The sequence below is a fragment of the Urtica dioica genome, chromosome 11 (assembly GCF_054948205.1).
Source record: "Urtica dioica subsp. dioica isolate 48M chromosome 11, U.dioica_male_clone48M_v1_H2, whole genome shotgun sequence".
NCBI classification, from domain to species: Eukaryota; Viridiplantae; Streptophyta; class Magnoliopsida; order Rosales; family Urticaceae; genus Urtica; species Urtica dioica.
This window is the reverse complement of record NC_142766.1, coordinates 22,773,144-22,890,494: the sequence shown is the minus strand read 5'-3', so window position 1 is coordinate 22,890,494 and position 117,351 is coordinate 22,773,144. Positions and strand designations below refer to the sequence as shown.

Sequence of the window (117,351 nt, the reverse complement as noted above, 5' to 3'; positions counted from 1 at the left end):
TAGGGCCAAATCCAGGACCAAAAAAAATGTAAGAGTGAAACACAGGAACAAATGTAGTAAAAATGAAAGATAAAAAATCAAAATAATAATGAACAAGAAAACAAAATTTTAAATCTCAAACTTATTCTAGGAAAACAAATGTGAACAATATAAAGTGCACTTTATTTAAGTCAAAATACGCTATCGAGCAGATAATACATAGAAATAAATATAAACATTAATCATAAATTAATAATCGAATTATTATACACGAAATGTAAAAAATACACGAGATAAAGAGAGACAGAGAACACTCTTGCAATCTCTGAGAAAATTCAAGGGTAAGTAAATAATTAGCCCTTCTCTTTGCTTCTTCTTCTTCTTCTTCTTCTTCTTCCATCTTTGAATTCCTTCGATACAAAGCAACAAACCCAACTCGACCTCACGTCTAATTATTACATATTGTTTATTATTAAGAAAATACTTGCTATTCATTCATTTTATTTTTATGTCTGAATCATATCTTTTCTAACTAAGCTGTCTTTTCATTTGCCCTATCATATTCGTATCATCAGAGTTTCTCTGATTACCTGATTTTCATGTCTCCGAGTCTGATATGTCGTCGGCGCTGAAACTCCAAGATCGTCTTCAATCCCTTGGTTTCAACGGTCAGATTTCTGGTCCCTCGTTCGCAGATTTTCGTTTTGATTTTTCGCAATCTAAGCATTGTCGAACGACCGCCATGTACCCATCGAATGCCACCGGAGATTGGACTTCCGGTAACAAATCCGGGCCTGACTTCCGGTCCGAAGCTCCGCGATCTGGCTCTGGTCCGTCGAGGCCGAGGCTCGTCAAGATTCGGAGAGGTCCGAGCTCGCAGAGCTCGAGGTCGTCGGAGATTTCCAGGTCCGGGAAAGTCGGTCCAGTGTTCAATCCATTTCGGCCTGACTCCGAGAATTCGAGTCTCGGATCGTCTGGGTCGTTGGAGCCGTTTGTGTTCGGAGCCGGTAGGAGCGAGTATTCGAGGCCGGGTTTCGACAAGAATGTTTTGTTGGAGGAAATGGAGGGTTTGAGAATCAGTGGCGTGACTCAGAAAGCCGAAAGCTTTTCCGTTTCATCATCGAAGCTCCCGGAGGAGGAGATGAAGAAGTTGAACATTGGTGTGGTTGGGACGGAGAAGCTTCACGAAGATTTGAGGAAGATGAACATCGGTGAAGATCAAAAGAACGAGAAGGGCAAGAGTGGGAATGTGAGTAGAGACAATGTGGGTGGTTCTTCTCCGGTGGCGAAAAAGGAGGAGATTGATTCGGGGCTGTTGAGTGAGCTGACCAGAAAATTAAGTATGAAGTCCGGCGAGGACTCTTCGGTTGCTGGAGAGTTTGGAGGTACAATTCGCGATCGGATTGGGAATCTGAACATCGAGGATCCTTCGAACACCGCCGATGACAAAGCGAATCTTAAGAGTTTCGCTAAGGACTCGTCGACGAGAGGTTTCGGTAGTAATTTGTCTCACAATCTCGATGATGCCAAAATCAGTGGCGGAGTGGGCGAGAGCAATTTCAAAGTTCCTAAATTGGATAAAGATGAGACCAAACCGGACTACGAGAGAACGCCGTCTTTCGAGTTCAAGACAGCAGCGGCGAAACCGGCGAATCTTTTCTCGGGTGTGAAGGAGAAAGTGGAGTTTAGTGCGACGAGGGACTCGATCAGAGACCCGGGAACGAGGAAAAAGGGCGGGAAGTTGCGAGGTCCGACGAAAGTCCAGCTTTGGCTCAAACAGGATTTTGTGGCCAGAGAGAGTAGTAGCTCCTCGCACGAGATCCCCGAAGCTTCCGGTTCCTATTCACCGATGGAAGTTTCTCCGTATCGGGAGACATTGGCCGAGACTCGAGAGAACTCTGTGAATTCCGATGACTCGTTCAGCCTCGACAACGATTCGGTGCCGCCAAAAGCTTCGAGCGTCGCGGTCGATGAGGATTTGGCTATGGCCACGGAGCGAATGGACATCAATTTCGACGAAGGCAACGAAACACCGCGCGGAGAAACGAAAGAGGAACATTTGGACAATGACAACACCAGCGCCGAGGGAACTGAGAGCTTCAAGTCTGCGAACGAGGAAGTGGACTTCATCGAAACGGAGGTCTCTTCGAGCTCGTCGAACGTCGAGACACACGACGCTGCCGCTGAGACCGGTGCTAACTTTTGTTTCTCCACAAGCTCGTCTGAAGATAGAGGCGCGTCGAACTTCACTTTCTCGGCCTCCACCGCGGCTCAAAATCAAAGCCTTAACCTGAAACGTCTTCAGAAAAAGAAGAACGTGATCAAATTCGGTCACGAGAGCAACGTTTCAAGTCCGACTGCTAAGGTTTCTTATGTGTCACCGTTGTTGTCTGGAACTTCGTTGCTATCTTCACCGGGGAGAGGACAGAAAGGAGACCCGCCAAGCCTTCCGCGCAAAACTACAGATATTTACGAAGCGCCCAAGGCTCAAGCCACCAATTTTGGGTCGGGTCCCACTTCTACTGCTTCAAGTATCGCAGCTCAGGAAGCTTGTGAGAAGTGGAGGTTAAGGTTAGATTCAATACCCATGTCTTCTTTTTATGGAAGCTCAGAAAATTTATAATCTATGGAATCCCTTTTGTTTATTCTCTAAAAAGTTGCAAAAATATACATAGCTTTAGGTATGGTTTATATGCGATCTCTGAGGTTAAGGTTAGATTCAATATTAAAAAAAAAAATTAATATTTGAAATCCCTTTTGTATATTCTCTAGACAGTTGCAATAATGTAGCCTTGGGTATGGTTTATATGCGATATCTAGGTTAAAGATAAGATCTTTTTTGTAATATATCAGAGGAAACCAGGCATATACAAGTGGTGATCTGTCAAAAGCCGAGGACTGTTACACACGAGGGATTAGTTGTATATCTAAAGGCGAGACATCTAGGAGCTGTCTGAGGGCATTGATGCTTTGCTATAGCAATCGTGCAGCGACGCGAATATCTCTCGGGAGAATGAGAGACGCCCTTGAAGATTGTAAAATGGGAGCTGAAATAGACCCAAACTTCCTCAGGGTTCAAGTCAGAGCCGCCAAGTATGTATTAAAGATACTTCTCACTATCAAAGTTGCATTCTTTGTTGTATAAGTTGATTGTGCGTTTTCTAATTAGGGTTTTTTTTTTTGTTTCTGTTTTTGAAGCTGCTATCTCTCTCTCGGGGAAGTTGAAGATGCGGCGCTGCATTTCAGAAGGTGTCTGCAGGCAGGAAGTGATATTTGTGTAGACCGAAAAATCGCGGTCGAAGCTTCCGATGGCTTACAAAAAGTGCAGGTACAGTTCTGATTTGTTTATTCTTGTTTGTAATTTCTCATGTAGTTTATATAAGATCGGTCCTTGACTGTTACTGAGCCTTTGTCCATTCTAAAATTTGATATTTCGCCAAACCTTGAGGTTGGGATTGCATAGTTACTGGACCGTCATATACTATATATATTCTCGAGTATTTTAAACTGATTAATACCCTTTGGCTGACAGAAATTATCTGAGTGCATGAAATGTTCTTCTGAACTTTTGCTAAAGAAAACATCCAATGACATGGAGAGTACTTTGGGCGTGATTGCAGAGGCTCTGAAAATAAGTCCATACTCAGAAAAACTACTAGAGATGAAAGCTGAGGCTCTTTTCTTGGTTTGTGGTTTTTTTTTTCTTCCCTTGTTCTTTTAACGCCAATTGTTGATTCACAAGTTTGTGTGATTTTTTTCCACCCCTGTGGGCGAACTTATGACTTTTTTTTTTTTTTTAATAGATGCGGAGGTACGATGATGCGATTGAGCTATGCGAACAGACCCTCAGTTCATCCGAGAAAAATTCTGCTCTATCCGCCAACACGGACGTCTCTAAATTCCCCGAACACATCTATTTCCGGGTCTGGCGTAGCCGTATTTCACTGAAATCGCATTTTCAACTGGGAAGACTCGAGGAAGGTCTCGCCTCATTAGAGAAGCAAGAGGAAAAGCTCTCAGCCACGCATAGGTAACACTACAATTCTTTCTTCCATGAACCCTCGGCTATTTTTACTCACGTTGCTTGAAGCTCCTAATTTAACGATATTTTTTTTTTTGTTGTAAAAATCAGGAACGAGAGCAAAGTCATAGAATCGTCGCTACCATTAACTGTCACGATACGTGAGCTCTTGCGCCACAAGGTATCCCATCTAAAGGTTCATTCGTGCTTGTCATTAATCGGTCAACTATATATTAACCTTTGACTGGTTTCAGGCTGCAGGGAATGAGGCATTTCAAGCCGGAAAGCACGCTGAAGCGGTCGAGCGTTACACGACATCTCTGTCATGCAATGTTGAGTCTCGTCCTTTTGCAGCTGTTTGCTTCTGCAACCGCGCCGCTGCGTTCAAAGCCCTCGGCCAGATCACCGATGCTATTGCAGATTGTAGCTTAGCCATGGCTCTTGACGGAAATTACTTGAAGGTATTTTTTTTCTTCTCTATACTCGTTATTCTTATGCCCTGTCTGCCAATAGGACATTCTCGATAAGCGCACGGTCCCACGTCCGATTTCCCATTATTCGTATGCCACTGGGAGAGTCTCTTGATGGAAATGCCCGGAACTCATGTTCCTTTCTAGAAAAATCATTGATTAAGTTCACCAGAAACTAAATTCTTTTTCTAATGATTTTTTTTATTTATTTATAAATTCTCTCTCACATTTTTATTATTATTCCTGTTGAAATTTTAAATAAGTTATAATAAAGAAGACTGGAAAGCTTATTTCTCCGTTTCCCGAGTATGCAAATGTAGTTCCAAACCTACCTCTTCAAGTATTAAAGACTCTGAAAGGCATTCCGAGCACTTAGAATGTGACTTAGGCCAGCAAAGCATGGACACCCACGATATTTTCAAATAAATCTTGAAGAGATTATTTCGTGACGAAATTTCAAATGAGGCCCTTGGTTAAAAATGTTAAGTTGTGGCGCCTAATTCATCGCCGCTATGTATAATCTAGGTCGCCGATTCTCTTTGTAAAGCAAAAGCGAGAATTGTACACAAACTCCCGATTTGTTTTTATTTATTAATTATTATTATAGTTAAATCCAGCGGACTCTCGTTGAGAGTAAAACACTATAAATCCGTGTGTTATTTTTTCGTTTTTATTTGATTGTTTTCTTGTTAGGTCGGATTTGGGGCTCAAATCCTAACATAAAATTGTTGACTTCTTGTTATAACTATGCAGGCCATATCTAGACGAGCCACTTTATATGAGATGATAAGAGATTATGGGCAAGCAGCTCGTGATCTCGAGAGACTCACGGACCGTATCGCAAAACAATTAGAAGAGAAAGCCAATCAAGCTGATAGATCCCATAACAGCACCACAAATGATTTACGACAAGCTCGGTTGCGACTTTCTGAAATAGAAGAAGAGTCAAGAAAAGACATTCCCTTGGATATGTATCTCATCTTGTAAGTTCCTGAAAACCTAATTCAATTATTCGTGCATAAAAACCGTTTACTTCTGAATTGATAGTTAAAAAATTAGATATTACAGCTACGATATTTCAACGATTTACTGGTTCTTAGATTTTTTTTTTAATCCACTGCAGGGGAATTGAGCCGTCAGTTTCGACGTCAGAAATCAAGAAGGCATATCGTAAAGCTGCTCTTAGGCATCATCCGGATAAGGTTGGAACCCGTTTATTGTTCTGTTGGCTTTTCCTTTTGGCCTTTGATTTGACCATTGACAACAAGACTTGTTTGCTTGTCTCTCTTTAGGCCGGTCAATTCTTGGCAAGAAGCGACAATGGCGATGATGGGCTTTGGAGGGAAATCGCAGAAGAAGTTCACAAGGACGCCGACAGGCTCTTTAAGATGATTGGCGAGGCTTATGCCGTTCTTTCCGACCCCAACAAGGTTCGCTCTGTTTCATTAATCTGTAAAGTATTACTAACTTTAAGGTTCATGTTGAAACCTGGAAATTTTGGGAAAAAAATTAGTGGTCTTCTCCTATGTTTGGTTTTTAAAAAATGTGTGGAAAAGGAAAATCCAAGCAAATTCAAGCATTTTCCGTGGGGGATTACCTTGGGATTTCATCCCCTTTATATCAAAATTTCCTTAAACTTCCAAACATAATGCAAAATTTTGATTTCCCACCGTATTTTCCTTCGAATTTTCATTTCCCATAGTCAAGTCAGGGTTCCAATCATTGCCTAAATGCATCTTTAAATTTTCATTTATGAATCCTTAAATCTTTTGCAGCGTGCACGGTACGACGCGGAAGAGGAGATGAGAAGCGCTCTGAAGAAACGAAACGGAAACAGCTCGTCGAGACCACAGACGGAATTCCAGAACTACCCTTTTGAAAGAAGTGGTCGGCGACAATGGCAAGATGTTTGGAGATCGTACGGTGGTCACTCGACCACAACATGGTCAGAAGCGTCTCGGTCAAATAGGTATACATGACAGAGACAGACTTTTGATTGGACTTTTGCGGCTTTGGTCTCTCAAAAAGCTTTTGGAGGACATAGCTGCGGCTTGAAGAGCTCAAACAGGTCAGAAGGAACAAGTTTGGATTTTTGAGTGAGTGAGTGAATGAGCTTCGTGGCTCGACGTGTACAGATTGAAACACGAAAACATACGACACACAAGATTATGAAGAGCAGAGACGAGTGAGAGTATAATTGGACGGACTCGGTGGAATGGAAGACTGAGCAGAAACGAGAAATTCGTCAAGTGATTTTGCGTCTTTTTTATTTATTTATTTTTATTTTGCTAGAAATGAGTGTGAATTACACTGATTATACACGAGGTGAGAGTTTTTCATTGTATAGAATACTGTTGTGTGTTTTTTTCCATTTAAAACAGAAAAAAAAATGAGAGTTTTTTTATATCATGCTATGAGGATCATTCTTTGGTAAATGAGAAGTAAAATTTCGTATGGTTTTGTTTTACAGTCTCCCAAATTAATGACTAAGCTTGGCAAAATCTCTCAGCTGGTTGTCTGAGCTTCATCACAGCCTGTAAAACAGAATAAAAAAAACAAATCAAATTTAGCGAATGATCACACAAGCACTGACGCGAATACATTTACCGGTTCCAAGCCAACTATGGTGGAGAGAATATGAATCTCGTACAAACTATGCTTCGTTTTGTTTGCGGAGGAATCTCAGACGTATATTCCTAGCCCAAGCTCCTTTGGATTCGTCTCAATCGTCCACGCCGGTCTGCATTTGAATCATTACTCGCCAACTTCATAAAATAAAATAAAAAACTAATAATACGAAATGAAAAAACACTACCATACTTGTTCATAACAAAATTAAAGGTTCCTTGTGCGGCACGTTTCAGGAGGGCCTCTCTTGCCTCTACAGCGATTCCTTCAGGCTGTGGAAATTCAGTGTTTGAAAACTCAAGCTTATTTTTTTTGTTTTTTTATTTATTTATTTTTCATCGATTTATTCAGTGAAACATTCGAACCTCTTCAGGGAACCAGACACCGGGCTGAGTGGCTCCCTCGAGCAGCGCAAGCACAAACGCAGCCGTGGAAATTCCGACGGATCTGTTTCGATTCACACACACATCACATCACATTCAGACAATGCAAAAGGGAAAATGACAATTGAGAAGAAGTGCTTTACTCGGAGAGTCTCTTGTGACTGAACAACCCGACCGCGTTTCGCCCGTTTGAACATTCCAAATCAACCTGTCAACAACAATTAAAACAAGATTACCAAAAAAGAAAAAAAAAAAATTATCCAGAGAAACAATGTCTAGGAGGTTCGGTTGAGATCTCTGACCCTCATCGACACACGCTCGCCAGCGAATTGATCCAGCGCTCGGACCACCGGATCGAACAGTTCGACCAACTCTCGCACTTTACTCTTGTCTCTCAGTGTCTCCTGCAAAGTAAAAAATAAATACATAAATATATATATACACACACACACACACACACCAAAGTCTAGTCTAGTCTAGTAAATGTATACCAAAGGAAGAACCGCGGTCATGATTTCCATTCCCCAATTCCAGAAGAACGGCGAGGTCCCAAATCGAGCACTCACAGATGGTACTCCAAGTATCTCATGACCACTTTTAACCTCTGGCAAATTCCTTCCCAAACAAACAAAAAAAAACTTTCAGATATTATCTTTTTTATTTTTTTTGTTCTTCTTCAGAGTTTTATGATGATAGCTTACAGAAGATAAACGTCTCTCTTTCCTATGCCTTTTCCGAAATCGATGTTGAGCATTCCAGTGTACGGTTTCAGTTTGACCTTTTCACCTGATCCAAAGACCTATTTAAATAAACACGAGACCATAATTTTTTTTTTTTTAAATGCTTTTTAGATTCCCGACCTTTATTATAGGCAACAACTTCCTCTCCGAGCAGCAAAAAGCTGGTGGCTAGTATTGTCGGGCCAGCCCCGCCTGTACCGGCCGTGTAGTAGTAGAATCTGAATTAACACAACATTTTTTTTTTCTTCGAATCAATGGCATTAATCCTTATCGTTTATTATTATTACTATTATTCTTACTATAACTACCTTAGCCTTTCTGGTTCTCCTTTGTCTTCACTTCTAGCCAAACGTACCAGCTCCGCCGCCATAACTGCACTCATTCACTAACGTTGCGTTACACGATGTTCCCGAAAAAAAAAAAATTATAAAAAAAAATTGAAATATTACCATTGCTGACTCCGGGGTAAATTCCGGCGGTGGTGATGGCTGGGACGTTTGCAGCGATGGCCTCGTCGCAGAAAGCTTTCGCTCGACCCGCGTAGTTCGTGTCATCACAAACATCCATATAGGCTGTCTGATTTTTTTTTTTTCATAATATCATTTAATGTGACTAATTATAAACTTGAGATAAGAAATTGGGGGTTTTTTTTTTTTTTTTCTCTTCCTTTTTGGGGTCAGAGTCAGACCTTGGTTTTTAAGGCAGCTTCTAAGACAGTGCATTTGTTCGTCTGCTGAAACGGCCCGGCGGTGTGTACCACTACATCCACATCTTCACCCACACAAAATAAAAACCCTCTCAATTCAATTCATTTCAATTAACAAAAATAATCGGATGAAGTGAAGCAAAGGAAATTACCAGTGAGAGCGGACAGTAAGGAATTGGGGTCATCAATGTCGATCTCACGAAACTCCGATTTCGATCCGAGAGTGGCGACCATCGAAGCTCCTTTTTCCCTGTTTCGACCGCCGACGACGACGCTGAGGTCAGGGCAGAGCTTGGTGAGAGCGACGGCGGTGGAGCCTCCGACCCGACCGGTGCCGCCCAGAACCAGCACCCGAGACTGCCGGAGATCCACCGCCGGCCGGAGAGCCTCGCCGCTGTCTCCGGCGCAGGCCGCCGGAGCCAAGCTCTTCAACCGCAGCGCCATTATCATCTGCTGAGACAAAAAAAAAAAAAAAACCATTATCGTCTTACAGCCCATCAGTTTTTATCGTTATTTCAGTGACGTCACGCGCCACATTCTTTGATGACGTGGCCTGTTTTGTACCGTCCGTTCGGAAAAAAAAACATCAGTTAAATATAGAACTCATTTCCAAGTGATTTATTGAAGTTTTTTTTTTATTTTTTTTAACCCATAATCTTCATCCATAGCTTTGGCAAAATAAATTACAAGCCGAACCAAATTACAGATTAACCAAAGAGTGTGGCAAAAAAAAAAAAAATCAAAGAGTGTTACATTTTTCATACATATACATATATTTTTCTCCATCTACATTAGAAATACATATATTCAGTTTTTGAAATCGGATTCGATCTTGTTGATGTTTTCGCCGACGGACTGGACGGTCTTTGACACGTCCTCGGTGTGCTCTTTGATGTGATCGACCAAGACGTCGATGATCTTCCTGAACGAAGCCGACCTCTTCTTCTCTCGCAGAAGCTGTATCGTCAGCTCTCGAACCCTCTTATCCTCACCCTGAAATTACAATTCAAATCAACAGAGTCAATGCCAACAAAATCCACAATTCAGGCTCTCTCAGGTTCGTCTCACCGGAGAGCGATCACAAACGGCGGCGGATGAGGCGGTTTCGAACTGAAACTTTGGTGGCCGCTCGGCGAGAGGATGAGTGTGTTCTGTGACGAGCTTTTTCACGACCCAGACTCCGGTGGAGAGTCGCCGGATTACGAGCATTGCCTTGCAGCCGACACGTGTCAGCGTTCGGGGCCGTTTCCTGATCTTCTCCCCGGTCCTCTTGTCGTTGTAGAAGCCCTCTTTGTTGCAGACGAGGGTCCGGCGGACGATGAGACCGCTTTTCCGGCTGATTGAGCTCATTCGGGTCATGAACCCCATTCGGGTCCCGTACGCCGCGTAGAATGCCTGGGCCGATTCCTCGCTCTCGAACTCCTGGCCCACGTACGGCTCGTCGCCTTTCACCACCACCGATGCCGCCACGTCATCGTCGGTGCTGGGCTTCGTTGCTGTGGGGTTTTCGTCGCCGACGTTGAGGTCGATGGTCGCCTGGCTGTCTGCGACGGCGACGGGATCGGAAGCCACTGCAAAACGGTCATGTTCCGGAAACCGTTCAAAATGTCAGAATCTAGGCTCGGGTGTTCTGGTTCGTGATAAAATTGATTCCGATTGAAATCGTCGAAATCACGGTGGTGATTTTGTCCGGTTTCAATGGGCGATGAGTAGAGAGTAATAATGAACTTTTAGTATGAAATAAATCACGCGAAATGATTCGATTGAGAGAGAGATGGATAGAGAGTGAGGATTGAAAGATTACTCGTGAATTCGAAGAGGGGAATTGGTGGCGAGTCAGAGCGAGAGCTGAAACGGCATTGTGCGACAAGTGAAATTAGGTTTTCGGCCGCGAATTGAGCTCAGAGGCAGAGGGGATTATTCTCGGAGAATTGAGAGAGCGATAGTATTTTGTTCAGACGAGAGAGCGACAGGTCATTTGAGTTATATGTCGTTTTTATTAAACGACATTCACCAAGTCCCCAACGCAACCAAATGGTAAAAATGACGCCGTTTGCCTCCACGTTTTCTCCTTTCACATTTGTCTCTTAAGAATTCTTCATTTTTACGGAATACTTTACGCTAAAAATTAAAAAGGAACATTAATTTGAAAACAAACTCATCATAATAAAGCATAAATATCTATAGTAAAAAAAAATGGAACAACTATGTCCATTTCTCAAAATCGATGAGTCCGTCTTTGACAAAATGGAATTGAGATACGGTTAAAGCATCTTCAATGTTAACAGTGATTTTTATACCAAATATAATATAATTTTTACGCTAATTTTTTTTTTTACTCTAGTGATAATACCATATATTTTTCAGTAAAAATAATATTATAATAATACGCTTTTTTATTAGACCTTTTAATCTAAGATGCTCTTAAATTAAATGTCTTACTTTTATTAGTTATTAGTTATATCTAATTACATATATAAAATTTTAACTGTATTTTATTTATTAATTATGTGTAACATATAATATAAATCAATAATAATAATTAATAAAAGTACAAAATTAATAAGCTTCATGTACATAGTACAACATTTTTAGGGAATAAATAATACACTATTAAAAAAAACATAAATATGTTATTAAAAAAAACCATAAATATGAAAATTACATACTACTAATTGAATTAATTTCTATGAAAAAAATATAAACATGAAAATTACATATCACCGACATAGATTAAACTTTGTAGTAATAGTATTTGTAGTAGTGTGTTTTAATTTGGTTTGATCTATAAATTATTGTTACTAATTATCGGCTTAATTTAGTTTGATATGTATAAACTTTTTTTAATACTCAGATTTATTTCAGTGGTATTAAAGAAATTAATTTGGATTATGAATAGAGTTCCAAACAGTTAAAAACATGTTGATTAAACTTGATTCAACTAAAATATGTACTTTTAATTATGAATTATTAGCTTAAAATAATATTTAAATATTTGGTGTAATTTTTACATCAAATAAACAGTGTTGCATCAAATATATATATATGATGCAATATATTCATTTTGTGTAAAAGTTACATTAAATATGAAGTTATAGAGTTATAAAATTATGTATTGGATAAGCTCTTACAATTTTTTATAAGAGTAAGTTTGTATAGTTCATTTTAAATATTTGCTGTCTAATTAATATTTATTTTAGTTTTAAATTATTCGTAAATGTGATGATATTATACTAGCCACTACTCTATAATTTTTTTTTTTTTTTTCATATAACAATCTGCATGATTACATACGTTTGGCCGAGCCAGGATTTTTAGTCACAGATGGGACGTTATCCAGGTATGAAAGGATCACATAGTCTTGGACTAAAAATATACGAATAGGATGTGAAAAATGATTTTTCAGTCTTTGCCTACCTCCGCCCTTAATTGTATAGGGTGCTAGTTTGTCACTTTACACTTATTAAATCCATTAGTTTAAATGCGACTTTGGGAGTCTAATAACTATAATTGGCCAGCAATATTAAACGATTTTTGTACAATCTCTTATAGTAACCCTGAAGATAAGCTCATATAGTTTTTGAAAATTCAAACTCAATTTGGTCTTCTCTCTTTCGAGAAATATGTTCAGCAATATATCCAACTTCAAATATTTAATTTTCATGACAATTATTTTGTTGATGGATTTGCTTCCATGTTCGTGCGGGCGGTAGTAATACCAAGGCAATAAATTGCAATCTTACGTTGAAACAAGATATATATATATATATATATATATATATATAATGTAGGGATTATATAATGATAATTATTGGCCGGCAGTACTATGTATATATCCTGAATCCTTTTTTTTTTAACCATGTTTTACGTAAAACATTGATGTTAGGACTTAGGAGTTAGGACAAACAAAGAAGCCTTTATTTTTTTTTTTTTTTTTTTTAACTTGGCTTGGCTAGTCTCTAAAAATCTCTCTCCGTTAATTACTCTTGCTTGTTACCTGCTTTTGTGTCTATGTGGTGTCAAATCATCCGTCTAACTTTAATAACCAAATCAATCAAAGCCCTCACATATTTATCCCAAATTTTAATGCTACTATAGCCTCAAATAGCAGCCCAAAAAAGTAAATTAATTGTATATATACGTGCAAATTATAATTAATAATATTACCCGGCCACAAATTTAGCCACCACATAAGTGATTAAGATACTAATCACTCGTTTTCAGCCAGAAATTTGTCCTATTTATGGGGTGCTTTTGGTTACCTATAGCCTAGAAAATCCATTTTGAATATCATTATTGGTGTTTTGAATTTCTTCTGGAATGAATTCCTAGTAAGTAACATCATGGCATGCAACTAAAAGAATCTTCTACAAAAAAAATATGGCTGAAGCAAGGATCGTCTTACCGTTACCGTTACCGTACCGGGGCCCCAATTTTAGGGGGATACCGCTTACCGGAGAGGAAACCGAGGGGGATTCAGGAAAAAAAAAGGAAACCGATACCGGTAGGAACCCCTTTACCGGTAGGAACCCGGCAAAAAATGTAGGAACCCGAGGGGGATTCAGACAAATATTTTACAATAATAAAAATAGTTTTCATAGTTCATACTTCATACTTCAAACAAATGTTCATACCAAACATAAACTGAGTTCTTAAACATAAAATACCATAAGTAGAGTATAAAATTATTACAACACGTACGATAAAACACACTAATTATAAGTGGAGTGCCTCGGGGGTTGAAATCTGCGCCGCCTAGATCTGCGACGTGGTTGATCATCCACCATCATGTTATACTGGTACCACGTCATGGAACTAGAATATGTGTTGAACCACGTACGAAAGTGATAATCGTAGGTCTCCTGACTAAGACTAATAGGACGCGAGTACGGAGGACAACCGTCCTCCCAACGTGTGAAAGGGGTTTGACCGTACCCATTGTAGGACTCATGTGTGTCTTCCACTGCGATCACGGTTATTACGGGGACGGGGACAGGGACAGGGACGGGGACATAAGTGTAGGATGAGTAAGATTGATTCTCGTAAGGGTCGTATGACGCCGGGAACTGTGGATAACCAATCTCGGAGCCGTCGGGTGTAATAGAGAACCCTCCAAATTCTGAAGTCAAATTAATTGTAATCAACACTATTATTTCAACTGCATCATGCCAATAATCACTAATTTCAACTTCATCATGACAATAATCACAATAATCAACAATTCATAACTAAAAATTGAAAAAAATTCCCAAAAGTTGAAGAACTCGGGTGGTACCTCTCGGTTCCCCGGGATTTGGACAAAATCGGCCTCTCCAGGACGGGATCCGGCGGGACGAAGGACGGACTCGAAGGGTTTCACGGGATTTGGCCGGGATTTGAGCAAAACACGAAGAGAGTCGACGGGATCCGGTCGGGACGGGACGCGCAAATTTGTTCCTCGGGAGATAAGGGTTTCGCGAATTAGGGGCAAATTATTTATAACCAAAACGAGACCCGGTCTGGGGGGATCCGCCCGGTTTACCCGGGATTCGACCGGGTTTGGTTCACGGGACCGGTTTATGTGCGTTCCGTCCCGGTCCCCTCCGGTTCAGGGGATCCCGACCGGAACCCGTACGGAACCCGCGGGATTGCGAACCTTGGGCTGAAGTGAACTTAAACTATATACCAAACACATTGTCGAGGCTTTTATATCTTTGATGAATATCGCAAGACACACTATTTATATTTTATATTAGATAAATAATCAGACATATGAATTAAAAAAGGAAAGAAAAAAAAAATCATTTTTTTAATTTCTCGATCTACTATAGAATTTCCACGTTCTTTCCCTCGTACTCTAGATTTTTATTTATAAATAATTGTTTAGTATGTGTATGTGAAAACTGAAAAGCAAAAGTGGGGGTAGCTAGGTTGTCAAGCATGAGTGAATTGACAGGCACAAGTTTAAGAAAATGAAAACCAGGCAGTGTGGTCTGATGAATGATATTGACTACTGAAATGGTATTTATAGAATTATATATATACATCTGGACTGGTTGTATAGCATGGGCTATTCGAATGCTCTGCATGGGCTGCATGCAATATTACTTTCTGCGTTACACGTATAAAACAAGCATAAATATATAAACATACATATATACCCTATATATGTATATTCACATGGGCCCAAAAATGAATAATATTGTGGACCAAGTAGCTAAATTAACTTTGTTCGTCTATCCTCTATATATTATTATGTTACATCTTATATAGACATAATATTTTTTCCCTTGCCCAATCATTGGTGAACAATTTTTTTCCCCTCTATTTCCTCAAAACTTCCCAATTGCTACATTCCAATTTTTGAAGTTGATATTTTAACTTTGAATGAGAATGAGCATAATAATTTTATATGGACTAGTTTAGTACGTTGTGAAAAAAAAAAAAAAGTAGTTGTAAGAAATTGCTAGATCTATACGTATACAATATGTAGACTTTTGTAACTTTTTTACGACAAGGATATAATATACTATACTAGTTTGGTGGTTTAAAATTGAGAAGAGATTGTGTCCATGGTCAGTTAATCTGCGATCTATTAATGTTTCGAAGTCGATCGGTCAAAGCTACAAGAGTATATATGTGGACATGAGAAACACATGGCGTCCAAAATAAGGGTAGCAATAAGCCAATACTAACACATGGCTTTCATTCACAAACTTATTTTATCATTAATAAATAATTTTTTTCTTTTTAAATTCTCTACTTCTTCCTCTCTTCGTGATTCTGAACACGTGAGTCTAAGTTTGAAAATTAAGAAAAAAGTGCAGGGGTTCAGCGTAATTTCATCAAACATTAAAAATAATATTTTGTTTTTAAGCTTTTTCGATTTAATTAACTATTTATAGGTAGGTCCAAAAGCCGCACGGTAAAAACTATTTTGTAACATGGTTTATTTTCACACTAGCTAACCATAGGAATGTATAAATAACTATGACTAGAGCTAGGGTTTGTCATTTTGCCGAACTAAAAAAGATGGTTCTTCAATATTAGGTCAAAAAGTCATACTCTCTCTCTAAAAGTTTCTTTCATTCTCTGTCTAGATTATATGATTAGATTACCGAGAGCATTTATTTTACTTCTTTAATGATTTTTTTTTACAGTGGTTGCAGGCTTTTAATGGAAATATTCAAATGAGAAATGTATTTAAAAATTATTTGGAGGGCCATGTGTTTTACCCTGTTTGATTCCTTTCTTGACGGTCAAACTTACAGTAGGGTTTTTTCTTTGAAGCCTTCGAGATTCATTCATCTTTTTTCCTCTCTCTCTCTCTCTCTCATTAATCTTTTTACACCATAACCCTTAAAAAAATAACACCGTCCTTTTTTTGTCTTCTATTTGTATATCAGTTTTACCCTCTTTTATGGTTCTGTAACTTCTGTACATATTGAACTCGCACATACACGAATTTATACGTAATTACGTATCAATAGTGTATGCATAAACGAAACGGTATTCATGATACAATAAATAATTATAAATGCTAGTGCGTAATGTTCTTATCATATACTATAATTGGAAAATCCTTAATTAGATATGAACTTTCTAGTGTATTAATATTAGTATACATATATTAAATGAAACCAAATCATAATGAGTATATTTTCAATCCTCTAAAAATAACATGTGTTATATTAGAGAAGAGCACGGCTAGATATATTAATATATCACGCACCTAATAAACCTACTGTAATAATTTGTAACCAGAAAAAAAAAAATTGATATTAAAGATATTTTGGTGTATAGCAAAAAGGGAAATCTGTGATTTTGTTATTAAAGTTAGTATATACAGTTGACGAAAAAGAAATATAAAAAGTACTGATCAAAATAGTATCTAAGAGAATACCCAGGCTGGACGATATATAGTCATAATCATAATAAACTCACAAGGAATAATAACAGATTTTTTTTTCACTCCTTCCAATCTGTCCCTTGAAAAACCACAAGTTGGAGCATGAAAACGAAATAAATTAACCTCAAAGACCCGGAAGACAAGGGTTAGTGTCCTCGTATAGGGGTACAAAAGTGCAAACCCATTTCTCGTATATTTAGTTTAATTTTTTATATATTTTTTTCTTTAAGGTAATTGTAAATCCATTTATATATTTTTCTTTGATTGTAAAAAAAAAAAGCGTCAGTCATGCATGAATTATTGTTATATATGCACAGTTGACAGAAACAGCTTTATTTTTTGCTTTAATTTTTTTTATTTATACTGAAAACGCCCGTTTGTGGCGGGGGAGCAGTTTGATGATGATTAGGACTAAAGGGATAATAGGAAAAATAATGTGACATATGTATGGATGGAATGTGAGAAAGTTATGGGTGTTTTATTTTTTGCAGTCAGAGAAAAGCACTGCAAACGCAAATGCAATGGAATGAGATGAAATGAATCGATGAGTCTGATGATGATAATATGTCTGACATATGAAATGACTAGTGTCCAAGTGGGCTTGAATTAATGGGTGTGGAGAGGGGTTGCGTGTGGGTTTTTATGTCACTCTGACTCGGATGTTTTCAAATATTATCAAACAAAATTACAAATTATGTATAGAACAGGTGTTTCCCAGCAAAGATAGATAGATATAATATGCATATAGAGCAATTTATTTTATATAATTGGATTATGAGCTAGTTTTCTATTTGCGTGTATTGTATTAATTTGTAGATAAATTGAACTGAGCTTATTATTTGGCAATTTAATTTAGCTAATTCCTTTTTTTAATTTTTTAGTATTGACACCCTAAAATTGACTGTGAGGGTGATGTTGTTTATCAATTAATTTACAAGGTGAGTGAGTAAAATAATAATTAGAATAGCGTAGAACAAGTGCTTGTTTGAAGATTACGGAAGCACATGCTCTATAGGACTATGACCATGTGTGTTAGGCTTATAACTAGTACAACTCTTTAAACTAACAATATCTTATGTTTAGCATATGAAGATAAGCTCAAGCTGATCTTCTCATTTTTGGATTTAAAAAGCTATTTTTAAAGAACTACGTATAATAGTTTAGGTACGACTGAGTTTCATTCACGTATATATATAGTTTCTTTTTTTGCTTCTCCTCGTGTACTCTTTTAATTATTCCTTTTGTCAGGCATACAAAGCAGGGATTGGATTTAGAGAGAGAGTCTCTTATGAGGAACCTTAATCTTCAAATGACCCATATTTTAAAAAGATCAAGAATGGGAAGATATTTGATCAATTAGACTATATATAGTTTTATCAAAAGAAATCCCCTTTTTTCAACTTTTGATTAAGGCACTTTTATTCTAGAAAATAAAATGACTACTTTGTTTCATACAAAAAATTACACCAAGCACCCTTAATATTGCCACCTCATCATGCCCTATTTGTCATTAACCTTGAAGCCAAACTCATGAGTTTATATATTTATATCTTATGTACATATATAAATTAAAATATATAGGCTCTTGAACTACTACAATAGACGAGAGAGAGAGGTGACCATTTTATGATTTTGTGTGTGTACGACACTACAAAGGGACATATGTATTTCTATATGGACACATAGGGAGAGAGAAAGTAATATAAATCTACTGTCATTTGGGTTTCTGAAGAGATTACTTGCCTTTGCTATTTTCTTTCAAACAACTTTTGACCTTCTCTTTTCTTCTTCTTCTTCTTCTTCCATGGATTCCATATCTTTTCCTTTATCAAACACTTCATGCATGCGCTTGCAATAACTTCCTTGATCATATATTTTGCCTTGCACTTCCATTGATACACACACTTACAAAATCTTCAATACTCACTCATATAGAGAAGAACTAGTTCTCAAACTTCGGAATCAACAAGACATATATAGCATATCAATCAATAATGGGCTCAATGAACTGGTTAGGCTTTTCTCTATCACCTCAAGAACTCCCACAATCTTCAAACCCTCACCACCACCACCATAGCCAGTCTCGCCTCGCCTACAACTCCGACGAAATCTCCGGCAACGAAGTAGTCTCCGGCGAGTGCTTCGATCTCACCTCCGACCACCACTCCTCCGCCGCTCAAATCCCTCCTCCGTTCGGTATTCTCGAAGCATTCAGCAGAAACCACTCCCAAGGTCACCCATCCCAAAATAAACACAAATTATTACGAATATTAATTTACTTATCTTTATTGACAAAATTTCTTTCTTATTACTCTTGAGTGCAGATTGGAATAATATTAAGGGTTTAGGGATGAACTCGTCATCAGCGGAGACGAACGAAAATTACAAGACTGCCACGTCATCGGAGTTGTCTATGCTCATGAACAATGTCAACCAACAACAAACCCTAGACAGTAATAGTTCTCAAAATCACCATCACCAGCAACAGCAGCCAAAGCTAGAGAACTTCCTCGGCCGACATTCATTCTCCGATCACCACCAATACACTACCGCCGTCGCGTCGGACTACGTTTACCCGGCGATTCAGATTCCCTCCGACGTCTCCGGCGAAAATAACACCACCGACAATAGAATCAATAACAATGGGTCTTCGATCGGACTTTCGATGATCAAGACGTGGCTGAGGAACCAGCCGGATTCTTCGAGGTCCGACGCCGCCGCTGCTCCGGCGGTTAGCAGCACCACCACGGCGGCGCAGAGTGCGCTCTCTCTTTCGATGAGCACCGGATCGCAGTCTCTCCTCACCGCCGACAGTTCTTCATCGGATAATAATAAGAATAACGCGGTGGCTCCGGCGACGTCGACTGCGGTGGTTCCGGTGGATGGACAGGCTGGAGCGGTGGAGGCGGTGCCGAGGAAATCTATTGATACTTTTGGGCAAAGGACTTCCATTTACCGTGGTGTAACAAGGTAACATATTTACGAAGTTAGGGTTTGAAATATTAATAATGTCTTTATTATTTTTATTATAATTTTTAATCTTGGGTTCTACAGGCATAGATGGACTGGAAGATATGAGGCTCATTTGTGGGATAATAGTTGCAGAAGAGAAGGCCAAACTCGCAAGGGAAGACAAGGTATTTTCTCATAATTCAATGAGAAATTATATTAGTACTATTTTATCTGACTTAAATTAATGTTTACCCAAGTATAACTAATGGTTTTCTTTTTTTTCCATTTTTATGATCTTTGTTTGGGGATTTCTCTCGATCTTGCTCTTGCAGTTTACTTGGGTAAGTACAAACCAAACAAGACCCATAGATTCTTCTATTTTAAATTAAGTTATTTATAAATAAATAGTTAATGTTAATATAAAGTTTTCGTTTGAATAGGTGGGTATGATAAAGAAGAAAAGGCAGCTAGGGCATACGATCTTGCGGCATTGAAATATTGGGGTACTACTACCACCACCAATTTTCCGGTGAGTATTATTAAATCATGGGTAACACGGATTTTCTCTTTTTTAAGTACTCTAGTTTATCAAATACATTGCATGCATTAACCAAACATTAAAAAAAAAAAAAAAATTGATGTCATTTTGAAGTCTTAATTTAAGGAAGTATTTATAGACAGAGTTTAGTGGTTAAAAAGTCGTTGCAATTAATGTCTGCCTGGTACATATTAATCTCTAATTGGTGTTCAATCGTTACTGTTTGGTGAAAGTAATAATATATAATTAATAAGTGAACTTCCATCTGCATTCATGTCTACTTAACTTGAAAAGCAATCCCCTGATAACTGGCTTATGTCAAATCCTAGAGACGCTATTATTATTATTATTATTATTATTATCATTATTTATCACCGTCAGTGTCACAAAAGTGTTAATTTGTTATCTACGATGATCTAATCTAACTCCTATATTTAAAACTGTTCAGATCAGCAACTACGAGAAAGAAGTTGAGGAAATGAAACACATGACGAGGCAAGAATACGTAGCATCTTTACGAAGGTACGTACTTTAGTTCTTTAACTTCAAATCATACACACAAGAAAACTCATCACATACATTGTAAAGTTTAATAATATTTACTTTGTGTTACTACCACGCAGGAAGAGTAGCGGATTCTCTCGCGGTGCATCCATTTACCGCGGTGTAACGAGGTACATAATAAAATATAAATCATATTCTATTTCATCACCGTATAAATACATATATATATATATATTAAAAAAAATGATCGGTATTGACCGTTTGATTGATGATCATCCAAACAGACACCACCAACACGGGAGATGGCAAGCGAGAATTGGAAGAGTCGCTGGGAACAAAGATCTCTACTTGGGAACTTTCAGTAAGTTAATTAATATCAAATACCATAAACATAAAAAAAATAAAAATAAAAACTCTCCAAACTATAAGAATAATAATCTATAGCTATGAGATTATAAACACAGTGACAAACCAAGCGTTTGGGTGACAGGCACGCAAGAGGAAGCCGCGGAGGCTTATGACATCGCAGCCATAAAATTCCGGGGACTGAACGCTGTGACGAACTTCGATATGAACCGATACGACGTGAAGTCGATCCTCGAGAGCAGCACTCTCCCCATCGGCGGCGCCGCCAAGAGGCTCAAAGACGCGGAGGCCGCCGCTCACGCCGCCGCCGCCGACGACTCCGCCACCGCCATCTCCGACGCCATCACCACCGCCTACGGTGCCTCCTCCGCCGCCAGCTGGCCAACCATCGCCTTCGCTCAGCCCGCTCCGCCGCCGCTCATGCACTACCCGCCTTACACCACCGCCGGAGGAGGAGGAGGAGCTAGGGTTTGGTGCAAGCAAGAAGTCATAGACCAACCCGACCACCATCAAGGGTTTCAGTACCATGATCTTCAGATGAACAACAACAACAACAACAACACACACAACTTCTTTCACCAAAACTCGGTCCTCCACAACCTCATGGGGATCGATCACCACCAAGACAGCTCCGGATCGAACTCCGTCATGTACAGCGGTGGCAGCGACAGCGGAGGAGGAAGCTACGTGATCGCCGATCAGCAAGGAAGCGCCGCCGCGTTCGATCATAATCATAATCATAATCAGAATCAGGATCATCATGTCTACGGAGCTTCCGCGGCGGACATGGCTTACCACCGGAGCCTCTACAACTACATGTCTCAGCAGCAGAATCTCGGCCTCCTCAAGCCGAGTAGCGCCGGAGGAGGGTCGTACGAGAACTGGGTTCCGACGGCGGTGCCGACCATCGCCGCCGCCGCCGCCGCCGCGCCGAGGTCTAACCACGGCATGGCTGTCTGCCACGGGACTCCCACGTTCACCGTGTGGAATGACGCTTAGGCTTCTGAAGGAGAGGAAGAAGAAGAAGAAGAAGAAGAAGAAAAAGAAAGAGAGATGGGAAATATGTATGTTTTTCTTTTTATCTTTCTTCTTTGAGAGGGGTATTAGAGGGGACTAGGGATAATGATCATGTATACATGCCAACTGATTTTTCATAATTTTGTTGTTTTTTTTTTTCCTTCTCATTTTCTGTTCTTTCTGATTTTGTTGTTTACTAATTATATGATCATTATTATGATTGATGTCTAGGGAAGAAGAACTGAAGATCATTAACTATATAGATTTATAGGGTTTTTGTTTTGCTTTTATATGCCATGCATGCACGCATGCATGCACAAATTAAGGGTCTAGAGGGTTGAATAGGTCAGCAATAGCATGTATGAGAGTGTATTAGTTAAAACTCTCCCTTGCTATCAATTTTGGGAGCTTCAGATCGTTCAACATTTTGGATCCTCGGATATATATATATTTTTTATATAATATATATTAGATTTTGCCCGGCTTTGTAACTTCCGTTATCAACATCAACATTCTGAACATTAATTGTGGTGTTTGTTTATTTTTTCCAGTATATTTTTTGCTCTAATAGAGGTCAACAATTCATAACCATTTTGGAAAAACATATATATTTACAAGAAACATGTGTGGCAATATGACTGTCTTGTTTTGTATTAAGGACGTATGCTCGGTAAATCATTTCCATTTTGGGAATTTGAACTGGCCAATAAAATTTGTAATTTGAAAAGAGAAGGAAAAATTTCACACAATACGAGGAGAGTCATCATTCAAAACGTATTTTAAATTCGTATTTGTATATAACATAATTAAAAAATAATAACCTATATCAAATATGAAATAGTCCATTAAAATTATAGTTTAATTACTTAAATATTAAGGATGTAGCTATATTTATATCTTACATAATATCATGCATACGCTTTATTTTAACTTGAGCTATTTTATAATTATATTAGATAGTTAAACAATAATTTTGACGTTAAAGGTCTAAAAAGACCATATATCTAACTCTCTCATTCTTAAATATGTTATCATTTTAATGTTATTTCAATTTACTTACTTTAGATAAAAAAAAATGCATTTTGTTGAAATCAAATATTGTGATAATTTTAGATAATTTTGACTAAATAGCCAATCTTCGATGATGTGACAATGCATTATTGAAATTCTTTATCCGATTTTATCCTTCTTTATTACCATATATTATACGGTGCCAATCTTAAAAATTGAAGATTTTCCTAACTAACATCCATATATCTAACGCCATTAAAAACATCTCCGCCAAGTGTAAAAAAATGCATCTTCCAACTAGGGCTGAGAATTCAAAAATCCAAGATTCTCCAAGAATCTTGGATTTTTGAATTCTCAGCCCTAGTCTTCAATTTTGGATGCGACTTGTCGCATCGAATTTTAGAGTTATTTTTTTTAACAAATTTAATTCATATTTATTAATAAAATAATAATTATAATAGAAATTTGAATTAGAAAATAATCAGAAGAGAGAGAGAGAGAGAGAGAGAGAGAGAGTTCTGTAAAATCGAAAGAAGCGGAGAAGAAGAATTTAAATGGGCGTGACCTAATTTTTGGATGTGACGAAGTCGCATCTGATGCCACTTTTAGATGCGACTAGTCGCATCCAAAAGTAATTAAATTAAAATATATCCACATCATCAACTGAACGATTATAAAAGGGACAAATATATCCCCCTTCAAATTTTTGACTTTTGGATGCGACTAGTCGCAGTCATTAGTCAATACTCATACTTAAATGAGCGAGAATTTGTGGATTCTCGGTGACCCCATTGTCATATTCAATTGTCTTTTAGATGTGACTTTTGGATGCGAATAGTTGCATTCAAAAGTCAGCCGACGCCAATAACTCAAATTTTCATAGTGTTATATTAGCATATTTAAACTGTTATTAACCAATATGACATTATTAATGTTGGCTGAATTTCAATCGTCTCCAAAATCTCTTATATTGTGCACTTTCTCGTAGGATTTTTTAATATATATTAAGCAATATATAACTTTATAAACTATTATATGAATAAGGGAATTTGATGTTTGAATGAGTTATTTTTTTAGTTGATTTAATTAGTTTTCGTGTAAGAATGGTTTTTCTCGTTTTATGTAGAACTTTGAACTTTTGGAAGTGAAATACTCGATTTGTTTAGTTTTTTTTTTTTTTTTTTTTTAATTTGAATTTTTAGCTGATAAGGATAATTTTATTGAATGTATCTTGTTTAATTTGGTTAGTGACTATAGTATCAAATGATATGACTACCATAAGCTCCAACACTGTAACAATTCATTCGAGAGCTAAAATAGGTTCATTAAGAAACCAGATATACCCATAGCATAGACGAACAAGACAGGAAATAGCTCATTATATCTTCTATTGGTATTACCGGCATTGATTATCTATCATTTTTCCCCCTCAGAAAGTCAAAGGCATTAAACAAAGAACCGGATCGACCAGATCATACATTTAAAAAGTAGTAACAACATTAGTGATTGTAAATTCAAGTTCTAATTTTGCTAGCCAACTAGATAATTGACAATTTTCCTTTGAATGTTGTTATATATACTTATCATTTTACAAAAATTTAAAGTCTAACCAAACAATAAACTACCATCTTGTATATATTGTATTTGATCAAATCAGATTATGTTTATAACTTCAAAACTGATTGATATTTATTTTTACCATTAACGATGGTAAGTAATTAGTTACCATATTAAATAGATATTAATTTCTTCACAATAGCATATGATTATTTTATTTATTAAACTATGATGTTACGCTTCTTTAATATAATAAATAATAATTATGTAATCTAACTGACTAGATTCAGAATTGACTAAAATTATTTTTAACATTTTTAATATCATATAATTCAATGATTCAATTTAAAAGAATTGATCAAAATGTTGGGTTATATTAACTCTTGAAACAATTTTTTAGAATTTTAACCATTTTAATGAATGTTTAAAATATTTGTCAATTGCATTTTTATATTTGTAATTATTTATAACTCATTTTTATTCAAAAAATACCTAAAAGTTCATTGAAATCATATATATTCATTAGCCAACATCATAGTTCATTACTTACAAGAAAATGTATACTAAAAAAGCATTACTTATTATAAAATAATAAATTAATAACTATTCTAATTATTTCATGTAGCTAATTTGGTATACTTAAATGATCGAATGTCGGCTAAAAATTGTATTGCTATTGACTAATATTATTTTTCTTTACTATGTTTATTGTTTTTTTTTTTTAAGGCAAGTTTGCTGCAGTGGGGATTGAACCCACGACCTCCACACAGGAGGTGGTGTGGAATTACCACTAGGTTATCCTAGGTACCACACTATGTTTATTGTTTAAATATATATATATTTTTTTTATCTTTTTTTAATCTGATTTTGTTTCCTTGGAATTGCTATAAACAAAATATCCCGGATGCTTATTTTATTGTTGTGTGGAAATTATTTGGTTCATATTCAGCGAAGGAGAAGAAGCTATTAGTATATGTATATATATATAGCATATACCATGAACGATATAATATTCGATACCACTATGATTATTATTATTATACTTGTTGGCCGTATAATAATTTTGTCTCATGATAAAAAAAAAAGTAGTGATGAGATCTAGTAGCGAATTCACTCCAATTCTTGGTAAGAGTATAAAATTCCTTTTGTAGAGATTTGAAAATTGAGTTTACGTGAGCACTAAGAACAGCTATACCTATGCCCATATTATCATTCATATCATATATAAAATATATGTAAAAAGCGAGGGCACGAGAGATTTTACTTTATTTATTTATAAGTCGACGTTGAAGAGGACAGAGTTTATGTAATATTCAAAGGCTAGTTAAAAAAAGGAAAATTAAACCGGTGGGAACTGGGATTTCATTGGAGAAATCAGCGGAACACCCGTGCCTTCTTGGAAAGAATACCTCTCAATACGCTCACCACAACGTTAACAATAATATATTATAACATTTAGTTATATACTTATATACATATATATACATTTAGAAGATTATATACATATATAATATATAATACTTGTTTGGGCTCGCTTTGTTTTGCACCCTAATCCATGCAAAGAAGAGATTTCCAAGAAAAGTAGAAACTTTATTAAAGCTACATAAAATATAAAAGTCCCACTCCCATGATCCTTTTTTTGTATCCCATGCCTTGTCTATATGCATAGACTATATCTATATGCATCCGATTGTTTTTGGGTCTGTATACGTATCTGTATATATAGTTTATACGAAGAAAAAAAAAGTAAAGATACATATAGTTGAATTAGTATCTAAATGAGTTGATCAATTGTATTAATAAAAAAATAAAAAAATCAATCTCCAAACCTTTTTTCTAAAACACATTGGGTTATTCTGTCGATATATATTTAACACTCTAAAACTTCTTTGCACATTGATTACTTGCTCTACTATCTATGTTTTTTTTTTTAAATCACACATGTATTTTCGTGCTGCTACATATGACAAACGAGTAATAGAAACATGAATATATATCCTATGCACATATACATGTGTATATCTTATATCTATCTAAATTCGTATTAATTGAATGCCATGTACAAAAGACACTCCTGTCTCTGTTCTCGTAAGTTTATTGTGTGTAAATAATATTTAATATAGTGACCCCAATTCTTCATCCTCCTGAATAGACATGGCAGAAAATTCCAACGTTCAAGTCAGAGACATATACTATATATGTATAGACTACAAAGATAGAGATAAATAGATGGGATTTGAGCTGTTTCAAATTATGTGTATATATATACATATATATATATATATATATATATATATATATATTTATGCATGTGTGTGTGAGAGGTGTATTATAAAAATGGTTGGCTCATGCGTGTCTGTGACTGTCGCTCAGTTATCTCAAATAGAATCATCTCATAAGCTAACAGGCCCTAGGAATGCTCATTCTCGTCTCTTTCTTGGGGTTTTCATTCACATATGTATATCTTTTAAAATTTATATTTATATAACTCCAAACCCTATAAACTCTGTTTGGGATTCAAACTTTTTGACTTTGACCAACTCCCATTCCCCCACCTCCCCCTCTCCTTAAGCTAGCTACATGGATATTAATATATTATATAAATATAATTATATATATTCTTGAGCTAACAAGATATTATCTTGGATCCAATTTGCATAATTTACTGATTTCCCTTGGCCTAAGTTGATCTCCTTCCTTGCCATGTGTTTATGTGCCAACTCTCAATGTGGTGTCATCAATTTTTCTTATGCATGAACTTGTATGTATATGCACATATATATAGTTAAATTTAAGTACACCATTTAGCGTGTGTCCTAAGTTGATCTCTCTCTCTTGTTACCAATTGTATATGTACGTGTTAATATATATATATATATATATATATATATATATTTCTTTATCAAAATTTATTTTCTCCGATTATGTTTTTAGCTATGAGAGAGTAACTTAACTCTACGAACCAAGGTATATAATTGTTTGCTTACATTAAGGTATTTACATGGCAATTTTTCACTGAGGCATGTGAATCTCAGCTCCCCTTAGATGTTTGAATGATCTCCTAGACTAAAGTGTACAAAATGAGAAATACTTATTATCAATGTCAAGTTTTTCTGGGAATTTATTATCATGAAATTTGAAGGTTATCCTTTTTAATCTATATTAAATTGTTTGATAATAATCTATGATATACCGTATAATGTAAGATTAACAGCATTTAAAAGAAATGTAAAATCTGCGACGCAAGGGTTAGGAAATTCGATTAACAATAAAATATTACACGTTTATGAAGTTACATTGTAACGTAAATGAAAAAAATAATTTAGTACCGTATAAATATACTTCCCTCCACTCAAATAATGAGCGGAAACATTTTAATCATAGACTTTTATATTCGATTTTACATATAGTCTCAGCGTTTTAAAGAATCGTCTCAGCGTTTTAAAGAGGACGTTTTCATATTCACGGATCGTAATTCTAAATAAACTTATGTCTCTTTACATTTTGCTATTTCACCTGTTATTCTTCATTGGAAGGTAGGTGAACGGAATGTAATGGCATGTGTTTGGTTGAATACAACATACTTTTATGTTCCCCTTTTGACTAGGATACTAGTTTTGTACGATCCATATAATTAACCATACATAATCTCTACTAGTAATCTTGTTTGTTGAGTGTCTCATTTGCGTACAAATACGAAATAGATTGTATATTCAAAGTCGTTATAATTGTTAAAATATGAAGCAAGGAATGTGAACCTTTCTTTCACCGTTTAGATGAGATATTTAGAAGAAAAAAAAATTAATTGACCCTTTAAACGTGACTCTCCTAACGCATTGGATTGGGTTACACTATCAATCAAAACCTTCCTCTCTAAGTAAATATGAAATATTATTCGAATACCAAAAAAAAAAAAAGGTTAAAAGGGTAAGGATATATGAAGACTGAGATAACTTTATGGATGACTTGTTAAATGAGCACAGGCAATGCAATCATGTGTTTATTAAAAAAAAAAAAAAAAAAAAAAAAATTATACTTATCCCTCCCAAATTATTGAGGTATTGTTTGTTTAGAGAATCATGAATCCATTGGAAATTGGAATCTCAAAACTGTTGGGCCTATAATGTATCTTCACTTGAGGCCATGATGGTCTGAATGTCTGATTACAGTGGACCAACTGACAAATTGTGCTACAGAAGCAATACCAATATCTTCTATTTCTTTCCCAGACATTTAATACTGCCAATTATAGCTCACCCAATAATTGATACCCTTTGGAGGAAGAACAAAAAAAATACATATATCTAGCTATTATCATAGTCATTCATAATTTTACCACTTTAGTTCCTTGCTTCATTGACAATTATTATTATTTTTTTTACTCCTCCAACGCCCATTGAATAAATACATAATTCATTCACTGGTCATATACTATTAGTTTTATACTTATGGCTATGTCTATATGTCCTCCAAACAAGTAAATCATTTTCTTCAAACATTAAGCACCATACTTGAAGAAGCATCAACAACTCTTGATGTTCTGACATACTTGGTGGCTTTCTTGTCAGCAATTCCGAGCCATTTTCGAATGTGTTCGAAAACCGAATCGTCACTTAAAAGCTGTCTGTGAGAGGCCGCGACCGCCACTCTCTCCACTGCCTCATATCCATCGGCCTGTCACATCGAAAGAAGCTCGGGATTACAAACTATAATGGGAAAATGTCGAAATGATAACAAAATTCGATTTTTATTACTACCATCGCAGATTCCGAGGGAACTGTTCCGTCTCCGTCCACGTACGAATATTGGGGCTGGAATAACGCAAAATTTGAAGACGGCTCAACAAGCATGAACATATTATTCGATATGCATTAGGTCCAAATACTTTGTGAGAAAAGTTTGAATCACTCACAACTGAGTGGCAGATTTCAGGCAATTCCTCTATTGGAGAAGTCTCGGAGCCATAGCTGCATATTCCAAAACAATGTTAGTTTGGTCATAAAAAAAACCTATTTCTTTTGATTAAACATGATTTGGCAATAAAAAAAAGGAGTTAATTGGAGTACCAAACATCGTATGGCGTATCAAATGATGCTCCGTAGATGTTGTAAAAGCCGACATTGTTCGGTAGTTTAGCGCTTTCGACAACTTGCCGTGTTTCGGAGGCCCATTTTAGAATATCCACGTTAAATGGCAGAGCTATTTTGTTGCCACCGTGCTCTAGCTATATACATTATTCAAGCGAGAGAGCAAACGATATAAATGAAGAGGAAAATCGTAGAGCTATTTTGAATTTAATCTCTATGGCAGTGGTATTAGTACCTCGTTATCCCTCAAAGCTTCTTCGAACAGAGTTATACATTCGGCCGGGCCGTACGATTCCAATTCAACAGAACTTTCTTCATCCTCGGCTTGCTTCCGTCGCCAAACTTGAATTTGGGGTTTAGTTTTCCAGTTGAAGTTCGGATTTGCCAACATTTCGTAGATCGATGGACACTCAACGACCTGTGCAGAGAATAAGAAATCCAGCCATGTTTATCATTAGGATTTGAGCCCCAAATCCGCCCTAACCAAAAAAAAAAAAAATCAAAATAAACGAAGAACAGATAACACACGCTGCTCTCTTTGCCGCTGTAGATTTCAATACAATCACAACCAATAGTTTTAGTGTACGATCCTCTCTTTCGCTCTCTACAATGAAATCGGCGCCCCAGAATATCAAGAGAACTAGGGCGAACGCAATACAAGCCTAAACTTCCCGAATTTTCTCCACTAAACTAGGTCGATCAGGGTGAATTATTGTTGTAAGGTCTTCATAGTGTCAGAGCTGGATTAGGCTCCACAGTTCAACATTTATTATACAAATACACGAGGCTAGAGTTTGAATGAATTCTTACAAGTTGGTGCATCGACCACCTCGATACAAAAAAGAAACTTTCGAAGCCATCGACGAACTGCAATCCGGTCAAAAGAGAATCGTTGATGCAACCCGGTGCGCCTAATAAAAAAAAAAAATATCAAATACATTTTTCGAGCTCCTCAACAATTCATGATGCTTTTTTATCAATCGGTTTCGATGAAGTGAATCATACTATTGACCGACCTTGAAAAGGACAAGCGATGCAAATCCACTTATTCACGTATTTTGCAAATACCTGTGCAGCAAACGGTTCGGATCACTGTTCACGCGACTTTCAATCTGATCAGGAGTTTATAGGATATAAAAAAAAAAATACTTACATCATTATGGAGTGAGATAAAACAGGACACTAACAATCCACCCATGGAGTGAGATATTATGTTGACTTTTCTACCCCCGGAAGCCTTGTAAGCTGTTTCCAACTTCGCCTTTAGGCCTTCCATCGAGTTGTTGATTCTTGAAACACAATACAATACAACACTACAATCAGTATAAAAGAAGTACACCATTGCCATTTCAAATAACAAAATAAGCTAAAATAACATTTATTTTTATTTTTATTTTTTTCAAAGTACCTATTGCTTTGCCTGAAGTCATAGCCATATCCAAACAAAGTGGTTCCCTTTTTATACCCGCAACCCAGAAGCATATCGATCATAGCGTGAAAATGGTAAACCTCCGATACGTGTAGGCATTTTATAACCTGGAAAGGGAAAAGAACTAAGTTAGTCGGCTTTGAATATTTAGCGATTTTTTCAAACAAGAATATTGGATTATTATGCAGATAAAATAAGCCAGCTAAGGAAAACCATAGTCCTAATTGTTCAGAATTCCGAGGACAAGACAAGGGCGGGTCAAAATACCGGAGATGGGTCTAAAATATCGATTGCATAAAGGCCGTAATCGTCATCGGGTACCACAAGCTCGGAATTTTTATCCAATACTTCTGTATAGCCTGGAAAATCCAAAACATATACTGAAACAATTGAGTTTGTTTTAAGTATAACCAAAACTGAATTAATAATTAAAATTAGTCTCCCAAAAGAGTAGGAAAGAAAACTAATGTGGTTAAGTAAAGGCAAATGTCTCAATGCCATTACAAATAAAACAAAAACAGAGTAACAGCTTGCGAAACAGAAATTAATCTACTGCTTACATATGAAACTTGCAACAAAAGGCAACTGAAACAAGAATTCAAGAAAACTCAAATCCTGTGCTGAAACTATTTGATAATTGAAAAAAGGTCAACATTTTCCATCAAAAAGACCCATCACTCACTTGTCCGAATCCCTAGATATGGAAATAGAAATTCGAGTTTGACCTGTTTCGGGATTGTAAAGAGACAAGGCTTTGTCCTTGAACTCCAAGTCGGCCAGAAGAATCCGAACCCATACCCGAGTCTGTAACCCCAATTTCTTCGGCTTAGAGTTGAGAATTGAGCCTCCCATGCCCGAAACAAGCAGAACCGGGTCGAGATCGACTGTTTCGTCGTCGGAGCTCCGATTTTCTCCGAAACACGGCCAAAATGAGAAGCCTCTCATCGCTAGAACCAAATCGTGTAAGCCAAGCGAAAATGAGAAATGCTTTGTAACGGAAAACTAACTTCGATGGTATTGAAACTTGAAAGAGCCAAACTTACTGAAAGTGGTGGTTGAATGTTGATAATCCTTCGCCTGAAAACTTTGCGCTCCAATCTCTCTCTCTCCTCTCTCTATCTCTCTGTGTAGAGGATTTTATTAAAGTTCAAGAGAATCATGTCGTTGATTTCTTCGTACTATGGGTGTCCCTACACTTTTCATTTTTAATTTTTTTTTTAGTAGAGTTACTGTCGGCCAGATTACATAATATATTAGCAGTGTAAAGCGCGGGTGGCACTATCGGCCAAGATTACATAGTAGGTGGCACTACTGGCCAAGATTACATAGTTATTAGAATAAATCCTAAGAGTATGCATTTCTGCATCCCATAGGGGGTTGAACTCATGACTTCTCCGTTGAGGAGGTGTGTGTGAGATTACCGCTAAGACCAAACTAACTACCACACTTTTCATTTTTTTTAGTTTACAGGAAACCAGATATATGACTTTGATTTGTTTGAGAAATATTTTTTTTCGTTATATTTTACCATTTTATTTTAGGATAAAAAGGAAAATAACGGGAAAAAAGAGGGGCTAATAGAAAATTAAAGCGAGAATGGCAGTTGTATCTTATACGTAATAATAAATAGTCAAATAAATAAATATACATCCTTACTTGAGTCATGAGTGGAGATATTAAAGTCAAAATAAATATTGGAAATGTTATCGTCGTCGAGCAAAACAAACAATACACAAACAACGTGTCTAAAATAAATACCATATACATGCATTAACAACGGTCTACGTCAAAGGTCTTACACACAACTCAAATCACACCTAAAGTTCTTCGCCTAACAAATTAGTCCTAGCAATTCACAATCTTCTAAGATACAAGAATTGTCTACTACGCTGTATTCCAATTATATCCTTTCCCCTTAACCGAAAATATTGTTTAGCTTCGCTACCATGTAGTTTGTTTGTATTGCGTAGATAACTTGAGGAAGAAGAAAAATCATAATTGCCACATTAATTATACGTGAACGTAAATAGCATTTATACACTGATATACAGTGAGGGCCAGGGATGGGAAAATGATTCTAGCAAATGATATCATAATAGTACGTCAGATATTGAAGAGGTTATAAATCATAAATTCAATGAAGATAATCCAAGAGTTTGTCTGATTTTGCATCTAAGAAGATACTCCAAGCTTCACCGTCACGTGTCACCACATACAGTATTGACGAGTCATGTCAAAAACTTGGGTGAAGAAAATGCCCATGTTAGTTAAACTATACACGAGAAGTGTTCTATTCTTGTAAGAAATCTATACACGAGAAGAGTTCTATTCTTGTAAGAAATGAATTTTCATCAAATTCATCCACAGATGTGATATCATGTGAATCTTATTTGAGCATCGACTTCGTGCCCTTTTCTCTTCTTTTCAAATGATCAAAAACGGCTTTAGTAATTTGATTTCAAACGCTGATTCAAAGCTTCTATTTAGGGTCACTACAGTTGGAAGTAAACGAACATAAATAAACATCTCTTTTTGACAAAAATGCCATCTAAAATCAAAGCCAAGAATTCATAAGAAAACATCGAATGTCACATAGAACCAAGTTCCACAACAGGCCGCCATAAAACTCTTCACAGGTCTTGGACACTCAAACCTGCAAAAAAAAAAAAATCAAAGAAACAATCATAAACCAGCTCAAGTGACAAAAAATATATGGACTTTGTAAAAAAAAAAAAAAAAAATACCCGGGGGAAGGGATTGCTTCAACTTGTCGGCCTTCTCGGAATCGAGGACACAGAGCGTGTAGAGGTACTTTGAGCACCGGACCTTGAACTTGACAACGTTCTTGCTTCTCTTGATCTTCACCGACCTCGCATCCTTCCTTCTTGCTGTCAGAAGGAAGTCCTTGATCTCGTGGATTTGCTTCGGCTGATCATTCAAGAATCACAAAAAATTAGGCTCTGCTTTGTTTTGATTTTAAAATATTATAGATCTCAGAGTCTCCTAGGTAACACACTTGATGAAATAATTGTACCAGTTTTACAGTTACAAAGGGGTTCTTATGTCGGAATCCAGACCAATAACCCATGATCAAGCCCTGGATTAACAGCTAATTCTTAACTGAATCATGTCTATATTACCATCATCTAATCAGATTAACCACTGTCAAAATATCTCATAGTCTCCTGGGTAACACACTTGATGAAATAATTCTACCAGTGTAACAGTAACAAAGAGGTTCTTATGTGGGAATCCGGACCCATTACCCATGATCATGGCTAACTCTTAACAGCTAATTTTTAAACTTAATCATGGCTATATTACCATTGTCTAATCAAACTATCCTGGGATATACCTGAATACGTAATTGAGTCATTTCTTTAACTGTGAGAGTAACCTAATCAAATCTAAACTAGAAGAATTACTCTAACCGACCATGTAGATACTAAAAATTAAAACCGCCGTAATAAATATGAGGTGTAATTCCTAAATCAAAGCTTAAGACTGAAACAATTGCGGAAACCAAATTCACTTCAAAATATAAAACCAAGTGCACATTGAAATACGTTTCGTCGAAATTCATTAAACGAATTTGTAACCGTGTTTTGCGTGAGCTTAGAGTCATAGAACACTATCCGGATCATGGTAATCTCTGAGGTAACAGCTAGTTCGAGACCTAATCATATCCTTAACCGCGACAGTCTAATCAACCGAGTTAAAATATCCTAATCATACCGATTGAACTAAATAATCAGCAGTGAAATAACAATGGAGAAGGTTTCAGCGAGATTAGTTCGACATATTCGACCCTAAAGAAACCTTCTCTGCGTGAACTATGAAACATGAAACCCTAGAAAAATTTATGACATACATTCTTGGATAATCACGATTCGAGGAAAAACGCGATATGAAATGAAGATTTTCTTACCATTCTGCTTGAAAATGACGGAGACGACGACCCTGAGAAGCTCTTAATTCAAGCGTCGATTGAAGAGGATGACTTTGGACTTGGAGTGGCTTTTTATATGAAATAGAGGTTCGGAACCCTAATTTTTAACTGTATTGCCTTTTTCTCTGCTGGACTTGTTAGGTTGTGAATTATTGGGTTTAGCAGACGAGACGGCCCATTTGATTTAAGCCGTTAATGTTTATTGTCTTTCTTTTATGAAGAAATTCTAGAAATATTTCATTTGAAACCGTAATTCTCCGTATATCAAAGCAATTTCAAATATTTTATAAACATCTCATACTTTTTAATTTTCAGATGCTTTTTAATTTTTATTTTTTCCTCTCTTCTCTCAACCTTTCCAGTTGTTCCATCCCGTTTCATTCAAACTATAGCAGAAAATAAAATCATTTTTCCACTAATTATTCTTTCATAAAAAAATCACTTTTATAGAAAAACCGGCATCTCCATCTCCTAAATCAATTACGAAGATTAGGGTACTCATGTATTTTTTGTTTTTAAAAAATAATTCGATCTAGTCTTTTACATATTAAGAGTTTTTATAAAATATTGGTAACGTTATCAAACTCGTCACAAACTCCTTAAACAAAAACCGCTATTCATTCAAGATTTTGTGACAAGTAATGTGTTCTTGTAAGAAAAACTATATTTTGGGACTTAAAAATGTAATAAAACACTATATTTTGTGAAAAAAAACATGTCAAAAAATACTCCATTTTGTGCCAAAACTAATTGAATTTTGTTTCTACTCGTATCAATTTATTTGTATCACATATTTATAGTTAACAAAATGCACCTCATCATTTCATTCCCACGGAAAATACAAAACGGAGAGAAAAAAATATAGAATTAAATCAAACAACCTCTTCATCCCCATTTCTAACAATTGCATAACCTATATAAGCTTAAAAACTACATTTAGTCTTGTTGTTTTCTTCATCTTAACCTCGTCGCCATTGTATGTCGTCTTTATTAGGACTTTTTTTTTTTAACCCACAATCATCGAAGAAAGCTCAACATCGACCAACCTACGTCAAGGTTTGGAAAATCCTCGCCGTCGTGAACTCTCCCTCAAATTTGTCCACATTCGTCAGTGTTGCACTCTCCTAGATAAGTCTAAAAAAATGTCCATTTCTATCAAGGATTGCTTATAGCTTCAAAAATATTTGTTTGAAATCGATAAATGGGCACATTCAACTACACTTGTAGTTTAATTATCCAAGTTAAAAAAAAAACAGCTCAATTTATTTTCTAGATCATCTATTGTTTAGGGATTTTTTTTATTATTTATTTTTATATAAAAACAAACGATTGGTTGTGCTTGACAATTTCAAGCACACTTTAACAATCTTTTTAAAGTCATTTTCATATATCCCTCGTGGTACTTGGTTGCCATGGCTCTCTCGCCATTATTTAGCCTTGGACGGATTTACTATCCAATTAGTCAACTCCCAAACAACCCGAGTCGTTGATAGCACCTCGTGGTGCGACAAGGTTCGAGCACGACGGGCTGTCGCCTCCTTTGGCGCCCCTTTCCGAGAAACTTGAATCTAATCCGCTATTGAGGAAGCTTCTACATACTAATATTCCAACGCCGAAGGCGATCAATTCTCAACATGCACTACTAAAAAACAACTTTTAGATGCGACCAACTGTTTCTAATTTTTTTCTTTAAAAATTTAGAAAAATACGGTCTTTTTAAATTTTGAACAGGTCAAATTTAACTCTTTTTTATATTTGAGTTAACTTTTAGAAGTAACATGTTGCTTCTAAAACTAAGGTTAGATTAATTTATAATTTGTCTTCTTCACAAAGTTCGGTATGGTTCTCTGAAAAAAGAGAGGAACAAAATATCAACCTCCCCCCCTTCTCTCTCTCTTTGTGTGCGCCGTTTCGATCTCCAACACGATGTCTCTCCCTCTCTCCGCCGCGCCGTATCTCCCTCACTCGACTACTTTTTCTCTCTCCCTCTCTCCGCCGCGCTGTATCTCCCTCACTCGACTACTTTATCTCTTCTGTGCTCCGTCGACTGCAGTGATCTGCCAAACCCCATGACCGGTGCCACCACCACGCTCTGTCCCTCTCTAATGTGGTCCCTCTATTTTGGTGAGCCATGATCGTGCTCTATACGTTGATTTTTTTTTCTCTATATCTCATTCTCTCTCTTTCGGTCGCTCTCTCACCCTCCATGCGTGGGCGTGAAGTCCAAATCAACGGCTTTTCCTTGTAACGTTGCAAATTTGCAATAGTGTTAAAACCTTTTCATTTTCTTTCTAGAAATTTACGGTGAAATTTTAGTATATATTTAGTATATAAAATCACAATATAGAAATTTGATTTTCGCTTTTATTTTTCGTTCAATTATCATTTTTTTCTCGTATTTTATATCCTTTAAAGTTCATTGTTTTTTTATTAGATACGCAAATTTTCAGTAATTGCATTATTATAGATATTAAATTTGAGTTATTTTTTTGTAATTTGTATTAAATTCATTAATTTTATATTAATATGTAGTTAGTCTCGGTCAGAAGAGGCTGAATGAAGTTCTTGGTTTCAATCAAGGTTCGAAATGCATTTTTCGATGTCATTTCGATCCTCCTGATTTACAGAAATCTGACACGTCGACGGAAAACCGAACATAAAAAATGTGCAAAATGGAAAATGAAATGCCGTTTTCGATGGAAAACCGACATGCCGATGAAAAATCAAACGTAAATATTGTTGTTGAATATGTTTATATATATATATATATATATATATATATACACACACACACACACACACACATGATACATATATCTTTTAATTTTTAAACTTAAGATTTATGGCTGCTATATTTTATAATCTTCAATACATATTTTTACACCAATCTAATATCCAATATTCCAATATTTTATAATCTCCAACTATATTTTTAAACTTAATATTTACGGCAACGATATTGAAATTATTTTATATAATTTTATTTTAATCAAAATGATGATATATCTACTCATGTACTCTTACTCTCTTTGTATATTTGTGTCACCGTAGAAAAACCTAATATACATTATACAATAGAAAGAGAAAAACCAACACTCAAGTCTAGCATAATGTATGCAAGAAATCTCACACCCTAAAAAATCTCGTTGAACTCGAATATCTCTTATACGAGACATTTTATTCATTAAAAAAGATCCCATATTTATTCCTTCCCCCGAAAAAAACTCATCTTTTTATTCTTTGCTTACGTCCATGCATGTCTCTGTACCACCGCAAAATCAGCACCTTTTCAGTTTTTTTCCCTAATTTAATTTCTCCATCAAAGACTTATATTCTCTCTCTCTCTCTCTCTCTCTCTCTCTCTCTCTCTCTCTCTCTCTCTTATTTCGTAAAAAAACATCATGTCCATCTTTAACAAAAACCTTCATTAATTCCACGTTCAGACATGATTTTACTAGAGAACACCACACACTTCCAAACCTCCCCCCAAAACCAGCGTCGTACACAAAGCCTCGTCTCTCATCGTCGACGGCTTTCTCTTCGTCGTACACAAACCTAAACACTTCGTCGAAAAACGACACAAAACGAAAAACGACGACAAAGTGAAAATTTTATACTTCACTGGCTGTTTATGCTATGGCAACGGCGCCGCCGCCGAATTCCACTGAATTTCGTCGACATTTAAACAATGGTTTCAATAGATTGAATGACTATAGTTACTCTCTTAACTTTTACAAGAAGCATATTATTTTTTTATTCGGGCACATATGTATTTTTCGAATACATCGTTGCAGTAGGAAGTAGTACTACCGTACCGTTAAATTACATATCGTTGCTTAACGGAAGTGGTAGTACCATTAGGCTTAACTTTGCATTTCGGAGTTTAACATAGTGGTAGTACCGTTAGCCCTAACGAAAATAATTTTTTTCCGATAATTTATGGTTAATAAAATAAATAAATAATCAAATTTAAAGGGAAATGAAAATGATTAAAATGTTAAACTTTTATAAGAAGTACTAATATGTAAATTGAAGTGCATCTTTATTAATCACTTCAAAAAAAGGTAAAAATATTACAACAAGATTATGATAAAAACATTACAAGAAAATTACACCTCATGAATAGTCATGTTTTGGACACTTCTATAAAAATCATCAACAAGATCAATGTTCACTAATGTTCTTCATGTTGACACCAATCTTAGTAAACGGTCAAAACATCGACCATTTCGGGTTTCAAGCTCTGCCTTCGATCGTCGATGATGCGGTTCGAGTTACTAAATACGGATTCAGATGAAACGGTTGAAACCGGGATCGAATTTACATCTCGGGTCATCTTAGACATTATTGGGAACATGTTTTCATGTTGCCTCCACTATACCAGCAAGTTGAGGTCGTCTTGGTTCATGGAGGCGAATTGTTGAGAGCTGTACAGCGTGATCTCGTCGTGCTCGGATATCTCTCGAGAGTTGTTGGGATGTGGTGGCGATCTTGGAGACGAACTCCCACCTCGTAAAAAAAGCCACATTTCATAATACATTCCTTTTCTCGTTGATGCGTTTCAGGGTGGACTCGGCTCTGGAAGAGTTGGAATTTATGTTTGGTAATGCCTGAGTAAAACTCTTTCACGATCCTTTGATGATCGTGTGCAACGTAATCTTCGCCAGTAGTGCGTTTTATATATTGTAAAAATGTTAGATAACCTCCGATTTCATTCGGGGATCTAAAATGCATGCAAAACCATACAAGAACGAAATATTCCCTACACCACAGTACTTTGCAAACTTTATTCTCATAGATTATACACACGGTCGAAATATTTCAAAGTGTGCACTATCATGAAGATGCTTGAAAATTTTTGTAACAATATATATTGCTAAATAAGATGTGGGTGTGTAAACGGCCGATAATTTACATGTTTTCATTGTAAAAAAAAAGTGAACAAAACGATAAAAAAAATGTTAGCCATTTTGATGTAAGTTTCGGTTATGTTATGACCTCCGTTTCTGTTCACATATTCTCTAATAACTTGGACATAACCTTCGCCCAAGAAGGTATTCAACATTAAAATTGTTGAATTCTACATAATCATGTTATCGATGTGAAATGTCCTCTTGCCAATGCCATTAAATAAAACACGCATTTTCTACTCTTGGGTTTGAGCTGTTGATCCAAACTATGGCTTCTCTAATCTTAGTAATACATTTTTCAAAATGTACAAACCTAACTTTCACTATAAGGTTAATGATATAAATAGCACATCTTTGGTGTAAAAGAGATTTTGACTAGGTATCTTAAGTCATAAAGCTCTAATTATGACGTTGTTGTTTGTGGCATTGTCAAGAGTTGTGAAAATGATTCTCTCGCGTATGTTCCATTCTTCTATAACTTCTCGAAGGATTCCTAAGATGATATATGCATTTTTCGACCAAACATCAGACGTCAATGCAACATTAAACCTAGCAGACATAAAGCAGACTTTAAGTGTCTCTTTGTCTATGTGTTTTTAAGAATTTCCCTACTTAGAGTACCTTTAGAAATAATTTGAATTCCATGAACTAAATAATTCACAAATCTACCAAAGCATACACTTCTACATTTGAAAATGATTGGTCGGTAGAAACCACGTATTTAACAAGTTCTTTTTAAATTCTTCGGAATCGTGTGTACTTACCTGAGATGAAGAAGATCCAACTGTCACACACATCTTGTAGTGGTGGTGTAACAAAGAACTCCCTTGACCCATATTGTCGGCGTTGAAGATCTTCCCACATTTGTTGCATGGTCATCTTCGGATATCGCCATCGTTGATCTCCGTGAAATATTTTCACATTTCGGAACGTGATTTTTTTCTTTGGTTGTGGAGGTTGGTGATTAGGTGAGTTTTCTTGGTCTTGTGGATTTGGTGGATCTTGAGGTGGAGGTGGTGGAGGAGGTGATTCGTGTTGAGGTGGTGGAGGTGGCGGATGAGGTGAATGGTGTTAAAATCTACGAAGTTGTTATTGATATATCATGAAAATGCCTTCGTATGGATGTTGTTGTGAGCTATATTGTGGTTGAGGATGAGGTGGTGGAGGTTGTTGTGTAAAATATTGTGGTTGTTGTGGAACATAAGAGGAGCAAATTTGGATAATTTTTTAGGGATACTTGGAGGTTGATATGAAAATGTTGGAGTTGAGGCGAGTTGGTATTCGGTGTTTTCGTGGTTGGGAAATTGAGGAAGATTTAACCAATTTTATGCATATTGGACAGGGAAAGATGGGAGATTTGGTTGTTGAACTTCTTGACGTTGCTCATCTTCTTTTTGTGATTAAGGGTGTGAGAGTGCGATTAGAACTTCAACGTGAACCTCGACGAGAACTTCGGTGAGTTGATGACGAGCCAGACATGCTCAAAACTTTATAAAATATATGCATATATATATATATATATATATATATATATATATATAACTATGTAATACTAATTTTAGAAATATAAATTTTATAAATCTAACTAAATTGATAATATTGTATAGAATATTATAGAGAAATATTTGTAGAGATTGTAGAGAAATGTAGTAGAAATGGAATGTTTGTTGTGAAAAATGAAATAAAATGAGCTCTTTTTATAGACAATGATCCGAAATGAGCTGAAAGTGTGAATATGTAATAAATATTGTATCTCAACGGTAAAAAAAACACTAAAAAATACAACATTAATTTTCATTTTCAACGGTACTAAACGGTAACTTTTCTTCCGCCTGCCATCATGTTAGCTCTCTTTTGCTACCGACGAAAGTGGGATAACGGTAGCCAACGGAAGCCAAACCTGTGTTCGGTACGATAGCCACCATTATCCACCGTTCCGCTGTTCAGGTTGAGATTCCGATAGAAAAAATAAAATAAAATGTATCCTTAGATGATCTAACTAACAAATAGAAAAAACAAAAGATAAATAAGAAAGAAAGAGGTTACATGATTTTGATATTTATTTTTTATATAAAATATAAATTTAGATTTTCGCATATATCATATCTCAACAAACTTTTTTTTACCATCAATTTAGGAGGATCATATTTTTCTCTGTCATCCATCACGTAATATATAAATATAGAATATAAAAAAAGCTTATGATATAGTACAGTAGTTTTGATTTAAAATTTAAACTTAATTCAATTTCATAAAAGGAAAAAAAATAAAATAATAACATTGGTTATGTCACACTCACACGGAATATCTGTCTCTCTCATTCGAAGTTTCAGTGAAACAGCTTGCTTAGGAAGTTCTTTTCTGTAGTGAAGAAGTTTAGACCGAGGTCACTTTTTCTTGAATATAATATTAATCAAATTTTTGTTTCTCATTATAAATACGAAACATCATTTCGTTAACTCTTAAAAACCCGCACTGAAAAAAAAAACCAAAATTAGCACAAAAGAAGGAAGAAAAAGAAAAAAAAAACGCCGTCAACACTCATCCGATTCTGTTTGTAAGTTTCTGAATCTCTATTCGTGCATTTCGATTTGTATGTGCATTGGTGTTTCGATTTTGAAGTTCTTCAAAAATTTTATTCTTTTTTTTTTTTTTTTTTTTTTTTTTTTGTCTTTTTATTGGTTACGATTTTCGATTTCAGAGAGAATTCCCATGGGGTCAGTGAACATGGAAATCGATACTAACGTGGAAGTATGTCCGGATCCTCTTCCAATGGCACGAAAGTGAGTTTTAGAGGAAACAAAAGAATTATATTTTGTTCATTGATCTATTTTGAATTTTTTCCTTAAATTATTTGGTTGCCTAGAAAGTTGATGAGAAAGAAAAGAGATTTTAACTCTGTGTGACGCTTGATTCAAGTTTCTAATGCCTCAGTTTTGGACTGTTGTGTGTGTAGTTACCAATTGGAAGCACTGGAACAAGGATTGAAGAAGAACACGATAGTGTACTTGGAGACTGGCTCTGGAAAGACTCTGATTGCGATAATGCTTCTTCGGAGCTACGCTCATCAGCTCCGCAAGCCATCGCCGTTCATAGCCGTTTTTTTGGTCCCTAAAGTGGTCTTGGTAACTCAAGTAAGTCCGTGTCACATTTTTGTATCAGCACATAATATAGAAATAGAAGCAATGCTAAATGCTTCCGATTTGATAAGCTGATGTGCGTGGAAGTATATAAGAAGTGGAGATATTTTTATTTTATTTTATTTATTTACGGGATTAGTTTTATCTGAATAACTCTAATGCTGTTGTCTTCAGACTTGAAATCGACGCTATCAGAAAACCGACATACTATTGACTTAAATATTTGACAAAGGGTTCTTGCTATGTTTTTCTTAGCAAGCCGAGGCATTGGAATCAAATACTGACTTTAAGATCGGTACTTACTGGGGGGAAAAAGGGGTGGATAACTGGGATGAGCAGATGTGGAAGAAAGAAATTGAAAAATATGAGGTTGGTTTTATGTTTTGTTTTTAATGCCGAGGTATGAGAATAACTATATAACTCAAAAGATGCAGATTTTTGGTCTACAAATTCCTGGATACATTTTGTGATTTTAGTTCTGTTTTTCCCCCCTCAAGGAGATATTTCGTCTATCATTTAGCATTTTTCGTATTGATAAGTATTAGTATGCATTATACGCTATAATTTTAATGTTTTTTTTGCAGGTGCTTGTAATGACTCCTCAAATACTCCTTAATAATTTGAGGCACAGCTTTTTCAAATTAAGTATGATTAATGTTTTAGTATTTGATGAATGTCATCACGCTAGCGGTAATCACCCATATGCTGGCATTATGACAGTAAGTTGTGACACTTTTTTTTTTCTTTTCTTTCTCAGTTCCTTGCCTCTTGAGTTTTCTCATTTGTTTTTATGACTGGCTTTGGTGGTTACTGTATGCTGAATAGTATAACATGTTTAAATCTCTTAGTTTTTATTCTGAAAATAATAAGTTTTGTAGGATATCGGACATCCATCGGTTCCTCGGAATAAAAATAAATCCAGTGCTTCATATTGAATCAGTCCAAGTGTTGTTTGTGCATGTGATAGTCATAATCAAATTTTTTCAATGATCTGCAGGAGTTTTATCACCGTCAACTACTCTCTGGAGAAAAAAATCTTCCAAGAATACTTGGAATGACTGCTTCGCCAATTAAATCCAAAGGTAATGTACTGGAGTTGATAGTTTTACTTACAAATTAAAACAGTTTTGGTGTTTAACTGTTTAAGGTCTTTCTACTCTGTCTCTGATATAGGGTGGACCTCAGAGCTGAAGTGCTGGAACATGATATCCGATCTGGAGACACTGATGGATTCAAAGGTTGTTAATGTTCTTTAAATCTGCAAATTATAGTCTACCTTTATGTCATACAGTTTGCATTTTTTTCCCTTGTATTTGTTGACATTGTTTATCAACTCTTACCTCAACGTATCTTCTTGTTGTGGTTTTTTCTGTTGAAGGTGTATACATGTGCTAGCGAATCTGTTCTCGCGGAGTTTATACCATTCTCAACTCCAAAGTTCAGATTTTTCAGCGAAAACAGAATCCCATACGCATGCTTTGCCAAATTAACACCCCAGCTGAATAATTTAAAAGAGAAGGTGTGTGTTTATTTTGTGAAGAAATTACTTTGACGTGTTAACCTTAATTTTTGAATGGGGTTATCTTGTAAATAGGTTTAAATTACAAATACAACTGAACTCTAAATTTCGTATAAATTTGGAATGAAATCGATTGTAGAAGACTTGTATAGGGATTTCTTGATTACTATTGTCTTGTCTGGAATCTTAATTAAATTGATAAGAATCCCTTTTCCACCTCTGGTTTACATCATTGTTGTGTTTTGGCGCCATTTGAAAAAACATCAGCTCTTTCTATTATTCCCCCTTTTTAAGATGTAGTGTTATATAATACTGAATTATTTTCTGTTTTACATTTACAGCAAATACTGTCATTGGAAGAGTTAGATCTGAGTGAATCTAATGCAGAATCTATTAAGAAAAAGCTGACAAAGATATATAATACGATATTGTTCTGCTTGGAAGAGCTTGGCATTTGGATGGCCATGAAGGTATTAAAACAAGTAGTTCGATTGATTTGATTTACTTGTTAGCTATACTGTAATATATACTTGAGTTGACCGCGCATGTATAACAGGCCGCAGAGTCCTTTTCAATTAATATTTCCGAGTTTAGCTCGTCTAGACTAAATGTGTTCGGGGAAGAAGTTGTCAAGACTTTCAGCTCTAAGGCCTTTGAGGCATTGTCTACTGTTGTACCTACTGGTAGGTCTAAAATAGCTCTGCAAGATAACCAACATTTGCTGGTTTTTTGCGTCATGTTGATTATGTTCACTTACACTCTATTTCTCTGTCTTTATCTGTGTAATGCAGACCCAAATTGGTCAATTTCTGACTTTAATAAAAGTAACAAGCACGAGGGACTTCTAACTTCGAAAGTGTTAGCCCTCGTTGAATTGCTCCTGGAGTACAGGTATGGTGTTGGTGATATGCTCGTGAAGCACGTATATGATGTTCTCTTTTGGTTTTTTCCTTAAAATAGTCTCTGCAACGAATCAGTTTCTTAAAGTTTATAATACCAGTGTAGTTATGCTCTGTAGTTGCTAAAATCATTACTTACAATTTCATTTATGTGCATACTGGTCAAGATTTTTTTAAGATCTATGACTTCAGTAATTTTAAGTTTGCTTGTTTTGACTGTACTATATGACTTGTTAATTAATATTATGCTGTGAATCAGGGAAATCAAGGACTTGAGATGTATAGTTTTTGTGGAAAGGATCGTCACAGCTGTAGTAATTCAAGCTTTATTGAGTGAGTTTCTTCCAAAGTATATTAACTGGAAGACAAAGTGTGTAGCAGGCGATGGCAAAAATTTGCCGGACCAAACCCGGAAAAAGCAGAATGAAACTGTTGGAGAGTTCCGCGAAGGCCTGGTCTGTAATATTTTCATTTCGTGAAGAGTTTTTATCAAGATTCCATTCAGATTAAGCTCCTTTAAAAGGTTGTAATACGATTTGTACATTTGGCAGGTAAATATTATTGTTGCAACATCAATCCTCGAAGAGGGTTTAGATGTTCAAAGCTGCAATCTGGTAGTTCGGTTTGACCCTTCCACCACAGTGTGTAGCTTTATTCAGTCCAGAGGTCGTGCCAGAAAGGTCAACTCCGATTATGTGCTCATGTTGAAGAGGTAGGTCCCCATAAGGCCGCTATAAATAGTAGTTGTAACTTTTCTGTTCGTTTTTGAAGGATTATCTGTATATTAATAGATGTGAACTAAATGTTATTCTTATGTTTTCAGTGGCGATTTCGACACAGAGTCTCGTCTAAAAAATTATCTTGCCAGTGGGGATGTTATGAGAAAAGAATCGCTACTACATGCTTCTCTTCCCTGTGAACCTGTGGATAGTGATATTAAAGATGAGGACTTGTATTGCGTTGAAAGCACTGGAGCAATTGTAACTCTTCGCTCGAGCATTAGTTTGATTTACTTTTACTGTTCAAGGCTCCCTTCTGATGGGTAAGTTTTATTTTATTTTATTCAGTATTCCATCCTTGTACGACTCTTAGTGTAATTTGCATTATTTGTGTTGAATAGGTATTTCAAACCTACTCCAAAGTGGGACAAGACCACTGGCACTTTATACATGCCGATGAGCTGTCCTATCCAATCTGTGTCCGCCACTGGAAAAGCAAAAATTCTCAAGCAGATTGCATGCCTTGAAGGATGCAAGCAACTTCATCAGATTGGTGCTTTGACCGACAAGCTCGTCCCTGATATGGTGCTCGAGGAAGAAGAGAAGGCAAAAGAGCTTTGTAATCTTCCAATCCCATCACCTATTTTAGCTTAACTTTTTTTTTCTTCTTTGCATTACACATTAATGTTATATTAATTACGCATTACTTGTTCATGACTGTGCAGCGAGCCAGCCATACGAAGATGAGCAGCCTCGTTATGTCCCTACAGAAATCGTTGGCTCTTATCGTCCCACTGATGCTGACATGTTGTATCATTGTTATTTGATTGAGCTGAAGCAAGATTTCACTTACGGGGCTTCAGTACACGATCTTGTACTGGCCACAAGAACTCAGTTTGAAAGTGACATAACGAGTAGCAAATTTGATTTGAGCGCTGGGAGAGGCAGTATCCAAGTGTCTATAAGATACATTGGGTCAATGATTCTTAACCGAAAACAAGTAAGATCTCTTATACAGTGTTGCTTGAGCTTTATTTGTTATGCATGTGAAATTAATCGGTTTACTTTTATGTAATTGGTGGTGACAGGTTTTGTGGTCAAGAAGGTTCCAAGTCACCATCCTAAGACTTCTAATGGATCACAAGTTGAATAATTTGACAGAAGTTCTCAACCAGCTTAATCTACCAGAAAGTGTTGAGTTGGATTATCTCCTTCTTCCAGCTACCACCACTGATAGAAGACCGATGATTATTGACTGGGACTCTGTCAAATCTGCACTATTTTCAAGTGGAGAATTTCTGAACGGTCACATCAATTGTCATTTTGCAGCGGGTAGCTCTTGTTGGATACATACCAAAAATGGTATGGTATGTTCTTGCATGCTGAGGAATTCAGTGGTCTATACCCCGCATAATGGATATTGCTATTGCATTACTGGCATGTTGAATGGTTTGAGTGCAAAGTCACCTCTTAAAACTAGGAATGGCAAAGTCCGTACCTACAAGAACTACTTTGAAGAGGAGTACGTAGTCTTTTGATATTTTCCTTATCTATATAGTAATCTTGTTATATATATATATATATATATATATATATATAAAACCAAGTCTAATAGTGTTCACCTCATTTGTAATCCCCCAGGCACGGAATCAAGCTGCAGTTTAAAAATGAGCCACTATTTAGTGCGCGGAAACTTTTCCAAGTGAAGAATTATCTCCGCTGCAGAGACGTTCGGGAGAAAGGTTTGTCTTCCTCTTCTCTCGTTGAAATACCTGGACCAATACTCCTCATTGCTTTTGTTGATGTCATCTTGCAATTGAACAAAATTGTAAAGATCGTTTTTATGGAGGCACTTGTACGTGCTATTCTGCATGTACGTGAAAGGTCAAATATTTAAAAATACTTGATAGAGTCTTGCCTTTCCGTATGCATTTATCTGTAAATGTGATTTTGGATTGTCTTTGCAGAGTCGACTTATGGGACTGTGGAGCTGCCACCAGAGCTGTGCTTCATTATCATGTCGCCTATTTCTCTAAATACTCTATATTCCTTTTCATTTTTTCCATCCATAATGCACCGGATCGAGTCTTTACTTATAGCTTCCAATTTGAGAGGGATGCATTTGGATAATGCCATTATCCCAACCACCAAGGTAGTACATTAATCTGTTTTTGGGACGCTTTTCAATATTGAACAAGTTTTTTTTAATTATTAATTTGAAACCTATTTTATCTCAACTTTCTCGAATTTGTATTGTAGGTGTTGGAAGCTATCACGACAAAAAACTGTCAAGAGGGATTCAATATGGAATCCCTAGAAACTCTTGGAGATTCGTTTCTAAAATATGCCGCTGGACAGCATCTTTTCAAAACCCATCAAAATCATCACGAGGGCCTATTAAGTGCGAAGAAGGAAAAAATAATTTCCAATGTTGCCCTTTGTAAGCGTGGATGTGAGCACAAGCTTCCGGTAATTGTGCTGTTTGGAACTCCATGGGTCGATATGTTCCCCAACAACATTTTTTTTAAGTTAGTTGATACGGTTCTGAGTCTTCTGACCAATATCTTGATGCAGGGATTTATTCGCGACGAGTATTTTGAGCCCAAAAATTGGATTATACCGGGTGATAATTCTGCTAAGAGAGTACTACAAGAGGACGTGCTTTCTTCGGGCGAGAAAATGTACATGAGCGGAACGAGGAAGCTAAAAAGCAAACGAATCGCGGATGTTGTCGAGGCACTTATTGGTGCATGCCTCAGTGCGGGTGGAGAAATAGCAGCCTTGAAGTTTATGAATCGGGTCGGTATCGAGGTTGAGTTTTCCTCTACGCCATACATTAGGCGCGTTTATCCAAACCCGGAGAGATTTGTTAATATCAAGCATATAGAGTCTCTTTTAAATAACTATTCATTCAAAGATCCTTCCCTCCTGGCTGAGGCCCTAACGCATGCCTCGTACATGCTTCCCGAGAACCCAACATGTTATCAGGTAATGATTGAGGCTTGAATTACACACCCTTTTCGTTAGTGTATTGTTTTTTGATTCGGAGAACAAATTTTCTTGTTTTGCAGAGACTGGAATTTCTGGGCGATGCTGTTCTGGACTATCTGATAACCGTACATTTGTACGATAAGTATCCCGGGATGTCTCCGGGGATGTTGACTGACATGAGGTCTGCCTCGGTGAACAACGAGTGTTATGCTCTTTCTTCAGTCAGAGCTGGACTACACAAGCATATTCTTCACACCTCGCATCAGTTGCATAAGGAAATAGAGGTCACTCTCAGGGAGTTTGATAAGTTGTCTAATAATTTCACATTCGGATGGGAAACAGAGTCTTCGTTCCCCAAGGTAACTCTTTGGTAAAACGGTTGTCATTTGAGATTCGAAAGTCTTCAAAAAAATAATTTTGATTTTTATTGCAGGTACTCGGAGACGTGATGGAATCTCTTGCCGGGGCAATATTTGTCGATTCGGGATACAACAAGGAAGTTGTGTTTGAGAGTATAAGGCCGCTTTTGGAACCGCTAATCACGCCGGATACAATGAAGCTACACCCGGCGAATGAACTTAGTCTTCTCTGCCAAAAGAAGCACTATGAAATGGTGAAAACGAAGCCCTGTAAAGGCGTGATCACGATCAGAGTTGTTGCAAATGAAGTGCCGTACGAGGGAACTTCAACTATTTCGGATAAGAGGATAGCGAAGAAAGTGGCTTGCAAGGAGGTTCTTATGTTACTGAAAGGCCACAACTTGGATTGATATTTTGGAAGAACCAAGTATTATGTTATGATTCAAGTATTATGTTATGATTGTTTAGATGATTAATGTAAATCTGTGTCAAAAAACTCAAAATTTTCCACTGGAGGTCCATTTTAGCCTTCCATTCATGTTTTGGTACAAGAAAATCTGATGAGTCAAATCCCATTGAAACGAGTTCTTACACAATTTAAATGCTTATGCTTGTAAAGCGTGTCCTATTTCAGAATTTTCCTCGAAAATAATATTTAAATGGAGAATTGACACAAATAATACCATTGCAATGTCCATTATCAAATATAGTCAAATCTGGCACGGACAATGGTTGAGTTCGTGACCGATGTGTCACGAACTCGCTGACTCCGTGACAGATGTGTCACGAATTCACCCACTTCGTGACATTGCGAGTTCGTGACACATCGGTCACGGACTCAACCAGTTCGTTACCAATATGTCACGAACCAAGATCCAAATGGGTTTGTAGACTACGTGATGATAAAACCTACCGAGATTCAATCAAACACACACAAACATGCAACAAACACAAAAACCTTACCGAGATTCAATCAAACACACACAATTATGCAAACAAACACAAAGACTATAATTTCACAGAGACTATTTCTTCCAGTCATAAATCATCACAACCAATTTCTTCAATCTATAATTTGATCTTTACCATCCTGTTTTCATATCTACCCATTGTTTGGCTTCACTTCTCTTACGTTGTTCACACCTTTTCACATAGACTATTTCATAATTTCTTCACTTCTCCCCACTTACCAACGGAAATATCATCTCTTACCATTGTTCACGTTTTTTCAATATATATACAAAACCCAGTTACTCACTAAGTCTACAAAAAAAAATCGCAACAATCGCAAAAAAAATACCAGTTACCCAGTAACATAACTACATTCATTATCACAATTATCATATAACAACATATAACAACAATCTACACAATCATCTTAAATAAATCAACCATAACAACAATCTCAATGGAAAAAAGGAAAACGAGACTGACCTTGAGAAGCCCTAAATCGAGATCGGGCGACAGAGAGCGAGAAACTGAGATCTTGGGTGAGCGAGAAATAGAGATTGTGGAGAGAGAGAAACACATATCGGTCAGCCCACTTTTTGAGCGAGAAAGAAACAGGGCCGAGAGAGAGAGATAGAGCGAGAAAAGGGACGATAGAGAGCGAGAAGAGGCACGGCATAGAGAGAGAGAGCACGAAGATGGGTGAGAGAGAGCGAGAATAGGGGGGAGAGAGAGAGAGAGAGAGAGAGAGAGAGAGAGAGAGAGAGAGAGAGAGAGAGAGCAAAAAGATGGGTTTGAGCTGGAAGAGGGGTTTGAGCGAATTGAAAAAGATGAAGAACTGTATAATAGTCTGGGTGTGTTTAAGATAGTTAAGAGGGTATAATAGTCTTTACATAATAGGATAGGTATCATATGTGTCAATTTTTTCACTTTGGGATGGTATTATCAATTCCCCGGCTTAGAAACGACAGAATTTCGGTCTTGTACAGGAAACGACTCTTCGCTCAAACGCTAAATAGTTACTAGTTTTATCATCTAATGTTGTGCCTACGTGGCTTCATCAGAGCTCGCTTGCGAAACGCCAATTTTTTTCGTCTTCTTCTTCTTCTGATTCTCTGGTCTAATCTCTGAAAGCAAAGAACGACGCATCAGAAGAAGAGCCATGGAGGGTCTTGTGAGACCTCTATGTAGCTCAACTATCATTGTGACACCCAAAATTAATCTTCCATTACCGATTCAATCTCTGCCTCTGAACCTCATAATCTCTGCTTCTCGTTTTCCTTCAACCTCAGTCTTGTCATCAACAAAACTTTCACTTCCTTATCGCTTTCCTCGTCACGGTAAGTGAAGTCGAAATCCCTCAACTTTATTGTTCATATGGGTTTATTATATCTGTTTGCTTCTGGGTTCCATGAAAGAAGACAAAAAAAAAAAAAACACTCTCTCTTCATGTTTGCAATGAGGTTGGTGGAGCCATAAAGGTTCTAACTTTACAGTTTTCATTTATTGTGCGAATTTCTATAGACCTTGTTTTGTTTGATTGTATTTAGTTTTGACTTAATCATGGTCATTCTTCAGTTTTGTACGCAACGCAAGAGAGCCAAGTCAGCTCGGAGGTCGACGGTGAGGCTACAGAGTGGGCTATGCAAGGTATGTCTCTCTCAATCACTCACTCTTCATAAAAAAAAAAATACAATCTTTATTAGTTTACAAAGATTAGAGAGCTCAGTAAAAACAAATTGGCATTCACGCTCTAATTTCTGTTTCAGTGTTCCAAGTTTTAAGCCCAAGCACTAAATTTTATGCTTTATTGTTCCAAGTTCTGCTTTAGTGTTCCAAGTTTTAAGCCCAAGCACTACAATTTAAGCTTTATTGTTCCAAGTTTTGGCCCTACTTGGGACCTCTTGGTAGTATAGTAAACCAAATAATTGAGCCGATAATAAACCAAAGGTTGATTGATCGCTTGGTCTCGTCGCATGGCAGATTTCTATGCTCTAAGAAAGGATGTCGAAACGATCTCTGAGCGCGTTGAAGAGATCAGAGGCTCGGCCGGAATGGAAATGTTGGAACGAGAACTCGCGGGTTTGGAGTCAAAGGCGGCCGATTCCTCCTTCTGGGATGACCGAGCCACGGCCCAAGAAACCCTCCAAGCCCTGACCGACGTCAAAGACAAGATCAAACAGCTCGCTGACTTCAAAACGAAGGTCCGTAAAATACAATTCGCTTCCAGTCTCGATCCCTTTTAAGCCGGCGCTGAATTCCAGAGAAATAAAATTCAGGTAGAAGACGCGGACACGATAATCAAGCTGACCGAGGAAATGGATTCCGTTGACGCGGCGCTTTTCGAAGAAGCCAAAGCCACCATAAAGGAACTGAGCAAGGCATTGGACCGGTTCGAGTTGACTCAGCTTCTCTCTGGGCCGTACGACAAAGAAGGCGCTGTGATCTCCATAACGGCCGGGGCTGGAGGAACCGATGCTCAGGTTGGTAAAAGAAAGAAAAGAAAAAAAAAATAGAGCCTCATTCTTGGGAATCAAGGAATCGATAAAGAAAGTATCAAAAGCTTTCTTGTTGATAATTTGCAGTGCAGGATTGGGCTGAGATGCTTCTGAGGATGTATGTTCGGTGGGGAGAGAAACAGAGGTACAAGACCAAAGTGGTCGAGATATCTCAGGGAGAGGAGGCCGGAATTAAGTCCGCCACCATCGAGCTTGAAGGCCGTTACGCTTACGGCTATTTGTCCGGCGAAAAAGGGACTCACCGCATCGTCAGACAATCCCCTTTTAACTCCAAAGGTCTACGCCAGGTAATAAATAGGGTCTATTAGGTAAATGGCCACATCTACAGTTTGACATTGTTAAATAACCAACGTTTCGTAAATCTTAGATAAATAACCACTTTCATATATTTACAAACCTAAATTTTAGGTAAACAGCCACTTTCATTTATTAGGCCGCCACGTCATCTTTATGGCTATTTATCTAAGATTTACGAAACGTTGACTATATAGTAATTTCAAACGTTTTAGTTGGCTATTTACTCCATATGAACCGTGTTTTATTGATATGTCTATCGCAATCATCCCACAGTTTTCAAGTTTTAGCATGAAGTTATCACTCAATCGGCATTTTTGGTTGATTTTTTGTGTGTTAAATGTTAATTAAAAAAAAAAAAAAAAAAAAAAAAAAAACTACATTTGTTCCGAATTTCATCAAGCCATAAGGAAATGTAAACCAAAAACATAAGGTCTACTTCTAAACTGACTAGGATTGTGATCGTTTTTATAATCTGTTAGCGTGAATCACGCATCTCAATAAAACTCGAAATATACGGATGAGGTATAATCTTTAATGCCATTTACATTTGATTCTTTTTTATTTCCTTTTTACAGACGAGCTTTTCTGGGGTGGAGGTGATGCCGATTCTTCCGGAAGAGTCTCTGAACGTGGAGATCCCCGAAGAGGACTTGGAAATAAGCTTCTCGAGGGCGGGCGGGAAAGGAGGGCAGAACGTGAACAAAGTCGAGACGGCGGTGCGAATGACTCACATCCCGACCGGAGTCACAGTGCGATGCACAGGTCTCGTACATTTTCACACATATATATATATATATATATATATATGCAGGGCCGGCCCTGACCTGAGGCGGGCAAGGCTTATGCCTTGGGAAAAAAAAATTATTTTACACTTTTTGCCTATTTTTAAGAAAATTTACATTTTTTTACCCTAAAAATTTACACTTTTGGCCAATTTTCTGAAAGATTTACATTTTTTACCCAGAAAATTTAAATTTTTATTAGTATAATAGGGCCCCAAAATATTGAATTTGAATCGCCCAGAGCCCCCTGTGAGTTTGAGCCGGCCTTGTATATATGTATGTATGTGTCAAGAGAGTTGTGGGTCTTGACTAACTTGTGGGGCAAGCAATGCAGAGGAGAGGTCACAGCTGGCGAACAAGATAAAGGCGCTGAGCCGTTTGAAGGCGAAGCTGTTGGTGATAACGATAGAGCAGAGGGCATCGGAGATCAAGCAGATCAGAGGAGACGCTGTCAAGGCTGAGTGGGGTCAGCAGATCAGGAACTATGTGTTCCATCCATACAAGATGGTCAAAGACGTAAGAACGGGCCTCGAGACTTCAGACATATCGGCCGTCATGGACGGTGATCTCGAGCCCTTCATCAAGGCCTACCTCAAGCACAAGTACACTTCCTCTATGCAGTCCTCCCAAAACTCTAATTCTTAACGGTGCATGTAATTTTATGTCTACACTCTCGGTTGAATAAATTATTTTATAGAAGTTATATTTAAGACTTGAGGTTAATCTATAATTTTATTCAAATTGATATACATATTTAAAATCTAAAGTCAAAGTTCAAAAGTAAATTTAAAATAATTTATTTTTAAATGCTTTCGTTAATCTTGATTGATAACTAAAAATTGAATATTTATGCAATCATAGGTGTCCGGAATAAGTATGTTCGGTGTCCACAGTGTTCGGAATTCAAATTATAGGTTCGTCACAATTATAATTCGATGGCTCATTATTATTTGATGCATTGCAACTCGAGGTATCTGTACAGGTATTTAGTCCAAATAGAAAATAAGTCATCATTATCAATATTAGAATCTGTGAATAACAGATTGATTAACGCAAAAATGGATCAGAATATTGGCTTGGATTCTCTGAAAGAGAAAAAATTCGCACAGTATAATCATCTTCGATCATCTGGGGAAATAATCATCACCTCCATTAAAATGTATTAGACAATAATTCAGGTTTCTGTAATTAGAACTTACACGTATCAGATTACTATCTACTAAATAAGTTTTAAATTAGCGATGGATCAGAATATTGGCTTGGATTCTCTGAAAGAGAAAATATTCGCACAGTATAATCATCTTCGATAATCTGGGGAAATAATCATCACATCCATCAAATTTAGAATAAAATATAAATTAAACGAAAAAGAAGTAAAGAGCTAAGATCAAACACAAACAATTATTTTTATAATGGATCAGAACATTGGCTTGGATTCTCGTAAAGAGAAAATGTTCGCACAGTATAATCAACTTCGATCATCTGGGGAAATAGTCATCACCTCCAGTATTCACATTTTATATAAAAAAAAAAGGATTCTAGGTTCACATAAATAATTAGACAAAGTTCAGTGATTTTGATCGACAAAAAAACAGTTAAAATTGAAACCCTAGTAAAACAACTGTGAGATTTTAGGATGGATCAGAATATTGGCTTGGATTCTCTGAAAGAGAAAAAATTCGCACAGTATAATCAGCTTCGATCATCTGGGGAAATAATCATCACCTCCATCCAAATACACATAGGAACCGAAATCAGAGAGAAATGAAGGAGAAAAGTAAGAGATTTTCCCGCAACGACGAAAAACCAAGAGCATGAAAGATCCGGAAATCGACATGAAAGACCTCAAAGCCTTCGCAGAGACGGAACAGCTATGGCGTCTGCTCATACACAACGCTTATCGAGAGAAAAGCGCAGGTAATCAGTTTGAAAGACGCAATATCCTCCGAAATATCTTAACATATGAGAGAAAAAAAAAACCTAGCGAAATGTACCAAACCTTACCGACGAAGCAACGAACCCTAAGAAATATAAAAAGCTAATTTGCATCCCTTAAAAACACATTCATACAGCGTTTGACGGAGCGGATAAGCCAGAGAAGAGAAGGTCTTGATAGTTGATGAATAACTGAAGTGGTCTATAGTTTATATATATGAAAGAGTTTTGTGAAACCCTAATTCCATTTTTCTTAAAATGTAAGGCAGTCCGAATTCTGGCCCATTTATTTGCTAACGGGCTGGCTTTGTTTCACAAGGTTGGCCATGCTACACTTAAATGTAGGAGTATATTGAATTTTTTTTTTTTTTTTAAATCGAAAAAATCGTATATAAAGTTTTTATTACTGAAAATTATTTATAAGTTTCAAATATTTGTTTTTACACCATATTGTTTTCGATTCCAAAAGCTTAGAATTTCATATATAAAGAAAATAATCTCAAATAAATATTTGCTATTTGAAAATACATTTAAAACAACTATTAATTTTAAAATGGAATGTTGCAATTTCCAAACACTATTCATGTAACTTTTCCAAAAGAAGGGATGCAAAATTTTATAAATACCTTGCGTTCGAACTCGGAAAAATATTTCATTGGGATTACAATACATAAATAATCGGGAATGATTTTTGACACTGACCTCACGACTCACGATTTTCCCCAAAAAAGTGATAAACACCAAAAACTCTTTAAAATTGTTCCACTTGTCAAAAACTGTATGGATCGTCAAAAATCGTGAGGGTGATGAATAGCGGTGCTCATAAATAATACATCATGTTCACAGAAAGTTTATTCTCTATTAGCGTCGAAAAATAAGAATGAGGTAAGAGAACAAAGTACTCTCGAAATCAAAAGGAAGCAAAATCGAAGACTTAAAATAAAGACATAGTAAAAAAAAAAAACACAAAAAACAAAGGATTCTCGGAATAAGAATAAAATTTGAAAAATTATAAGTAAATTTGTTGAAAAAAGGTAATCGAAGTAATAAATAAAAAAATGAAAGAAAAGGAAACGGACATGACTTTCTTAAATGCTCTTTTTATCAATACAATCTTAATTGGCCTAATCCGATCTCAATAATCCTTGAAAACGGTCCAACCCGATTTCGAGATCGGGCCGAAGTATGTCACGCCACATATAAAGCCACACGGTTTCCTTGCATAGTATGAAGAATTCCTTGGTAATATCTTCAATGATTGAGGAACAAAAAATCCATAAAATGGTATGAAATAGCCAATTTAAACTATGACTTTTGCAAAATAACCATAGTTTCATTAGGTATAGCAAAATAGCCAATTGAGAGTACTACGACTTTTAATCCTGCCTCGATTAATTTTAATCCAGCCTTCATAAAGCTTACATTCTTTTTTTATAGTTCGTGGGATTAAATTTAATCCAACCTAGATTAATCTTACTTTGGCTACTTTGCTTATAGTTGACAAACTATGACTATTTTGCAAAAGATTAAGTTTTATTTGGCTATATAGCCGCTTGACCCTTTTGTTTAGAAAAATAGCAAACTTAAACGTTTGATATTGCTAAATAGCCAAGGTTTGATAAATTTTAAGTAAATAGCCATAAATGATGACGTGGCTTAATATGGCAGTGACTATTTACTTGATATTTACGTTTGTAAATATATAAAAATGGCTATTTACCTACTATTTACCAAACCTTGGCTATTTAGCAATTCTCAACGTTTAAGTTGGCTATTTTGCTAAATTACCATTTATTAAATTCTAATGTAAATGTCAAGTACGTTCCGTAAAGAAAGCGAATAACAAAACAAAAAACCAGCACGAAGTTATAAGGAGCTAATATATTTTTTACTTGAAATAAATCAAACCTTCGGAGAAGTAAAATTCTCAAATCATCTTATTTTGTCATGGTAAATCTATATCCTATATACCACACTAGATTGTTCCTTGGTACACAATTCTTATATGATTCAAGATGACTTCTTTTTTCCAAACAACAAGCCTATAGTGTAAGTGTTGCCCTTCTGAGCAGCGGCTTCAACCCGCTTTCCACCAACCTAATCAAAATAAAATTAAGCCCAACCAATGCGATATATGAAGAGAATAAATCAGTAATATGTGACACACCTTTCTATTCATCACACAGAAATAAATCAAGAATTATATTGATACCGAAGTTGTACCTTATCCATGAGCCAATAACCAACGCTAGGCATGTATTGCACCAAATACATGACAGCCAGTACCGGCTACAAAAGAACCCGAAAATCATAAATATGAATAGCTAAATAAATGCATGGAATTATTGGTTATAAAAAAATTTTCGGTGGAAATAGAATACCTGGTACGATATCCAAGCTTCCTTGAGTCCATGGCTCGCAGCAATTATAGTCAGCTCAGCACACCTTTCTGATGACACGCGCTTCTGTATGAAGTAAAAAAAAAAAAAAAAAAAAAAAACTATAAGCCCGATCGCAAGAATTGTAACTAGAAAAATATTCGAAAAATCTGTAACAAAAAAAAAAAAAAAAAAAAAAAAATTGCACGGTTCTAACCTCTGAAACACCTTTAGTTTCTGAGGTTGATGGAGGAGAAACAGTTGACGTTTCTATTGGCCCCGGACAAACAACAGTCACCTTAATGCCTTTCTGGCAAAGCTGAATCATAATAATAATCAATAAAAAAAAGTTAGCAAAATGAGCATGAAATGGTCCGATGACATATATATAATCTAGTATGTCCAAAATTTAGATAATTCAAAGCCAGGTTCAACCAAAAGTTTGTCGATTTATCAAAATAAGAGCATGAAGCTTTAAGGCGTCAAATACAAAACTTGCGGAAATAGAACCTGAGAAAAGTATAGGTAAATCTTCAACGCTGAAACGTAACAGCTTGATTTATTATGATTTAAGTTTCTTATTTGACCATGAAACATTATCCCGCGAATAATTATAGCATACCAAACCATCCTGATAAAGAGGAACTCGATATTTTTCCAGAGGACTAAGAAAGAATATATAAAACTCGAACCTCGGAACGAAGAGTGTGGAAGTATCCATTGAGAGCATATTTAGAGGCAGAGTAAATTGCCTGACCTGGTGACGGTGTTTTCCCTGCTGCGCTGCTCATCTGCACATAAAATGTGACACAATAATAAGTGACTTTTTACTTATTTATAAAAGATATGATGTTTTACCATGTAGAACTATTCCAATGATTATGATAAATTACTTGTAATTTTATCTTTCACTATTAGTATCGACCTTTTCCACGTTTCTCAACGAAATGACCACATACCACAACGAAATGACCTTTTCCACGTTTCAACATGTACGGAGCCAAGACTCTCGTAAGAGATATCGTCCCAAACACATTCACATCAAATGTTGCCTACAAACAGAAACCGTGGTATTTATGTGAAGGAGAAAAGGAGAAATAATCGGCTTAAAATTTTGGGTTGTGTGATTGATACCTTAAGACTCTCCTGGGAGACCTCTAAAGCTGATGATTTCTTCCAAAAAAAAAAAAGCACGAGACATATCATTAGCAGAAGTCAAAACAATCCTCGGGTTCTCCGAATAACAAAATAGAACACGACTCACTTACAGGACGCTCAAAAGCGGCATTGTGGATCATATAATCAACGCCTCTATCCGGGAAGAAGGAATCTGCTTTCTGGGCGATTTCCATAAGACTCTCTTCACCGGACGTCAAGTCCAATGGCAGAACCTTTACGCCATCACGTGCGTGTTTACCTGATCAAGGAAATCATCAAAAAGCTTGGTGTTTTTTTTTTTTTTTTTTTTTTTTTTTTACCACTTAACTTAACTTACCAGTAAGTTGGCTTTTGACTCGTTCTAACTCAGCTTCATTTCTTGCTGAAAGAATTAGCTTAGCCCCTAAGCTTGCGAATTGCTTAGCAAGAACCTCGCCTGCAAACCCATCACATCAATGAGACATTTTAACAAATGATTGATCAGAAGCAGTTGAAATTTGAAATTCATCCAAAGGTTAAGGCAATCTTCACATAGTTTTTATTTATTTAGTATATATATATATATATATATATATATATATATATATATATATATCAAGGGTAATACAGAACTTCGGTGACACCAACTAGCTACGATCTTCACACACTACATGCAACAACGCTATAAAACTATTACCTATCAAATCCACAAACTTATGTTGGAAAAATGTTAAAATAAAATGTAATTTGTTTTTTCTTCTCCTCACACTTAGAGTTACCTTTCTGTTTCCATCCTCACCAAGTACTTCCATGCGTGACCACGATACAAGGAACATCAAAGATTATGATCTCAATTGGATATTCAAGCAAAGTATAAGATTTATAAGAGAATAGCAATATGAGCTCATAATCAATTAAAGGCAAGAACAGGTACAAATAAAGGAAAATCACAATCCAATATGATGGGAAAATAACACGAACTCGATCATCAAGTAACTAAGAAACACCACCCACATATAAGGAATTGATCTAAATCAACAAATTTGTACATAAATTTGTAAATTTATTGACATGTAAAAAAAAAAAGAGAGTATGAAACTTACCGATTCCACGACTAGCCCCAGTAATCCAAACGACCTGAAACAAATGGAAATACCAAATAAACACTTTAACCCCCACCAAAACTAAAATGTGCTAATTTTCATAATTCTAAAAAAAAAAAAAAAGAAGGAAATTCAGGAGATTCATTTGACCTTATCTTCAATTTCTTCACGCTTCACATGCCTTTTGGAAGCCAATGTGAAATCCCCTAAAATTAGAAAACAGATTAAACTTAAACACAGAAAGCATAGAAAATTTCACTCCCGCAGAATTTAGAAATGAAATTAAAAAAAGATATCTACATACATACGTATAGATAGATTTATTACCTTCAGCCGTAGCAAATTTAAATAACAGGAATGTAAGAAGGAAAAACAACAAAGCGACGAAAAAGAGAACGATCATCATCGTTTTGCTTTCACTAATCCAGAACCAGAACTCTGAGTTTTCACAGTTCCCAGTTCACAGCTCAAGTTTGGGCCTGGAAAGCTGGTGATAGGCCCACTTAAATTAACGTCCCAGTTCTTTAAACGACATCGTTTAGCTCCACTACACTTCTCTTCGGAATTAAAACGGCACCGTTTAGATTCACTGTTGTCTTCTCTTCTTTTATGTTTTTTTTTTTTTTTTTTTTTCTTTTGACAAAACTCTTCTTTTATGCTCTCCTCTTTTTTTCACAGCTTAATTCAGAGAGCGAGAGAAAGAGAGTTTGTTTGAGCCGGTTCGAAAGAGAAGAGACCTTCAATGGCGGCCAGAAGAGCAGTGCTACAAAACCTGAGAGTGCAAGTCCAGGCTTTGCCTCGAAGATCCAATTCCGTTAACCCTACCTTCGCCTCCTCTTTCAACGTGATACGTAGCCGTTTCTTCTCCGAGGAGGTCAAAGGCAGAAACAGTTATATTACCCAGTCGAAGGTTCTGATTTGTTTATTTATCATTTTCCTTTTTTTAAATGTGGTGTGTTTCTGGGTTTAGAGTATAAGATCGGACTAGCACTATCTTGTATCTTACTGTGATTTCTCTGATAATCTTGTACATTTTAATCGAGTCTTTTGTTTTGGGATTACGACATCGAATTTTTCTTGGTGTTATTATTTGATTTTTTTAGTTTTAGCATGATTGACTTTGTCTCTGATTTTGAGCAGGTAATCAATGGTAAGACCAGTTTGCTATCTGTCACCCGTAAGCTTTACTTTCTTTAGCTTGGTTGTTATTGATATAGCGATATATGGCTTCTGAAACTCACTATGTTAGTTGTTTTGGGTGATTAAGCGACTTGGAAAGCTGTTCATGGTGTGTCAATAAAAGGCCATAGAAGTGGAAAAGTGGCTTCCTTTTGCTCTGTTCCTCACAACACTGAAACCACCATGGTAGCATCTCTAATTGCTACTTCATGGATTTGCTAAAAATGTTGGCTCTATCGAAAATTGGTGTGCGCTTGTTTGCTTCTCTGATGTCTTTTTCATTTTTTCTCAGTGTGTCAAAGATCTAATTCAGCCAGCCGTTGATGGTGAAAAGATCAAGAATACCACCAAGTAATTATTATTATTATTTTTCTTTTATCTGTCAGGTTTTCAATAGAATCAATTGCGATGACTAAAAACGATGATGAACTGATCTGTTGCAGCTCGAGCATGGTTGACCTCAATGGGAGACAGAAAAAGTCAACGGTGCCGCTCTTCCCTTTCTCCGGGGCGGACCTATTGTATCTCCGAGACGGGTCTGGGCTGTACAACAACCTTTTCGCGGAGGAAGCGCGGCTAAACTACATCGAAAAGGTGAGGAAGAAATGTTGGAACTTGATGGGCAAAAGCGAGAAGACGATGGAGTTGGTCGAGAAATGCTTGGCTAGAGACGGGCCCGAAGGGTTGGCAAAGGAGATCGAGAAGATGGTACATCTCGTGCTGAGAAGCAAGAGCGTTCCTTATGGGTGTAACACGTACCTGAACGAGGTCAAAAAGATGCGAACTTTGGTCTCCGAGAGGACTGGGACTAGGACCACCGTGGAGACTGTGAAGCTCAGAACCATCTATCAGGGCGCTTCGATGATCGCCCAAGACATCTGTGCACAGCTCAAGAACAAAATGCAGTTCCGTCTCATTTTCGGCAACATTATAAAGGAGATTCCGTTGGAGATGAAGAACGGTGTTGAGGGAATCCGTGTAGCTATCTCTGGCCGTATTAACGGCGCGGAAATAGCCAGAACCGAATGTGGTAAATACGGGAAAACTTCTCGGACCACATTTAGCCAGCACGTCGATTATGCTCGCGCCGAGGCGATTACTCGCTCTGGACTCATCGGCGTCAAAGTCTGGATTTCGTATAGGAAAAACAGGAAGGCACAGCCTAAGCCCCAGTGTCCAAGTATAATCTAAATTCAGTTGGTATTTAGTGTTGCAGATCAGGGCATTTCTTATGTTCCCGTTCTGATTATCCTGCCTCGTTGAAACCTTGTAACGGGGATTACAAATTTTTTTTCTTCGGAATTTAGAAAGCAGTCCTTTTATTCATCTGAATCTAGGAAAAGTATTTATTATTATTATTAATTATTGTTCCAAATAATGTTTCAAGTGTTGAATTCATTCGGAGTAACTTTCTTGTAAGAGCTGAGCCAACTTGAGATTCCTTACCAAACTTTTGATAAGTGCGATTGTTAGGACCCAAGAGGTACTATCGTAAATAGCAATCAAGTGTAGCTAAGTCGTTCGGTTAGTATAAATAAGATAAGGGAAAATGAAATGGCAAGCAAATATGGAGTGAAGACTTGAGATTTTTTCTTTGGAGAGAATGAGCCTCTCGATCTCAAAAGCTTGTACTTTTTTATTTTATTTTCGAGTAATCAAATATTAAGTTCGTATGAGTCTTTGAGATTATATTTGTTGATCTTGATTTAGATTTTAATTTTTGTTGAATTGGATTTTATTATGCATTATTGATAAATAGATGTCTCCTCTTATCCATGTGTTGATGTTTTTGCTCATTGTCATGTTTATTTGCTAGATTAAAATCATGAGTAGCTAAACACATAAGAAGGGTGCGACGTAGTTAAATGAATTTATTCGGTTAGTAGATTACTCTAGGATCGTGCTTAAACATGGTTTGGTTTGTGGCAATCAAGAAAAATTGGGTGATTAAAATTATTGTTTGGTTTAGCTAACTAGGTAGTGAATTTCTACTCCTCTTTAGCTTGGGCCTGGAAAGCTGGAGATAGCCCACTCAAATTAACGGCCCACTATGGATCTTTAAACGACATCGTTTAGCTCCACTAAGGGTTAACTCTCTCTTTTGAATTAAAACGGCACCGTTTAGTTTCACTTCTCTTTTTTTATGCTCTCCTCTTCTTCACAGCTTGATTCAGAGAGCGAGAGAAAGAGAGTTTGTTTGAGCCGCTTTGAAAGAGAAGAGACCTTCAATGGCGGCGAGAAGAGCAGTGCTACAGTACCTGAGAGTGCAAGTCCAGGCTTTGCCTCGAAGCTCTAATTCCGTTAAACCTATCTTCGCCTCCTCTTTCAACGCGATACGTAGCCGTTTCTTCTCCGAGGAGGTCAAAGGCTCTTTCCTCGACAAGTCCGAGGTCACTGATCGCGTGATCAGCGTTGTCAAGAACTTTCAGAAATGTGATCCTTCTAAGGTACTCACTGTGTTCCTGGAATGTCTGAAAACTAGACAAAACCCTAATAAAACCCTATGCAAGTTCTTTTGGTTTTTGTCCAATTTCCTTGTCGCTTCAGTAGTGAGATCTTGCTGAATCATTTGTTGAATCAATTTTCTAATGTTAAGAGGAAATCACTTGTTTGACACTTTTCAATCATAGATGTCAAGGTTTAGGGATTTTAGAGATGACGACTTGAACATTGAATTATAGAAATGGTTTGCCTTTCTATTTTCTCTACTATCTATTGCTGAAATTTTCGTTGTATATTTCTCATTTCCGTGTGAATGAAATGTGTTTAGAGATTTAGAATGGGGAATATAAGAAGAAAAAGAAACATGGTAGTTGTTTTTCGTAAAGAAATTTATAGAATGTTCACATAAGAGTTTTATCAAACCGTGTTTCTCATTATTCTTCCATTTCGAAGCCTGTATAGGGGAATAGAGATTAAAGGGGTGTCAGTTTCTGCTTTCTGTATTCACATGGTTATTCTCAACCAAAACTTCACATCATATATTGATTGAAATTTCCATGTTTTTGTATAAATTTCTCCAAGATTTTTACTTGCAAATGACTGAGTTTGTAACAAAAATTCACAACTTATGTTGGCTTCTAAATCTACAAAATGGGCTTCTTGTTTTCCGTTCAATTTTGCTTATGTCCTTCATTTCTTACGGCAAGAGCTATCCACATTGTGTCTTTACTTGCCCTAAGTTCTCATTGCTTTGAGTTCAGTGAGGAATTTCGATAATGGAACTGTTTTCTACACTAAATATGATATGTTAGGTTCCATAGACCTATCTATGATCTCTATCAAGCGTAACTGCTCTCAAAAGAATGAAATCATGTATTGGTTATTAACTTGTAATTGTAACCCCGTGAATTTCAAACTCTTTACAGGTTACTCCCACATCTCGTTTCAATGATGATCTCGGGCTCGACAGTCTCGACGCTGTCGAAGTTGTGATGGCTCTCGAGGAAGAATTCGGCTTCGAGATCCCCGATAATGAAGCCGACAAGATTTCCTCCGTTGATCTTGCCGTCGACTTCATTGCTTCTCACCCTCAGGCCAAGTGAAAGAGTCAATGAAATGAAAGCCTTGTTCTTAATGAATTCTTTATTTCTCTTTTAAGGCGTTTTAGGTATCAATTGAAGAACTTGTCACTGGATTCATCCCCAATCTCTCCTCTTTGCCGGTTTTGTCCACATTACATAAATACCGGTTTGTTTTGTTTTAATTCATTTGAAGAGTTCTACATCTAAACTTAAATGTTGCTCTTTTTGCATTTGATGATGAATACGAATTTGTCATGGTTTGACGAATAATTGGCGGCAATACAAATCCAATATTAGTGGTTTATTGATTTTTGCTTATTTGATTTAATAGCTTGTGTGATCTTGTGATAAGAACAAGGTCTATATTTATATTGTTCTACTTTTTTAAATACGAAATTCCTTGTACTTTTCTTGTACGGGGAAGGAAAATGGAATCCTTTTATTTTTCTTATATTGTTTGGAAAGAGGAAAATTAAATCTCTCTCTCTCTCTATATATATATATATATATATATATATATATATATATATATATATATATATATTTGTATTGTTTGGAAGGTCGGAGGGATGATAGAAGGGAAACAAATTTGAGAAATTTTTTGGGAACATGTATAAGTAAATTCGAAAATGGAATTCATACGAATTTATAGATGTGAATGTGAAATGTACATTTTCTCACTTTTTCATCTCTAGTTCCAAACAAAACATAAAAGTTTTGACGTAGTGGTTTTCCTGCAATTGTCCTTCGTCCTCGTATTTTGTTTACTCACAGTTTGACTTCTCTGCGATGAAAGTCTGGTGTTAATGGATGGACTAGTGGACGGCAATATAAGCAAGCTCAACGGCTCAACCCAAAAACTGCTGGGCTTGCTGTCAGCCTATCTGTTAAAGAAGTCATCTTATATACTTAAATATCTCATTAACTGAATTTATTTCATAAATACCTACATTTAAAGTATTTTTTATTGTCGTTTACCAATTTTTTTTAGAGTGCTTTATTTATTTTTATTTTTTTCCTATCTGCAATTCATTTAGAACAAGAGTCAAATCCTCGGAGTGATGTTAATAATTATATAATATTTGTTAAAGATGCAAATTCGGTTAAATAAATACTTTTGATTTATTTTTTTTAACCTAAATTAATCGGTTAAAATTAATCGAACGGTTAATTTTAATCGCGATTTCGGTTAAAATTAAAAGTTTTAATTTTAACCGTTCTATTAATTTTAATCGGTTAATTTTCGGTTAACCCAGATTATAAGACTTATTAATTTACTAATTAATTTAATAATAATGAAATTAAAGGTATTAATTTTTTAAATAAATTTGAATATTAAATAAAATATATTAAAAATAATTCGGTTAATTTCGATTAACCTAATTAAAATAATTCGGTTAAGCGGTTTACTTTTAATTTAAATTTTCAGTTAAAAAGTTTATTTTTTCGTTTTCCGATGGACTTATTCGTGATGAACCCACAGAAAGTCATGAACTACGTCAATGGGAATCGGGAAATGTTATTTTATGATAGTTAGCCACTAAAGTATTGCACAAATTCATTTAATTCCCCTTGAAAATTCCACATGAATGTGGTCAACAAACCATTTTGAGGGTCAGGAGACTCGAGTCTTCGTAAACTAATGCCCTTCCACCTTAACATAATTACCCTTATACCCCTTTGCCCCGATTGTCTAGATAGTAATCATCATCCGCTACTTTCTCGGAAATTAGCTCCGACGAAATTACCACAGAGAGAGAATGATAGTTCGTGTTAAATTAAATTAATTATTCTACTCCACCCGAGCTTTAAGTAAAAAAAAAAAAAAAAAAAGCCGGCTTCGTGTAATTTAATTCATGTCGGAACGCAGAGAAACTAAATTAATGGGAGTTTTTGAATTGGACAATGCGACGTTTCACTGATTTCTGATTGGTCGATTCTAAAGAAAGAACAAAACTATAGCTTTCTATTGGCCAATAAATGGGAATCGATACCAATAACTAAAAAAAAAGGACCATCGTACTATTCATGCATACACGCAGTCGCTTGCAAAAATCACATTGACTTTGACTGTTGACTAATATCATAAGGGTATGAGTGAAATTAAAGTACGAAATCGAGGGCAATCTTTTGTGTTTCAGCTCTATAACTAACACTCTCAGTCTCTCCAATGTCCATTGCAGATTCTGCAAATGGCAGGTCCAGAATGTGCTTCGCGCTATTATTCCTTGCTTACGATTTCGGTGCTTTGCTTTCTATTTCAACTCTCGCTCTCGGAAATTATTTTCGAGGAGCGATTTGAAGGTAAAGAAACGTTTCTCTCTTCGCGATGATTACGCTTTTCGTTAGATCAAGCTCTGTTTGTTTGTATAGTTTCAGCTCTCTCTGTTCATTTATTAAGAAAAACTCGCTTGTAATCAATCATATTTTTGTGTTCGCAGCAAAAAAAGAAAATCATAATTTTGTGGTTTCATTTAAATACAATTAATAGACAAAGAAGACACAAATATATTGACATATGTTCTTTTTTAAAAAAAAAATTATATCTTAATTTGTTTAATACAAGAAGTTGTTAAATTATATTTATTCCTATTAGAGAGTTTCCGAAAATGGTCATGCAATAATTTACTTAACCCAACGATGTATTCCGAAAATGGAGTTTCCAAAGTTGTTCAAAATATAATTATCGTAGTTTTGGGTGTGTTAAAGTAAGTAAAGTTGTTTCCTTCTTTTTTTTTTTTTTTTTTTTTTTTTGCTGTTGCAATAGAGGGTTGGAATTCTCGGTGGGTCAAATCTGACTGGAAAAGAGCCGATGGAAAAGCAGGCTCGTTTAAACACGCCACAGGAAAATGGCCCGGAGACCCAGATGACAAAGGTATGCTTTACATATACATATACACATATGAGTATGATACACTCATATATATCACTTATATGAGTGATACTAGAAAGTGTGTTCATGTTCACTACACATATATATGTTAAAAGTTCAAACCAGGTGGTGAAATATCAATAGCTTGTAAATTGAATTTTGATTTAGTCATAGATTGGGAATGGTTGTAAATTGATGAAAATAAACTGCGTCGATACGTAAAAAGTTCGATAGAGTTTGAACAAAGGAATGACTAAAAAAAGTGATAGAACCATAGGCGAAGATCATGAGTCAGCATAACTCTAAACATGACAAAAAGCACCGAGTTCTCGTTTTTTTTAAACTCAAGCAAGGTTCATATGGCTCTAGCACCATAGTTACTTTTTATGGCTTATAGCTTGTATATCGGTAAATCTTCTTCAGGTATTCAAACAACCGGCGACGCCAAACATTTTGCCATCTCCGCAAGAATACCAGAATTCAGCAACAAAAACCGCACTTTGGTCCTCCAATATTCGGTAAGATTCGAACAGGACATCGAATGTGGCGGTGGCTACATAAAGCTTCTCTCCGGATTCGTGAACCAGAAGAAATTCGGAGGTGACACACCTTACAGGTAGTTTGGTCAATAAATTTGTACAATTTTATTTTTCGTGGCCCGAAAAATATCGATGTTTCAAAACAGTAACATTCTTGTTAACAATCGAAACTTCTTTGGTGTAGTATAATGTTTGGACCTGATCTGTGTGGCACGGACACAAAGAAGCTTCACGCGATTGTATCGTACCAGGGCCAGAATTACCCGATCAAGAAGGATTTGCAATGCGAAACGGACAAGTTGACTCACTTCTACACATTCATTCTCCGACCCGACGCGACTTACAGTATTCTGATCGACAACAGGGAAAGAGACTCTGGAAGCATGTACTCGGATTGGGATATTCTTCCTCCGAGAAAGATCATAGATACTAAAGCCAAAAAGGTTTGAACCACTCAAGAAATCTTGAATTTTTTCTGATGAACTAAACCTTTATTTTATAATATGTATTTTCAATATCTTGCAGCCTGCAGATTGGGAAGAACGCGAGTACATCGACGACCCGAACGACGTTAAACCCGAGGTACGAAAGAGCTTGAACTATGATCTCGTAAACATGCGATTATGATAATTTTCTTTCTTGGTAACGTGTTATTGTGATGCAGGGTTATGATTCAATCCCGAGAGAAATTCCAGATCCTTCAGTTAAAGAGGTTGGCTTTTACAATTCCGGATTGGTTAAAATTTTCAGATGTATGAAAAATAATCGAAAGTAACCACGCTAAAAAGTTATGTTCTCTTCTTGTTAGCCTGAGGATTGGGACGAGGATGATAATGGCATATGGAGACCGCCAAAGATACCGAACCCGAGATACAAAGGACCTTGGAGGCCCAAGGTTAGATTGGATAAACTTAAATTGTTCACTTAAGAGGTTTTTGAAGTGAAGTATTTTAACCTTTTTTTCTACCTGCTTGACAGAGAATTAAAAACCCCAACTACAAAGGAAAATGGAAAATTCCATGGATTGATAACCCGGGTATGTAAAAGTGGATTCGTGTCACAAATGGATTCATATATCGATTCAGTAATGCTCAATATATTCATTTCAAATATGCAGAGTTTGAAGATGATCCTGATCTTTACGTGCTTAAGCCAATCAAATACGTAGGCATAGAAGTTTGGCAGGTAAAGAGAACTATCAAACTCTTAGCTTTTCTGGTAGCTTTATTAGGATCGTCGTATTGATGGGCTTATTCATTTATTTGTTGACATGTCAATTCAGGTTAAGTCCGGTTCGGTTTTTGACAACATTCTAATCTGCGACGACCCCGAATACGCGAAACAAGCAGTTGAAGAAGTGTTTGCTCATCGGGAGGTAAATCCTTGAAACCCTTTTTTTAAGATAAAAATTTGGCACGAATACTGTTTGCTCTCTCTTTCATAATCACTTCATTTCTCACCTTTTTTAATTTGTTTTTTTAGTCCGAGAAAGATGCCTTTGAGGAGGCAGAGAAAAAAAGAAAAGCACAAGAAGAGGAGGTTATTACTCTACTAAACTTTATTCGACTTTTTTATCCCGTATGAATTCTTATTTTGACGGTGGTTTGAACTTTCTACAATTCAGGAAGCTCAAAGAGCTAGAGAAGAAGGCGAAAAGAGGAGAAGAGAGAGGGGCCGCGACAGAGGGCACCGAGACAGATACAGAGACAAATACAAGAGGGTCTGTACTTGTCTCTTCACAATTATTGAATTTTTTTTTCAGTGCCAAGTTCTGAACTGAATGCCTTTGTTTTGTGTCGCAGCGTTACAAGCGTGACTGGGACGATGATTATCATGTAAGCAATGCTTTGAAGTTTTTTTTTCCTATTTTTTGAACGGTTTCCAAAAGTAGTAATATAACTCTAACCTAATGATGTTGCTAATCTGATTCACAGGATGAGCTTTGATGTCCTTCGCAGAATTGTGTTGCGTTACCAGAAGTTCACATGTATCAATGTTACTTGTCTTTTTGCTGTTTTGTATGGACGGTATAATCGCCTCTTAGGTTCGCTATTGTAACTTTGCCGGCAAGAGTATTACGATTTTCAGTGTCTTTTTTAATCATGGAGGAATAGCTTCCTTCGAGGAAATTGCTGTATTTTAAAAGTGTAGTTGAGTAATGTGTGTCTGATTGATTATATGAAATAAGCTCCTAGATCTTCTATTATGAAAGCACTTTTCCTTGTTCTTAACAAATTAGTTCAATTTCATGAATTCCAAGTAAATTTCAGTTAGCTACTACATTGAAAGAAAAGAAAGTACGTTTCCCATCAGATAATTGGTTCAAAACTTCAGATAATGTGCAACTTAGACAACACCACATGGTGAATCTTTATGCTAAATTTCATTCCTTTTGTCACAGCTCTTATGCATAATTTCTGAAGATTACACTTTTAGCTATAACACAATCATTATGACAATTCAACCAAGAAATAAAATCAAAGCTGTTATTGCCAAGTGAATCAGTACGGTTGTTCCAATTATTGTAAACTACTAGAAATACTATAGGTAAATGATTTATCAAAGAAGCCTAGAGATTTACAAAAATCATGACAGTTTTTCCTCGGAAATAATGATAAAACCACAGATTCAACAAAAAAAAAAAAAAAAAAAAATTTCTAAAACTCGGGGATTCAGAGAAGTATTACAATAAGCGAGGAAATCATCTTCTCCGGACAGCAGCTGGGGGACCTGTGCGCTGACCCGCACCTGGTTGACCTTGACCGCCAGCCTGTTCCTCCGGCAGATTCATCGCTTGAGTTACGGCATTCATCACAACGAGGCCAAGCGGAATCGCATACATCCACTGACACAAAGGTTAAATACGAAACATTAATTAGCTTAACATTTCACTAAAACTCTCACAATAAATTGAACAGTCAATATAAATGTGAGACGACGGTTGGTTTCAGATAACCATTAACCGAACAACATATATTCATTAAGATTGTCTTAAATTAACCTTTTTTATTATTATTGTTATCCATAACTAACAAAAAAACTGGTTAATTGAGGATTTCGGTTAAAAATCAAAAGAAATCTCTGGCACATTGACGAGACACAGTTATGGAAACTCACGTATTTAGCCCAGAAAGACCTCTCTGGCGGTGCTTCGGCTTCACCTTCTCCTCCTTCTCCGCCAAGGATCTCCTCGGTAAATATTGGAGCCCTGTGGGCGATAATAACACATTCGGATAGTGTGGATGTTAAGACTAGAAGATGACTAAATGAAAGCTTTTGATATCGATTAACATAGAGACTCTTGACGAAACAAAAATTGTGGGAAGTTTCACCTTGGAGCTTGCTCGCTGTTCTTCAAAGTCGCATGAGAGTTGAAAGTCCACTTGGACGGCTGAAACAAGCATTGCAACAATTGTCATTATCTACTACGATTTGCAAAGCCAATAGTGTTCATCTGATCCAATCTATCCACTTAGGTTTGCTAGCAATGAATAAGAGTAAAAATAAAACGAATCCTTACAAGTCTCAATTGCCGAGGATATGGGCAAGCCCCAGGGGTTCCATAATTGACAGCTAAGATATTGACACCATCCTGTAGAATATATACCGATACAAGAAGATGCTTGACTTAGTGGTGGAAAAAAAACTGCATATAATAAAATAGATGAGCAGCTTTGGAAACTTACAGTGTGAATAACAATATGTTCGTCCAGACTATCTCGTGGGAGACATCTCTGTATTCAGTATAAGCTTGCCATTAGTGAATATGGAATCAGTAACAATCAGAATCCAAGTACAAACTGAACTTTAAAAGTACTTACCGCTTTAACCGATGAAATGACAAACTCGTTAGAAGAGCCCAAAATATTGGATGGCAATCTGATCCTATAAAAGTCATCTTCTTGAAGAAGTACCTGAAAGAGGTGTGCAAGTATGATTAGAGTTCTTACTTACCCATTTAATAAATGACGGTATAAAGGAATGGGCGATAATGGGAAAAGAAGATTACGGAAAACTTGTCCTTCTCATCCACAGTAAGCGCATTCCTTGAAAATCGCAGCTTCGTTAACGTCTGAAACAAGTTATGATCAAAATATCATTATTCAGTGTGGTACACACAAAAGTCATTTGCTATAGAAAGTACAAGGTTATAAAGCTTCACGCGATACTGAGATTTTCAACTAGAATGTCCAAAAATGAAGCATCTCTATTATATTTCACCAAGTTTTCTCAGAAACCACGCAATTCTATCATCTCAATTTCTATTCCACAATTGGAAACAAGGACCGAGTTCTCATACTCAAAACTAATAAGATAGAGAATTTACGAATCTAGCGATATCATATAAGCTAATGAGCTTCGGAATCATCGCACTTGATAAACAAAAATTAATGACAATTTCTACAATAAACACGTAATTCAAAGTCTCAGTTCGTAAACACTCGGCGAAATTCAAGGTAATAGATGTAAGTGTAACAAAATGAATCAGACCTGGCCACCATGAATTGAATCCTTTAAGCGAGCAGTGAAAGTTCCGGCGGGAGAGAAATCGGAGTCCCCGAAGGCGTGTTCGAGATGAAACTGGATCTTGGAGTCCGAATCCGGATCCGAGAATCTTTTCCGGGTCGAAGGAGGCGGAGATTTGGCGCGGGTGACCTCAGGGGGCGTACGGTGCACCCCTCCTTCGAACTCATCGTCGTCGAAGATGAGCTCGTCGGACTGGAACGCGGAGCATGATGAGAAAGCGAAGAGGAGAGAGAGAGCCAACACCAGTGACTTGAGGAGAGAGAAACCCATCGTTGGTCTGGTTTGGTCTTTCTGGTTCCACTTCAGAGAGAGAGAGAGAGACTTTGTGAACGAATTAGATTGGGCTTTGGGAGCATCTGGGTCGGGCCGGGATGGATGGGCTTGGGCTTTATGTAGTGAAAAATTTTCCTTTAGTATCTTCTTTTAAAATTTAATTCCCTAAATGAAACGGTAAACATAAAAAATAAACTAAATGAAACTTCAAAGTTTAAACGGATTAAAAAAAAAAAAAATCCGTGAACATATATAACTTGGACTTGTTTTAAGTTCTAATCCTCATGTTACTTGATGATTCCATTTTCATTGAGTTATGCATTTTAGAAGCTCATTAAGGTCGCATGTTATTGGCTTGTTATTAATGTTACTGTAATACTTGATATATGATTCTTATGAGACATCGGATACCAAATCTTATAGTAGAATTAATAACGAGCCAATAACAAGCTTAACAACAACGAAACCACATAAAGAGTTAATGAATAACTCCAAGGAAATAGGTATTACCAATCTATTCATTGAATGTAAGTGATAAATAATGATGAGATTTAATGACATACATAAAATAAAATAAATATAAAAAAAATCCTCAAAAAATACGCGTGAAAAATAAGAAAAATAAAATTGAGAGAAAATTATCGAGTATCACGCAATTGTCAATGGTGTCGAGAGCATCGACGGCGGATCCGAGGTGAACGAGAGCATTGATGACGGAGAAGACTTTCGTGGTGATGAATAAAGAAAAAGAACAAAGAACAAAATAAAAAATTAAAGAAATGAGAGGAAAAAAAAATGAACTTAAAGATTTGAGCTCACTAATTCATGTTAAAATTCTAATTACTAATATTCCGGTCCAAATATTTTATTGTTGTGGGCTGGGATTTTCGTTAGTAAAAGTTGGGGTCGTTTACTCTGAAAAATCTATTAACTTGAAGGGCGTCTCAGCAAATCAGTTTAAAGTTGTCATTTGTATTTGTATTTTGGTTTTATTTTTATTTTTATTTTTAACATCGAAATTGCGTGTATCCAAGCCCTAATCATCGTCGTTCGTCATCTCTCTCCTTCACCATCGTTCGTCTTCTCTGAAACGTAGAGAAAGAGAAGGTCCGTGGAAGCCATGGACGCTCTGAGGAAACAGCTCGACCAGCTCATGGGAGCGAACCGAAACGGTGACGTTCGGGAGGTCAGCCGGAAGTACTACGATCGCGATGTCTGTCGTCTCTACTTGGTCGGGCTTTGCCCTCACGAGCTCTTCCAATTAACGGTCAGTCTACGGATTTAAACATGGAACTGTAAATTTTCTTAGCTGTTGAAAATTGAAATTAGGAAATTCGGTTTTGGGGAAATTCGTTGAATTCGATGTTGGTTATAAGAGCAGATGTGTTTGGACTCTGGAAATCAGCCCTAAGATAATTGATTTTATGCAGAACCAGCTATTCGTAGGTTTTAGTGTTCGTATATCAATTTGGTAGCATCTGGTTAACCCTAGATTCAGAGCTCAAGAGTCGAAATCGTTTGAGGATTATTTATCAAATCTTGATTTCGTTTTGGTTGTGACTATTTTTTTTTATATATTCGAATTCGGTGTGTTTTGATGCACTATGTTGTATATTGTTTTCCATTTCTTCGCAGAAAATGGATATGGGACCTTGCCCGAAGGTACACTCTTTGCAGCTGCGAAAAGAGTATCCTATTTTTTAAGAAATTTTTTAATTGGCAGGATAATCCTTTTTTTTTCCTCTTGTTCTTTTATGCTAAGTTTCGCTGCTTTGTTCTTGACGGCGATGAAGGAACTTAGTATGAGCAGTTCACTATACTTTCGGTATTGTGTTCATATATGAATTTTCTTAACTCTTAAAAGATATGAAGAAGCAAAGGCAGCAAAAGGGCCCGATAACTATGATAGAGATCTGGAGGATGTCATAGACAGGCTCATTGTTGAATGTGATAGGAAGATTGCGAGGGCTCTTAAACGTCTCGAGGAGGATGATGCCAAGGCTGCCATTGCAATTTCTGTTTCTGAGGTTACTTTGGTGAGTGATGGATTGGATGGTAACTGTTTCAAAGAGCATGATTCTTTGGGTATAATATGAAGCTATTATTTCTCACTGCTGTTTCACACTGCAGACACCAGAGATACTTGAGTTGTCAAAGCAGATCAAAGAGAAGTTAAAAGAAATCGATCAATTTGGTAAGATATTTATCTCCATTAGAACATGTGTAGGTTCTTTCTACTTTCGCGCCTAAGTTAAGGTGATATACTGATTTTTTTTTTCTTCACAAAAAAGTTAGTTAAGCAAGAAATCGAAAACAATTAAGGTTTATATAACATTTCTTATTGAAAGCTGATTTTAATAATTATTATGGGACTTTACAGATCTTGAAGGCAAGACAGATCTTAAGATTAGAGCTCTTGAAGTGATAGATGAACTCAGAACTCAAAGAGCAGACAAACAGGTTCTACTTGAGTGTTGCATGTATTTTTTCTTGTGATTTAGTGAGTAATGATTCTGGAAATACTCTTACTATTTCTGTTTTGAAATGTGTTCTGAAACAGTCCACTCTTCTCTTGGATGCTTTCAATAAAGATAGGGCAGCCTTGCCTCAGCCCTTGCCAAATCCTCCACCATTGGCGCCTTTGCCCACTGTTGCTCCTGATGCTCGCACACAGGAGATGATAAATGAAAAACTTAAGAAAGCTGAGGATCTTGGTAAGTCAAAAACAAATCACTGAATTTTTTTTTATACTTACAATGGGCCTTAGTTAGAGTAGTCGCGTACACACCGAATACAGTTTAAGAAAGTTTCGTAGTGCAATGATGTCTTGTGTCAGAATGTATACATTGCTTCTTGTCTTCCCTGTTGAAGTGTTTCAGTATTCTCAATTCGCTTACTTCAAGTATGCTCTACCCTATTTAGGTGAGCAAGGTATGGTTGATGAGGCACAGAAAGCATTGGAAGAGGCAGAAGCATTGAAGAAGGTTTGTAGACATGTTTTTTTTCCTCCTTTTTTATTGGGTAGCTAGTCTTTCCTTGTAACTAACCTTTTAATTTTATTTATTTTATTTTATTTTAATTTCTTTAGTATACTTTCCTTTATTGTTATTTTTCCTCATTCTGCAAATTTGTTTCCTTCAGTTAGCTCCCAGGCTGGAACCTGCAACACTTGATTCTACTAAATACACAGCAGTTGATGTCCGCATCGTAAGTCCCATTTCCATTTTCTTTTTCTTTTTTCTTTTTTTTTTCCACTCGTTTATTTGTAATGAATAAAAAAGGCTCGTGTGAAAGAAAGCACAGCGTTAAGGAATTTAATATTCATTTTGTATTGCTAAGAAAAATAGCCAAGCCAATAACATTACGATGGTAGATTTAGATTCTCATTATATGTGCAGCAAAGTATGACCGTACATGATGCTTTAGTGTGCTGTGAATCCAATCTAATATAGGATGTGTACATTCAGTGTTTATATAATTTGCGATTGCTGATAAATGTTTCTTGCTTTTTTCATTTGGTGTCTATCAGACTGATCAAAAGCTACGGGTTTGTGACATATGCGGAGCATTTCTAAGCGTTTACGACAGGTAAAGAATTAAAATCCTAGTTGGCATGCTGTTTGTTAATTTTCCCCAGGGAAACAATAGAACTAGTAATTTTTTTGGTTTCAAGCGCTTCAGCTTTTGACCTAGCGGTTATACCTCCTTGTATCAGCAGGCCCTTGTGTCCAGTTTTACGTGGATAACTTTTGCAGCTTAAAGAATGTGCGTTTTTTTTTTTTTTCATTTTATAGATCATCCTGGAAATCATTTGCTCGTACTGCTAGTTCATGAGATAAAATTTAGTTATACCTTATGTTCTGATCTAAATAAGTGAAGCATTTAAATTCTGTTCTTATTTCCAGTGACCGGCGTTTAGCAGATCATTTTGGTGGAAAGCTTCATTTAGGCTATATGCAAATCCGTGACAAGTTGGCAGAGCTTCAGGTTAGTCAAGTTCATGATTCTTTAAACTGCTTCATTTGCCTAGCTTGGCTTTAATAATCATTGTTAGCAGAAAGCACAATGAAATCCATTGGGTATTGTTTTCTTTTTATGAGAACTAGAACATGAGGCGAGCTTCAGTTGAATTAAATGAGAAATGAACGACTTAATTTTTTTTCTTAGGTGCAATGAACGACCCTTCACTAACTAATGTACCAGAAGATAATTACATGTATACTTTTAAAGCTCTCTTATTGTGAATATGTTGGTTCAGGTGCCGGTATAATGTTTCCAATCTTTAGAGATTCTCGTAGTAGTGGATCTGTGAGTTTTTCTTACCTCGAGAAGAACCATGGCATTTATTCTGACCTATATATCAACTATTATATTGTTTGTTTTTTCTGTTCGTGTGCCATGACATTGCTGAACATGGGATATTTAGCTAACAGTATAAATACTTGTAAGATATGATCTACTTCCTATAGCTTCTCAAATTTCGGGGGTATGAAACCATATTATTTAATTGACCTGTGGTAAGTGGTGTTGTAAGTACTAATTTACCCTTTCCCAACCTTGGTCGATTTTTAATTTTTTATGCACAGTACACTCTTAGAGATGAGAATATGTTTACCTGTTGTTGTCCCTTGTTGAGTTTTGTCCATATTATGAACACTAGGGTGCCAGTAGTTTTCAGGCACTTTAAAGACTCGCATTTCAAACTTTGAAGAAACCCCGTGGATGATATCACTTGGTGAAAATATATTTCTTCTTTCCACCATGTTTAGATCGCAAATGTTTAGATTCGTTGTGAGATATCTTAATGGTACATTTGTTGGCAATTAATATCTCAGGAAGAGAGAAACAACAGGAATCGCAAGGTTGAGCGGGTCGACGATAGGAGGTAAAATAAAAAAAAAACAAAAAAAAAAACTTTTCCCATATCCATTCTATTCAGTATTCACTTATGGTGTAGCACAAATACAGACATGAGACACAGGGCCTAAAGTTTCTGACGTGGTTCGATTCTTTTGTGAAGGTCGAAAGAGCAAAGTAGGGAGCGAGAGAGGGAATCGAGCAGAGACCGAGAAAGAGGTGATGAAAGTCGCGATCGAGGTGGTAGGGACAGGGATGTCGATCGCAGGAGCAGAGACCGCGATAGGCACCACGACCGAGATCATCATGGATACAACAATCGTGACCGTGACAGAGATCAAAGAAGCCGCCACAGGTCGAGATCGAGGTCAATGGACCGTTCTAGGGATTACGATCGCCGCAGGTATATATATATATATTTATATATATATATATATAGACATAATATACATACGCATAATGTTTCACATATAATTATACCAAATATACTTTGTTCCAGCAGGCGTCATGATCGGTACTAGGCGACCCCTCGTTGTTTGCTCGGCATATTGAAGTTTCCTATTATAAGATCTTATTTAGGTCAGCGTTGAAAAAACTTGTTTAGGTCAGTCTTGTTTTGAATGTGAACTTTCTCGAGCTGTTACTCCAGTCGATGACGTAAAGAACGCAATGCTTCAGAGTTTTTCCTTTTTTCTTTTTTGGGGTCGAAATTGTATGAAGAGAGAGTGATGTTTGACAACGTATATACCTTTTATTCTAAATGTGACTTAACAGTCCGAAAATCACCAATATTTTGTCCGACTGTAATTTGGACACTCAACTACAAAACCGAATCATCAAGACAGAAAACAGTCCGACAGGTATTCTTGGAGTATTTCTTTATATTTTGGCATCATTAAGAAAAAAAATCTGCAATGTATGTCCGACGAAAATCCCAAGCTTAATCAGCGATTGATTCATGCTTTCAGAACACATATTATACATAGAAAGAAAGAAAAAGAAAAAAAAAAAAATCAAATCCCAGTAGATTTTCTGACACGAACCACACCACCAAGATTAAAATAAAAAAATAAATAAAAAAAATCACAACTGTCGACCAGCGGCGTCGGCGACGAAGGGAAGGTAAGGAGTCCGGCCGAAGACGGAAGAGGCGACGCCGTAGACGAAGCAAGCGGCGCTGAAGAGAAAGATGGCGGTGTGAAGCGACGCCGTGAGTTTGACGGCGACGGCGTTGTGTCCGGGAGTGAAGATCCGCTGAATGAGGACGGGAAGGACGAGGAGTACGTCGAGCGTGACGGCCTGCATGGCGTTGAACCTGACGTAGCGGCTGAGAGAGGTGTTTCTGACGACGCCCAAGTAGAGTCCGAAGAAGGCCACGAAGCTCGCGTACGGCATCGACCGGTATACCGACACCAGCGGCAAGATCGGCTCCAGAGCCATCCCCACCGCCGGGATTCGGCTGAACAGGTACCGACCGTACTGCAGCGAGTTGAAGAACGGCAGGCTGTACGCCGCCGCCGATATCAGCCGCTCCGTCGCCGGCGGTGACGTGACCGACATTCGGGTCCGGAGAGGGCGACACGGTGATTTGAGGCGGGTTCTGTGGCTCGGTGGTGTTGCTGTTAGGTTGAGGAACGAAATGGACGCCATTTTTCTTTTTCTTCCGACGGAGACGAGGAGAGGAGAGAGGGGAAGAAGGGAAAGGGTTTTTATGGCTTTTGTTTTCGATGGGGTTGGGTTTGGTCTTTGATATTAGAAAGTATATGGGCCCATATTAACATGGCCCAATTGCTTAGAAATTTTATTGGAAAAATGACAGAAATACCGATTTTAGAGTAGTAATTTTGAATAATTAGGATAGGAAAAATGACTAACAGATCTGTCCTGAATGATGACTGTCTGAAGTGAAGTTAAGTGAAGAGAGTAATTGTGCAGGGAAAATGGAAGTGACGGGTTGTTTTTCTTTTCCACATTGAATGATGCTTTGTCATTGTCTCGTCTCTCATCCTTAGCAATCTCAGAACACAAGAACATACATATCTCGCCCATGGTGTCATTGCATCTGATTGTATTAGCCAATGCAAGCGAATTACGCGGACCCTTTATATAATAATAGTCTACCAAAGTACAAAACTGTTAGAAAGTATAAAGAGCAAGTGAGATTCTAAAAATCTTTAGCTTTTCTTCTAAGCTCATTCAATTCCTGCTCAATCTCCGACTCCCGATAAGGAAACACCGTGTTCAGCGTCACCTCTCTCTTCCCCGCCGGAAGTTCTCCTTTCTGATCGGAAATTCGACAATGTCAACTTAAACGCCAATTTGTTTAAAAAAAAATCGCAATCCAGATGAAAACTTTTTACCTTTGATCTACCAGATACTTCTTTTTTCAACTCCTCGAGATCATCGTCAACTGAAGAAGAGCCCTCCAATAATCGGAACTGTGACACGACAAAAACAATACTTAAAATAAAAACTAAAAAAGAAAGTTCAACTCTGGGAAGATCCTATTCTACCTTGCTCTCAAGATCATCAGTGGTTAATTCATTCATAGCCTCAGCTTGAGATTCCATGGACATCACTGCAGCGACGAGAATGGCTTTTACCCGTTCGCTTCTCCTTCAATCATGTTTAGATGACGAATAAACAATGTGACAAAATTTTGAGCAAACCTTTTTCCTCCATCTTGTTGAAAGCGTCGAGAGCACTGCTCGTGTCAACGTTGCCCAATAATTCACTTACTTTGGTCGAAGTCCTGAGTCAATTTGTTCAAACTCAACTCAAAATGATGACCCGTGCCAAAGATAAATAAAACAAGGAACGATAGTGAAGACATACTTTGCAGATTGAGCCCGTGCCTTGAGGACGTCTTTCTTTGCTCTCGCCTCTTGCATTTTGCTCTCCAATAGCTGTTGCAAAAAGGAATAAGTTTTGTGTTTCTCGATAGAAAGTGACGAAAACTCGACCACACGTCTCGGACTCTCTAAGTGTTATATTTCTCCATAAAATGTAAAATTCGTCCCAAAAACATGTGAATCGACACGTAACTCACCCGCGTATTGGAGACAAGATTATCAGCAATGCTCTTCTGTTGATCAAGCTGAGTCTTCAACGCATTTGCGTTGTCCTGCAATTCATTACCAAAAAAGAAAGAAAAAATACTCAAATTCCATTCGAAATATGTGTATGTATATAATAAATAAAAAATAATACGTACTGCATAAGATTTTCGTCGTTTAAGCGCTTCACGAGCAAGATCCTCGTCTCCTTTTCCAAGAGCAAGTTGAGCCCTTCTGTACCTAATCATACGAGCAAGCTTTAGGCCAATCCTTACTATCATAGTATAAAAACGACGGAATAAATAACAACACTGAGACGAGAAGATAAATCACCATTCTTCAGAAGCCTGTTGAGCAGATTTGTATCTGTTCTCTAACTGCTTTTGAGACGCCAAAACCTTCATAAACCAGTACCCAAAAAAAAAAATGAAAATTCTGATCTCTTGTGTCTTGGATGAATAAAATTGGTCACTGGAAAGACTTACTTGTGCGGTGGCTTGACGCATCTTGATCAAATCTGTGTTCATATCGACAACAGTTTGGTCCAAAATCTTCTCAGGATCTTCAAACGAGCTCAAAATAGAATTGGCATATGACTTCATTCCGTACAAATTTGAACAGAGAAATGTATAAGTTAAGTTGTCTACCATTATTTGATTAAAAAAAATTATTGCGATCACCTTGATGACTCTACCGAATCGGGAAAAAAGATTCATCTGAGCACCACCGCCATGGCAATTACGCCTAAACCCATCGGAGTGAGCTATTCTCAACCTAGAGACTTTAAGGCTTTTCACTGCGAAAACGAAATGGACGCGTTTCACGCTGGTTTTCCTTCTTTTTCTCCGGCAACCAAACAAGGTGGTATGAGACGAAATTCAAGGTGTTACCTCCGAAGCGAACAAACGATGATTTGAAAGGTTCGAGTCGTTTAGAGGAGACGGAAGTACGTAGTGAAATCATAGCCGAGCTTGAGATTGTAGAAGCTCTAGTCGCCATTTTCGTCGGCGAATTAAAAGTCGAACGGAATTGATGTCTTTCACTTCGCCGGGTTTTCTGTAAAAGCTATTTTCTCACCTTTTTTTTTTCTTCTTTTTTCGTTTTTTTTTTTTTTTTAAATTAAATAATGGAACTTTCTTTCTTCTCAAATTTATATGGTCTTCGTTTTTGCTTTCGTTGTTCTAGGCTCAAATTATTTAGTTTGTTAACTCATTACTCAAGGGTACATTATTAGCGAATCTTACTTAATTTGTCAATACAAATTCCTATAATTTGATGAATTTACTTGAAAATAAATGTGTGTAACTGTAAACTTGAGAGAAAATGACAATAAATTTCGTGTTTAAATATAAGAATTCAAGATGTACGGGCTAACTTTTGAAATTTCAACACCATCGTTTTTTTTTTATATATATATAAAATTCAGACAACTTTGTCCTTGATAGTTTCTTACCTAAATATCATTCACAAATTCGACCTACCTCTGAAATAATTTGTTTACACGAAACAAGACTAAGAAGATGATCTCGCAAATGTAGTTTGAAACCGGAGCTACGACAGAGATTTAGATTGAATGAAAAGAATAACAAATGTAAAAGAATAAAATAATAATAAAAAAAAATGTTATTTTTGAAATTGAAACTTAAAAGTCTGGACTAGAGGTAATTTCTTATAAAACTTATCCTTTAGTCATTTGTACACGTAGCAAAGGCTTTAAAGCTTGTTGCTAGCAATATACTTGTAGGTAAGAATGGATATTGATTTATTTTATTAGTGATGTGTTAGTTTTAAATGTATGTTTGCATGTATAAATTTTGTTTTGCCTGAGCAATAAAGGGGAAACTAATCGACCAAATTTTCGGTAATTTATTTTAATAAAACGTTAAATTAATTCATGATTATATATGATCAATGATATATCAGTTAGTTATTGAAGTAGAAATAGAACATATAGATACGTAAAATGTGGCAATTTGGTCTGAACGCGAAAAACAAAACGGTTACGACACGATTTAAAGCGAATTTTGATCTCAATAAATGGGTCGGTTCTTAATTGGATCGAACACGCTAACACGATTAAATAATGATTCAAAACGACACGATTACAGTAACACAATAAAAAAACCGATTAGCACGATTATTAAATGGTCAACACGAAATACGATTACGACCCACACGAATATGATCCAATTTACACGATTACGAGTAACAGCACGATTATGATCCATTTAAACACGATTAGTATTATATATGTAAAATTATAAATTTATAACTATAAACATAAAATTACAATTATAAACATAAAATTGATATTAGAAAATATGATGTAATAAAATAAAGTATATTCGTATAACTATCAATTTGGTATGATAACATATAGTCAATAGTATACCAATTGACTTAACGAGAGCAATAAGAATCACAATTCATATCGAACAATCACAATTACTATAGTCTCATAATAACATATCATATTCAATTTTGTTTTATTTCAATTCAATTCATACAATCACAATAACTATCATCTCATAATAACGTATCATATTCAATTTTATTGAATTTCAATTCAATTCATAAGGAAAAATCACAAATTTAAAATTGACAGTCACAATAACTGTAGTCTCATAATACCGTATCACATTCAATTTTGTTTTATTTCAATTCAATTCATATCAAACAATTACAATTCACAATCACAATAACAATCATCTCATAATAACGTATCACATTGAATTCTATTTGATTTTAATACAATTCAATTCACAATCATAATAACTATCATTTCATACTAACGTATCATATTCAATTTTGTTTTATTTAAATTCAATTAAATTCATATTGAAAAATCAAAATTTAAAATTGGCATTCACAATGACTATAGTCTCATTATAAAGTATCATATTCAGTTTCTATAAATCGTATGGGTATTGGTTAGAGAGTCACTCGTAGTGTGTTTGTTGAATATGTGAATGTGAATTTGGGTATTGGTTATGTGCTTGTTGAACTTTTGATTTTCGGTATTGTTGAACTTTTGGTCTTGGCCAGAGTCTAAAGTGTGTTTGTTTTTTGTGTAAGTGTTTTATACTTTTATTTTTTTACATGCTATAAATGGATTGTGATTCTGAATCAGTTGAACAAACAGTGTCGATGTATCAGAAGTTAGGGCAAAAAGAAAGAGGACAATTATGATCTTATGATTGTTATGTATTTGATAATTATATCGTAACTAATTGAGTCCGAATGTCTAAACACAGTTAAATACATATTTAACACGATTATTAAACGGTTTAATTTAAACGGTTATGAATCTGTACAAAAAAATAAACGATCGGATTTGGATCTAGATTTCAAACAGGATTAATAAATGGTCAAAATGATTGGTAATCATTTTCCGATAATTCTTATTTTTCCAATAACGAAAAAAAAATACTTTCGAAATTGTTTCCGCACGAGAAATTACAAATACTATAATTCATCTTTATTTATTGAAAATCCTACAATCCCATTGAAAGATTGAATTTAACTGAAATTGAGTATGTGACTACACGAAAGGGACGATTGCACCTAATATTATCTTTCTGGTGGAATGCTACCTTAAATTTTCTATTTTAATGAGTTATGGTCATTTATTTAAAAATATATATATATACATATATATATCTACTTTATACTTAGAAATCAAAATGATGGTTTACTGTTCATTTACTGTTCAGAACATAAACCAATTATAATTTTACACGTATATAAGTTTTATCTTTACCACGTTCTCAATTGCTTCCTCAATTTCTTCTTCTCCATTCTTCCTCACCTCACCTCACCGCTCTCTTTCCCTTCCTTCTTCTCTCACTGATTCTCGCCCCCTCTCTCCTGAACAACGCCACCACCCTTTCCCCGTCTTCCTCTCTCTCACCCGCTCCCTCTTCTTCGTCCTCTCTTCCTCTCTCCCGCGCGAGCGCCAACCCGACTGCGCGCACGCCTCTGCCGACCGCGCGACCAGCGACCAGGCGCCGCCATCTCTATCTCTCGCTTGTTGTCTCTCTGTCCCCGCGCTCACCCGACACGCGCTTCCGACGTGAGCACAGCGCGAGTGCCGACGAGCTCCGAGTCTTCTGCGCGACTTGACATGACTCTTCCTCCTCCGCCGCGCCGACCTCTGCTCTTTCCTCGCTGGCAACGATGCTTCCGAAGAAGCTCGATCGCCCGATTCCGCTCTCTTCGTCGTCGGCCTCCAGAGTTTTAGGTTTGTAAATTAGGGTTTTTTTCATTGTTATTTCTAGGGTTTGAAATTGGCATCTGATTTGGGGATTCCGAAATCGTGCTTGTTTCAATTGATTTCGTTGTATATTATTGATTGAATTTAAATTGAAGCTTGTAAGTCTGATTTTGTGAGGATTGTTAGTGGTCATTCAATTGCCTTTGTCTATTGTTGCTTTAACTTAAAATAAATTCCCACAGATTGATTTAACAAATGGTTAATGCTTCTGGTATCCAGTTGTGTTTTAGCAGTTCTAGATTTCTTTAATGATTATGCCAGGTCTGAGTCTGTGGCTTCGTGTGTAGCTCTGTGACGTTTCGTTTGTGCTTTTGTTCAGGACCATCAGAGAAGGCGTTTACGCACTTTTGGACCACAGATTCATGCCCTGTTACGGTCAAGGAATTGGCTAACAGAGCTCCGTTCGAAGAGACGAGCTGACGTGATGATGGTGAGACGAGCTGACCAACTGATGGTGAGAAGAGCTGACGAACTGATGGTGAGATGAGTTGACGAACTGATGATGAGACGAGCTGATGTGATGATGATGAGACGAGCTGACGAACTGATGGTGAGACGAGCTGACGAACTGATGGTAAGATGAGTTGACGAACTGATGATGAGACGGGCTGACGTGATGATGGTGAGACGAGCTGACGAACTGATGGTGAGATGAGCTGACGAACTGATGGTGAGACGAGCTGACGAACTGATGATGAGACGAGCTGACGTGATGATGGTGAGACGAGCTGACGAACTGAGACGAACTGATGGTGAGACGAGCTGACGAACTGATGATGAGACGAGCTGACGAACTGAGACTATACCGAAATCCATGCCTCAATCCTCCTGGGCTTCAACGCTAATCACTCTTGATCACTTCTCCAACGCCGATTTCGGTATAGTCCGCATCTTCTTCGCCGATCTCATCGACGATGACACGGTCTCGTCACAATCCAAGGCTGTCGAGGCGTCTTCCACAATGCGTCCCCCTGCACGCTCGTAGACACGTGGGATCTGCAGTCGAAGCTGCTATCGCCGGCGGTTGACGGCGCTGTCAACGTCCTGCAAGCCGCTAGAGACGCGGGTGTGAAGCGCGTGGTGCTCACGTCGTTGATTTCGACGATGCCGACAATTCCAGAAGTTTACGGACCCCAAGCTCGCCAACGTAGGAAGAGGTTATGGGGATCAACAATGGATTTAATATTGGGGTTCGTCAATATGCATGATCTTTTTATTTATCAAAATTGTGGTTTTAATTGTTATTAAATTTGTGTTGATTTTATGAAGGCACATTAGAAGAGAAAGCTAGGTTTATAACAATTGGTGAAAATAAATTTACGTTGAAGCAAATGCATTGGCATTGTGCTTCCGAGCACAAATTGATGGGGATTCATTAATAATCCTCTCTCTCTCTCTCTCTCTCTCTCTCACTCTAGGATTTTTTTTCTCTCTAATGATCATAGTGCCACTATTGTGTATCGCCTATTCAACGTCGTGAATTCCCTGAATGAAAGAAAGGTACAGTGTTTTTCATTTTCATTTGTGCTTATTTGTGTTAATATCAATATATTTATGTTAATTTACGTTAATATCGATATATTTGTTGCAGAAACGCAGACTACAAGCGCCATCGATTAAAAGATCAAATTTAAAAAATAGTAAAGTACAAAGGACAATTTCACGATAAATTCAGGAATGATCATGTTCGACTACTAAAAATTGAAGGTAGGGATTAAGGCGTTTCAATTCAACAACGATGTGAATAAAATTTCCACCCAATAAAATAAAATTGTTAATCTAGACTGGTTTATCACGACAATTTAGCACTAACGCTCGTTTTGTTAAGTGGCCACATTGAAATTGGATACAAGCTTTCATAAATAAAAAATAAATTTGAAGCCGGGTCTTGGCACGAGCTTGTACAAGCAACACCGAACTATACAGAGCCATGAAACTAAACCACAAAAAATAGTAATCAACTATAAAAACGCTAATCTTGAATGTCAAAATAATAAAGTTAAACTCCAAATAAAAAATTTAGTCTTCTCTTTTGCTGAGCCTGTTCTGTTCATGCACACCACATCTTGCGCTTTCCTTTTCGGATAGCAGCGGATCTCTGTGAGTCTTGGTGGTCTTCGGGCGAGTCTTCCACAAACGTCGATTCATTTTCAGGTGATTCTTCTGGGATCGTCTGATCTTGCATAACCAACCCACGGTTCCTGCTGAACTTTCTGATCGGCGTAGTTGGTAAATTTGGCTGACACTCATCAGAAGGCTCACTTCTTTGACTATTGTTCAATTGACTATTTTGCAATTCATTCCGATGAGGCATCGACTCCTCTCCACTCCCAACATAGTCTAACATCATCTGTGGAATTCAAACAATAAAAAATTGAACTCTCAATTTTGGACATATATAAATTATTAACAAACTCATTATGCAATTTAACTCTTACTTTCCAATCTTTGAAATCAAATCTGAAGACAAAATGACTATAAGCGACTCTCCGAGATGCAATTTCGTCGGCAGCCGGTGCATTTTTTGGCGCTGAAACAAAATAATTCAATTTACATTGAAACATTGATTTATGAAGAAAAAAAAATATTAAAATGGGAAAACTTGAAACAAGGACTTACAAACTAGATGACGGCCTTTCTCGTCAACTTTAATTTCCGCTCTCCCGTCTTTTACCAGAAATGACAGCGCAAACAAATTTTCCACTGTCTGTGCAAAAGAAGTCCTGTTCAAAATCAGATTTTCGAGCCCAGCAATTCTGTTCTTCCTCAAGATGTTGAACATGGTTGCCATGTTTTTATCGGTGTCTGTTTTTTCTTCCGCAGCAGAGTCATCTATCTGCACATGTCAGGGAATACTATTTAAGCACATTTCATGATACAATTAATAACCTTCAATCTATTGTTTCGTTTAGAAAAATAGTCATGAAAATTTTACCTCTTCGGGCCGCGATCTGTGAGTAGGTTTGTCATGCTTCCGGCGAATTGCAGGTTTGCGGATCTTTGGTTCTATATCCATTGGCCCAATCCTGAAAAATTACCAAAACACATCGATCAAAACATAGAATTAAACACACAAAAATCACTCAATAGCAACCTAGAAAATTAAAAGAATCCAGTGGCATTTACATAGTGTAACATCCAGGAGCCCTCTTGAAGACATGTGAGACTGCAACTCCGACATCTTTCCAAAACGTCGAGCTCATCGAGCCATCAATGGTGTTCCCTTGCTGCCCATATTCTTTGCACAGAAAGCTGACAAAATTGGAAGGTGTTATGCCTGAAGCTCCGTGAGCCTTCACAGAGCTCACCAATGTGTTTGTAATGTCCAACAACGCTTCTGCATCGGCGACTTGCTCTCTCGGCTTTTGAACTGGATAATCGAACATAATAGAAACTTGATTTCATATGAATAACTAGCCATTGTGTGTTTCAAGATTAATAAAAAGGCTAGAGAATATACCCAGTTGATGCAAGCTTTCTACTTCGTTCATGATGGAACTGAACTTATCAGGATCTGGATTTGTTAAATCTTCCCTTTTCTCTGTTCATAGTTAAATGGACAATATTATTCTCAATCCAACAAGTACAAAATTACTCTCCGTACTCGCTCACACGCACACACTAAAAGCTAATATATAGAAACTTCACCGTCGATTTCCAGAAAGAAAAAGAAAAGGTTCCAACACTAATAGAAATCCGTAGCATTACAAGAAAACTAAACAAAACAAGAACGCACAAAGAATCAAACCACACAGGGTGAGAAGAAAAAATTACCGCTGATCTTGGACTTCACGGCAAGGTACCGAGAGCGAAGAATTCGACGGTCTCGATCGCCATGAGCGTCGCTCGGTTCTGCGACTCTTCTACCACTACATCCATTGCCTAGTTCGCGCTTCACAGGTCGAACCATGGCGAGAGAGAGAGAGAGAGAGGGTTTTCGATTCAAAACCGTGAAGATTTAATTATTTTAAAAAGCCCCAAATGAAATATTTGGAGATTTATATCCAAATTCTCTGAAATAGGGTTTCTGTTTTTTATATTTGTAATTTGAGAGGGTGAAAAAGTCCCGGGAATTGAAATTTTGAAGAGTCATTTCGCTAAGAGAATTCCCTCTTCTTTATTTCGCACGATTCACGAAGAACGAGGCTCTTTACTGTTGATTTTCAGAATGATGGACGGTTGAGATTTCGGCTTTGGGCGTGTTTGGCACGGCTTTTTTAAGCCTGTTTTTGCTTTTAGTAAAAACCAAACTGCAATCCACCTGTTTGGTAACACAGTTTTTAGTAAAAACTTGAAAAACGATTTTACAAATTGTACTACGAATCGCAAAGCTAGGAATCTCAGCTTTCTGTAAAAGCGATTTTAGTTCCTGAATACAATTACTGTTATATTCTCTGTTATTTTTTAAATCCCGAAATTATATCCTAAAAACTCTCTAACAAACAGACTCTTGAGACTTACGTACAAACCAAAGTCTGCAAACTTTAATAATCGAAACAAATTTCTCCTAAAATTTCTAAACAGAATCATTCAGATTAAGTATATAAATAAATCAACAGATTTTTATCAAAATCATTCAGAATATACACGGTTTCATATTAAAAAATCAAACCTATAAGCAGGGAAGACTTTGAAGCAGATCTCTCTACAACCTCTGAACACACACTCTACACAAGGTTCGGGGAAGAAACTGAAAAGATTTAAGGTTAGTCTTTTTTTTGTTTGTGTTTCTAAATACTCTGAGTAGTAGACATCAAAGTCAAAAAATGAAGAAATAAAACAAACCTAGTTGTTGTTCGGTATGAATAGAAGTCTGTCAGCCCGACCATTCATCCGCGGCGAGCTCGAGAAACTGGACCCACGTCTTCCGTCGCTCGAGGCGTTTCTTCGCCCGCTCGGTGTCGCCGACCACCTTGGCGCCGCCGCCGCGCGCCTCGTCCACCTCTTCTGCGTCGTCCCGAGGCAAACCCTAATCCACGACGACCTCCTATTCTGATACTCTGAAGCCGATCTCAATGTCGAAACAAAAAAAAAAAGCTCAAAACCCTAAAAAAAAAAATCCCGAAGTTTCAAGATACGAATGAATCAACCGGTTTGAGGAAGAACAGAACAAAAACCCCCAATTTTGAAACCCCAAAACCAGAAAACCTAGAAATAAAAAACCCCCCACTTATAAATCAGCTCAACCATTTGAAAATCTACCTCGAGCACAACGGATTTGAAGAAAAAATCATCTCACAGCCCTCGTTTCCCCGGCGTTCTACACGCTCTCTCGCTCTCTCGCTCGCTCTTCTCTAAAAAAATGTCGCGAGGTTTTGAAATGTTGAGGAAGAAAAAAATTAACTTGGGTTAGTCTCACCACACCACCGAGTGAGTTAAGTAAAGGGGGTTAACCGGTGTATATCCTGTTACATTTTGTCCCAAAAATTTGGTTCTTTTAAAATGATTTTATATTAAATGCAAGTCATAATTTCAAAAATAAGTATAGACTTGTATGATTATAGACTTACAAAAATAAGTCTCACCACCAAATGACTATTTTGTGACGACGAGCAATGTTCTAGGCGGTTTTGGTTTCCATTGATAGATTCAATCGGATTCTAATGTTACTTTACGTTTGAAATATATATCATGAGATAATTTTTAGTTATTTGCAGACATACAACTAAAAGAAGAAAAAGAAAATGTTATGGATTTTTAATGACTCCTGATTTCTAATTTGTTCTAGTAATTTAATAATTTTTAGTTATTTGCAAACATTGAGCTGAAATATTTATCCCATACTTAAGTGTGCAATCAGCACAATGAGCAACGAGTGAAACTTTAACTATTTATTAAAAAAAAAAAATCCAGCACAATATTGGTTATATTTCTTTTTTTTTTTTTTGGTACATTTTTGTAATTCTGAATTTTTTTTTTTACCTAAGAATAGTTTTACTTGATAAATGTCGAATGCTTGTGTAAATATGATAATAATCTCACGATTTATAACACCTAGGTCCTAGGGTTATATGGTAGAAATAATTCATTTTTTAAATTTTATTTAACTACTGTAGTAAAAATTTATTTGAATTAAATGTATACTTGTAGATGACTGAAAATCAAGATACACGACCTCGAACAAAAGCAGTATGGGATAATGATGCGATTGAAATCTTATGCGACGTATGTATTGCGGAGATTGAAGCTGAAAATCGACCGGGAACAAGTTTCACCAAAGTAGGATGAGAGAATATGGTGAAAAATATTTCCGAGAAAACACAAAGGGTATACAATAAAGCTCAGTTGAAAAATAAGATGGAGTTACTGAAAGGTGAATGTAAACTCTGGAAGCAATTGATCGGTAAAGAAACTGGTCTTGGATGGAATGGTAACAATAATACCGTTGATGCAAGTGAAGAGTGGTGGCGTAGTAATATAAAGGTTTATCGCAACTATGGCATTGCATAACTATATTCGAATGCATGCAAGACAAGAGATGGATTTTGAAATATTCGACGAGACAGAGGGCAATGGAGAGGGGGATGAAAAGGACACAACTGAAGATCAAGATGAAGATTGTCAGACTTCTTCGAGTAGTATGGACAAGTTAAGAGATGAGATTACTGCAAGTTTAGTAGAAACGATAAATTTGTAGTTTACATTTTCGTCAATAATTAAAAAACTTTATATTAAAAATAAAATAAATTTTTTTCGTCCATATTTTTCTAGTTTGTAATTATAATTCATATATATGCATATAAATAAGCATATTAATAATTATTATTTAATTTTTAAGAACATGTCTATTTTAGTCTTTTGACCATAATATATTTATTTTACCAAACGTTAAATCAGCTTTTGTTATCAGCAACAACTATTTTATAAACAGTTTACCAAACACCTAACAGTTTATAAAAAAACAGTTTTTATAAAAAACATAAACTAAAAACACTTTCTTAAAAAACAAAGCTGTGCCAAACGGACCCTTTGTCTGTCGTGATTAAGTGGAAACAAAAACTTCCGCTGCAAGCCAGGGAGGGTGTGTAGGCCAATCTAGGGGTAATTTTGTTATATATTGGGTCCGTTTGGCACAGCTTTGTTTTTTAAGAAAGTGTTTTTAGTTTTTGTTTTTTATAAAAACTGTTTTTTTTTTAAACTGTTAGGTGTTTGGTAAACTGTTTATAAAATAGTTGTTGCTGATAACAAAAGCTGATTTAGCGTTTGGTAAAATAAATATATTATGGTCAAAATACTAAAATAGACATGTTCTTAAAGATTAAATAATAATTATTAATATGCTTATTTATATGCATATATATGAATTATAATTACAAACTAGAAAAATATGGACGAAAACAATTTATTTTATTTTTAATATAAAGTTTTTTAATTATTGACGAAAATGTAAACTACAAATTTATCGTTTCTACTGAACTTGCAGTAATCTCATCTCTTAACTTGTCCATACTACTCGAAGAAGTCTGACAATCTTCATCTTGATCTTCAGTTGTGTCGTTTTCATCCCCCTCTCCATCGCCCTCTGTCTCGTCGAATATTTCAAAATCCATCTCTTGTCTTGCATGCATTCGAATATAGTTATGCAATGCCATAGTTGCGATAAACCTTTATTTTACTACGCCACCACTCTTCACTTGCATCAACGGTATTATTGTTACCATTCCATCCGAGACCAGTTTCTTTACCGATCAATTGCTTCCAGAGTTTACAATCACCTTTCAGTAACTCCATCTTATTTTTCAACTGAGCTTTATTGTATACCCTTTGTGTTTTCTCGGAAATATTTTTCACCATATTCTCTCATCCTACTTTGGTGAAACTTGTTCCCGGTCGATTTCCAGCTTCAATCTTCGCAATACATACGTCGCATAAGATTTCAATCGCATCATTATCCCATACTGCTCTTGTTCGAGGTCGTGTATCCTGATTTTCAGTCATCTACAAGTATACATTTAATTCAAATAAATTTTTACTACAGTAGTTAAATAAAATTTGAAAAATGAATTATTTATACTATATAATACTAGGACCTAGGTGTTATAAATCGTGAGATTATTATCATATTTACACAAGCATTCGACATTTATCAAGTAAAACTATTCTTAGGTAAAAAAAAAAAAATTCAAAATTACAAAAATGTACCAAAAAAAAATAAAGAAATATAACCAATATTGTGCTGGAAATTTTTTTTTAATAAATAGTTAAAGTTTCACTCGTTGCTCGTTGTGCTGATTGCACACTTAAGTATGGGATAAATATTTCAGCTCAATGTTTGCAAATAACTAAAAATTATTAAATTACTAGAACAAATTAGAAATCAGGAGTCATTAAAAATCCATAACATTTTCTTTTTCTTCTTTTAGTTGTATGTCTGCAAATAACTAAAAATTATCTTATGTATCTCATAATATATATTTCAAACGTAAAGTAACATTGGAATCCGATTGAATCTATCAATGGAAACCAAAACCGCCTAGAACATTGCTCGTCGTCACAAAATAGTCATTTGGTGGTGAGACTTATTTTTGTAAGTCTATAATCATACAAGTCTATACTTATTTTTGAAATTATGACTTGCATTTAATATAAAATCATTTTAAAAGAACCAAATTTTTGGGACAAAATGTAACAGGATATACACCGGTTAACCCCCTTTACTTAACTCACTCGGTGGTGTGGTGAGACTAACCCAAGTTAATTTTTTTCTTCCTCGACATTTCAAAACCTCGCGACATTTTTTTATAGAGAGAGAGCGAGCGAGAGAGCGAACGAGCGTGTAGAACGCCGGGGAAACGAGGGCTGTGAGCTGATTTTTTCTTCAAATCCGTTGTGCTCGAGGTAGATTTTCAAATGGTTGAGCTGATTTATAAGTGGGGGGTTTTTGATTTCTAGGTTTTCTGGTTTTGGGGTTTCAAGATTGGGGGTTTTTGTTCTGTTCTTCCTCAAACCGATTGATTCATTCGTATCTTGAAACATTTAGTTCAAATTTTGATTACGACGCCTGGATTTTGAGCTTCGGGATTATTTTTTTTAGGGTTTTGAGCTTTTTTGTTTGTTTCGACATTGAGATCGGCTTCAGAGTATCAGAATAGGAGGTCGTCGTGGATTAGGGTTTGCCTCGGGACGACGCAGAAGAAGTGGACGAGGCGCGCGGCGGTGGCGCCAAGGTGGTCGGCGACACCGAGCGGGCGAAGAAACGCCTCGAGCGACGGAAGACGTGGGTCCAGTTTCTCGAGCTCGCCGCGGATGAATGGTCGGGCTGACAGACTTCTATTCATACCGAATAACAACTAGGTTTGTTTTATTTCTTCATTTTTTGACTTTGATGTCTACTACTCAGAGTATTTAGAAACACAAACAAAAAGAAGACTAACCTTAAATCTTATCAGTTTCTTCCCCGAACCTTGTGTAGAGTGTGTGTTCAGAGGTTGTAGAGAGATCTGCTTCAAAGTCGTCCCTGCTTATAGGTTTGATTTTTTAATATGAAACCGTGTATATTCTGAATGATTTTGATAAAAATCTGTTGATTTATTTATATACTTAATCTGAATGATTTTGTTTAGAAATTTTAGGAGAAATTTGTTTCGATTATTAAAGTTTGCAGACTTTGATTTGTACGTAAGTCTCAAGAGTCTGTTTGTTAGAGAGTTTTTAGGATATAATTTCGGGATTTAAAAAATAACAGAGGATATAACAGTAATTGTATTCAGGAACTAAAATCGCTTTTACAGAAAGCTGAGATTCCTAGCTTTGCGATTCGTAGTATAATTTGTAAAATCGTTTTTCAAGTTTTTACTAAAAACTGTGTTACCAAACAGGTGGATTGCAGTTTGGTTTTTACTAAAAAGCAAAAACATGCTTAAAAAAGCTGTGCCAAACACGCCCATTATGTTGCACATTATTTGTAATTGAAACTTAACAATTTCATTTTATCATATGTTTCAGATTTTTTTGATTTCCAGCCATTCTGCTTATGTGGCATATTGTTTATACCATTTTTACCTTTATTTATTAGTTAATATAATATATTTTCGAAATTAATAAAATCTAATTTATTATTCAAAATCTCTAATTATTAGGATATCAGATATCTCACTCACTCTCTCTCTCTCACACACATTTTTTAGCCATGGACAAATGTAAAAAAACATTTAAAAAAAACGCAATTAATAATCGTTAATAGTTTTCTGCTTCAACTAATATTCAGTAATAACTGTTAATAAGTTTCTATCATAAACCTATAAACAGTTATTACTGACTATTAACTGCGATGCTGTTTTTTTTTCAACTTTCGTTATGGTTAAAAAGGTAAAGAAGAGAGAGAGAGAGAGAGAGAGAGAGAGAGAGAGTATTTAGGTATAGATAAATTATTTTCATTTAATTTATTTTTGACAAAAAATTAGGGGAAAAAAATAAGGGTAATTATGTCTTATTACATCAAAGATTGGCTAATTATCAAATATTATTAAAACGTTGGCTATTTCACAATTCTAAGTATTAAAAATGCTAATAAGCTAGAGCGCCCAACATATTATGGGAAACTTACGCAATATGTAATGATATGATCAAGGATTGAAATACCGGGGTTATCGGAAGAAAATCGGTTGGTATGCCGGTTTTTGACACTTGCTGGTAGCGGTATGAACAAAACCGCTAGATACCGAGAAAATCGCCGGTAACCAGAAGAAAACCGGATCGGTTGCCGAAACCCCGAAAACCAGGTCAAATTTTTTTTAAATTAAAAAAAAAATGGGAGACGAACTGACGAACTGATGGTGAGATGAGCTGACGAACTGATGGTGAGATGAGTTGACGAACTGATGATGAGACGAGCTGACGTGATGATCGTGAGACGAGCTGACGAACTGATGGTGAGACGAGCTGACGAACTGATGGTGAGACGAGCTGACGAACTGATGGTGAGACGAGCTGACGAACTGATTTTCTACACCCCCTCAAGCTTGATTTGGTATGATGAAGAAATCGAGCTTGGATTGCACACTTCGAAGAGTCTCGTCACTTGGATAGTCATTGATGGTGAGATGAGCTGACGAACTGATGGTGAGACGAGCTGACGAACCGATGGTGAGATGAGCTGACGAACCGATGGTGAGATGAGTTGGCGTGATGATGGTGAGACGAGCTGACGAACTGAGACGAACTGATGGTGAGACGAACTGACGAACTGATGGTGAGACGAGCTGACGAATTGAGACTAGCTGACGAACTGATTTTCTACACCCCCTCAAGCTTGATTTTGTATGATGAAGAAATCGAGCTTGGATTGCACAGTTCGAAGAGGCTCGTCACTTGGATAGTCATTGATGGTGAGACGAGCTGGCGAACTGATGGTGAGATGAGCTGACGAACTGATGGTGAAATGAGTTGACGAACTGATGATGAGACGAGCTGACGTGATGATGGTGAGACGAGCTGACGAACTGAGACGAAACAAAAAAATAAAATTATGAGTGGTTCTCAATTGTTGCTTTTTGCACAGTGCGTGATTGACATACCTTGGCAGTGAAGGTACTCTAGTGCAACAAGTACCTCATAAGCATAAAATCTACAATAACATTATCCACAAATTGTGATAGATTTTATAAATGAATAATAAATCAATCAAAACATTTTAATTTAATTAGGGATTATTATCTCTATTACCTCAGAGCATCTTCCTTGAGGACTTTTGTTGGTTGTCGGTCAAGAAGCAAGAACAGTTCTCCGCCCGGGCAGTAATCGATTATCAGACAGATATGCGTTTTCGTCTATGAATTTTTCAAAATGAATTAAATATCTTTTAAACTTGAAATCAGAACTCAATACATATAAATTAATACTTAGTTAAACACGTGCGTGAGCACGTGGTACAAGCTAGTATATAAATATATGTAAAAGCGAATGGTAATATGTGTAATCAATCAAATGTTGATACTTGTTCTACTTATATTTATGGTCTCTCTAGACAATAATTCTGACACAGAGCGAAGTTATGTCAGTTATTTTTGCCACTAGATACCTTTTTGTCGTTGGAGGGAAAAGCGTAAAAACGAATCTCCAGATGGTTTGATAAATCATAAAAACAAAAACTTGATAGAACAGAAACAAAATTTTCATCATTCAGAACTACAAACTCTCAGCAACTTCATGGACAAAAAAAAACAACAGAATGTAGACTTCTTCATTTACATGAAAAATCCAAACTCACATTTCTATATGCATATTGATTATACTAACAATGAACACACAGATTCTTATGGTACTATTTTTGCCAAAACAAACCCGGCGGGGTTCGTCAAGCTTATCTAGCTCTCATCACTTCCTTCTGACCCGATTTTTCACAAACCCTTTTGTTTCTTCTTCTATTTTTTTCATTCCCATCATTTACCAAAACTGTTCTCATTTCTCCTCGCACAAGACGGGATTATCAAGCTGAAATATATGTACAATATAGCAACCAAGCACACATACACAAAAAGCAAAGGACCTCCAAAAAAAAAAACAATCTTCAAAATTCTCTTCAGGCAAAAGGAAAAACCTTATGCTGATTAAGCTGACACCAACTTCAAATTCAAACATGCCTCTCGACAAACTAAGAAGTTGCCCTCAATTCACTTCTTTTGCCAACTTTGTGCCCAAGCTTCCGCGATCCATTCTGTGATTATAAGACAATAATTTAGTAAAGCACATTCGAGGCTAAAATAAACGAAACCGATTACAGCTAGAAATGCCCACGAGATTGTAGCCGAACAATATCATATGCTTTCAAACTTGAAACAACAAACAAGCACTAGATAGAGTAAACAAGCACTGTCAAAGACAGTGCAAGTTATAACTAGGCTAGTACAAGTAAATATCAAAGAATGATATCACATGGTTTTGAACTTCAATAATGAAATCGATCGATTTCACCAATACTAACGACACGCATATAAAACATTACAAGTCTAATTTTGAGAATCAAAATACAAAACTTAGCAGACACCGGTGACAATTTACATCTAGAGTTTTGAATTATCTCAGTGAAAAGTCCAAAGTATGCCCTTAGATTTTTGGCTTTTTAATAATCTCCGTAGCTAAATCATCAGTGTTTGACAAATGACAAGGTGCAACTTTTCACTTCTGTAAGAAAAAAATAAATTGATTCCTCAGAGCTGAATCATAGTCGACCATAATTGCAATTCAACAAAGATGCCCAACTTTCATTTTCGAAGGGTGCCCAATTTATTGATTCTCCCAAACAAAATCACGAAGATGCAATATAAAATTCTGAAATCAAAGAAGAAAATCAACATAATCAACCTTAGAAGCCTTGGAATTGGAATCGCCGCCAACGGAAAACAGATCGGAGGAGGGCTCAACGGCGGTGCAATCGGGAGGCGATTCGAAGAGCGAGAGAGAGAACTGCTTGTCGATGACTCCAACGTCGAAGTAGATGAGTCCTCTGCTCGGAACGTCGACGCGTATTCCTCGGACATCGAACCAGAGGAAGAGCTCCTGGGCGGAGATACCGGAGAGGTTTCCGATCCGGCCTAAACTTAGGGTTCCGGAGACGTTGAAGTCGTAGTGGACCTGGTTCTCGAACTTGGCGTTGCACGGCTGGTTCAACATGACCTGGAAGTTTCCGTTGGAAGGGTCGTGTGTGAACTCGGTGATTCCCTTCGGAAACAGCCCAATCGGCAGATCGTGTTGACGGAGGTAATCATAGATTGTCAGCGGAGACTCTCCGGCGTTCGCGGAGACGAGGATGGAGAGTGCGAGGAAGGCGAAAGAAAGAATTAGGGTTTCTGGATTGGGATTGTTACCCATGGTTTGCGAAGAAGAAGAAATCGCTGGAAAAAAATAAAAAGAAAGTTGTTTTTTTTTTTTTATATATTTATTTAGGTTTCTCTGAGTTTCGATTCGTCTGTTATTTGATTGTTTTAAGGTTGAGCAGAGACTTCGGAGAAAAAGGAGGAGAAAAAGAAAAAAATAAAAGTAAATAATGAAATTAAATTAAATGCGATGCATAACTGTTTTGAGAAGAAGAAAAAATGTGGAGGAATATAGTTGGATCACAAATCTATCCATGACATGTGCGTTTCAAAATGACATTTTCACTTCTTCTTTTTTTCTTTTCTTTTTTATGGAACATCTTCACTTCTCAACTCCAAAAATAAGGTACTGAAAACAAATAAAAAATAAAACTCCAAAATATGCTGATAAAAAATTCAAAAAAGTTAATAATGCAAAAATTGAACATTGGTTAGTTTTTCTTAATAATCATAAAAAAAACACCATAAATGTTTGTAAAAGATACTAGCAACAATTTATGTTCGTAATTAAAAATCATTTAGATAAACACATACTTAAAGAGCGTAGTAAAATGTGAGAATTACATATTAACTATAATTAATAGAAAAATTAGTATGAAATGGCCAATTCAAACTAATTGTTTAGTAAATAGTCATAGTTTCATTTGTTTGGTAAAAAAGTCATCTCTCAAAAACTTTAACTAGAGAAAGAGGATTGAATCAGCTTCACTCTCGCCGTCGACGGAATCGACTTCGTCCTTATCGGCAGAATCGGCTTCGTCCTCCTCGACCACCGCTCCTTCCGCGATCTCGCCGCCCTCGCCGTCTCCGTCATCGCCGCCTCCGGCGACGACGCTGCTCGAAGAATTGTCTTCGAAGAAGGCGCCCTAAGACCATCGAGTCTTCTCCCGGAGCGATCCAGTTCCGCCGTCGAAGCGATCGGGAACGTCGCGAGCGTCGAGGACGCAAGAATCACGTCGCCGAAGAAGGAGCTGTTCGGTTCTGTTTCAGATCCTCGTCTCCGGTGCCGGATCTGATGCACATGAAAAGACGGCTGGATCCGTTGGATTTCCAGATTGTCATTAAATTTAATCCTGCTTTCAATTAATTATAATATTGCTTTCATTAAATTTAATCATGCCTTCATTAATTTTAATCTTGTCTTTATTGGTCATTTTGCATGCACTTGGTAAACTTGAGCTATTTTTGCAAAAGTTTAAGTTCTATTAGGCTATATAACTGTTGTACCCTAGTTAATAATTAATAAATAGCCAATATCTATTATTAGCATATACTCGTTGACTTTTTGTCTATTAGTTTCCTATTTAAAAACACGATTAAATTCAATTAAATAGTTGTAATGAATTTACTTAATATTAATTAGTTGATTTATTTCCAAATAAAAATAATATAATATAGTCTCATTTATTTTCGTGGATTTTTCTTTTCATTAATATTTTTCAAATCCTTATGATTCTCTTTCAAATTTTTTTTAGTTTCGTTAGTATGTTTAGTTCATAATCGCTATTAACATATTTAATTTTGCGAGTATTCTATGGACATATTTTATTTAAAACATTTCATAGTTGTAAATAAGTTAATATGTATTTATTCCCCTTTACCTACATCGGCATTGTCATTATCATCGTCATCTCTAAAAAAAATAACAGTTAATAATCACACATAGCAGTTAATAAGAAATTTGGAAAACAAAGTAGAAATAAATATGAAAAATCTTGTTAAAGATGAATATGGAGAGAGAGAAAATAAAATAATTGCCCTAGTTTTTAATTCACTGTAAATTTGGAAACAAACAAAAAAAATTAATTATTAACATTTAATTAAAAAAAAAACTCCTAATATTGCCAACACAAAAATGAAATTATCAAACGCAATGAAGGTCATGTCATCGTAATAGCTATTTTTTTTTTTTTTAAGAATTTGAAATGTTGCCAGATATGAAAATTCAAAGTTTCAAATGGCTTGGTCAATTATAAATTTCTATACTAAATGTGTTCATTTTAGCTAAAAAAAAATTATACATTCGTTTTTCACAGTATAATTTATTCTACCATAAATAAAAATATGTTAAAATTAATTGAAATAATACGACTACAATTTATATCACATCCTAAAAAAACTACAAAGTAGGAGAGATAAATGTACTATAAAGTGAGGTAAATGTTAACTTATCAAGCAAATCATTTTTGGCCTATGACTACAATATTATTCGGCCTATGCAAATGAGCAGACGAAGAAGGTTCAGCGCGACTCTTGGCCAGCAAAGGAGTTTCTTTGGCGATTTTATGGGTTTTAAAGGCCGACGACGAACTTTTTTTGTGCGATTTTATGGCGGTTTGCTCAATCACTAATATATATTATAGACTTTGATTAAATCAACTTTCAAATTCACTTTGCTAAGTTGTACAAAATGGACTCCGACAATTTTTCTATTGGCTAAATCCTTCCTCCTTGCCTCTTCCTAAAAATGAACTTACGTGACAGATACGAATGTCGACGAAGAAGATCAACTTGTACAAAGAAGTCGAACATTGGCGATGAAGACCAACGCTGGCAAAGAAGAGGAACTTCGTTGGCGAAGAATGACTTCAGCGATGAAGACAAACATTAGTGAAGAAGACGAACTTTGGCGACGAAGGTGAATGTCGACAAAGAGGAGCTTTGGCGAAGAAAACAAATGTCCGTAACAAAGACGAAACTTGGTGACAAGGTAAGTGCAAGTTTCTATTTTTGTTTACAAAATTAAAAATTCAATAAATAAATTAATAAACACCATTTATTATATAATTTCATCAACATTTAATTCATTCATACTATTCAATTTTTACTATTTGTTTCCTCGGAAATTAAATTTTAATTAAATAAGAAGTCAAAATATCTTCACTAAGTTAATCTAAATTCATGTTAACAGAATGCACGATAACTTGTTTCATTAAACTATTTTAATTCAGCAAAACTATTATATAAAGTTAATCCAGTTTCTTTAAGTAAAGGGGAAAAAAATCAATTAACGTTAACCAATGAATTTAACCCTCGTCATTACTTGCATCAAGAAGTATCCTTACGAAATTCGCGACCCTTTTGCATTAGAAAGTGACGACAGAATAAAAATGGCTTGTCCTTTCTAATTATTTTATTCCAATTAGTGTGAATTATTTTTTTCGGTGTCCTTGTCGGGAATAGTGGCGTGGCTTACACGCGCTCTATCAAAGTAGAAGGATGGATTAGATTGGAGTGGATTGCGTTCAAGTTTGGTTTGTTGTTTCACCACGGTTTGTAGCAATAACTGGGCTTGGACCACACAGTCTGACAGCTGGCCCAATACAAAACGACGAAGAAGTTGCCTGATCACGACTCATTATTTTTTCATTTGACTTTATATCAGACAAAGCTTGCTTGCGTGGCTTTCTTAGTGCCAACTTACGCACAGATAAGTTTTAATTTTTAGCTGTAAAAAGAAGCTAAGCACTGTGAAAGAGAATTCCAAACGAGTCAATCTAGATTATCACTTCATTATTCAATTTTACAGTCATAAGACTGTCAAATCAAAAAAGAAAATGTCAATGCAATGACGGTAGGTAGTTAATTACCAATCTCTTTGTTGATACTATTTCGACTTTCGAGTACGGAAGCTAAGAATTAGAATCGACTTATTTGGAGCATCCTCAACAATTTTCCAGTCAAAAAAATAAAGCGAGAAAAAAAAAAAGAAAAAAAAAGGACTACCAGAGTACAACAAGAAAAAGAAAAAAAAAAGACAGAAAAATGCTATCATTCTACGGCATCAGAGATTTTAAAAAAACAGGTCGTTTTGAACTGTTTCTGAACCCCTTACAAAACTACATCTCATTTCAAGCAAAATATTCTACCACACTGAATATGAAACACCATTTAAATTGTCTCCACTGATCCCATCTACTATGCACCGAGCTTTTTTAAGGTTTGATGACGAATAAGGGCTGCAAAATAGGAGATTTAAGAAAGAAAGAGGGTTTATGAGAGAAGAGTATTTTCCGTGTGAATGTCAGGTCAACTTGGGTGGTTCAGAATACTTACAGTGTCCACGCTCACAGGTTTTCCGTCCTCCGCAACGACCTCTACGATCGTTCCCGATTGATCAGCCTGAATAAGAAATCGACAATACAAATAAGAATCGTATTGGCATTGCTTTCTGTAAAGAGGGGACTCAGAAAGGGTATCAATGCAATAAGGAACAAAAAAAAAAAAAAAAAAAAACCAAATGTCGGATCACTATTATCAAGTTGGAATCAATAAATATCATGTTGCAATCATTTAAAGCTCAACTCAGCTAAAGATTTGTCAGTATGGTTGTGTCGCTAGGACACGATGTGGATGACAATATGATACCCCACAGATTTTCCCTTGCTAGACAATCTAACGTATTTTAACCTAGTTACCGATGCAAGACACTACAAAGGATTTAAGCTTCCCTGCATTTCTCAATTTATCCACTCTTATATACAGCCATAAAAATTGAGATCATGGAAAATTCAAACTTACTTCAATTTCGTTCATCAATTTCATCGCCTCAATGATACACAAGACTTGTCCCTTCTTTACTTTGTCTCCAACCTGCAAATTAGGCCTCCAAAGTAAGTACATATACATAAAAATAAATAAAAACTCTGATACAGAAGAGACATTCGATTCGGGTCCATTTGGAACCCGGAAAATGTGAGAAAAATGGAAAAGGAAGGGAGAATGAGAATTCTATGTTGTATTTTGGTAGAAATTTTTATGGATTTCACATTTCATCCGATTTCCCTGAATCCAAACAGCACAAGAAAAATACGAGGGATTCCATTTTCTTTTCCCTCCTATTTTTACAAGTTCCAAACCGGCCACCAGGGGAAGACAACTAACCTTCACAAATGGAGGTTCACCGGGTCCTGGGCATCGGTAAAACGTCCCTGCCATGGGGGATTTGTAAGGCGGCAGCGACGAACTCGATGACTTGGCAGCAGGTAAAGACGCTGCCGGAGCTGGTGTTGCCACCGGAGCAGATGCCGGTTGAAATGCCGGTGAAGACGGTGGCGACATAGGCTGAGAAAATGCGTAGTTCATAGGCGCCGGAGGCGGCGGCGGCGGTTGAGGTAAGGCCTCCTTTTTGCGGATTAACAGTTCACAGTCATATTGTTTCAGCTGCAATTCCACGATATCCCGTGAATCAACTAGCCTGCAATACAAACACCCGAAATAAAAATGATTACATTTTGTAAAACGAGTGATACTCAGCAACAAACAGATAGATATTTTTCACCGCTCTCACTTTATGAGACTGGCGACTTGATTGATGAACTCGGAGATCGATTCCTCTGTTGCCAACGTCTCGCTCGACGACTTTGGTTCCGGAGAGACCCGTGCATCGGACTTGGCGGGAGGATGAGAAGCAGAGTTGGAGGATCCGTCGACAGTGACCTTGAAGGGAAGAGATGAATCCGATTGCACGCCAAACAGAGAACGGAAACTCGAAACCAAACCCTCAAAAGAAAGCTAATGAAAGAATTTTACCTCGTCCAATTGAGCTCTGACCAACACGGCACTACCACGGCTTTGCAGCAACCCCTGCCATGAATTCATAACTCTTTAACTTCCTCACAAGTCAAGAGATACATGTTGAGTGCATCTACTCATATATTCAAGAAAATAAATAAATAACTAACAGAAGAGTAACATTTTTTCTCTGTAGCTGTGAGCGTGCCAAGTTACAATAATTTACAAAACTGAATGGAAAAGGATTTAGCAAACCATTAGAACAACAGATAATCAGAATCTCATGTAGCACAATTTGATATCTCAAATAATGACACCGATAATCAAAGCCCAATCACATTCAGATTCATACTCGATTCATGTACAGGAATGCGTAAATTCAGTTTCTAAGTTCCGTTTCTTTATTTTCTTGAAACATCTCTACTTCAATACCTCGCTCAGATATCATTAAGAGAGATGATTCCCGTGTATAAACAAAGAACCACTTACATCCAGCAAGAATCTCCAAAATATCTCTAAAATCTTTGAGACACAAATGTCTCAAATTCAATCTCAGCATTTCGAGATCAACACGCGAGACACATACACATACAAAATGCACAGAGAACGAACGAAGAATAGTTACCTTGGAGGCGACGAATCGGAGGCTAGGCTTGCGAGATAGAGGGAAAGAGAGGCTAGAGATAGGACAGTGCTTGAAATTGGCGTCGTTGGAGTGAGTCGGAGTGGCGGCTTTGGTCACAGCCGAGGCCGTCGCGAGAGAGGACGCCATTGTTGCGCAGAGAAAGCTTCGATTAGAGAAAGAAACGGAGAGTTCTTCAGAGTTGGTCTGTGAGAGAAAGAGAGAGAGTGTCACTTTGTGTGTATTTGGGCTAGGGGTCGATGAAACCAAAGCCGAGCCAATTAGAGAGCTTATATGTTTCTGTGCACCAAAGTCCACCATAAAATTCCTGCACTGCCACTTTAACATCTTGCCACGTCAGACTTCCTCTTACTCTACAAAAACTAACCTGAACAACTATTAGACCGAACCGATTCAGATCTGAAATTCGGTCACATCATCAAAACAAAAATTATGTTCCAAATAATCGGTTTTCCATGATTTGATCTATTTTTTTTTTTAATTAAGCGGATAACCAATTCGAATATCTGCATAATCGAATAGGTACGAAAGTAAAAGTAAATAAATTGATTTGAACCGGGTAACCAGTTCTGAAAATCTGACTAGTGATTTCATAACTGAAAAATCGCTTTTTAAAACCAGTTTTCGCTTGATATCAGTGGTTATTGCTCCAAAAAATTAAATCGAAAATTCGGCTCAAGCTCTCAAAATGGACCAAAACGAACCAAACCGATTTCATTACAACCTATTATAACCTAATCATCATTGCTTTAATTTTTTTTTTTCCCTTCTTTCGGTATACCTAAAAGTATTAATAGAATTTATGGTTTGAAAATACAATTTTTGTCGTCGGTTTAGGACCAAATCTACTATTTTGTATTCATCATCAGTAGCTAATCGAAGGAAAATGATGTCATCATACAATAGAACATCTTAAAAACCTATGTTAGACGTGACAGAAACATTTAAATCCAAATTGAACAGCTTTATTTTTGTCAACCGTAGTGCACAGTTTGAACTCTGTAATGAACCGAAACGTGACACTTTCACTGCATATATCCAAATCGTGTTGAAACTCTATTATCTTTCACTGCATACTATGTATTGTTGAGCTGGAAACTTAGTCTCTTTTATTATGACAGATATGATCTGCCAAAGTATAGTCACCTCTTTGAATAACTTACCCTCCAAAAAAAAAAAAAAAAAAACAAGAAAGAAAGAAATAGAAACATATGACTTCTTCATCAATGACAAAATTGAAGCATTTTCAGCTAGTCCGTAACCTCAAGTAATAATTAACTAAATAAATAATTCCTCTTTAGGTGTCTTCTTCTTCTTTGAATCTGTAATCCTCCATGGTCTCTTCTCTTTTACAAACCAAAAAAAGTGACCTGTCCAAATACAAATCAATAAAACCTTGATAATCAGACTTCAGATTTACCATACTCGAGGTTCAGTTATGAACACAGATATATATGACTAAAATGTATAGATGTAATGCAACAAACAAGGAGATCTTGATTAATAAATATTTCATATCAGACTTCCCTTGAACTAACAAGCAAAATAACCAGAGGTCACAAAAGGCGTACCCACAGTGCAATTCTCAGTATTTCGCCTTCTTATTCTTAGATTTGGATTCAATCTTCAGGTACGCCTTGAGCCTCGTCTCCGACAACTTAAGCTCAGCTCTGTTCTTCCTTCTCTGAGCCGTCTTCGACAGTTTCCTCGGCTCACCCTCTTCCCCAGAAACAGCATTCGAAGAAGGATCATCCTCATCGATTTCATTCTTCTTCCTCTTCTTGCTCGGCTCGTTTTCTTCTTCTTCTCCGTCTTCCTTATTCTTCTTCTTATTCTTCTTCTTCTTACTCGATTCTTCATCATAAACCTTGTTCTTCTTCTTCTTCTTCTTTCTATCGGACATGTGGTCATGTGTCCTGGGTTTGCTCCGAAGAGCCTCCTTGGCCTTCATTTTGATCTCGTACCTCTTGCTATCGGACACCTTGTACTCTTCTTCCTTGTACAGAGCGATCCTCTTCAACGGCACGTACATACTCAGATCCTTGTCGTCCATGGCCAAGATCTCCGCCGCGCTCAGCCCGTACCTGTTCGGCTTCGTCTTCCCATACCTGAACCTCGTTTTCAGGTCATCGATCGTGTCCTCGTAGTCCAGCTTGAAATACTCGTCGAGCCACTCCTGTTTCGCCTTCTCTACCATAGCCAACTTCCTCTTCTTCTTCTTCTTCCCATCTTCCTCTTCTTCAATTTCTTCTTCTTCAATGGCTTCTTCTTCTTCTCGTTCTTCGGCCATGGCGTCGCGACCGTCCCAGCCTTTTTCAAGCCCGAGCTTCTCGTCTTCCTCGTCGAAGTTGGGCTTCCCAGCCTCGTCATCGTCCTCGCTGTCGTCGTCCTTGTCATCGACCTCGACGTCGTAGTACTCGTCCCCGAAGGCCTTCTTCATCATCCGGTCGTACTCGTCGGGGTCAAACTCCGACTCGAGCTCCTTGGCGCTCATCGGAACGACCTCGTCGGAGTTCAGTCCGGCGACCTCCATGATCCGGCGAACCCGATCGTCCATCTCCTTCCTCTTCAGGCTCTTCATGTGCCTCAGCTCCTCGTCCCTCTCCAGCCTCGCCGCCGCCAGCCTCTGCTCTTTGTTCTTCCTCTGCACCGCCCGGCTCTTCTCAACCTTCCTCGCCGTGTCTTCCACGTTCCTGGCGTGGCCGAGAACCCGATCTCCGGCGTTCTCCTGGTACCGATACTCGAACTCCTCTTGATCCTCCACCAAATCTTCGTCCTCCGACAGATCGTCCAGATCGTCGTCTTTGAACACGGGGACATCGATCGCGCCGGGCTTCTCGATCCACATCTTGTTCACGAAATACTCCTTCAGAAACTTGGCGTTCTCGTCGGCTTCGTCGTCAAAGTACTCGTCGACCTTCTTCTTCAGCTCCTCCACGTCGCTGTCGCTTTCCTCGGCGATCTTCTCCTTCGCCTTCAGCAATTCTCCGTCGTCTTTGTCGTCTTCTTCTTCCTTCTCCGCCGCGTCCAGAAACTCTCTCCGAATCCGCTCTTGCTCTTCGTCGTACGCGAGACTCTTGATTCTATCATCTTTACCGTGATCTTTCTGTTCTTCCTCGTCTTCGCCGAAATCCGCACCTTCGTCGAGGAGATGCCTCGCCACGACGTCCTTCAGATACATCGGCTTCTTCTTCTTTTCCTTCTTCTCGCCGTCTTCGTTCTCGTCGGGTTCGGAGTCCGAAAACAAAACCACCTCCTTTTTCTTCAGGCTCGGGTCTTGCTTCTTCACCTTAATCAAGGCCTCGAAGAATTTCAGTTCCTTTTTCGAACGGCCGGCACTGACTCCGTCGTCTTCGTCTTCCTCTTCCTCTCCGTCGACCTCGTCGTCGGAGACGATACCTTTCGCCTTCATCTCCTCGTAGCGTTGGAGCTCCTCACGCATCTTGTTGTGCTTGAACCTTCGAGCGAATGCCCTGTCAATCTTAATCGTCGGCTCTTCATCGTCCTCATCGGAATCGTCGAAAAGCTTCATTCTTGTCTTCCCCATAATCACCCACTCTAACTCTAGGGTTTGTGTGAGAGGGAGAGAGAGAGAGAGAAAGAGATGATTTTTATATAGAAGTTCAGCTTTAATTAAATTTCATAATGATCCCTCAACTCTTATGTATTTTTATAATCAACATTTAAATTAAATACGAAAGTAACAGAACAGAACTAGTAAAACAATTGTTCCAACTGTTTTTTTTAGCAATTTATCAAATAACATAAGAATACTCTAACCAAGATAAGAGTTGAGGTTATACTGCATACTTCCATATACTTATTTATTTATTTTCCAACTGAAATTAAGGGTATAAAATTATTCGTTTTATCACTTCGTTGTCTATCTATGCAGAATATGTTACTTTCAAGTTTCAACAACAAAACACACACAAGCACACAATCAAATTAAAACAACTCAAAACACTAATCACAACACAAGCCTCAACTTCATATATTTAATTTACGAAGTCAACAAAGATAAACAAATGGAATTTTACATTAAATACCATGCCAAACTAATAATATAAAAAAAGCATGGCATTTGACAGCGAAACTCTACTGCGTGGTCACACTCTTAGCAAGATTCCGGGGCTGGTCAACGTTAAAACCTCTCAAAACGGTAAGGTGATACGCCAGCAACTGAAGCAAAAAGATAGCCGAAAAACAGCTCAAAATTTTGATCTTTGTAGGCACGCAGGAAAAGTATAATAATAATAATATTAATAGAAGAGTTCTGTAGTACCTGTAATGGAACTATATTAACTACTGGTTGAAGACAATCCTCGACCTGTGGGACCTCGATGACCCGACAAGCTCCACCGAGGCTCACCGATTCTGCGTCTCCTTTGGAACACATCACTATCAACCGACCTTTCCGAGCGTTAAGTTGTTGAATCACCGATTGTTGCTTGCTGTCACGCATCAGATTCGTGAGTAATAAATCAACTTTTTTAGCGCAAATAGTCCCTAAACCATTACATGCATGACAATATGGTCCCTAAACTATTTTTTTTGGAAGAAATAGTCTTGATTTTCAAGTATTTTAGTCATAAAAGAAAAATATTCGAGAATTATTTTGCTCCAAAAGATTAATTTAGGGACCAAAGTTCAAATCTTGTGAATGTCGGAAATGAAACCAACCTGAAGCAAGAATCGCGTGTAGCTATGACAACGATAGGGAGGTTCTCGTCGACTAAAGCCAAAGGCCCGTGCTTCATTTCACCGGCAAGCATTCCTTCGCTGTGCATTAGAGCCACTTCCTTGACTTTCAAAGCGCCCTCAAGGGCGGTTGCGTAATTGTATCCTCTCCCGAAAACGAGAAGTGACTGCTCGGCAATAAGTAGCTGTGCAAGGCTTTTCATTTCCTGGTCGAGCTTCAGGACTTCCCGTACTTTATCTGCATGGGATCAACGTATATAATATTGAAGATTGAACCGTAATTCACAATGCATTTAACCATGGCCATGAAACTCACTCGGCAAATTAAATAGACCGTCTATTATGGCCTCTCTTCTTGCTTGAGTTGAAATTGTGTCGGCACCGACCGCTAGCGCTACCATTGCCATCGCAACGATTTGGCTTGTGTAAGCCTAAAGACGAAAAAATGACACGAGTGTCACAAAAACCACAAATAACCAAAAAATGGTTTTTTTTATTTCTTTTGTTTACCTTTGTACTGGCAACACCAATCTCACAACCGGCGTTTATATGAACACCGCAGTGTGTCATCCTAGCTATCGCACTTCCAACGGTGTTTGTAACTCCAACACATAGAGCGCCGTTTTCCATAGCATATTCCAATGCCAGCAATGTATCAGCTGTTTCACCGGATTGGCTGACAAACACAGCTGTATCTTCTCTGTATATCGGACCCTGCCGATCCAATAGATCACTAGCGATTTCCATGGTCACTGGGACACCTATATTGTTTTACAAGTTTTTGTTTATAAACAATACCAGAGACTGACTTTTGTACCGCTGATTTTGCTCGGTGAAAAGAAACCAAACGAGTAAATTTCAATGAAAAGGCTTACCGGAGAGTTCTTCCAAGATGGGTCTCGCGGCTAGAGCGGCATTATAGCTGGTTCCACAGCCAATGAAAAGAATCCGCCTGCTTCGCCTGATTGTTTTGAGATGATCTTTGAGTCCGCCCAAAAGAACGCTCTTCGATTTGCACGAACCTCTAAGAATGAGCCGACCCCTCATCGTGGTCCTCAGAGATTCTGGCTGCTCGTGGATCTCTTTCTGCATGTAGTGGTCGTACTTGCCTTTGTTTATCTGCTCAACCTCCATCTCGAGAATAGACAACGCACGTTGAACCGAAGAGACTCTTGAAATGTCATCGCCTCGTTTTCCCTTGTCCTTTTCAAACTTGAGGATAGAAACAGTTCCGTCCTTCAAAAACAAAAAACAAAAAAAAACAAAAACCCATCCACCCGTGAAAGGAAGTTAGATGCTAAAATGATATCGTGAGCATTGTCTTTCTTGAGTCGTGCAAGGAAATGAACAAGACACGGGATTTGTACCTTCAGATGTACAACTTCACCGTCCTCGATCACCAAAACCTTTTTTGTGTGCTCAACAACAGCGTTAGCGTCGCTGGATAAGAAGAGCTCTTTGGGCTGTCCATTCTTTGAGAGGAAATTGTCGTCGTGAAATGCCGGTCCTTTTTTACAATCTTCGGTAAATTCCTACATGATCACCAGCGATGCGCAAATAAGGTAAAATACACGGCACAACAGATCAGTTAGATATTATTGGCTCGAAGAACAAAAAAAAAAGAAAAAAAAAAGGAATACGATTCGCGTCATCTCACTCACTTTAACGCCGAGAAGCAATGGACTGCCTCGTTTGCAAGCGATTAACTCATTTGGATAATGCCGGCTTTTGAAAATAAGCGCATAAGCCCCTTCAAGATGCCTCATGACTTCAAGCACAACTTGACTAAACGAGATTCCCTGGTCGCCTGCAAAATAACCAACTAAATGTCAGATGATTCGTCTTTTAATGTCCTGCAATAAACAAACAAACAAACAAAAAATCTTTAACGCATTCTTAGTAGTCTGTAGACTCTGTACCTTCTTTGTTTGCTTGGTCGAAGACGAATTTGGCAAGTTTCGGAATTACTTCTGTGTCGGTCTCAGATTCGAACACGAAGCCATGTCTGACCAGCGTTTTCTTAAGGACCTGATCACATTAAAATTAAAATTAAAAATTAAAAAAAAGTTACAATCAAGAAGGCAACACCAAACGCCACCAAAAATTAATAAATAAATAAAGAACTCGAATCCAGCGAATTCAGTCAAGAGTTAACCAAACCTCGTAGTTGGTGATAACACCGTTATGAACAACGACGAATTCATTACCGGGACCAGAGGTCTGAGGATGGCTGTTCCTCGGGGCCGGCTCTCCGTGAGTCGCCCACCGTGTGTGTGCTATTCCGGCGTGGATGAAATACGATTCCTCCAAGTTGATCTCCTTCTCAGAAACCTCTGTACATACAAACAATAGTTCCAAATTCCTAAGTACATTAAAATATGACAAATGGATATTCACATATAAAAGTTAAACACCAATGAAATGGGAAAAAAAAAAAGACGTTAAAAGAGTTGGACCAGAAAAAGTAAAACGATTGTTATTCCCTAACAGCGCATATTCCATGGAAACAAATAGAATGCTTGAGATCAAAAGAATAAGAATCTCGGAACCTTGGTAGACTGATTTGACGAGGGATTCGATGTTTCCTTCCTGGCGAAAGACGAGCAGAGATGGTTCGGCGGCGTTGGAATCGGATGATTCGTCGATGGAAACTCCGGCGGAATCGTAGCCTCGATATTCCAATCGCCTCAAGCCATTGAAGAGGACTTGAAGGACGTAACGCCTCTCTCTGTTCACGCTATAATTTATGTAAGCGAAAATCCCACACATTTTTCCTTGGACAGTACTGCTCTGGTTCGATTATATTGAGCTCGGAGACGAAGGCTTGAGATTTGAACTTTGATTTCTTTATCTTACTCTTCTTCTTTCTTTCTTAATTAAAATTTATATATACTTTTTTTTTCATGTTCTTTGCTTGGAATATCGGCATTGACCTTCTTACTTTTCTCTCTCGCCGTCTCGCGGGTTCGCAGATGTTAATTTGGGATTCGAAGGAGGGTATTTTCGTCTTGTCATGTCTCAATTGGTACTTTGCCGTTTGGCTGTACGAAAGGGACAGCAATAATTGGGGAAAGAAAGCAAAAGTGTTAGGGGTGTTGTCGTCCTTTCCCCTTCCGTCAGATTTGGTTCACTGGTGCGGTTTGATTGGTTAGCTTCTGCAGCTCGTGCTCGTGTATTTATCAAAATATAGTAATATACACAATTGTGTTGTGTGAAACTTAGATTTGATTAGAGAAATTTAGGATTAAGGGCGAAATTGATGTACATTTAATTAAAACTTCAGCTGTCCCCGTTTATTTTTATTTTTTTTGTTCATATTTTTATTTTTATTTTTTTTGTTGAACCCACGACTTTCACACAGGAGGTGATGTAAAATTACCACCAAGCTTTCCTAGGTACCACGGGTCCCCGTTTATTAGTTGATAATATACTAATATATTATAAACATAAAGTAGCAAATTAAATATGTTTTCTTTTAACACTTTTTATTATACTTAACGTGATTTTACACGTTTTAGTTTGTTTATTGAAAGAAAATGTTTTCGAATTTTTTTTTATTTTCATAATTGGGAATTTGATTTCAAGTATCCCGTCTCATGTCAAAGTATTCTACGGTATTTGACGAATGTTTGAGTTAAGTTAACGGATGACTTGGTGGAATAGACAGAAGATTATTTATAAGTCTTTTAAAAGACAAAGACGGTCACACTTTCGAAGAAAGATTCTCATAAATCTCGGAAGCACCCGCAATCGGGGGGTTGTTGCAATTGGTGTGCATGCGTTATCATAATGGAGCTTATTTGGGGGTGGGATGTGTGCTACGAAATAGCAGTGAGTGGTCTTAGCTTCACAAATTGGGTTTCAACACCGAAATTTTAAACAGAAAATTAGGAAAATAGCTTATAGCTAAATAGCCAACGTTTGATAAATTTTAGGTAAATAACCACTTCCCGACGTAAATTTTAAGTAAATATTCAACGTTGGGTATGTGAAAGTGGCTATTTACCTAAGATTTACGTCTGAAAGTGGCTATTTATCTAACATTTACCAAACATCAGCTATTTGACAATGTCAAACGTTTAAGTTTGTTATTTTCCTAATAGACCCAATTTCAAATGAGCTCCATCTAGCTTAGAGCTTGGGTAGAAGAAGATTGTGCCACTACCTTGTGTATTATTTTGCAATTTTATTTTAATTTTCACTTTTTACTACTTGTCTGATCACGCTTAGAGCTAGTTATGCGGAATCCAGAAAATGAAATTCATTGGTCTCATCTCATATTTTACGGGATGGATGGTATTCGCCAAATATTGACGGAAGGGGCAAAACTCGATGAAAACCAAAGTTCAGATAATCTTTTGTGGTTTTTTCGAATTGAGAGGGCAGTTTGTTACCGAACCCAGAGTTGAGGGGGAATTTTTATAATTAATCCATAAATAAATAAATAAAAGCGTTTCGACGGCTTATGTGTTAAACAGTGTAGTTTCATCGCCATCCCAATGACATTTAAAATAAAAACTTGAAATAAATTTTACTACTTGAAATAAATTTTACTTTGCAGAAAACATGAAATAAAGTTTACTTTACAAAATCCTTTTTTTTTTAACTTTGCAACATATTATCTTTGAAATAATGTTTTACAAAAAATGGCAAAAATATATTTATGATCAACTAAAAATACAACCCATATAACCATGTAACAAAACAAGTTTTATACACTTAGCTTTATGTCCTTCCATTCCTCGCGGAGAAAAGAGAATGATGAATTAAGGGTCCAGTAAATATATAGTTATATTTACACGTATGATTTGTTATTTATTAGTCAAATTTTAGTAAATAAAATGATATTTACTCAAAGTTATTTACGAAATCAGAATGACAAACCTAAAAACTGTAAATCATCCACATGTTGCCACGTAATTATTGTGACTATTTACCGAATATTAGTCAAATTTTAGTAAATAAAATGATATTTACTCAAAGTTATTTACGAAATCAGAATGACAAACCTAAAAACTGTAAATCATCCACATGTTGCCACGTAATTATTGTGACTATTTACCGAATATTTATTAAAGATTGACTATATAGCAATTTAAAAATATAGATATGGCTAATTTGCTAATTATTTGATGAATTAATGAGGAAGAATGAAGATTATGAAGAACGGGGAATTATGTACGAATAAAAAATTAAAAATAAAATGTAATCTCAAACAAGCTAAACCAAATTCTGATTGATTGTGTAACTACGAAGAAGCTAAACAAATATTATACAAATTATTTTTAAAATCCTCATGTTAGTAAACTAACAAGCAAGATTCAATAAATATCAAATAATTGATAAATTTGTAAGAATTAATAAAATATGGATTTAATTTAATAAAAGACAAACAATGAAATCGAAAGAATAACTATAATTGACTTCAAAAATTAATACAGATTATATGTTTTCAATAAATAAAAAAATCGAGCAAAGTGCGCTTATATAGTAGAGTATCGATTTTGAAAATTTATAAAAATAATCGAAATTAATATTACATATATATGTACATATTTAAACTACGAGTCCAATGACTATCTAATCATATGAAACGTTAGAAATTTATAAATAGCCAACATTTCGTTGATTTTTTATAAATAATCGCGTACATCTATTTACACAGAGTAAATTTATAATAAATATGTGTAAATAACGTTGGTTACGTCATATTTTTAGTTATTTATAATATATTTATAGATATTTATAAAAAATTTATGAAATGTTGATTAAAATACAAATATTTATGTTTTTGTAATTTATATCGCCAAATATTTGTTTAACAATTCATACAAAACGTTATTTGAGATTTGATAAAAATAAAATAAAAACTGCTATTTGAACTTATTTATTTTATTTGAAGACGCTTGACTTTTAGTCTTAGATGGTGTTGCTATGTATGTTACATAGTAATATAATAAATGGTTTGAAAACCACGTTCTCAAGAAAAATTATTCAAATATAGTTTTTAATAATAAAAAAAATGGATAGGAAAATGTGTTCCATTAAAGAAATGAATTCAGTATTTTAAATTAAATTAACAGAACATGTTTGATATTTTTCGTTATTTATATACAACTTGATAAGAGTTGAACTATCCACATGACGCAACAATTGATATCAACTTTAATAGACATAGAGTAACGAATAATGATAGCTTAGTTGGATAATGTTAAAAATGGATTCCTTTAGAAATTGATACACGTTTAACTATTTTATGATTTATATTCCTTCCGTTCCCTTTCGTCGATTTTTCCGGTTAGCGAGCTCCATATATAAATCAACATTCAACATGGCTTGATTTTATGAAGTTTATTTATATACTTCATACGTAACATCACAGCTGCTTATTAATATTTTATAAACTTCATTTGTAATTTCTACATAAAAAATTAAAAATTAAACATCGTTATTTTTCTTTTATCCTACGTAGCTTATAAGCACCACTCTTTGTTAGAAATATTGATAATAATTGCGAGATGAAAGACAATTTGATAAATTCTTTGAAAATAAATCACAACGAAAAAAGTAAATAAAACAAAGAACTCGATTAAAAAATAATGACACAAAACCTTAACCGGAAAAATAAAACAAAAAAGATTGTCGATGCTCGTTAGACGATCTCCTTAAAGCAAGAGCTTTCCAAGACATAGCAACGATGAGATGGACGGTGCACCAC

General features: G+C 36.6%; 21 protein-coding genes, 1 long non-coding RNA gene and 4 other non-coding genes across 33 annotated transcripts; 9 read left to right on the top strand and 17 right to left on the bottom strand.

The window, feature by feature from the left end:
* The first annotated feature begins 216 nt into the window (after positions 1-216).
* LOC149382575 (uncharacterized) lies at positions 217-6,874 on the top strand. Of its 2 annotated transcripts, XM_089629716.1 has the most exons (12): positions 217-320; positions 555-2,550; positions 2,833-3,072; positions 3,178-3,307; positions 3,512-3,664; positions 3,783-4,009; positions 4,112-4,181; positions 4,255-4,461; positions 5,224-5,453; positions 5,594-5,672; positions 5,763-5,900; positions 6,246-6,874. In XM_089629716.1, the coding sequence occupies exons 2-12, from the start codon at positions 596-598 to the stop codon at positions 6,447-6,449; spliced, it is 3,633 nt and encodes a 1,210-aa protein (XP_089485842.1). In that variant the 5' UTR covers positions 217-320; positions 555-595; the 3' UTR covers positions 6,450-6,874. The 2 variants fall into 2 exon arrangements, with proteins under 2 accessions (XP_089485842.1, XP_089485841.1); XM_089629715.1 differs by having other exon boundaries at positions 287-2,550.
* Positions 6,864-9,399, bottom strand: LOC149382574 (Saccharopine dehydrogenase). The gene is made up of 13 exons (XM_089629717.1): positions 9,080-9,399; positions 8,910-8,992; positions 8,671-8,797; positions 8,530-8,593; positions 8,342-8,439; positions 8,183-8,267; positions 7,973-8,096; positions 7,784-7,885; positions 7,625-7,689; positions 7,464-7,545; positions 7,291-7,370; positions 7,078-7,210; positions 6,864-7,004 (listed from the first exon to the last, which is right to left on the bottom strand). Exons 1-12 carry the CDS (start codon positions 9,375-9,377, stop codon positions 7,153-7,155), a joined length of 1,266 nt encoding a protein of 421 aa, XP_089485843.1. The 5' UTR covers positions 9,378-9,399; the 3' UTR covers positions 6,864-7,004; positions 7,078-7,152.
* Positions 9,400-9,610: 211 nt separating this feature from the next.
* On the bottom strand, positions 9,611-10,866 carry LOC149382573 (protein FAR1-RELATED SEQUENCE 7-like). The gene is made up of 3 exons (XM_089629719.1): positions 10,732-10,866; positions 9,996-10,498; positions 9,611-9,920 (listed from the first exon to the last, which is right to left on the bottom strand). Coding segments are annotated over exons 1-3 (690 nt in total). The 5' UTR covers positions 10,733-10,866; the 3' UTR covers positions 9,611-9,734.
* A 7,745-nt stretch (positions 10,867-18,611) lies between these two features.
* On the top strand, positions 18,612-22,665 carry LOC149382572 (AP2-like ethylene-responsive transcription factor BBM1). The gene is made up of 8 exons (XM_089600702.1): positions 18,612-19,047; positions 19,140-19,785; positions 19,870-19,952; positions 20,208-20,296; positions 20,754-20,827; positions 20,929-20,979; positions 21,094-21,170; positions 21,300-22,665. The coding sequence occupies exons 1-8, from the start codon at positions 18,810-18,812 to the stop codon at positions 22,172-22,174; spliced, it is 2,133 nt and encodes a 710-aa protein (XP_089456828.1). The 5' UTR covers positions 18,612-18,809; the 3' UTR covers positions 22,175-22,665.
* A 6,114-nt stretch (positions 22,666-28,779) lies between these two features.
* Positions 28,780-32,464, bottom strand: LCAT3 (lecithin:cholesterol acyltransferase 3). Its single transcript, XM_089601999.1, has 12 exons — positions 32,320-32,464; positions 32,002-32,223; positions 31,544-31,635; positions 31,256-31,383; positions 31,001-31,136; positions 30,864-30,915; positions 30,658-30,758; positions 30,083-30,265; positions 29,827-29,984; positions 29,673-29,727; positions 29,518-29,571; positions 28,780-29,434 (listed from the first exon to the last, which is right to left on the bottom strand). Exons 2-12 carry the CDS (start codon positions 32,219-32,221, stop codon positions 29,252-29,254), a joined length of 1,362 nt encoding a protein of 453 aa, XP_089458125.1. The 5' UTR covers positions 32,222-32,223; positions 32,320-32,464; the 3' UTR covers positions 28,780-29,251.
* A 1,241-nt stretch (positions 32,465-33,705) lies between these two features.
* On the bottom strand, positions 33,706-35,334 carry LOC149382570 (large ribosomal subunit protein eL38z/eL38y-like). The gene is made up of 3 exons (XM_089601843.1): positions 35,205-35,334; positions 34,021-34,204; positions 33,706-33,929 (listed from the first exon to the last, which is right to left on the bottom strand). The coding sequence occupies exons 1-3, from the start codon at positions 35,205-35,207 to the stop codon at positions 33,907-33,909; spliced, it is 210 nt and encodes a 69-aa protein (XP_089457969.1). The 5' UTR covers positions 35,208-35,334; the 3' UTR covers positions 33,706-33,906.
* A 7,067-nt stretch (positions 35,335-42,401) lies between these two features.
* Positions 42,402-50,387, top strand: DCL2 (dicer-like 2). Its single transcript, XM_089602001.1, has 23 exons — positions 42,402-42,692; positions 42,837-42,918; positions 43,092-43,269; positions 43,531-43,644; positions 43,860-43,994; positions 44,273-44,357; positions 44,449-44,513; positions 44,654-44,794; positions 45,136-45,264; positions 45,351-45,477; positions 45,586-45,685; positions 45,953-46,148; positions 46,245-46,405; positions 46,517-46,735; positions 46,814-47,031; positions 47,138-47,412; positions 47,501-47,934; positions 48,054-48,154; positions 48,380-48,564; positions 48,672-48,881; positions 48,987-49,400; positions 49,484-49,762; positions 49,837-50,387. The coding sequence occupies exons 2-23, from the start codon at positions 42,848-42,850 to the stop codon at positions 50,170-50,172; spliced, it is 4,173 nt and encodes a 1,390-aa protein (XP_089458127.1). The 5' UTR covers positions 42,402-42,692; positions 42,837-42,847; the 3' UTR covers positions 50,173-50,387.
* Positions 50,388-51,774: 1,387 nt separating this feature from the next.
* On the top strand, positions 51,775-55,022 carry HCF109 (high chlorophyll fluorescent 109). The gene is made up of 7 exons (XM_089602002.1): positions 51,775-52,050; positions 52,289-52,360; positions 52,694-52,914; positions 52,990-53,193; positions 53,301-53,516; positions 54,102-54,288; positions 54,643-55,022. Exons 1-7 carry the CDS (start codon positions 51,873-51,875, stop codon positions 54,951-54,953), a joined length of 1,389 nt encoding a protein of 462 aa, XP_089458128.1. The 5' UTR covers positions 51,775-51,872; the 3' UTR covers positions 54,954-55,022.
* Positions 55,023-55,366: 344 nt separating this feature from the next.
* LOC149382567 (small nucleolar RNA Z103) lies at positions 55,367-55,461 on the bottom strand. Its single transcript, XR_016293992.1, has one exon. It is a non-coding gene; the product is annotated as a small nucleolar RNA Z103 (small nucleolar RNA).
* Positions 55,462-55,549: 88 nt separating this feature from the next.
* On the bottom strand, positions 55,550-55,644 carry LOC149382566 (small nucleolar RNA Z103). The gene has a single exon (XR_016293994.1). It is a non-coding gene; the product is annotated as a small nucleolar RNA Z103 (small nucleolar RNA).
* A 76-nt stretch (positions 55,645-55,720) lies between these two features.
* On the bottom strand, positions 55,721-55,815 carry LOC149382565 (small nucleolar RNA Z103). The gene has a single exon (XR_016293996.1). It is a non-coding gene; the product is annotated as a small nucleolar RNA Z103 (small nucleolar RNA).
* Positions 55,816-55,944: 129 nt separating this feature from the next.
* On the bottom strand, positions 55,945-56,039 carry LOC149382564 (small nucleolar RNA Z103). The gene has a single exon (XR_016293995.1). It is a non-coding gene; the product is annotated as a small nucleolar RNA Z103 (small nucleolar RNA).
* A 2,067-nt stretch (positions 56,040-58,106) lies between these two features.
* LOC149382563 (NAD(P)-binding Rossmann-fold superfamily protein) lies at positions 58,107-61,335 on the bottom strand. Its single transcript, XM_089630454.1, has 12 exons — positions 61,189-61,335; positions 61,012-61,067; positions 60,862-60,895; positions 60,117-60,215; positions 59,890-60,038; positions 59,756-59,794; positions 59,581-59,673; positions 59,314-59,412; positions 58,839-58,940; positions 58,625-58,708; positions 58,467-58,532; positions 58,107-58,340 (listed from the first exon to the last, which is right to left on the bottom strand). The coding sequence occupies exons 1-12, from the start codon at positions 61,265-61,267 to the stop codon at positions 58,254-58,256; spliced, it is 987 nt and encodes a 328-aa protein (XP_089486580.1). The 5' UTR covers positions 61,268-61,335; the 3' UTR covers positions 58,107-58,253.
* Positions 61,336-61,490: 155 nt separating this feature from the next.
* On the top strand, positions 61,491-63,402 carry LOC149382562 (small ribosomal subunit protein uS3m-like). The gene is made up of 5 exons (XM_089630453.1): positions 61,491-61,771; positions 62,002-62,038; positions 62,129-62,226; positions 62,333-62,391; positions 62,484-63,402. The coding sequence occupies exons 1-5, from the start codon at positions 61,604-61,606 to the stop codon at positions 63,229-63,231; spliced, it is 1,110 nt and encodes a 369-aa protein (XP_089486579.1). The 5' UTR covers positions 61,491-61,603; the 3' UTR covers positions 63,232-63,402.
* A 774-nt stretch (positions 63,403-64,176) lies between these two features.
* Positions 64,177-65,872, top strand: MTACP2 (mitochondrial acyl carrier protein 2). The gene is made up of 2 exons (XM_089630456.1): positions 64,177-64,487; positions 65,409-65,872. Exons 1-2 carry the CDS (start codon positions 64,269-64,271, stop codon positions 65,583-65,585), a joined length of 396 nt encoding a protein of 131 aa, XP_089486582.1. The 5' UTR covers positions 64,177-64,268; the 3' UTR covers positions 65,586-65,872.
* Positions 65,873-67,666: 1,794 nt separating this feature from the next.
* Positions 67,667-71,186, top strand: CRT3 (calreticulin 3). The gene is made up of 14 exons (XM_089630452.1): positions 67,667-67,868; positions 68,332-68,439; positions 68,860-69,052; positions 69,160-69,418; positions 69,501-69,557; positions 69,640-69,687; positions 69,784-69,870; positions 69,954-70,011; positions 70,093-70,160; positions 70,258-70,350; positions 70,458-70,514; positions 70,600-70,695; positions 70,778-70,810; positions 70,910-71,186. Exons 1-14 carry the CDS (start codon positions 67,757-67,759, stop codon positions 70,919-70,921), a joined length of 1,281 nt encoding a protein of 426 aa, XP_089486578.1. The 5' UTR covers positions 67,667-67,756; the 3' UTR covers positions 70,922-71,186.
* Positions 71,187-71,434: 248 nt separating this feature from the next.
* LOC149382559 (ER membrane protein complex subunit-like protein) lies at positions 71,435-73,803 on the bottom strand. The gene is made up of 8 exons (XM_089630455.1): positions 73,467-73,803; positions 72,985-73,047; positions 72,797-72,889; positions 72,662-72,709; positions 72,496-72,567; positions 72,308-72,366; positions 72,093-72,183; positions 71,435-71,820 (listed from the first exon to the last, which is right to left on the bottom strand). Exons 1-8 carry the CDS (start codon positions 73,770-73,772, stop codon positions 71,677-71,679), a joined length of 876 nt encoding a protein of 291 aa, XP_089486581.1. The 5' UTR covers positions 73,773-73,803; the 3' UTR covers positions 71,435-71,676.
* Positions 73,804-74,790: 987 nt separating this feature from the next.
* On the top strand, positions 74,791-79,417 carry LOC149382558 (LUC7 related protein). Of its 2 annotated transcripts, none has more exons than XM_089600676.1 (13): positions 74,791-75,042; positions 75,411-75,463; positions 75,640-75,811; positions 75,906-75,969; positions 76,156-76,235; positions 76,336-76,489; positions 76,698-76,759; positions 76,917-76,982; positions 77,305-77,363; positions 77,681-77,762; positions 78,611-78,660; positions 78,796-79,035; positions 79,135-79,417. In XM_089600676.1, the coding sequence occupies exons 1-13, from the start codon at positions 74,896-74,898 to the stop codon at positions 79,151-79,153; spliced, it is 1,248 nt and encodes a 415-aa protein (XP_089456802.1). In that variant the 5' UTR covers positions 74,791-74,895; the 3' UTR covers positions 79,154-79,417. The 2 variants fall into 2 exon arrangements, with proteins under 2 accessions (XP_089456802.1, XP_089456800.1); XM_089600674.1 differs by having other exon boundaries at positions 79,132-79,417.
* Positions 79,418-79,553: 136 nt separating this feature from the next.
* On the bottom strand, positions 79,554-80,474 carry TIC20-II (chloroplast import component Tic20-II). The gene has a single exon (XM_089600684.1). It carries the CDS (start codon positions 80,280-80,282, stop codon positions 79,716-79,718), a length of 567 nt encoding a protein of 188 aa, XP_089456810.1. The 5' UTR covers positions 80,283-80,474; the 3' UTR covers positions 79,554-79,715.
* A 56-nt stretch (positions 80,475-80,530) lies between these two features.
* Positions 80,531-82,834, bottom strand: PTAC4 (plastid transcriptionally active 4). 2 transcript variants are annotated; one of them, XM_089600683.1, is made up of 12 exons: positions 82,579-82,834; positions 82,369-82,484; positions 82,174-82,284; positions 82,022-82,086; positions 81,847-81,928; positions 81,682-81,756; positions 81,468-81,538; positions 81,302-81,384; positions 81,146-81,210; positions 80,993-81,070; positions 80,800-80,913; positions 80,531-80,752 (listed from the first exon to the last, which is right to left on the bottom strand). In XM_089600683.1, the coding sequence occupies exons 1-12, from the start codon at positions 82,685-82,687 to the stop codon at positions 80,750-80,752; spliced, it is 972 nt and encodes a 323-aa protein (XP_089456809.1). In that variant the 5' UTR covers positions 82,688-82,834; the 3' UTR covers positions 80,531-80,749. The 2 variants fall into 2 exon arrangements, with proteins under 2 accessions (XP_089456809.1, XP_089456808.1); XM_089600682.1 differs by having other exon boundaries at positions 80,533-80,913; positions 82,579-82,832.
* A 4,881-nt stretch (positions 82,835-87,715) lies between these two features.
* Positions 87,716-91,315, bottom strand: LOC149382555 (non-structural maintenance of chromosomes element 4 homolog A-like). Of its 5 annotated transcripts, none has more exons than XM_089600681.1 (10): positions 91,164-91,304; positions 90,747-91,007; positions 90,574-90,651; positions 89,736-90,222; positions 89,422-89,502; positions 89,088-89,331; positions 88,897-88,987; positions 88,581-88,797; positions 88,400-88,491; positions 87,716-88,308 (listed from the first exon to the last, which is right to left on the bottom strand). In XM_089600681.1, exons 4-10 carry the CDS (start codon positions 89,869-89,871, stop codon positions 88,012-88,014), a joined length of 1,158 nt encoding a protein of 385 aa, XP_089456807.1. In that variant the 5' UTR covers positions 89,872-90,222; positions 90,574-90,651; positions 90,747-91,007; positions 91,164-91,304; the 3' UTR covers positions 87,716-88,011. The 5 variants fall into 5 exon arrangements, with proteins under 5 accessions (XP_089456807.1, XP_089456804.1, XP_089456805.1 ...); XM_089600678.1 differs by having other exon boundaries at positions 87,722-88,311; positions 90,747-90,961; positions 91,164-91,315; XM_089600679.1 differs by having other exon boundaries at positions 87,722-88,311; positions 90,747-90,972; positions 91,164-91,309.
* Positions 91,316-94,651: 3,336 nt separating this feature from the next.
* Positions 94,652-95,430, top strand: LOC149382554 (uncharacterized). The gene is made up of 3 exons (XR_016293878.1): positions 94,652-94,799; positions 95,030-95,255; positions 95,351-95,430. It is a non-coding gene; the product is annotated as an uncharacterized LOC149382554 (long non-coding RNA).
* Positions 95,431-98,055: 2,625 nt separating this feature from the next.
* On the bottom strand, positions 98,056-99,957 carry LOC149382553 (uncharacterized protein At5g01610-like). The gene is made up of 2 exons (XM_089601100.1): positions 99,264-99,957; positions 98,056-98,616 (listed from the first exon to the last, which is right to left on the bottom strand). Exons 1-2 carry the CDS (start codon positions 99,768-99,770, stop codon positions 98,554-98,556), a joined length of 570 nt encoding a protein of 189 aa, XP_089457226.1. The 5' UTR covers positions 99,771-99,957; the 3' UTR covers positions 98,056-98,553.
* Positions 99,958-103,333: 3,376 nt separating this feature from the next.
* Positions 103,334-106,189, bottom strand: CAC1 (chloroplastic acetylcoenzyme A carboxylase 1). The gene is made up of 7 exons (XM_089601836.1): positions 105,915-106,189; positions 105,308-105,361; positions 105,066-105,214; positions 104,660-104,972; positions 104,297-104,368; positions 103,832-103,897; positions 103,334-103,734 (listed from the first exon to the last, which is right to left on the bottom strand). The coding sequence occupies exons 1-7, from the start codon at positions 106,059-106,061 to the stop codon at positions 103,711-103,713; spliced, it is 825 nt and encodes a 274-aa protein (XP_089457962.1). The 5' UTR covers positions 106,062-106,189; the 3' UTR covers positions 103,334-103,710.
* Positions 106,190-106,965: 776 nt separating this feature from the next.
* Positions 106,966-109,538, bottom strand: LOC149382551 (KRR1 family protein). The gene is made up of 2 exons (XM_089601835.1): positions 107,504-109,538; positions 106,966-107,302 (listed from the first exon to the last, which is right to left on the bottom strand). The coding sequence occupies exon 1, from the start codon at positions 109,477-109,479 to the stop codon at positions 107,518-107,520; it is 1,962 nt and encodes a 653-aa protein (XP_089457961.1). The 5' UTR covers positions 109,480-109,538; the 3' UTR covers positions 106,966-107,302; positions 107,504-107,517.
* Positions 109,539-109,783: 245 nt separating this feature from the next.
* GFAT (putative glucosamine-fructose-6-phosphate aminotransferase) lies at positions 109,784-113,604 on the bottom strand. The gene is made up of 11 exons (XM_089601709.1): positions 113,183-113,604; positions 112,794-112,966; positions 112,553-112,661; positions 112,295-112,440; positions 112,001-112,165; positions 111,509-111,869; positions 111,144-111,394; positions 110,950-111,064; positions 110,616-110,871; positions 110,218-110,386; positions 109,784-110,114 (listed from the first exon to the last, which is right to left on the bottom strand). The coding sequence occupies exons 1-11, from the start codon at positions 113,400-113,402 to the stop codon at positions 110,031-110,033; spliced, it is 2,049 nt and encodes a 682-aa protein (XP_089457835.1). The 5' UTR covers positions 113,403-113,604; the 3' UTR covers positions 109,784-110,030.
* Between the last annotated feature and the right edge of the window lie 3,747 nt (positions 113,605-117,351).

Coding starts and splice junctions, on each gene's coding strand:
- LOC149382575 (XM_089629716.1), top strand. CDS start 596: ATGTCGTCGGCGCTGAAACTCCAAGATCGTCTTCAATCCCTTGGTTTC. Junction 2,551..2,832: donor TGTGAGAAGTGGAGGTTAAG/GTTAGATTCAAT, acceptor GTAATATATCAG/AGGAAACCAGGCATATACAA. Junction 4,182..4,254: donor GTGAGCTCTTGCGCCACAAG/GTATCCCATCTA, acceptor GACTGGTTTCAG/GCTGCAGGGAATGAGGCATT.
- LOC149382574 (XM_089629717.1), bottom strand. CDS start 9,377: ATGATAATGGCGCTGCGGTTGAAGAGCTTGGCTCCGGCGGCCTGCGCC. Junction 7,690..7,783: donor GCGAGCGTGTGTCGATGAGG/GTCAGAGATCTC, acceptor TGTTGTTGACAG/GTTGATTTGGAATGTTCAAA. Junction 7,546..7,624: donor AGTCACAAGAGACTCTCCGA/GTAAAGCACTTC, acceptor GAATCGAAACAG/ATCCGTCGGAATTTCCACGG.
- LOC149382573 (XM_089629719.1), bottom strand. Junction 9,921..9,995: donor CCGTTTGTGATCGCTCTCCG/GTGAGACGAACC, acceptor TTGTAATTTCAG/GGTGAGGATAAGAGGGTTCG.
- LOC149382572 (XM_089600702.1), top strand. CDS start 18,810: ATGGGCTCAATGAACTGGTTAGGCTTTTCTCTATCACCTCAAGAACTC. Junction 19,048..19,139: donor CAGCAGAAACCACTCCCAAG/GTCACCCATCCC, acceptor TCTTGAGTGCAG/ATTGGAATAATATTAAGGGT. Junction 20,980..21,093: donor ATTTACCGCGGTGTAACGAG/GTACATAATAAA, acceptor TCATCCAAACAG/ACACCACCAACACGGGAGAT.
- LCAT3 (XM_089601999.1), bottom strand. CDS start 32,221: ATGAGAGGCTTCTCATTTTGGCCGTGTTTCGGAGAAAATCGGAGCTCC. Junction 31,137..31,255: donor GACTTCAGGCAAAGCAATAG/GTACTTTGAAAA, acceptor TTGTGTTTCAAG/AATCAACAACTCGATGGAAG. Junction 29,435..29,517: donor TTCCCTCGGAATCTGCGATG/GTAGTAATAAAA, acceptor TCGATGTGACAG/GCCGATGGATATGAGGCAGT.
- LOC149382570 (XM_089601843.1), bottom strand. Junction 33,930..34,020: donor GAAGCAATCCCTTCCCCCGG/GTATTTTTTTTT, acceptor TTTTTTTTGCAG/GTTTGAGTGTCCAAGACCTG.
- DCL2 (XM_089602001.1), top strand. CDS start 42,848: ATGGGGTCAGTGAACATGGAAATCGATACTAACGTGGAAGTATGTCCG. Junction 44,358..44,448: donor TTCGCCAATTAAATCCAAAG/GTAATGTACTGG, acceptor TCTCTGATATAG/GGTGGACCTCAGAGCTGAAG. Junction 47,935..48,053: donor AAGAACTACTTTGAAGAGGA/GTACGTAGTCTT, acceptor GTAATCCCCCAG/GCACGGAATCAAGCTGCAGT.
- HCF109 (XM_089602002.1), top strand. CDS start 51,873: ATGGAGGGTCTTGTGAGACCTCTATGTAGCTCAACTATCATTGTGACA. Junction 52,051..52,288: donor TTATCGCTTTCCTCGTCACG/GTAAGTGAAGTC, acceptor GTCATTCTTCAG/TTTTGTACGCAACGCAAGAG. Junction 53,194..53,300: donor CTGGAGGAACCGATGCTCAG/GTTGGTAAAAGA, acceptor TTTGCAGTGCAG/GATTGGGCTGAGATGCTTCT.
- LOC149382563 (XM_089630454.1), bottom strand. CDS start 61,267: ATGATGATCGTTCTCTTTTTCGTCGCTTTGTTGTTTTTCCTTCTTACA. Junction 59,795..59,889: donor ATGCCGCTTTTGAGCGTCCT/GTAAGTGAGTCG, acceptor TTTTTTTGGAAG/AAATCATCAGCTTTAGAGGT. Junction 58,341..58,466: donor GTTATTGGCTCATGGATAAG/GTACAACTTCGG, acceptor TATTTTGATTAG/GTTGGTGGAAAGCGGGTTGA.
- LOC149382562 (XM_089630453.1), top strand. CDS start 61,604: ATGGCGGCCAGAAGAGCAGTGCTACAAAACCTGAGAGTGCAAGTCCAG. Junction 61,772..62,001: donor GTTATATTACCCAGTCGAAG/GTTCTGATTTGT, acceptor GATTTTGAGCAG/GTAATCAATGGTAAGACCAG. Junction 62,039..62,128: donor CAGTTTGCTATCTGTCACCC/GTAAGCTTTACT, acceptor TGGGTGATTAAG/CGACTTGGAAAGCTGTTCAT.
- MTACP2 (XM_089630456.1), top strand. CDS start 64,269: ATGGCGGCGAGAAGAGCAGTGCTACAGTACCTGAGAGTGCAAGTCCAG. Junction 64,488..65,408: donor AGAAATGTGATCCTTCTAAG/GTACTCACTGTG, acceptor AACTCTTTACAG/GTTACTCCCACATCTCGTTT.
- CRT3 (XM_089630452.1), top strand. CDS start 67,757: ATGGCAGGTCCAGAATGTGCTTCGCGCTATTATTCCTTGCTTACGATT. Junction 68,440..68,859: donor CGGAGACCCAGATGACAAAG/GTATGCTTTACA, acceptor AATCTTCTTCAG/GTATTCAAACAACCGGCGAC. Junction 70,161..70,257: donor TAGGCATAGAAGTTTGGCAG/GTAAAGAGAACT, acceptor ATGTCAATTCAG/GTTAAGTCCGGTTCGGTTTT.
- LOC149382559 (XM_089630455.1), bottom strand. CDS start 73,772: ATGGGTTTCTCTCTCCTCAAGTCACTGGTGTTGGCTCTCTCTCTCCTC. Junction 73,048..73,466: donor ATTCAATTCATGGTGGCCAG/GTCTGATTCATT, acceptor AACTTGTTTCAG/ACGTTAACGAAGCTGCGATT. Junction 72,568..72,661: donor AACATATTGTTATTCACACT/GTAAGTTTCCAA, acceptor TATATTCTACAG/GATGGTGTCAATATCTTAGC.
- LOC149382558 (XM_089600674.1), top strand. CDS start 74,896: ATGGACGCTCTGAGGAAACAGCTCGACCAGCTCATGGGAGCGAACCGA. Junction 77,364..77,680: donor TTTCTAAGCGTTTACGACAG/GTAAAGAATTAA, acceptor TCTTATTTCCAG/TGACCGGCGTTTAGCAGATC. Junction 78,661..78,795: donor GAGCGGGTCGACGATAGGAG/GTAAAATAAAAA, acceptor TCTTTTGTGAAG/GTCGAAAGAGCAAAGTAGGG.
- TIC20-II (XM_089600684.1), bottom strand. CDS start 80,282: ATGGCGTCCATTTCGTTCCTCAACCTAACAGCAACACCACCGAGCCAC.
- PTAC4 (XM_089600683.1), bottom strand. CDS start 82,687: ATGGCGACTAGAGCTTCTACAATCTCAAGCTCGGCTATGATTTCACTA. Junction 81,211..81,301: donor CAACAAGATGGAGGAAAAAG/GTTTGCTCAAAA, acceptor TCGTCGCTGCAG/TGATGTCCATGGAATCTCAA. Junction 81,071..81,145: donor CTGATGATCTTGAGAGCAAG/GTAGAATAGGAT, acceptor GTCGTGTCACAG/TTCCGATTATTGGAGGGCTC.
- LOC149382555 (XM_089600678.1), bottom strand. CDS start 89,871: ATGGTTCGACCTGTGAAGCGCGAACTAGGCAATGGATGTAGTGGTAGA. Junction 88,988..89,087: donor GCTCCTGGATGTTACACTAT/GTAAATGCCACT, acceptor GTAATTTTTCAG/GATTGGGCCAATGGATATAG. Junction 88,312..88,399: donor TTGATTTCAAAGATTGGAAA/GTAAGAGTTAAA, acceptor TGAATTCCACAG/ATGATGTTAGACTATGTTGG.
- LOC149382553 (XM_089601100.1), bottom strand. CDS start 99,770: ATGGGTAACAATCCCAATCCAGAAACCCTAATTCTTTCTTTCGCCTTC. Junction 98,617..99,263: donor CCAATTCCAAGGCTTCTAAG/GTTGATTATGTT, acceptor TTATAATCACAG/AATGGATCGCGGAAGCTTGG.
- CAC1 (XM_089601836.1), bottom strand. CDS start 106,061: ATGGCGTCCTCTCTCGCGACGGCCTCGGCTGTGACCAAAGCCGCCACT. Junction 105,362..105,914: donor TCCGATTCGTCGCCTCCAAG/GTAACTATTCTT, acceptor AATTCATGGCAG/GGGTTGCTGCAAAGCCGTGG. Junction 104,369..104,659: donor GTGAACCTCCATTTGTGAAG/GTTAGTTGTCTT, acceptor CCTAATTTGCAG/GTTGGAGACAAAGTAAAGAA.
- LOC149382551 (XM_089601835.1), bottom strand. CDS start 109,479: ATGGGGAAGACAAGAATGAAGCTTTTCGACGATTCCGATGAGGACGAT.
- GFAT (XM_089601709.1), bottom strand. CDS start 113,402: ATGTGTGGGATTTTCGCTTACATAAATTATAGCGTGAACAGAGAGAGG. Junction 112,662..112,793: donor GTGTTATCACCAACTACGAG/GTTTGGTTAACT, acceptor TAATGTGATCAG/GTCCTTAAGAAAACGCTGGT. Junction 110,115..110,217: donor TTAATATAGTTCCATTACAG/GTACTACAGAAC, acceptor TTTTTGCTTCAG/TTGCTGGCGTATCACCTTAC.